The 144,179-nt window shown below is 38.7% G+C and overlaps 3 protein-coding genes across 4 annotated transcripts in view; 1 reads left to right on the forward strand and 2 right to left on the reverse strand.

The window, feature by feature from the left end:
• The first annotated feature begins 27,191 nt into the window (after positions 1 to 27,191).
• Positions 27,192 to 93,930, forward strand: METAP1 (methionyl aminopeptidase 1). Of its 2 annotated transcripts, none has more exons than XM_032332968.1 (11): positions 27,192 to 27,464; positions 60,831 to 60,882; positions 68,882 to 68,994; positions 70,135 to 70,195; positions 74,494 to 74,585; positions 75,788 to 75,871; positions 78,424 to 78,562; positions 80,058 to 80,189; positions 83,483 to 83,626; positions 87,486 to 87,551; positions 92,133 to 93,930. In XM_032332968.1, exons 1-11 carry the CDS (start codon positions 27,351 to 27,353, stop codon positions 92,294 to 92,296), a joined length of 1,161 nt encoding a protein of 386 aa, XP_032188859.1. In that variant the 5' UTR covers positions 27,192 to 27,350; the 3' UTR covers positions 92,297 to 93,930. The 2 variants fall into 2 exon arrangements, with proteins under 2 accessions (XP_032188859.1, XP_032188860.1); XM_032332969.1 differs by having other exon boundaries at positions 68,885 to 68,994.
• Positions 93,931 to 102,545: 8,615 nt separating this feature from the next.
• ADH5 (alcohol dehydrogenase 5 (class III), chi polypeptide) lies at positions 102,546 to 117,189 on the reverse strand. Its single transcript, XM_032332973.1, has 9 exons — positions 117,021 to 117,189; positions 113,523 to 113,624; positions 111,554 to 111,695; positions 110,942 to 111,029; positions 107,124 to 107,343; positions 106,712 to 106,972; positions 105,680 to 105,815; positions 103,022 to 103,160; positions 102,546 to 102,884 (listed from the first exon to the last, which is right to left on the reverse strand). The coding sequence occupies exons 1-9, from the start codon at positions 117,030 to 117,032 to the stop codon at positions 102,860 to 102,862; spliced, it is 1,125 nt and encodes a 374-aa protein (XP_032188864.1). The 5' UTR covers positions 117,033 to 117,189; the 3' UTR covers positions 102,546 to 102,859.
• Positions 117,190 to 137,075: 19,886 nt separating this feature from the next.
• The window catches only part of ADH4 (alcohol dehydrogenase 4 (class II), pi polypeptide), a 17,751-nt gene continuing 10,647 nt past the window's right edge, over positions 137,076 to 144,179 (reverse strand). The window contains exons 7-9 of the mRNA XM_032332971.1: positions 140,190 to 140,325; positions 139,612 to 139,750; positions 137,076 to 137,204 (exon numbers count right to left, since the gene is read on the reverse strand). Coding sequence (XP_032188862.1) covers positions 137,180 to 137,204; positions 139,612 to 139,750; positions 140,190 to 140,325 — 300 coding nt within the window. The 3' untranslated portion in view covers positions 137,076 to 137,179. The remainder of the gene's footprint in view (positions 137,205 to 139,611; positions 139,751 to 140,189; positions 140,326 to 144,179) is intronic.

Here is a 144,179-nt window from a genome sequence, read left to right on the forward strand (position 1 = left end):
GAGCTGATGGACCTGGAGCAGGACCAGGCAGACAGAACATGGTCCAGGCCGTGAACAGATGACCAACAACCAATAACCTTTCTTGCACCTGAGTGATGCCTTGGCACCACAGAAGACTCCAGAACCATGAACAGCCCGGGGTAGGTTGGGGTCAGCCCCAAGAATGAACAAGGTTAAATTTCCACACACCTGGTAGAATGATGATGGCGGTAGGACTCCGCATCAGGAGGCACCTTGATAGAAAACATTTTTTGCACCTCTGTCTCTGTGACCTGAGATTCACAAGGCACTATACTTGCATTATGGGAAAAGAGAGAAATACCAAGATCACTTGTTAATTTCAAATGAATTGTAGTGGCTGTGATGACAGGCTCTTTCAAATCACAAGCCGGAATGACATGCTAGGGAAGCTTAAGTGATAGGGCTTTAAAGTAAGGCAGACAAATGACTGTCCTGCAGTCAGGCCCCCTGCCCCCGACTAGAATGAATCTGAAAGGTCATTTGGGATATTAGTAGTTCACACCATTGTGTTGTCGTGCCGCCATGGCCACTGCGGTCCTATACCATTCTGGTGACTCAGCGCCTCTTTGTAGCTGCTATTCCTGCTATTCCATTCTCTCCATTGTCTTTCTTAGCTTTTGCCATTCATGGTTTCTGACTACTGTTGGGTTTTATTGTCTCACAGCATCTGATTATTGCCTTTTCTCTGGGCGTTTGCTTGGTTTTGTTCTTTTCATTTTCGGAATTCTTCCCCATAATAAACTGCTGACCTACTCCGTGTGCTAGACACTCAGCCTTTGCGAAAGAGGATCCTGGGCCATCCATTCAGCCATACAGCTGCCTCCGTTCAGTGGAGCTCTCACACCTGGATCATTTCCGCTGCAGGCAGTGAGATGTGTTCTTGGGCCTTTCTGAGCCTACCTCAACAAGGAGTGTTTTAGGGACAGACTCTTTGAAAATAATAATAGTAATATCTAACACTTAGGGAGTGCTAACTGTGGGCTGGACATTGTTCCAAGGGCTTTACAGTTAGTCTGTTCCAACCTCTGAATAAAATTCCCATTTGACAGATAAGGAAGCTAATACCGTTAGAGGTGAGCAATATTTCCAAGGTCACACGCTGGTAGGCAGTAGAGCCAGGATTCTAACCCAGCAATCTGGCTTTTACCCACTACATTTCCAGTTTGCCTGATTTTTTTTTTTTTAAGATTTTATTTATTTATTTGACAGACAGAGATCACCAGTAGATGGAGAGGCAGGTATAGAGAGAGAGGAGGAAGGAGGCTCCCTGCTGAGCATAAAGGCCTATGTGGGGCTCGAACCCAAGACGCTGGGAACATGACCTGAGCCGAAGGCAGAGGCTTTAACCCACTGAGCCACCCAGGCACCCCCAGTTTGCCTGAATTTAAAGAAACCTACACCAGAGCTGCTGTGCACAGCAGAGGGGCTGGTTGATGACTAATGGCTCAGATTCTGTGTTCACAGTGGAAAGTTGTCATTGGGAAGCAGCTGCCCAACCAAAGACTATGTTTTCTGGTCCCCCCCTTTTTTAAAAATAAAATTAGTTTATTTACTTTAAGTCAGTCCCACACCCAACTTGGGGCTTCAACTCATGACCCTGAGATTAAGAGCCACATGCTCCACTGACTGAACCAGCCAGGCACTCCTGTTTTCTAGTACCTTTGAATCTAAGCAAGAACATCTGACTGGTTCTTATCAATGTGAATACAGGTGATGTGTTTCACATTCAGGTCAGAGAAGTTAGTGTCTGGTGTGCTTTCTTCATGCCCTACTCTTCTTCCATGGGAACTTGGAATCCACCTGTTTAAGGTGGTAGTGCCATAAGATGGAAAGTGCCTGGTTCTCTGAGATGACCACTTGGAGAAGGGTACCTCGGAATGTGACTGTGTTTGGAGATAGGGTGTTTAAAGAGGTAATTAAGGTAAAATGAGATTGTGTGAATGGGTCCTAATGTAACAATACTGGTGTCCTTATAAGAGATTAGGACACAGACAGCACAGGCCAAGGGATGGCCGAGTGAGGGCACAACAGGAAGGTGGTCATCTGCAAGCCAAGGAGAGTGGTCTCAGAAGAAACCAAACATAAAAACACCGTAACCTTGGATTTCTAATCTCCAGAACTGTGAGAAAATAAACTTTGTGAGCAATATTTTGTTACAGAAGCCCTAGCAAACTAATAAATTCCAAAAGGCCCTTTGTCCCTCGGAATTAACATTCTGCTTCTTTAAATCTCCTAAATCCTTACAGGTATAATCTTGCATAGTGTGGGTAGAATTTTTATGTATGAGTTGATCTCTAAATATTGTGAACACAGACCCTTTTTTTTTTTTAAGTTTTACCAATTCCATGGCCAAGAGCACTTTTCAAAGTGCTCTTTGAATGAACACGACATTCCTGTGTGTTAGAAGTTGTGCCTTTATTTTCTGAATTGAGACAATTAATCCAACTCTTCAATTAAGTCAGGAATATTCACACCAAGCTGCCGATTGCAGTTCAATCTTTGAATATCACTAACAGAAAGATTCTTTTAATAATCTCACAAATTCAGTAAGCATTTTTTTTCCCAAATAAAAAAGAAGATAGAGATCTGATTATGGTAAATATTTTTCTTCAATATTCAAAACTATGAGGAGCATAACATGGTTTTGTTGGGACCTCTATTTTTGTTTATTTTAAGGAAGCTTTAGAAGAACAGTTTTACTAATATCAGACTTTTTCAGAGAATTCTCTAAAAGCGTTTTATGGTTGGGACGCCTGGTTGGCTCAGTCAGTTAAGCATCCAGCTCTTGATTTTGGCTCAAGTCATGGTCTCAGGTGTGAGATGGAGCCTTGCATCTTGCTCTGCACGTCGTGGGGAGTCTGCTTCTTTTGTTCTCTCTCTCCCTCTGCCCTTTCCCCTGCTCATGCTCTCACGCTCTCTCTCAAATAAATAAATAAATTTTTTAAAAAAAAGCATTTTATGGGGGCACCTGGGAGTCTCAGTGGGTTAAGCCTCTGCCTTTGGGCTCAGGTCATGGTCTCAGGGTCCTGGGATCAAGCCCCGCATCGGGCTCTCTGCTCAGCAGGGAGCCTGCTTCCCCCTCTCTCTTTGCCTGCCTCTCTGCCTACTTGTGATCTCTCTCTCTCTGTCAAATACATAAATAAAATATTTTTTTTAAAGAGGCTTTACTTCAGTCTTAAAATTAAAAATAAAACACAATATTTTATGGTTATGTCCTATTCAGTTTTTATAAATTATAAAACCAAATATTTATGGATAATGACCAATGTTTTAAATATGATAAAATGATATAAAGATTTGGAATCCTATGCTGTTTATCATTGTAAAAAATACCAGAACACATGGAGAAAACAATGATAAAAATATAAAATTACTTAGGAATCTTAGAGATGCATAGCTAATATTCTCGTTGTAAAGACTATTGTTTTTTTTTAAGTTAATTTTTTAAGTAATCTCTACCCCCAATGTAGGGTTTGAACTCATGACCCCAAGATCAAGAGTTGCATGCTCTTCCATCTGAGACAGCCAGGCGCCCCTGTAAAAACTATTATTGAAAAAACCTTGCCTAAATGCACCAAGTATTTGGGAAGAAATATGGTTTAACTGTAAGACAAGGAAAGAGAACTGAATTGCATTATTCAGTTACATTATTCATTTTGATACTGATGAGATTGGACCAAAGCAAAGTAAATAGCTTATGCAATCCCAGGTTGCACATTGACACTTTGAATTATCAGGAGACACTTGATGCATCATCACACTGTCACACAGGCCATTTTCACACAGCTGCTGTACTTGCAGCTGGATGAAGTCGCATTCTCACAAAGGCATTCTGACCTTGGTAGCATGTCTGACCTCTCCTCTGAGCCTTCTCCACTAGCTTCTGCAGATCTCACCTCTCGCACTGCTCTCAGACATGCCCAGAATGGAGCTGAAATGGAGTCCTGCCATAAATCAAGGTCCATGAATGGTTACTATACATTTCCTGATTTATATGCTACGTGGTGTGTGTTCCTTTGAGGGACATAAAGCTATGCAAATAGAGTAACTAGAAGGCATGATGGAGGAGGACCATTTCGCTTCCTAAGAAAGAAAGAAGAAATCAGTAAGCTTGTTTCTTGTGAGTGTACCACCCAGCAGTGCCGAAGGGCAGCTCTAGAGGGACTTAGAAGAAGCTTGACTCAGCTATCGGAGAAGAAGCAGAAGAATTTATCAAACAAACAGATGCTTGTCTTTCATTTCCAAACTGGTTTGATGTAATGTAGTTGTCTTTCCTGCCATTTACTTGGAAGGTATGACAAACCATTCGGTGTAATTTGAACCCAGCATGAAAGATGTAAAAGAATTATACTTCCCCTTGTTTCTTTCCTGGGCCTCTGTCTTTACTAAAAGGGTTGCCATGAACGTAAGTTATTTCCTTGTATATAAATTTTAGACAGGTAATCAAATCTCTATCTTTTCGATCCTGCTAGCCTATTGATGACAAGTTACTTCCACAGTTCAGATTATAAATAAAGTTTAGAATCTGCCAAGTGACTTTGGTGTTAATACATATGTCACATATTCCACAATTTATGGATATTTGTCTATCTCTAATCACTCAAAGATTTCACTTTTTAAAAATTTATCACAGACATTCAAGACAGAACACGAGAATGGTACTGATAGTATACTACATTTCCAAATTCACTTCTTTAAAAAAAAATCACTTTTAGTTCAACTTGTACGCATAATCAATCTTAGAACAGTCTTACAATACTTTGAAGAATATGTCAGCAGAAATAAATTCAAGCAACTCTTCAGTATCTCTTGCTGCCTCAAAGGGTTAGCAGATGATGCCTCTTGACATTTTAATTTGTTAAACAGTATTGAGGGAAACCAGACTGTAATGTGGAACACATATTTCAAATTAAACTTTGTAGTGCTTGGTTGATATTTATCTGAGGCATTGCATTTTCGAGTTGTATTAGCACAGAATTTGAGTCAATTAATTCTGAGGCTGACTTATACCTGAAACATGTGTTTTCCATGAAAAGTAGTAAAGATGATCCCAGAAGTCTGCTAGTCTTTTGAGTTTAGTACTCTTTCTTAGACACTATTTTTTAGAAATTCAGGTTAAAGAATCCCCATTTTTATAACTGGACTGAAATCCAAAACTTGTAATTAATGAAAAAGAAACAGAAAAGTTTGAACTAATAGTATGGCTATCATATTTATTATAAATAGCATGTTGTGTTATTTAAAGAAATAATGTTTTGGGGCACCTGGGTGGCTCAGTGGGTTAAAGCCTCTGCCTTCGGCTTAGGTCATGATCCCAGGGTCCTGAGATCAAGCTCCACATTGGGCTCTCTGCTCAGCAGGGAGCCTGCTTCCTCCTCTTTCTCTCTCTCTCTCTCTGCCTGCCTTTCTGCCTACTTGTGATCTCTGTCTGTCAAATAAATAAATAAAATCTTTTTTAAAAAAGAGAAATATTGAAGAGACTGTCTTTTTACCACTGTATATTTTTTCCTGTTTTGTCGAAGATTATTTGACCATAGAGTTGAGGGTCCATATCTGGGCTCTCTACTCTGTTCCACTGGTCTATGTGTCTGTTTTTATGCCAGTACCATGCTGTCTTGGTGATCACAGCTTTGTAGTAAAGCTTGAAATCAGGTAACGTGATGCCTCCAGTTTTATTTTTGTTTTTCAGCATTTCCTTAGCAATTCTAGGTCTCTTCTGGTTCCATACAAATTTTTGGATTATTTGCTCCAGCTCTTTGAAAAATACCGGTGGAATTTTTATCGGAATGGCAATAAAAGTATAGATTGCTCTAGGCAGTATAGACATTTTAACAATGTTTATTCTTCTGATCCAAGAGCATGGAATGGTCTTCCATCTTTTTGTGTCTTCTTCAATTTCTTTCATGAGTGTTCTGTAGTTCCTCAAGTACAGATCATTTACCTCTTTGGTTAGGTTTATTCCCAGGTATCTTACGGTATTTGGTGCTATAGTAAATGGAATCAATTCTCTAATTTCCCTTTCTGTATTTTCTTTGTTAGTGTATAAGAAAGCCACTGATTTCTGTACATTGACTTTGTATCCTGCCACATTACTGAATTGCTGTATGAGTTCTAGTAGTTTGGGGGTGGAGTCTTTTGGGTTTTCCATATAAAGAATCATGTCATCTGCGAATAGAGAGAGTTTGACTTCTTCATTCCCAATTTGGATACCTTTTATTTCTCTTTGTTGTCTGATTGCTGTTGCTAGAACTTCTAATACGATGTTGAACAAGAGTGGTGAGAGTGGGCATCTTTGTCATGTTCCTGATCTCAACGGGAAGACTGTGAGCTTTTTCCCATTGAAGATGATATTTGCTGTGGGTCTTTCATAGATAGATTTTATGAAGTTCAGGAATGTTCCCTCTATCCCTATACTTTGAAGCGTTTTAATCAGGAACGGATGCTGGATTTTGTCAAATGCTTTTTCTGCATCAATTGAGAGGACCATGTGGTTCTTCTCTCTTCTCATATTAATTTGTTCTATCACATTGATTGATTTGCGAATGTTGAACCATCCTTGTAGCCCAGGAATGAATCCCACCTGGTCATGGTGGATAATTTTTTTAATGTGCTGTTGGATCCTATTTGCTAGGGTCTTGTTGAGAATCTTAGCATCCATATTCATCAGTGATATTGGTCTGAAATTCTTCTTTTTGGTAGGGTCTTTGCCTGGTTTGGGGATCAGGGTAATGCTGGCTTCATAGAAAGAGTCTGGAAGTTTTCCTTCTGCTTCAATTTTTTGAAACAGCTTCAGAAGAATAGGTGTTCTTTCTTCTTTGAAAGTTTGGTAGAATTCCCGAGGGAATCTGTCAGGTTCTGGGCTCTTGTTTTTTGGAAGGTTTTTGATCACTGCTTCAATCTTGTTATTAGATATAGGTCTATTCAGGTTGTCAATTTCTTCCTGGTTCAATTTTGGGAGTTTATAGTTTTCCAGGAATGCATCTATTTCATTGAGGTTGCTTAGCATATTGGCATATAACTATTGATAATAACTTAGTCTCTTCAATAAATCGTGCTGGGAAAACTGGACAGCTATATATAGAAGAATGAAACTCGACCATTCTCTTACACCATACACAAAGATAAACTCAAAATGGATAAAAGACCTCAACATGAGACAGGAATCCATCAGAATCCTAGAGGAGAACATAGGCAGTAATCTCTTTGATATCAGCCACAGCAACTTCTTTCAAGATATGTCGCCAAAGGCAAAGGAAACAAAAGTGAAAATAAACTTTTGGGACTTCATCAAAAATCAAAAGCTTCTGCACAGCAAAGGAAACAGTCAAGAAAACAAAGAGGCAACCCACGGAATGGGAGAAGATATTTGCAAATGACAGTACAGACAATAGGTTGATATCCAGGATCTATAAAGAACTCTTCAAACTCAACACACACAAAACAGATAATCATATCAAAAAATGGGCAGAAGATATGAACAGACACTTCTCCAATGAAGACATACAAATGGCTATCAGACACATGAAAAAATGTTCATCATCACTAGCCATCAGGGAGATTCAAATTAAAACCACATTGAGATATCACATTACACCAGTTAGAATGGCCAAAATTAGCAAGACAGGAAACAACATGTGTTGGAGGGGATGTGGAGAAAGGGGAATGCTCTTATACTGTTGGTGGGAATGCAAGTTGGTACAGCCACTTTGGAGAACAGTGTGGAGATTCCTTTAGAAATTAAAAATAGAGCTTCCCTATGACCCTGCAATTGCACTTCTGGGTATTTACCCCAAAGATACAGATGTAGTGAAAAGAAAGGCCATCTGTACCCCAATGTTTATAGCAGCAATGGCCATAGTCGCCAAACTGTGGAAAGAACCAAGCTGCTCTTCAACAGACTAATGGATAAGGAAGATATTGTCCATATACACTATGGAGTATTATGCCTCCATCAGAAAGGACGAATACCCAACTTTTGTAGCAACATGGACGGGACTGGAAGAGATTATGTTGAGTGAAATAAGTCAAACAGAGATAGTCAATTGTCATATGGTTTCACTTATTGTGGAGCATAACAAATAGCATGGAGGACAAGGGGAGTTAGAGAGGAAAAGGGAGTTGGGGGAAATTGTAAGGGGAGGTGAACCATGAGAGACTATGGACTCGGAAAAACAATCTGAGGGGTTTGAAGTGGCGGGAGGTGGGAGGTTGGGGGAACCAGGTGGTGGGTATTAGGGCATGAATTGCATGGAGCACTGGGTGTGGTGCAAAAACAATGAATACTGTTATGCTGAAAATAAAAAAAAAAGAGAAATAATGTTTCTTCTTTTTAGAATAGCTTTCCCCCTTTGTTTTAAGAACATATTCACTGACAAACCATGAGAGACTCTGGATTCTGGGAACCAGACTGAGGGTTACAGAGGGGAGGGATTGGGGGAGAAGTAATCAGGTGGTGGATATTAAGGAGGGCATGTGTAATGATGAGCACTGGGTGTTATATGCAACTGATGAATTGTTGAATACTACATCAAAACTAATGATTGAACATAACAGCAAAAAAAATAAATAAAAAGTAAAGTCAAATTTCAGAGACACTTAAAAAAAAAGAACATATTCATTAAGAATACTGGAAAATACAAAAATGCAAAGAAAAAAACCCCTATTTGTCATTGTTCCACCATGCAATGATAGGTATTATCCATATTTGAGTACATTTCCTCTGTGCATTTTTATGCTTTTGTTTTGAGCTTCTGTTTGTATACAATTATTTTTTACTCTGCTCTTTTTAGTTTATAATAGTAATACCATTTATAAATGTTAACACATATCTTTACAAATAATTTTAAAGGATCATACAATTTTCCGTTAAATGTGGATCTTTAAATTATTTATCTAGTCCCAGGTTATTAGGTATTTAGGTTGATGTAAGTTTTGGATTTTGTAAAATATATTATTGTGAACATCTTTGTGCCCAGAACAAACTCTTAATTTTGAATTTTATTTATAAAGGCTTTCTTCTCAGAAGGGAAATCACATTTAAAGACCTTAAAAAGAAAAGGACACTGCAATCAGATGCCATCAGAAACTTATGAGAATGCTGTTTAATGGCATTATTTTGCCAGTAAAAAATATTTTATTCACTTATTTGAGAGAGAGAGAGAGAGAGAGAGAGCATGAGTGGTGTGGGGAGGGACAGAGGAAGCAACAGTGACCAGCATTATATATATGACTTCCTATAAAACACAGCACCATGACCATATACATTTATTTTCTCTTCTCTTCTTCTCTTCTACTCAAAGCTTCATTAAAGAAGCTCAGTCTCTTAAGCATCTTATTCTTTCAGCTCAGGTCATGATCTCAGGGTTGTGAGATTGAACTTCAAGTGGGGCTCTGCCCTCAGTGAGGAGTCTGCTTGGGATTCTCTCTCTCTTCTTCTTCCTCTGCCCCTCCCACCTCTAAAGAAATATGAAATAAGGACCACAGGAAGCAGTGACTCCAGGAGCTGGCCAGAATAAAGGGAAAATATGCAGACTCTTTGCTGGGGGTTGAGGTTGTCAGATATATACAACTTCTTGGCAGGAGATAAGAGAATTATTTTCTTGAATAACTTAAGAGGAGGAGAATAGACCACCAAATAATAACATTTTGGGCTCCTAACACCAGGGCTGACATGTTGTCTGAAAAATTCAGACAGAAACTTAGAGAAAGGGTAGAAAATGTGAAAAGGAACTTAAGAGTCACATAATACACAGAAAAGAAATTGAATATATGTGTAATTGGAATTTACTTTTAACATGTGTGTAATGAGAGATACTAGGAATTTTCAAAATCCAACAAGAGACATCAAGCCACAGAGCCAGGAAGCAATAGACCATAAGCAGGATAAATCCAAAGAAAATCATGTCTTGGCACATCATAGCAAAACTACTGAAAATCAAAGGCAAAGAGGGAAATCTTTAAAATATTCTGGGGATGGGGGGAATCACTGTCAAAGGAACAACAAGCTGGCTTTTAAACAGAAGTCCTAAAGACCAATAGCTATTAGAATGATAACTTTAGGGGCGTCTGGGTGACTCAGTCATTTAGGCTCTGCCTTCAGCTCAGGTCACAGTCCTGGGATCCTGGGATTGATTCCCACATCGGGCTTCCTGCTCAGTGGGGAGTCTGCTTCTCTCTCTCCCTCTGCATCCCCAGCCCCCAACTCATGCTCGCTCTCCCTCTCAAATAAATAAAGTTAAAAAAAAAAAAGTATAACCTTAAAGTCCTTTTTAGGAGTACCTCCATGAATCAGTCTTTACATATTTTTCTTTTTTGTTTCAAAGTAACTTTAAAAAATTGAGATATAATTCTTATATCATAAAATTCACCTTTTCAAAATATACAGTTGAGTGGTTTTTAGTGTATTTGCAAAGTTGAACAACCATCTCATTGTGCTTTGTTACTCTGTGCATATATACACGTAAAAACATATGCAAATATGTACATTGCTAATATTAATTGTTAAAAATTCTAGTAGAATTAAAATATGTGCCTGCAAAAATTAAAGCACTTGAATCAGGGTCAAAGTATCACCTCAAAGTAGGTCAGGCAATTTTATCTGATTTTTGTCATGCAAAAAGAAACCCTCAGTCACTCTGATTCTCTTTTCGCCCTCATCCCTGGAAACCACTAATTCAATTTCTGTTTCTATGGATTTGCCTATTTTGGACATTTCATATAAATGGAGTCATACAATATGTAGCCTCTTCTGTTTGGTTTCTTTCACTTAACATAATGTTTTTGAGATTTCCCCATGTTTGTAGCATGTATTAGTCTGTCATTCCTTTTTATGACTGAATACTGTTGTTACATGGATATAACACATTTTAAAAAATTCATTCATCAGTTGATTGACATTTGTGTGCTTTCCATTTTTTGGAAAATAAATGTATGGATTTACTTCTGGACTCTCAATTCTATTCCATTGATTTATATGCCTGCCTATAAACCAGTACCACAGAGTTGTGTATTTTTTGTGAAAGCAGTTATTTATTTATTTGATTCTTGTCAGAACCTTCAAGAATACAAAGTTTATGTTTTCTGTTGTATCCTGAGGATCTAGAATAGTGTGTTGTGGGGTATGGTAGGTAACAATAAAGCAGGCTAATTCTATCGCATTTCTGAAGTAAAAATTATTATTGGAGATACAATTTACCATATCCATTACCTAACAAATACCTGGATATTGTAGATAAGCCCAGGGATATGCTTTATGTGGTTCATAGCTGAAATGTGCATTTGTGTATCTCATTGTGCTTTGTTACTCTGTGCATATATACACGTAAAAACATATGCAAATATGTACATTGCTAATATTAATTGTTAAAAATTCTAGTAGAATTAAAATATGTGCCTGCAAAAATTAAAGCACTTGAATCAGGGTCAAAGTATCACCTCAAAGTAGGTCGGGCAATTTTCACAATACCTACAGCAAGGTAACTTATAAATTGTAGGCAGAGTTTATTATACAATGCATTAGAAAAAATGACAAGCATACATAAAATATTATTTTTTAAAGATTTATTTATTTTACAGAGAGAAAGTGAGAGAGAGTGAGCGGGCAAGCAGCAGGAGGGAAAGGGGAAGAGGAAGAGAAGCAGACGCTTCTCTGAGCCCAGAGCCAGTAATGACCCTAAGATCATGACCCAAGCTGAAACCAAGAGCAGAGGCTCAACCAACTGAGCCCCCCAGGTGTCTCCATAAAATATTATTTAATAAATACTTTACATATGATGAGGCTACTTTTCTTGAAACAATCTTAAACTTAGAGAAATTATAAGTACAGTACAAAAATTATTTTTTCTTCGACTGAGAGAAAATTGCCTATCTGATGTCCATCACCCCCTAATTCTTTAGAGTGTATTTCCTACAATGAAGACATTCTCCTCTGTAATTACACTACCATAAAAATCAGAAAATTAAAAAAGAAAATCACCATTGACACATTACTACCATCTGATCAGCAGACCCCATTTTAGGTTTTACCAGATGTTCAAACAACGTCCTTTAGAATAAACGAATCCATTTCAGAATCATGAGTTTTTTTTTTTTAATATTTTATTTATTTAATAGAGAGAGATCACAAGTAGGCAGAGAAGCAGGCAGAGAGAGAGGGGGAAGTACACTCCCTGCTGAACAGAGCCTGATGCGGGGCGCGATCCCAGGATACTGGGACCACGACCCGAGCTGAAGGCAGATGGTTAACCCACTGAGCCACTGTGCCCCTCATGAGTTGTTTTTAATTTGTCATGTCTCTTTAGTTTCCTTTGTCCAAAAGCAGTTTCTTAGTTCTTTTATTTTCCTGACTTTAACTTTTGATCATATTAAGGCATTTGTCTATATAATGTTCCTCAATTTTGGTTTGTCTGATGTCTTTTCACGATCAGATGCAAGTTATGCATCTTTAGAAGAGACATACATTGTCATTGAATCCTATCATGTGGAACACTATTTTGATTTGTTCCCTTGATGATAATGTTTGCTTTGATTACTTGATTAAGGAGGCAGCTGCTGGGCTTGTCAACTCTGAAGATACTTTTCCTCCTTTATAATTAACAAAATTTGTGGGAAAATATTTAAAATTTTGTAAAGATTCTATTCCTCACCAAACTGACAATTTATTCATTTATCATTTTATAGCAATAAATGGTTTATGAATCATTATCTCTTACTATATTTAATGAGCTATAATTTATTACCTTACTATCATTATTTTGGTTCCTGTTAGTAGAGACTGATATTTAGAAGCCAGAACCTGGCACTAGGTATGATATTTGCTTTTGGGATGATGGTCTCAACCTCATTCAGTGGATAGAGCTAGGGAATGGGATGTGTCTTTATTTATATACAAATATATACTTACAATTAAGTGTATATTTATATCTATATCCATATTTCTATATGTCGAACATATTTCCATATGTTGAAAACCATAGCACACACCAATTCCTCCAATTTCATTCACTCCCACGGGGATTTTTTTTAGTGTTCCTCCTTTCCATGTTTGCGACTAACTTCTCTGACAGAGAGTGGACTAGCTTTGATTATTCTTAACATATTTATTTGTTGGATCCAGCATACACAACTAATCCTTATTGTTCTTCTTGACCTCCTGTGAATGCATTTTCTTTTTCTCATACTGAGTTCCAACACCCCACATCAGTCTTTTCCTTCACTGGTATGATTTCCTCACCCAACTCAGGCTGGGACACTCCACATCTGCCCCCTTTCCCTGTGGGCCTCCTCACAACAGCTAAGCTTTGACTACCCATATTGGCCCACCCCTCTGGAGGGAAACCCACCTGATCCTCCATTAGGCTAAGGTGCCCTCCTGTGCAGTTACCATCCCCAATGTACTCAAGGGTTGACTTCCCTTGCCAGCCTATCCCTCTTCTGGGCATGTCCTTCTCACCTTGCTCTGGTCATGACACTCCAGGTGGGACCATCACAGAGAAGTCATTATCATCATGTGGGGCTCTGACACCCTACCCCTGGCCATCTTCCTTGGAGCAACAGCACTTGAGCAAGATGAGAAGGGTCCCCAAAGAAAAGGTGCCTAGCCTGAGTGGTATGTATACAGTGTCAGGCTCTGGTACTTGACATCAAGCTGTCCCTCATGTGGACTCCTTCCACATCCTGTTTAGGCTCAGACACTCTGTTCTGAGCTGCACTGGCCGCCACGCCTGAAGAAGGAGAAGACTCCTTCTTCATCTCTTTAAACTCTGACACCCTGTGTCAATTGGTTCCTCTCACCTTCCCATGGAAACTTTTCTCATACCTCCTGGTACTAAATACTGAGAGTATCTTGAAAAAAGAACTAATTAGAAGGGCTTGCTCCTTCAGATATTAATACTTATTATAAAGTTATATTAATTAGAGCAGTACAATATAGAACCAAGGGATAGTCAAGAAGACCAATATCACTTAATAGCATCAAGACACAAATACACTCACATATGGACCTTTGTGAGTCCATATGAAGATGGCAAACGGAGCAGAGGGAAAAGGGTTGACTTAAAAAAATGAAGCTTTTGGGGCGCCTGGGTGGCTCAGTGGGTTAAAGCTTCTGCCTTTGGCTCAGGTCATGATCCCAGGGTCCTGGGATTGAGCCCCGCATCGGGCTCTCTGCTCAGCGGGGAGCCTGCTTCCTCCTCTCTCTCTCTGCCTGCCTGCCTCTATGCCTACTTGTGATCTCTGCCTATCAAATAAATAAATAAACAAATAATGAAGCTTTTGTGTCCTGTTTAAGAAATTGCTGCTTTCCACAGTGTCATGGAGATATATTCCAACGTTATCATCTAGAATCTGTATTATTTTTCCTTTCACATCTATATCTATAATCCCCAGAAACTGAATTTTTCTGGACTATCTGGGAAAAAAATAATAAATAAATAAATAGATGTGGGCTCAACACAGAAGTCCCAAGGAAGTTAGACTTCTTGCATGGTGGTTTGGTACCCATGGAGAGTATTCCAAGAGGAATTAAAGTTGAAGCTGCAGTTGTCTTATGGTCTGACCTCAGAAACTCTAGTATTCACTTGATCCAAGAGTGTTCATCTGTGAGGAAGAATGAGGTTGTGATGATGCAAATCTTGAAGTGGAACCCTTGTTGCTTCAGAATGGAATAGAAAGGATTAGTCTCTTGGCCAGCAGATTGAAATTATAAGCCATTCATGTGAGATTTTGGAAGTAAGATTTCAGGAAAAGGTGCTTCTGGCTCTGTTTCCTAAGGAAGGTAGACACTGCCATGATGTTATTAGAGAACAAGTCTAGTAATAGGGCAGCAGAGCCTTTGCTAACCAATCTCCCCAGACCCATCTCTGGGAAATGAGACTCTTGAGAAACTACTAGATTCTCAGTGGACCTTAACAGCAGACAGTGATAAAGTTGTTGTCACTTTAGCTGACACAAATTAAAATTAAGGTATTTTGAAAAGCTAAAAAAAAAAAAAAAGATAAGTGGATGTATGTACGTTCATACGTGGATATTTCATTCATTTATTTATTCTACAGATATCTATTGAATGCCATAGCAAAACTGGCTAGACGCTGATCAAACTCATTTTCTCCTATTTTAAGGCTACAATGACTACATTTTCTAGTATCACTTGGAATATGATGTGGCCAGAGACTGACTTCTGGCCCGTGGAAGGGCTGGAGTGAAGTATGCCACTCTCAGGGTTGGCCTGTTGAATCTCATGCACAGGAATGTTCGTGTGTCAGCCTATCCTCAAGAGATGATTCCAAGAATCTATGAGGTGGGTGGAGATAAAAGACAGGTCTGGAATATGTGATAACTAAGAGGGCAGGACTTCCCTTCTTCCCTAGATGATCTATAGCTGACTCTGACATAAAAGAGATAGAAACTTTTTCCTTAAGCCTCTGAGTTTTGGGATTGTTATAACAGTTAACCTTCCTGATTAATAGTAATGCAATGCCTATTCTGTACCAGCCCTCATTCTGGACACAGTAGCAAATGAGCAAAAGAGATAAGGTTTCTGCTTTTACAGGACATGTTATAGAAGAGAAGGCAGACAATAAATAATAATCCTTTACATTCATATGGTACAGTTTACAAAGTATTTCATAGCACCAATTCATTTGATCTTCATAATATTTTACAGATGAAGAAACAAAGCTCAAAGATTTTCCACGCCTCACACAAGACAAAGTTAGCAACTAGATAGATGGAGTTCAGTTTTTTGACTCCAAGCCTATTGTTTATGCCATGTTTCTTCAATATAAGGGTACAACAGAACAAAGAAAGAGCTTTTGTCAGAAAAAATCCATTATTAAATTTTATTTTAAAAATGACATATTATGTGGAAGTGTGAGAATCTTTATGGCTGTACTGGTTGTAAGAGCACAATGTGGAAAACAAAGTAAATGTCTGTCAGCGGGAGAATGCATATATTGTGGTATATTCAGAGAATAGAATACTCTATCATAGGGAACATAAACAACTGGGAGCAGTAAATTGTCCACAAAGATGAATCTCACAATCATAATGGAGAATGAAGGTAAGATGAAGACTAAAAATGGTATAATGCCACTATAAAATTTGAAGATATTCATGGGAACAATAAATACCAACTTTAGGATAATGCCTCCCCTGCAGGAGAGAGGGAGGCCATAGGGGAGGGATACACTGAACACTTGAACTGTATTGGCTGTTTCCATCTGAAGATGGGTGGTAGGTACAATGTTGTTCTGGATTATCTTCTATTTGCCCCTGTGTATCCATGTTCCACCCTTCCCAATCCAGCCCTGAAAGGCTGATTTACAGGGTCCATTGTAGATCAATGGGCTCTTTATCTTTTTTAGCCTTTAGAGGATTGGAAGGAGGGATGAGAATGAGGTCTAAGACTGACTTCAGTGGAGCTTTGGGTTAGCTAGGTCTCTTAGGCAAAGCTCTCAGCTCCTGGTAGAGGTCCTCTCCTCCGAACTTACTCTATGTTTTGGTATTTTCCCAGTTCCCCCACTCCTTCAAGCCCATGAATAGAAATGTTGCCCCATTGTTCTGTTTATTGCTATTTTTGTTGTTTTTCCAAGACACTAACTTGCCTTGGTACATAGTATTTTTAGGAAATCCTTCACTCTTCTCAAATTAGCCAGCTTGAGAGTATCATGGGCTTCTTGCTAGGTTCTAAGTGATAACCTAGGTATTCTCTCTTTCTGTTTTTAAGCACACACACACACACACACACACACACACACACACAATCTTGTTTCTTTTTTGTATATATGAAATAATTTGTGTTTACAAAAAACTTAAGGAAAAACATTTGTTGAGCACTTATATGATAAGCATTGTGATAGGGTTAAGGATTGGGAATAGAGAGAAAAACAAAATATAAACCTTCATGTCACAAGAAAGTCGCAGAAGGAGAGACAGGTGAAAAATTATAGGCAATGAAGTATAATGGTTAAAAGCAAGGGATTTATAGTCAGACTTTCAGACTTGAGCTCAAGTCCAGGCTAAGCCACCTACTGGCTATGTGATCTTGGGCTAGAACCTTCCTCACAAGGTCATTGTGAACATTAAAAGTGAACTCATTAACATCTATACTTGCTATATGCTAAGCATAGATACATGCTGTGATCTATTTGTGCTTAGCATAAATTAAGTCTCCAATAAATACTACTTAAAATTATTGTTAATTGGAACGATAGTACTTTGTGTCTGGTTTAGAGGTAACACAGAGAAGGTATTGATTAGCTGGAACTGAGGTCACTGAAGTTTAATGGGTGAAGTAATGTCTCAGCTGGATCTTGAAGAAATAATAATTTCACCAAGAGATCAAGTAGGGAAAGGCAGTTGAAGCAGAGGAAACAGCATGTGTATGAACATGGAAAAATGAAATAGCATTGTGTGTTTAAGGAAACATGAGTGTTTTGTTATTGCTGGAGGATTGAGGCCAAGGCATGAAGAACAATGAGAGATGAGGCCAATGAGTTAAGCAAGGGCTTAATACACAAAAAGAACCTGGTTTGGGCTTGATCCTGCAGGTCATGTGCATCTAGAAAGAACTTTCAAAACTTTCTTTTATATTGAAATATTTTCAAACCTAGAGAAAAGTTACAAAAATTGTAAAAAGAACGCTGGTATATCCAAGGCCCCTACTTGTTAACATTCTGCTACAAATGTCTTACCATTTGCTATTTCTCAGATATGAACATATAAATGTATGAATTATATATTCAATATATAATATATATGAATTACATATTTGTGTTATTCTGAAGCAATACTGTAACCATGATATAACTGTCAGAATCAGGGAATTCTTAAGGATACAATACCATCTTTATATTTTCTTTATGGCAGAAACTTTTTTTTTTTTCATCCAAAATACAACCCAGTTGTCATATCTCTTTAGTCTCTTTTGATATGGAAGAGTTCCTCAAATCTTTCTGTCTTTGGGATATTGACATTTTGAAGAGTAAAGATCATTTATATTGTATATTGTTTCCTGTTTGGGTTTGAGTGATGTTTCCTCATGATTAGAATCAATTATGCATTACTGTCAAGAATACCACAGAAAATAGATTATGTTCTCAGTGTTTCATATCAGAAGGTGCACAGTCAATTTGTCTCATTACTGATGATTTTAACTTTGATAACACAGTTAAGAAAATATCTTCAAGGTTTCTCACTGTGAAGTTATTATTTTGCCTTTTTATTATTTTAAAGATTTATTTATTTGAGCGAGAGAGAGAGAGAGAGAGAGCACATGTGTGCACACATTCATGAGGAGAGCCAAAAGGAGAGGAGAGGGAGAGATAGAATGTCAAGCAGACTCCCCATTGCAGGGCTCCATCTCATGATCCTAAGATCATGACCTGAGCTGAAATCAAGAGTAAGGAACTCAACTGATTGAGCCACCCAGGTGCCCTTATTTTCCCCTGTTAAATGATAAATATTTTGTGGGGATTTACACTGAGACTATGAAAATATTCTGTTCCTTAAGAACATTTTACCCAGTGAAAGTGTCATTTTTTTTTTAGCATCTGTTGATGATTCTGGCCTGAATAAATTACTGCTATAATGATTGCCAAATAATAATTTTCTAACTCTGTTATTCTTTCCATTATTTATTTTTTTCTAGTTTTATTTTATTTAGTTAATTTAAATTTAAATAAATTTTATTTATTTATTGAGAAAGTGAGCAAGAGAGAGAGAGAACATGAGCAGGGTAACGGGCAGAGGAAAGGGGAGAAGCACTCTCCTGATGAGTAGAGAGCCTGATGCGGAACACAACCCAGTGTGGGACCATGACCCTAGCCAAAAGCAAATGCTTAACTGACTGAGCCACCTAGGTGCTCCTTTATTTTATTAATCTGAAGTGTAGTTGACACAAAATATTACATTAGTTTCAGGTGCAAAACATAGTGATTTGACAACCCTATACAGTATGTGATGCATAGCACAAGTGTAGCTACCATCTGTCACCATACAGTGCTATTTCAATACCTTTGAGTATATAAACTATGCTGTACCTTTCATCGTCATGACTTACTCATTCTATAACTGGAAGCCTGTACTTCCCATTCCCGTTCATCCATTTTGCCCACCCTCCCTTCTGGCAACCATCAGTTTGTTCTTTCTATTCTTGCTTTTTGTTTCTTCATTTGTTTTGTTTTGTTTTGTTTTTAGATTCCACATGTAAGTGATCATACAGTATTAATCTTTCTCTTATTTAACTTACCGTAATATTTCTAAGACCATTTATGTTGTTACAAATGGCACAATCTCATTCTTTTTCATGGCTGAGTAATATTCCTTTTTAGATACCTGTACCATCTCTTCTTTATCCATTCATCTACCAATGGACACTTGGGTTGTTTCTGTATTTTGTCTTTTGTCAAGTAATGCTGCAATAAATATAGGAGTGGATATATCTTTTTGAATTACTGTTTTTGTTTTCTTTGTGTAAATACCCAGTAGTGGAATTCCTGGTGTTTGTGGTATTTTTATTTTTAACTTTTGGAGGAAGCTCCACACAGTTTTCCACAGTGGCTATGCCAATCTGCACTCCCATCAACAGTGTATGAGAGTTCTTCTTCTCCATATCTACGCCAAGACCTGTTACTTCTTGTCTTTTTTATTTCAGCCATTCTGACAGGTGTTAGGAGATATCTCATTGTGTGTGTGTGTGTGTTTTTTTTTTTTTTTTAAGATTTGGAGCGAGAGCGAGCACAGGCAGAGTGGCAGGCAGAGGCAGAGGAAGAAGCAGGCTCCCTGCCAAGCAAGGAGCCCGATGTGGGACTCGATCCCAGGACACTGGGATCATGACCTGAGCCGAAGGCAGCTGCTTAACCAACTGAGCCACCCAGGTGTCCCCTCATTGTGGTTTTGATTTGCATTCTCTTCATTAGTAATGTTGAGCTTCTTTTCATATGTCTGTTGGCCATCTGTATGTCTTTTTGGAAAAATGTCTATTCAGATTCTCTGCCTATTTTTAAGTTTTTAAAGAAAATTTCATTTTATTTTATTTTTTAAAGATTTTATTTATTTATTTGATAGAGATCACAAGTAGGCAGAGAGAGGGGGGTGGGAAGCAGGCTCCCAGCCAAGCAGAGAGCCTGATGCAGGGCTCAATCCCAGGACCCTGTGTTCATGACCTGAGCCGAAGGCAAAGGCTTAACCTACTGAGACACCCAGGCACCCCTAAAGAAAATTTTAAAAAAGATTTTACTTATTTATTTGAGAGAGAACATGAGAGAGAGAGAGAAAGAGAGAGAGAGAGGAAGCGAGCACATGAGGATGAGCAGGCAGAGAAGGAGAAGCAGGCTCTCCGCTGAGCAGGGACCCCAATGCAGGGCTCAATCTCAGGACCCTGAGATCACAACCTGAGCCAAAGGCAGCCACTCATCCAACTGAGCCATTCAGTGCCCCCTGCCCATTTTTTTAGTTGGATTTCTTTTTTTTGGTGTTGAGTTGTATAAGTTCTTTATATTTTAGATATTTACCCCTTATCAGGTGTATCGCTTGCCAATATCTTCTCTCATTCAGTAAGCTGCCTTTCTGTTTTGTTGATAATTCCTTTGGTGTGCAGAAGCTTTTTATATTGGCTTAGTCCTAATAGTTAGTTTTTGCTTTTGTTTCCCTTGCCTGAGAGATATATCCATAAATATTTTGTAAAGGCTGATGTCCAAGAGATTGCTGCCTATGTTTTCTTTTATATTCAGGTCTCAGATTTTCGTCTTCAGTCCATATTGTGTTTATTTTTGTGTATGGTGTCAGAAAGTGGTCCAGGTTCATTCCTTTGCATGTGACTGTCCAGTTTCCCCAACACCACTTGTTGAAGAGATTGTTTTATCCCCATTGTATATTCTTACCTCCTTTGTCATAGATTAATTAACCATAATGGTATGGATTTATTTCTGGACTTTCTATCCTGTTCCCAATGATCTATTTTTGTGCCAGTACCATATGTCAGTTTGATTACTATAGCTTAGTAATGTACCTTGAATTCCGGGATTGTGATATCTCCAGTTCTTTCTCAAGATTGCATTGACTATTCAAGGTCTTTTGTGGTTCTATACAAATTTTAAGATTATTTTAGTTATGTGGAAAATGCTACTGGTATTTTGATAGGAATTGCCTTGAATCCATAGATTTCTTTGGGTAGTATGAACATTTCAATGATGTTAATTTTTCCAATTCATGAACACAGAATATAAAAATATCTTTCCATTTGTTTGTGTTGTCTTCAATTTCTTTCCCCAATGTCTTACATTTTTCAGAGTCTTTCACCTTCTTGGTTAAGTTTATTCCTAGGTATCTTTTTCTTTTTGGTGCAATTGTTAATGAGATTGTTTTCTTAATTTCTCTTTCTGCTGGTTTGTTATTAGTGTATAGAAATGCTGCAGATTTCTGTAATTAATTTTGTATCTTACAATTTTATTGAATTAATCAGTACTAATAGTTTTTTGGTGGTCTTTGGGGTCTCCTGTATACATAACATGTCATCTGAAAATAGTGAAAGTTTTACTTCTTCCTTACCAATTTAGATGTCTTTTATGTCTTTTTCTTGTCTGGTTGCTACAGCTAGGACTTCTAGTACTATGTCAAATAAAAGTGGTAAGCATGGACATTCTTGCTTTGTTCCTGATCTTAGAATAAAGCTCTCAATTTTCTTCCAATTTCTTAGTTGACAATCTATTGTAAAGAAGGGCTTACTTTTGTCCCCCATTTGCTAGTTTATTTATGTATATTTATCAGTATGGGCTCATGGAATACTATTTTTCTTCAGTGTGTTATCATCTGATACTATGATTATTTATTCTAGTGCTCAAATTGTACTCAGTTTGGCCAGTGGGAGATGCTTCAAACTGTCTACTGTGTCCTTTCTACACTCTCCGTAATTTTTGTGCTCTATCTCATGTGCTGGTACAATGAGACTTTCCAGACTTGTACTTTCCATGCTCTGGTCCTGGAATGAGCCAACTCTCCAAAGAGATCTGATTCCTTTTAGTGGAGATTAGTATTTAGAAACAAAGATCTGAAAATTAAGTGCTCATTGGCTATGGGTCCCCTTAGTGGTCAGAATCTCATATACATAAATACACACACATCCATATTACCTATCCATTAATCAAAACCTTGAGTTCACATCAATATTTCTAATTCCAATACAACACCACATGATTCATCCTAGCCTTCATTGTTTTCCTATTTGTAACTCCCTCCTCAGACAGTGATAAACTTGGCTCTCATTATCCTTAATTTAGTTACTTACTTGCTATTTTCCCTTTTATGTTCCAAGCCTCTTATCTCCTTGACTGTGTCCTTACCTTTGGCCTTCATGGTCCATAGATCTCCTTAGTACTGTTTCCTTGCCACAAACTCTGCAGGTTCTGGCCACCTTTTCACCCTGGCTCCAACTCGCCAAGCTCCAGATTAGTGAACGATTTTAAGCAGGGAAAGGCATGATCAGATTTATCTCTGAGAACAATCAGCTTGATGGCAGAGTAGATTTGATGCATTAAAGGCAGTTAAGAAGTCACTGTAATAGTCTGAGCAAAGGCTTAAAATGGCCTAAATTAAAGCTGCAGCCATAAGAATAGAGAGCACACATTAAAAAAAAATATTTAGAGGATAAAATCTACAGGACTGATCAATTCATTTAATGGGGGGATAAGCAAGAGAAGGGGCCCAATTTTTAACTTGTGAGGCAAGTGGGTAGAGGATGTCACTAAGCAAGACAGGGGAGTAAGGAGAAAAAGCGGATGTAAAGGGCAAAAGTGGGGTAAATAGAAGATAATTGTTTCTTTTTGGCCATGCTGGATTTGAGATGTCCATGGACATTAGAAATATAGTAGCTAGTTGGACGGATGGCTTTGGGCATGTGCTTAGACATGATCTCAAAAGTGCTCTCTGCCCGGAAGTCCCAGGAAACAAGTGCCTTCCAAGGCCAAAGGACTCTTTATCATTTATCAGTGCCAAATTCTGAGATTCTCAAGTCCACTCTTTGTCCTCAAAGTGGGTTGGCTGAACTTTGCACACAGGAATTAAAACAAAAACAGGATGTCCAATGGGGACTTTGAGTTAAAATCTCAGAAGGAAGAGAGGAATAAAACTGGGACTCTGACATAATTTTGTAAAAATCTTCCATTTTGTCACTTTTTTATGCTTAAACAAGAGGGGTCTGCATGATTATAAGAATAGTCAGAAGGATGGTCTTAGGAAGTTTATCTCACTGAACAGCTGGTTTTGTGGAAGGTGAGGAGGACCATGGAAGGAGAAGTTAATGGCAAGGCTAACTAATTATCACTTACGGGGTTCCTAAGCACTTCACAAAATCTACTCAATGCAATTATCATAAAACTCAATGGGTAGTTACACTGGCCGGTATTTTTCAGATATGGAAAATAAGGTTAAAAAGTTTCTCACGGAAACAGCACTAAGGAGGGAGAGTTGGAGGTAGAGGTTTCAACCCAGGTCTGCCTATCTTAATGCAACATTCTGTGTTCTTAATTGCCCCACAGCATCGCTTTCCTGAAGGTATGAGGATACAGCATCCTCCAGAACAAAGAGCCGGCAAAAGCGGAGACTTTTCAGGCTCTTCCTGGTTGAGAAGAACCCTGAGGGCCTTTTGGACTAGAATTATCAATAATTCCTGTTTCTCTATTTGATTAGCTTAATCTGAACACAACCCATCAGGGGACAACAAATTGGAATTCCTCCAGATTTGATGGAGAAAGATTGCAAGAGATCTAAACATACTACAAGATAGAAGGGGATGCTGTAAAACTCACAACCCATAAGACATGATGGTCTCAAAAACAGAAAGAGCTTTCATGTAGAAAAGGAATAGAATTTAGTGTTTTTCCTAAATCTAAGATTAATCCATGGCATAATATTATGTGAAAATGTAGAATAAAAATTTTTATCAATAACAGCAAATATGTAATCACTGAATATGCATGTGGATAAGGACCGGAGGTGATGTAGGAAAGACGTGTCAGGGTTCAAAGCTGACGGCCAAGAAAGAATTCTCAAGACATCTTTAGTGCAAAAAGGTGATTTTATTAAAACACGGGGACAGGACCAGTGGCCAGAAAGAGATACCCAGGGGTCATGAGGAGTGGTGTATTATATACTTTCCAGTGGGGAGTGGGTTAGAGATAGAAAAAGTCTCTAAGGAATTTTGGAAGCATGGTTTCCAGGACCTTGAGAAGGCTAGTTATTGTTGGGACAAGGTCATTTATTACTATCTAATGAAACTTTAGTCATGAGACCTTTCAGATGTTTATCAGTGGGCCATGTGCTTACGGATGATTGCCAACACATATCTTGGGGGGTTTAGAGATAAAGGAAGTTTCCAAAGGAATTTTTATATGTTAAAGTAGGCTTACAAGATCCTGGTTGGGGGGGGGATTGTTCAGGCTAGGATTGCCTTTTGCCCTTAGCAAAGTATTAACATTGAGGCAGTTGAGTCCCTAGAGGAATGTCACTGCCTGTTTCAGACTTGTCAGTGGGCTCTGGGTAGTAAGGAAATTAGTAATTTTTCTTCTGCCTTTGTTTCCCACATCAAAGGTAACAAGGACAAATGAAGCATTGATGTGTTTAGGCAATGGCAATGTGGCCAATTTGTCTTGGCTTTTTTTTTTTAAAGTATTGTTCTGTAAAAAAGAATTTAACAAAAGCAAACACACACAGGAAAACATACAGATGCTGATAATCACAGAAAAATGTTCAGCCTCATTATAATATAAAATAAAAAAACATGATACAATTTCCCATTTATCAAAATGACAAACATTAAAATAAATAATAACCAGCACTAGTAAAATCTAAGGAAATAATATGTCAGAATAGTTATGACCAGATTATAAATTTATGTACTTTTTTTGAAAAAAGATTTTATCTACTTATTTGAGAGTGAGAGAAAGTGTGCACAAGCAGGGTGAGTGGCAGGCAGGGGAGAGGGAGAAGCAGCCTCCCACTGAGCAGTGAGCCATGTGCGGCTCATCCCAGGACCCTGGGATCATGACCTAAGCCAAAGGTAGACACTTAACCGACTGTGCCACACTGGCACCTCTTATACACACTTTTTAAAGGAAAACTTGACAAATCATATTATAAAAAATAAATAGTGACAACCCTTTGATGTAGTAGTTCCACATTTAAGAATATATCTTTCAGGCACCTGGGTGGCTCACTCAGTTAAGCATTCCACTCTTGGTCTCAGCTTGGGCCATGGTCTGGGGTTGTGAGTTTGAGCCCTATGTTGGGCTCCATGCTAGGTGTAGAGCCTACTAAAAAAAACCCAAAAAACAAAAACCAAAAAAACATATATCCTAAGTAAATAAGGATGTACACAAAGTTCTAGCTAAAAGGGTATTCACTGAGGGGTGCCTGGGTAGCTCAGTGGGTTAAGGCCTCTGCCTTCAGCTCAGGTCATGATCCCAGGGTCCTGGGATCGAGTCCCGCATCGGGCTCTCTGCTCAGCAGGGAGCCTGCTTCCCTCTCCCTCTCTCTCTGCCTGCATCTCCATCTACTTGTGATTTCTCTCTGTCAAATAAATAAATAAATAAAATCTTTAAAAAAAAAAAAAGAGAGTATTTTACTGAAGCCTTGCTTATAATATGTAACAATTAAAAATAACTTACATGCTTATTACTAGTGAACGTGGTTCAGTAAACTATCCATATAATAGAATATCATGCAGATGTTAAAATTATGTGGTAAATTTTATTGATTAAGTCAATAAGTTAATGATTTAATGATAATTAAATCAATAACAAAACATACTGTATTTAATGACAATAAAGGAGTTCAAAATGTAATAACTGTAGAAAGCAATTAACTAAAGATTCTGCATGGTTTTAAATTTTAAATTTTTTTAACAAAAAAATATTTTTGTTAAAAAATATCTTATATATACCTATACACATATGTAGCATATATATATATGCATCTATACACACATATATTTAGTGGTTGATATCTTTTTGCTCAGGTCTTACTTTTTAAAGTGTATTTGGGGGCACCTGGGTGGCTCAGTCCATTAAGTGTCTGTCTGCCTTCCAGTCAGGTCGGGATCCCAGGGTCCTGGGTTGAGTCCTGAATCCAGCTCCCTGCTCAGCAGAGAGCCTGCTTCTCTCCCTCTCCCCCTCCCTCTGCGCGCACCTCCCCACTCTCTCCTCTCAAATAAATAAAATCTTTTTAAAAAGGTGTTTGATTTTATTATTTGTACTGCTTACACATCAAAACTTATTAAAAGTAACACGTTTTTCTCCTCTATTAAATGTGTTAAATTAAAAAATATAGATTAGATAACACGAAGGTCACAATACTTAGTTGATGATCAACAAGTATTAGTCCCTCTCCGTTCCCTAGTGACAGATATTCAAGCACAAGTTCGAAAATGGCAGATCTGGGATGTAGTTGAAGAGATCTGGGCAACAAGTTGCGTCACAAGACCACTAAACCTCCTTTCAACCCCGATGATTCAAGATTAATACAATTCTTCCCTACTCACCTTTTAAATAACCGACTGGGATAACACCAAATTGTTTTATTGAATATCTAGTAGTTGCGGTGTTACTATTACTAGCATTGTACATTGTGAATGGGGGTGTGTATATGAAGAAAATCAGGCACGAGGGAGGGTTGATGCAAATCTCGGCCCATCTCCTCCTGACAGCTCTCTGGCTCCCCTTTTTGTGAATGACTGAATGGTGGTCATTAGGCCTCAGAGCAGGCACTATCCGTGAGAAACGGAACTTTAAAAAATGAATTACTTTCCTTTTCCAAGAAGCTGCCGGGTGACCAACGCAGAGGAGCGGGGCGCCCTTTCCAACCTCTTGCGAGTGTGGGGGACATTCAAGACCCCGCGATCCAGTAAGGCAGGACCAGAGCGCTGTCTTTCTAGATACACGCGGCGCAAGACATGAGGGCCCTTCCCCGCCGGCAGCACCTGGCCTTCCCTGACCAGGGCCAGGGGGTCGCTCTCGCCTGGGACAGGCGTGAGACCACGCGGAGCCGGCGGAGGTCTCCGCCACGATCCCTCGCAGCCCCCACGTGCGCGCCTGGCGCCGGGAGGCGGGGGCCGCCGGCGGGGGCGGGGCGAACGCCGCGGGGCGGGGCGCCAGTTGCGCGCGCGGGGCAGGGGCGGGGCGCGCAGCGTGGTCTGGGCCGGCCCGGCGCTCCTCCTGCTTCCGCGCCCAGGCCCCGCGGGCCGAGCTCCTCCCCTGGCTCGGCCTCTGTCCCCTCCTCTGCCCTCTCTCCTCCTCCTCCTCCTCTTCCTCGGTGAGGCGCTCCTCGAGCAGCCAGGCAGCATGGCGGCCGTGGAGACGCGCGTGTGCGAGACGGACGGCTGCAGCAGCGAGGCCAAGCTCCAGTGTCCCACCTGCATCAAGCTGGGCATCCAGGGCTCGTACTTCTGCTCCCAGGTAGACGCCTGCTCCCCCGCGACGCCGCTGCGGCCGGCGGACTTCCTCCGTTCCCCGTCTGCCCTCGCGGCCGGTCGGGACGCGCTCCTCCTCTTCCACCCCCCGGGCGCGCCGGCCGCGCTCCCTCCTCCCCCAGCCACTGTCGCCGCCGCCCCCTCCCTCCTCGGGGGATCTTGGGCCCCTCGGACGCGGGCGCGGTCTGCCAGCGGCCATGTGGGCTGGGGGCGGAAGCGGACTTGTCCCGGGCAGCCCGGCGGTTCTAGGGCGCCGCGTTGAGGGGCGGCTTCCCGCAGCGCATCCTCTGCCCTTGCTGGGACTGTCAGGTGTGCGGGCTACCCGAGACAGGTGGGGACGCCCCGGGGAGGGGGCAGCCTCAGCCGTGCGTATCGCCACAGCCGCAGCTCCCGGCAGCACTCTGGTCGTGGTCGCGGGGCGTCGCGGGGCCGGGTAGTCAGTCACTCTGGTCCCGGCGGGATTGGGGGTCGGAAGAGACCCGTTGGGGTTTTGAGGAGTGGGTTGCCTGGGGTCGCAGAAGAGGAGGAACGCTAGCTCCAGCCCCCCCTCTCTCCTTGTGTTTGACTACCGCGCTTTGACACTTCAGCAACTTTGGGCTTGGGGATAGATAGGGGTCTGTAATTCCTTCGTTTGTTTTGGCATCCAAAATTATTAATTTAGAAAACCGTAAGTTAGCGCTATGAGTCACGGTTCTCATTTACAGAATTTGCCACTCAGTGAAAAAGTCCGTTCCATTAAGGGTTATGCTTTAAGGCATGGTGTATTTTAATAAGTTTTGTGCAGTGGAGCAAACCCAGCACTGAATGGGGTCCTGACTGAAACGTGTGCTAGTGTTTATGTTTACTGAAAAGCACTCGTGTTCCGGTTGCATTTAGACACTCAGAGTATCGGTAGGGCCACAGTGGTATGGCTCTTAGTTCCAGTCCAGGTCTGTTGAAGAGGGAGATGCGTGAAAGTTCATGTATTAAATTAGCAGCGTTCTGTGGGGAGAAGAGCATGAACAAAGAGTCTGAAGGCCTGGTCAGGGCTCTGCCTTTGCCAAGTACTGTGCAATCTTGAACTAGCCAAGTTACCTAACCTTTCTGAGCTCCACTCCTACCACTGTGCAGAGGGGAAGATGATACTCTTACTTACATATTTCTCAAGGTTGTTCTGGAGCTCAAATTATCCAGTGAATGTGAAATGCTGGTAAGACGTGAAGCATTATTTTCTTCTTTTAAAGGCTGTTTGAACACTGCCATATGAAAAATATAAATGATTTGGAATGAAAACAAGTAAGAATAGTATATACAAGTAATATGAATATTTTAAATATAAAGACATGTAAAATACAAGTAAAACCTTCAGGCCACACGACTTGTACATAAACTATTCTAAGAGATTCTGGCTATGTTGTATAGGTCTTGTTTTTAGATAGGATATGATCCTTGACCTTGTTAGTATCATTTGGAAAAAGTTGCACATGAGAAGTGTTGCTCTTTCTAAAAATAGCATTGGGACTACTCAGCATGCTAAACGTGGTATGAGTCTTTTTGTTTCTTTGAAATAATTTTCAAATTTTTAATTTGTTGAAGGCTATGTGGGACCTGGATTTAAAACAAAAAACCCAATAATTTGCTTTTGGAAATTGTGTACCATGAGTGGAATAATGTGGTTTACCTTCAGTTTAAAGTTAGGTTGCATTTTGTAATACTGAATGAGTTAATACGTACAGACACCTACATGTTGAGATTTTGACTGTGAAACCATATTCATCAGGCGATACTCTCTTAGGCATGGTATTATTCAGTAGAAAGAACATTGTCTCCTTAGGATTTGTGGAAAAATGCCAACATATTCGTGAAAACATGACATAAGCCTTCTCCTGTTCTGATCATCTTCAGTGGTCTGTCTTCTGTCTGCCTGCTTCTCTGGTCCCCAGCCTGGCTGTCTGGCCAGCTTATGTGGGAACAATCTGAGAACAAAACTATAAGAGGCAATAACAGAGGTAAGCCTTTCCCAGTTACTTACTCACAACACCTTGATTTCCTATAGGTATTTTAGACAATCAGTAGTTATCTCATTTATTTTCTTATTTATCTGTTTTTTAATCACAAGGTGAGGTTTGTGAACAAGCTATCTTGTTCACTGCCCCCTGGTTTCTCAGTACAATGCTATGCATGCAGTAGGTGGGCATAGAATGTTTGCGTCAATAATAAATGCATCACAAGGCTGAATAAAGAGGTATATGCTACATTTGGATCATGACTCCATCATTTACTAGCTGCATGATTTTAGGCAAATAACTTGACTTTTCTGTTTGATGTTACATCCAGTGGGCCCATGGATAGTACAGGATTTTGGTGTAAATTCTAAGTGTATGTAAAACACTTCATACATTAGTAAATTTAATCAATGTTAGGTCTTGTTTAAACATTTTTAAAAAACATTTATTTATTAGAGAGAGTACACACTTGCAGGGGGAGGGGTGTTGGGGGACAGGGAGAGAATCTCAAGCAGACTCCTCCCTCCTCAACTGAGGGGGGAACCCATTGCCCAGCCCAGTCTCAGGACCCTGAAATCATCACCAGAGCCAAAATCAAGAGTTGGATGCCCAACCGACTGAGCCACCCAGGCACCTGTCAATGTTAAGGTCTTTGTAGTATTATGCTGTGTTTCATGCTTAAGGTACAAAAATATTTTTATCTAAGATGCTTAATTTATTTTTTGAGGGTTTTTTTTTTTTTTTTGTAATCTCTGCATCTAATGTGGGGCTCGAACTCACAACCCTGAGATCAGGAGTCGCATGCTTTTCTGACTTAGCCAGCTAGGGGCCCCTAAGATGTTTAATTTTAAGAAAAGCTTTGGCTCTTTATATGAATAAAATCCCTTTTACTTGAAAATTGAGCTTTTCTGATGTTTGATGGCATTTCCTTATAGAAGTGTTCATTCTTATTTAATAGTAGTTTACTAATTTTAATAGTAGTGTAATAGTTTATGCCTAGTTCCTAGGAGTCTGTAAAAATATTTTGAGGGTGGAGACTGTGCTTTACATATTTTCATTTTCTCTACCTTGTACACTGAAGGCATTCAGGTTTTTTTTTTTTAGGCGTTCAGTTTCTTAACGAAAAGAGGTCATTGGGTCTGACAAGGAAAGCAAAGAGCGTTCAAGCCCTTAGTAAATAGCTCAGGGCAGATGCTACCTTGTCTGTAGTTAATGGATCAGCTGAGGACCTGAGTGATTTGTAACCATTTATAAAATGTAAGAACTTTAAAGAGTATAGTATGAGTGGAAGGAGACTGGGTTTATAGTCTGACCTGGAGTTAAATCTTTACTACCATGTCCTTGGCCAAGTTCTCTCTTAAATTTGTAGTAGAGGGCTAATGGTGTATCCTCTTCATGGAATTGATGGGAAGGTGAATAAGAGAGCATGCAAAATACTTAGCACAGTGTTCAGTGAGTGGTTTTATTATGCATGTAGTTTCATGTCTAATACTATTATACCTAGTCATAAGGAAGGTTTTTTGTTTTGTTTTGTTTTTTTAAGATTTTTAAAAATTTATTTGCCAGAGATGGGGAGAGAGCATGCATGAGAGTGCACAAGCAGGGGGAGCAGCAGGCAGAGTGAGAAGCAGCCTCCCCTCAGAGCAAGGAGCCAGATGTAAGACTCAATCTCAGGACCCTGGGATTGTGACCTTAGCTGAAGGCAGACGCTTAATTGACTGAGCCACCCAGGTGTCCCAGTTAGAAGGAAGGCTTAAAAATGTGTAAGGAGAAGTATCATTTGTTTATGAAAATTTTATTTTTGTTTTTTTAACTACAAAAACAATTCTTGTTTCTCCATAATAGTTTTTGAAAAATAAAATTATAAAAGATAGTATATTAGTAACACCCAAGGAAATCAAACAACTAGAAAAAATGTAATAAAAGCAATGAAATAAAATATAATGAAATGTAATAAAATGAAATGTAATAAATGAAATGTAATAAAAGCAATGAAAGATCTCTACACTAAAAACATACATATCATTGCTGAGAGAAATTAAAAGGTAGGAATGGAGGTACATATAGGTATACATATAGAGGTATATGCACACACACACACACAAACATATATGTACACCTATTTCATTTTTTTTTAAAGATTTTTTTATTTATTCATTTGACAGAGATCACAAGTAGGCAGAGAGGCAGGCAGAGAGAGAGAGGAGGAAGCAGGCTCCCTCCCGAAGGCAGAGGCTTTAACCCACTGAGCCACCCAGGCGCCCTTATACACCTGTTTTATTGTGCTTGCTTTATTGGGCTTTACGCATACTGTGGTTTTTACAGATTGGAGGTTTGGGACAATCCTGTGTCAAGCAAGTCTCTTAGCCCCATTTTTCTTTCTTTCTTTTCCATTTTTCTAATTGTCTCTGTCACATTTTAGTAATTCTCCCAGTATTTAGAACTTTTTCTTTTCTTTCTTTTTTTTTTTTTTTTAAGTATTTTAGTTTGAGAATAGTTGACACACAATGTTACGTTAGTTTTAGGTGTACAACATAGTGATTCAGTATGTCTCTACCTCAGGCTGTGCTCACCACAAGTGTACTACCGTTTGTCACTATACAACACTATTATAATATCATTGACTATATGTCCTATGCTGTGCTTTCTATTCCTGTGACTTACTTGTTCTGAAACTGGAAGCCTCTGTCTCCCACTCCCCTTCACTCATTTTGCCTCCCCCCCCCCCCCGACTCCTGCTTCCATCGGCTTATGAACATTTTGAACACATTCTTGGAGTAGATTCTTTCAAAGGAACAGTAGCAAGGTAAGGTGATTTGGGTCTCCAGGAGGAAAGTGCGTAGCTGGGCATCTTGGGAGTTGGATTTGGAAACTGAGGAAGGGATTGCCCTTCCAGCATGTAGCAACTTTGAAATGTCACTGTACCCTCTGAAACTCTTGTCCTTCCATAACAAAGTTCCTTCCTAATAATGCAGCATGTTTCTGGAACTCCTCTTCATCACTGATGGAGATACTACCATATTATACTTTGTATTTATAAAGATTATCTTTAAATTCCTCACATTATCTCATACCATCCCTAGGTACTGCTGTAAGTTAGGTGGTTGGGTACAACTGTCATAGCTTCTTATAAAGCTCATTGATTTTACAAAAGACCAATGTTGGTTTGAGGACATTGTGGTGGTCAGTGGAGATATCCTTTTATTGACATGCTTATATTATAAACAGTTATGCTGGGGTTTTGGCACGAGTTATGTTTATATTCCAGTAGAACTTTTAAAAAGCAAGTATCATTTGGTTGGTAGGTAATCGAAAGTTGAAGAAGTCTTTATTTAACTCAGTTTTTTTTTTTTTTTTTTTTTTTTAAAGAGATTGAAGGGCTGGTAGAAGTAGGTGTGATCTTATATTGTTCATACAGTTTGTAGATAGAAATTTTAGTCATTTTTTGGGGGGTGAATCTTTTTCATACAAAATTTTTATTTTCTTATTTTTGTTTTTTTTTAAAGTTTTATTTGTCAGAGAGGGAGAGAGAGAGAGAGAGCAAGCACAAGCAGGGGGAGTGGCAGGGAGAGGGAGAAGCAGGCTTCTCGCTTAGCAAGGAGGACTCTGGGATCATGACCTGAGCAGAAAGCAGATGCTTAACCGTGCCACCCTGGCATCCCAACATACAAAAGTTTTAGTTATTAGTAAATTTGGTAGGAGTTGATGTAATAGACACATATGCACATAGCTAAGCACATACTTAGCTCTAGATGTTAGAAGAGAGAAGCAATAGCATGGTAACTCCTGTACTAATAAGGAATTGTCCCTGGTATTGATAGCAAACCCATTTAGTAGATGTACTGTAGTTAGGCATACTCCATAGAGCAACCATTATAAATCTCTGCATAGTAAAGTTTTAATGTAATGGAGTATAAATACAATTATTATCCTTCCTGGTTGATTGTGAACCTCTCCGGATCTCCTGTTTTAACATGAGGCATTTGCTTATTCATGCTTGGGCAGGTAGTACTCCTAGCTCAACAGTTATGTGTTTTTATTTCGATTTCTTTGATTGGTATCAGTCTTGTGTCTGACTTTGAATAAAGAGCAATTCAGCATATTCTGTAAGCTAGGTCTTTTTCGCTATGTGTTTGGCAGCTGTAGTTGAACCTGGTAGAAGGACCCTGTGATACTTCCCTTAAATTATACATCGCACACAAGTTCTCTTCTTGTAGCACTGTTCACAGTGGCTAAGTCGTGGAAACAACCAGAATGTCCATGGATGGGTGAATGGATAAATAATTTGTGATATATACACACAGTAGAATACAACATAGCCTTAAAAAGAAGGAAATTCTGCAGTATGCCACATTGTGCTACCTAAAATAAGCCAGTTTCAGAAAGACACTGGATGATTGCACTTACATGAGGTATCTAAAACACTTGAGTTCATGGAATCGAAGAATGTAATGGTGGCTGCCAGGGACTGGGAGGAGGGAGAAATGGGGAGCGCTCATCAGTGGGCTCAGAGTTTGAGTCACACAAGATGAATAGGCTCTAGACATCTGCTATTCAGCATTGTACCTACAACAAGGAAAACTGTATTGACACTTAAATTTGTTAAGAGGGTAGATTTCATGTTAAAGTGTTCTGACATTAAAAAAAGGTTCTGTTTTATTGCAAGGTTCTTTAGGGACTTCTGATGACACAACCACTGTGCCATGTCTGATGGAAAGCATTCCTAAAATCCTGTCAGCTGGGGTCTGCTGGGTCACAGGCTCAGGCCTCTAGTGGTTAGGGTATAAAAGATAAATGAAATTGTGATGTTAGGACTTTCCTTATGGTCATAAAGTAAGAGGAAACAGACTTCTTCATATTATGAACCTGTATTTAAGGATTCTACCTTGATAAAAGGTCAAAAGAGCAAACAGTGTCAGATTCTGAAGGCTACTTTATCTTTTTTGTCAAGCTGTGAGCTTAAATCATTGAGTAAAATAGGTAACTGTAGGTGCCATTAGATAGGGCATGGCTTTTGTTTTTTTCCTCAAATGGGGCATGGCTTCTTGGGTTGGGGATTTATTTTATTCCTTATTATTTTCCTAATTGGCACTACTGATAGTTTTGACTATTTGAATACTGATAGCTTTGCATTGTTCACTAATAAATAAATGCAGAGAAATTTAAGTGCAGTTATTATGTGAATAATTTAGTATTGTTTTTTAATTGAGGTTTTATGTACCTTAAAGTCAGTTAGTTATTAATTTCTTTTACTCAGTTATTATTAGATTTTGAGTAGAATAAAAAACTAATAGTGAATCATTAATAGAATCTAAAACAAAAATGATACAGTAAATGCTTCACACAAGAGGAACTACTTATCCCGAATTTTGTGTTTATCATTCATTTGCTTTTCCACATGTTTGATTCCTTAGATAATGCATTGTTTACTTTCGATGTTTTTGAAACGTTTATAAATGAAATCTCTGCTAGTATTGTTATGCAACTTGTTATCTTTAACATGGTTTTGAGATTCATTCATGTGTGTAGCTCTAGTTCATTCATTTTTCATTGTTCTGTGGTATTCCAGTGAATCTATATATCATAGTTCATTCATTTCTTTGTTAATGGAAATTTGGGTTGTTCCAGGTTTTTGTTCTTGTATAGTGCTGCTTTAAATATTCTTTTTAATTTTTTTTAAAAGATTTTATTTATTTATTTGAGAGAGAGACAGTGAGAGAGAGCATGAAAGAGGAGAAGGTCAGAGGGAGTTCCCCATGGAGCAGAGAGCCCGATGCGGGACTCGATCCCAGGACCCTGGGATCATGACCTGAGCTGAAGGCAGTCGCTTAACCAACTGAGCCACCCAGGTGCCCCTGCTTTAAATATTCTTAAGCCTAACTCCTGGTGCCTGTGTGCGAGAGTTTCTCCTGGGTATACACCCATCAGAAACATTCTTTAGTAATAGGATATATATGTGTTCAGCTTTGTTTTGGTGGTGCCAAATTGTTTTCCAACATGATTATACTTATACTTCTGTCATCAAAAGCTTTGTATTGTTCCATATCCTAGCTAAGACTTTAAATTAACAGACATTTTGATTTTTATCAAAGTGGTCTTTTATGTTATTTATGAATAACAACATCTGTTGGGCTATTTATATATTTGTAAACCTGTGAAAATCTAAGTGTCCTTGAGGGACTTAAGGTTACTTGTACAGACAGGAAGTACTTTAAAAAAAGATAAGTAATTGAATCAGGATGTTGTGCACCTGAAACTAATATTATATGAGAAGTTTGCTTTATTTAAGAAAAAAAATAAATCATGAGGTGGTGCTAAGGGAAAGAGACCAGGAGTTATTTTTCCCCTTACTTATTTTACAACTTTATTAAGTTTCCCTAGCTTTTTATTGTGAAGAATTTCAAACATACAGAAAAGTTTAAAGAAGAATATTAATAACTAATTGCAGTATATTCATCACCTAAATTAACATTTTGTCCTGTTTGCTTTATTTGTGTCTGCTTGTGTGTGTATTGCATTTGTGTATTTGTTGAAACGTTTGAAAGTCACAGACAACATGACACCACACCTGTTAATTATTCAGCATGCCTCTTTTAATGACAAGGACATTCTTCTTTCTTGTTTACAATGCCATGATTACATTTAAGAAAGTGGACAGGAATTCCCTAACATCATCTAATAGTCAATCCTATTCAGATTTCCCAGTTATCCCCTAGGCATCTTTAATAGTTGTATTTTTTGCTTTTTATTATTTTTTGAAATTAAGATCTTATAGGAGCTCACAAGTAGCATTTGCTTGTCATGTCTGTCAGTCTCTTGATTTAGAAGAGTCCTCTCATCTTTATTTCATGATGCTGACTTTTTAAAAGAGATTGGTCAGTTGTCTTGTAGCACGTCACATATTCTTGATTATCTCATTATTTCCTCAACATCACATATTCTTTTTTTTTTTTTTCAAAGATTTTATTTATTTATTTGACAGACAGAGATCACAAGTAGGCAGAGAGGCGGGCAGAGAGAGAGAGGAGGAAGCAGGCTCCCTGCCGAGCAGAGAGCCGGATGCGGGACTCGATCCCAGGACCCTGAGATCATGACCTGAGCCGAAGGCAGCGGCCCAACCCACTGAGCCACCCAGGCGCCCCACATCACATATTCTTGATTAACTCCTTATTTCCTCGTAGTGTCTTTAAGTTGTTCTTTTATCCACTGTATTTTCCTTCAGCCAAATATTAGGTCCAAAGGCCTAACTAGAATTTGTTGAGATTCACTTGAGAAGACTCCTAGGTGATCCTGCATGCCTTGTATTTTATCACATTAGGAAACACAGAATGCCTGGTTGTTCCACTCCAAAATTTGACATTTGGTTAGAGAGGTTGCTGCCAGATTACCACTGTAAACATGTATTTTTCACTTTGCAGTGACTGTGTAATCTGTAGGGTGATACTCTGGCATGATGAGAATATGCTTTTCTTCATGATCTTTCTCCAGGTGGTTTTAGTATCCATGATGGTCGTTGCCTGATAATTATTTCAGTAAGGGTTTGCACATAGTGATTCCCCTTCCAACCCCGTTCTGTCATTTACTGTCTGATTTTTTTTCCCCCTCTAAGGAGGTCTTCCTCATCAACTGGTTAATAAAAACTGGGTTCTCCCTAAAAATGGTAAGATTCCTACTTAGAAGACATGTAATGGTAATATATTGGTCACTTCCAGGGATCACAAATGTTTGTTGTAGTTTCCCCATTTTTCAGTATAGGGTCCTTTGGATTTTTTCCCCCCTTCATTCCCCTGCCCCGAGAGAGAGAAAGAGAGACTTGCGAGTGCAGGGGGTAGGGGCAGAGGGAGAGGGAGAGAGAATCCCAACCAGACTCCATGCTCAGCTGGAAGTGGAGCTCAATCTCATGACCCTGAGATCACATCCCTAGGCAAAATCAAGAGTCAGGTACTTAACTGACTGAGCCACCCAAGTGCCCCTGCCTTCATTAAACATTAAAATAAGTTGCAATCCTTATTCTTTTGGATGTTCAAATTGTCTCATTTTGTCAGTGATAACCATTTTCAGAGTGTTTCTATATCCTTTTGACCCTCCTGCATTAGTCTCTGATTGCTTTCTGGCCTTCTGGCACAAGACAAATCAGATTTACCTTGTAATTTCCCTATCCCAGATCTGGAATCAGTCCTATCTCTAAGGAGCTGTTGTTTCTTTCTTTTTTTTTTTTAAAGATTTTATTTATTTATTTGACAGACAGAGATCACAAGTAGGCAGAGAAGCAGGCAGAGAGAGAGGAAGGGAAGCAGGCCCCCTGCTGAGCAGAGAGCCCCATGTGGGACTCGATCCCAGGACCCTGAGATTACGACCTGAGCCGAAGGCAGCGGCTTGACCCACTGAGCCACCCAGGTGCCCGGAGCTGTTGTTTCTGATAGGAAAGTCTGTAGAACTCTAGATGTTGGTGCTAAGTATATTTTATGCCCCTGGAGTGCCCTTGCCTGTACGAGAAGGAGTAGTAACATCTTCAAGGAACTTTGCTGATGGCTCTATGAGGGACTCAGATAAAACCTCTGTAGGGCAGTTTTTTCAAAGCAGCATACTAAATTGGTGAAAAATGGTATAGGTAAGGACGGGAAGGCCTCCTGAAGGAGGTGAGTTAAGAACTCGATTTTGATAAATTACAAAAATAACTAAAAGTGGAAGGGTAAATCAGAAAGTGCTCATTAGAGCATAGGAGAGGATATTCCAGGGGAAGGATAGCTTACAGAAGTAGAGAAGCCAGCTGAAACAGCATGTTACAGTAAATAGAGTAGCTTTACTGTAGTGGAGGGTCTGAGTCCAGAGATATATAAGTAAATAAAGTCATTGATAGTAGGTATAGAGACCTTGCTGTTACATTAAGTATACTTTTTGAAAATGTCAGTATCTCCTTTTGCTTTTCATTATAAAAAGCAGTACATAATCTTTTCATAAATACAATAGAAGTGTATGAAATGAAAGTCCATCGTGATCAGAAAGAATCTAAGAGAATGTTTATAATTTGGTTCATTATCTTTCCAAACTTTTCTGTAGGTATTGCATAGAGGTTAAGAGCATGAATAGTGTCTCAAGAGGGTCTGTATTTAGAACTTGGCTTTGTGGGGTGCTTGGGTGGCCCACTTGGTTAAGCGGCCAACTCTGAATTTTGGCTCAGGTCGTGATCCCAGGATCCTGGGATGGAGTCCCACATTGGGCTTTGTGCTCAATGGGGCGTCTACTTGAGGATTCTCTTTCTCTCCCTCTTTTGCTGTCCACGCCTTCCCCCTACCCCTGGCCCGTGTGCTTGTGCAGGTGCACATGCTCTCTGTCTCTCAAATAAATCTTCAGGGGCACCTAGGGGGCTCAGACAGTTATATGTTTGCCTTCTGTTCAGGTCATGAGCTGGGAATCCTGGGATTGAGCCCCACTTTGGGCTCCCTGGAGTCTGCTCACTTTCCCTCTGCTCTCCACCCCCTCTCCAATTTGTGCTCGCTCTCTCTCAAATAAATAAAAAACTTAAAAAGAAAAAAAAAACCCCTGCAAACCAAAACAAAGAAACCCTGGTTTTGTGTTTTTTGGACATGCTAAGTAACTTGTCTATGTCTAAGTTTTCTCATCTGTAAAATGGGATGGTAATAGCATTGACCTCTTATAGTTGTTGTAGGATTAACAGCATTAATACATAGTAACTGCCTAAGTCAGAGTTTGGCATATAGTATGCACTCAAATGTTAGCTGTTTTTATTTTTTCAAAACAAAAATTGGATCATTGCTCTTACATATATCTATACAGTTTTATAGCTTAACTTTTTAAAAAAGTGTGTCTTTTTTATTGTGGTAAAAAAAGACTTTAGGACCTTAACCGTTTTTAAGTGTACAGTTTCAGTATTAAGTGTATTTACATTGTTGTGGAAGAGATCTCCTGAAATTTTTCATTTTGCACAATTGAAACCCATTAAACAAGAATTCTCTTTTGGTCCCTTCTCCCAGCCTGATAACCACCATTCTGCTTTCTGTATCTATGAATTTGACTATTTTAGATACCTTATACTAGTGGAATCATATAGTATTTGTCTTTTTGTGACTGGCTTCTTTCCTTTTCTTTCCTAAGGTTTTATTTGTTTATTTGACAGAGAGAGAGAGAGAGAGAGAGAGAGAGAGAGGAGACCGCGCACGCTCACAAGCAGGGGTGGGGAGTGGAACAGGGGGAAGCAGGCTCCCAGCTGAGCAGAGAGGCCCAACTCTGGCTTGATTCCAGGACCCAGGGATCATGACCGGAGCTGAAGTCTCCACTGATTAACTGCAGGTACCCCTGCAACTGGCTTATTTCACTTACCATAATGTCCTCAAGGTTCATCCATGGTGTAGCATGTGACAGGATTTCCTTCCATTTTAAGGCTGCAGAGTATTCCATTGTATGTAGGTACCACATTTTGTTTATCTGTTCATCCTTTGATGGGCATTTGCGTTGCTCTCACCTCTTGGCTTTTGTGAACAATGCTGCTTAGGAACATGGTGCAGTTGTCTCTTTGGCCCTGCTTTCTGTTCTTTTGGCTATATATCCTAAAGATGGATTGCTGGATCATTAACTAGTTCTATTTTAATTTTTTGAGGAACCATCATACTGTTTTCCACAGTATCTGCGTTATTCCACTATGGTTTTACACAGTAGTTTATGGTCCCACCAACAGTACGCAAGGATTCCAGCTTCTCTAGATCCCTGCCAATGCTTGTTTTTTAATTTTTTAAATTTTTATTTTTTTAAAAATAGCTATCCTTGTGGATATGAGGTGATCTCATATTGGGTTTTGATTTATATTTCTCTGATGACTAGTGGTATTTAGTATCTTTCAGCTGCTTGTGGCCTTTTATTTAATCATTCTTGGTGAAATGTCTATTGACATTTCTTAATCCAGTTATTTGATTTTTTTCTAGTTGTGTTGTAGGTTTCTTTGTATATTCTGAATATTAACCGACTAATACATTCTGGATATTAACCATAATATTATCAGGTACATGACTTGTAGATCTCTTCTTCCATTTCATAGGTTACCTCTTCACTGTCAGTTGTGTCCTTTGATGAGCGAAAGTCTTAGTGTTTGGGGTGCCTGGGTGGTTAAGTGTCTGCCTGTGGCTTGCGTCGTGATCCCAGGGTTTTGGGCTCAAGCCCCACCTTGGGCTCCCTGCTCAGTGAGGAGGCTTCTTCTCCCTCTCCCTCTGCCCCTCCTGCTCATGCTCTCTCTCTCTCTCTCTCATATAAATAAAAATCTTAAAAGTCTTTTTTTTTTTTAAAGATTTTATTTATTTATTTGACAGACAGAGATCACAAGCAGGCAGAGAAGCAGGCAGAGAGAGAGGAGGAAGCAGGCTCCCTGCTGAGCAGAGAGCCCGATGTGGGGCTCCATCCCAGGACTCTGGGATCACAACCTGAGCTGAGGCAGAGGCTTAACCCACTGAGCCACCCAGGCGTCCCAAAAATCTTAAAAGTCTTAATGGTTTGATGTAGTCCCACTTTATTTTTGCTTTTGTTACCTGTTCTTTTTAGTCTCACATTCAAGAAATCATTGTATCTAATGTCATGAAATTTTCCCCCTGTGTCTTATGGTTTTGGGCCTTACATTTAGGTCTTTTAACTCATTTTGAATTTATTTTTGTATATAGTCTAAGGTAAATGTCTAACTTCAGTCTTTTGCTTGTGGATATCTGGTTTTCCTAACAACATTTATTGAAGGCACTGTCCTTATTGAGTGGTCTTGGCACTCTACTAAGGACATTTGTCTATGTATATAAGGGTTTATTTCTGGACTTACCTCTATTCCAGTAGTATGTGTATGTATCTTTATGGCAGTACCATACCATACTGTTTTGCTTAGTGTGGCTTTGTAGTATGAGATCACGTAGTTTGAGATCAGGAAGTCTCAGTCTTCTAAGTGTGTTCATTTTAAAAGTAATTGTTTTGGCTATTTGGGGGCCTTTTAGATTACATGTGGATTTTAGGATGATTTGTTGAATTTCTGCAAAATAAGTCTTTGGGATTTTGAGAGCAATTGTGTTGAATCTGTATGTTGCTTTGGGTAGTACTAACATTTTAACAATATTAAGTCTTTCAGTCCATACACATGGCACTGCTTTCCACTTGGAGGTGATTTTAATTTCCTTTGGCAGTGTTTTGTAGTTTTGGGGGAATAAGTTTCTCACCTTCCTCACTTAGAAACATTGGTTTCTAAATGTTCTTTTTGATGCTATTATAAATGAAATTGTTTTCTTAATTTCCTTTTCAGATTGCTCATTGTTAGTGTATAGAAACACAGTTGTTGCATGTTGATTTTGTATCCTTCAGCTTTACTGCTTTTGTTTATTCTAACGTTTTTTCACTTTAGAATCTTTAAGACATTTTCTACATATAAGATCATGGCATTTGTGAACTAAGATAAATTTGCTTTTCCTTCCTAGTTGGATGCCTTTTATTATTCTTGCTTAATTGCTCTGGCTAAGAATTCCAATACTATGTTGAATAGAAATTGTCAGAGTGGGCATCTTTGTATTGTTCCTGGTCTTAGAGGAAAAGTTTTCACTCTTTCACCATTGAGTGATGTTAGCTTTCCAGCTTTTATTATTTTGAGATAGTTTCTTCTGTTCTTAACAAGTGTTTTAATCTTGAAAGAGTGTAGAGTCTTGTCAGGTGTTTCTCCTGCATCAATTGAGATGACCGTAATTTCTGTCCTTCATTCTGTTCACGTAGTGGTGATTTTTAAATGCTGTTTAAATTTTTTTGTATGTTGAACTATCCTTGACTTCCAGGAACCCATGTCATCATGGTGTATAATTTTTTAAATGTGTTGTTGAATGTGGTTTGCTAGTATATCAGGGATGTTGGTCTGTAGTTTTGTTGTGGTGTTTTTTATCTGGCTTTGGTATCAGGGTAGCACTGGCTTCATAGAATGAATGCAGTGGGAATTTACCCTCTTTTTTTTTTTTTGGTTAATTGAGTCCTCTTTTTTTTTCTTAGTTAATTTAGCTAAGGGTTCATCAATTTTGTTGATGTTTAAAAAAAAATTAAACTCTTAGTTGGGTTGATTTCCCCTCACTGCTCGCCATTGGCCTCCCACTGTCATTGTTTTTCTGTATTATTAATCTCTTGTACTCTTTATCATTTCCTTTCCTTCTGCTAGCTTTAGGTTTAGTTTATTCTTTTAGTTCCCTGAGGTGTAAAGTTAGTGTTGTTAATTTGAGATTTTTCTTCCTTTTTAATTTTTTATTATTTTTAAATTTATTTAATGTTCTTTAAATATTTTTTCATTTTTGAAGGGGGGGGCAGAGGGAGCGGGAGAGCGAGAATCTCAAGCAGACTCTGCACCGAGCACAGAGTGCAATGCAGGGCTCCATCTCCTGACCTGAGATCATGGCCGTAGCCGAAACTAAGAGTCTATAGCTTTAACGACTGAGCCACCCAGATGTCCCCTTTCTTCCTTTTTAATACATGAATTTATAGCTATAAACTTCCCTTTAACTGCATCCCATAAGCTTTTTTTAAAAAAGAGTTACCTCTTTCTTTCTTCCTTTCTTTCCCTTTCTTTCTTAACATCTTATTTATTTACTTTACTTGACAGAGAGCACAAGCAGGGGGAGCAGCAGGAAGAGGGAGAGGGAGAAGCAGGCTCCCTGTGGAGCAAGGGGCCTAATGTGGGACTTGATCCCAGGACCCTGGGATTATGACCTGAGCTGAAGGCAGATGCTCAATTGACTGAGCCACCCAAGCACCCTACTTCTTTATTTTAAAGAGAGAGCACAAGTGGGAAGGGCAGGGGGTGAGAGGAGAGAATCTGAAGTAGACTCTGAGCTGACCGCGGAGCCCAACATGAGGCTGGATCTCACTATCCTAAAATCATGATCTGAGCTGAATCCAAGAGGTGGTCCAGGTAGGGAAACCAGTAGGAAGCTGTTTTGATAGTTTGTCAAATTAGTAGAGCCTAAAATAGAATGGGAGATATTGGAATTAACTAGATAAGAAGAATAAAATAGGAAATGACTTGTTCTAGCAGTGAAATGAAAACACAAATATCTTACCCCTATTGATAACTTTTTTGCCGTCCAGTGATTCACAATCCTGGAAATAAGTAAGAATCACTGACATAGGGGCATCTGGGTGGCTCAGTCATTAGGTGTCTGCCTCCTGCTCGGGTCGTGGTCCCGGGGTCGTTGGATCGAGCCCCGCATCGGGCTCCCTGCTTGGCGGGGAGCCTGCTTCTTCCTCTCCCACTCCCACTATGACCCTCTCTGTCAAATGAATAAAATCTTAAAAAAAAAAAAAAAAAGAATCACCAACATAACCTGTCCTCAGAGATTCTGATTAAATTCGAGGTAGGAAACAGCATGAATTTTTTTTTTTTTTAAAGATTTTATTTATTTATCAGAGAGAGAGAGGGGGAGAGAGCAAGCACAGGCAGACAGAATGGCAGGCAGAGGTAGAGGGAGAAGCAGGCTCCCTGCTGAGCAAGGAGCCCGATGTGGGACTCGATCCCAGGACGCCGGGATCATGACCTGAGCCGAAGGCAGCTGCTTAACCAACTGAGCCACCCAGGCTTCCCAACAGCATGAATATTTTTAAAGAAAATCTTTACAGATGATTCTAATATATAGCTAGGACGAGAACCACACTATCTCCTATCAGCTCCTAAATCTGGTAGACCTTTTCCTTGGTGCTAAAGAAAAATACCTTCTCTTGGGGTGAAAACTCAAGGTTTACAACTAGTTATAATAGGTAATCTATAGACAGTGCTTTGGTGCTGTTCAGCAGGTAGAGAGTAAAGCAGTGGGACAAAGTGCTCTCACATAAGGACCAAATAAGCACATGTGACCTCTTAGGTTTGGGGGTGGGTTGGGGTGTGGTGTGGGCACTATATGGAGAGGGTAGCATTTGAAATAGACCTGAAGGGGTAGATAAAGCTTCTGAGAACTGAGATGTAAAGGGGAGTATCAGCAGCAGATAGACCAGGTTGTGGCAAGGAAAAGAAAGTGTGTTTGGGGAACTCTAAGTCTAATTTAGTTGGGTCATTGGTACATTTTGCAGAGAAGAGGAGAGAAAGATTGCCCAGTTAAGCATTCACAAGTCTGAATGGGTAGTTAGTCACTTGTGGTTTCGGGCGGTCCTAGTCTGGTAATGAATGGGAGAAGAAAATTAGTGGGATTGTGGGTTAGGGAAAGAACGCTGTTCAGCCATCAAAAGTCGTTAGGAGATGTAGGGATATTCTTGATACCCTCTGTGATGTTGAAGGCTATGACCAGGTTGTTTCATGGCCTTAGCAAGTAAGAGGAAGGTAGGTGTCCTTATACAGGTGAGAGGTGTTTTTTATGGATACTTTAGTTCCTTCATTTACTTGAACCCTTGTATATGTTGAAATACGAGTCTTTAGCTACTTAAGCTGTTCCGTGAGATAGCTCCCCCGTTTATTTAATGAGAATAATCCTATTAGTCCTCTCACTAAAAAGTTGGAATTTGATGTAAATTTCATGAACCAAATGTAAAGCACTCTGAGGAATGTAGAAACCTAGTTGGATAGCTACTTTTCAAGAAATGTGTGAAATTTCAAAATGTTAGTCAATGATGGTTATATTGAAAATACAGTTGGGAGAAAAATTAAGTGGGAGTAGAGTTGATCCCCGGTGCGTTGTAAGCTTCTTTTTAATACCAAGTAGTCTGGGGCACCTGGGTGTCTTAGTCGGTTAAGCATCTGCCTTTGGCTCGGGTCAGGATCTCAGGGTCCTGGGATTGAGCTCAGCATTGGACTCCCTGCTTAGCGGTGAGTCTGCTTCTCCCTCTCCCTCTGTGATTTCTCTCACTCTTGTTCCCTCTCAAATGAATAAATAAAATCGTAAAAAAAAAAAAAAAAGAATAGCAAGTTGTCTGAAATATGTAAAGTGCGTTGTGTTTTTTCAGGGGGTATGTTCATAATCTTGTTGAAAGTGTCTTTGCTAAAGTAGAATCAAGCATGATTATTTTTAAATCTTGGTAATTATGACATAGCTTATTACTTCTCAGAATAGATATGAAAAAATAATTTTCTTTGAAAACTTAAGAGGTATTTAAATGCTGGTCTTTATATATTATCTTGGGTTTATTCTGCCCGTCACGAAGTGAGGATGAATTAGAAGGGTTTTGAAATGTGGTTCCTTTAAAAATTTTTTACTGCTTTTAGTTTGTCCAAAGTTTACCTGAGAAGCGAAACAACAGTAGCTCTCACAATGGAATAAATTAAGTGAATTGTAGAGGTAGTTATTGCTAAAGGGTTTGGAAGTGTCAGTTTCCACTGAGGGACAGATGGTATTTAAAATCAGTTATTATTATATTCTGTACTCTTGAAGAAAGGTGAGGTTTGAATGGAGGATAGGAGGGCATCTGATTATTTAAGCTTAATTGCTTTGAAAGCTACCTATAGATTTGGGCACAAGTGGGAATGGCACCAGCTCCCTGCTCCTGTCTTAGTCAGAGCCACTCTTTTTTCTGTTTTAAATACTGAAGACTGCTCTAGATTTCTTTCTAACAAGAGTTCCTTGATCAAGAGGGGTAAAAAGAAAAACCTTTGGAACTTAACTTTGAACACTCCAGATGGCAAGTATTTGCAATTGGAAGCAAAAAGTCTTTGTGTATTTAAAATTCAGGAAGATTTGATGATTGGGTTCTGGATGTGGTCCTGTTGTAAATAACATGGCCTTCTGAGTATAATCTTGGAACAATCAAATAATGATAAGTGTGTAGACATACCCCTGTAAGGGGGTAAGTCACTGAATACAACAGGTGTTAGGATGGAAGTAAGATCAATGTGAAAGAAAGGGGCAGTCAGTCTAATTGTTTTAGTTCTTGATGCCAGTCTGTCAGGCCTACTTCATCAGAGGAGTGATGTCCCCCAGGGAAGAGACTAAACAAGGTGGGCTGTGTGTTTTGCCCCACGGGATATTCACTCGTGGGGTGGAGAGTAACTTGTTCAGTCACACTATTAGCAGAAAGTATAAATACATTGTCCTAATTGTGTATTAATTGGTATAATGTTTTAACTCAGGAAAAGAAAGCAACTAGTCTTTTAGATGGATTCTTCATGGAGCTAGAAAATGGCATTCAATTTAAAATACTGATGGTAGGAGATGAGCCTTAGTATATATGCACTTTGCATTATAGGGAATCTGATTTTGGTTCTTGGAAGGACGTGCTTTGAGTCACATATTCTGTAATCCTTATACCATGTAATTTCTTTCAAAATTTTGTTCCAGTTTTACTGAGAAGTAATTGACTTAACTTTGTATAAGTTTAAGGCATATCAAGTTAAATGATTTGATATATGTAGATATTGCAACATTATTACCACAGTAAATTTAGTTAATATCCATTACCTCACTAGTTACAAATATTTATATCCTTGTGATGAGAACTTTTGGATTTTTGCTCCTAGCAACTTTCAGATACACAATACAGTATCATCATGTTGTACATTACATCCTCAGAACTTACTTATCTTTATTTCAGTGTTTTAAACAGATTATTTTTGTCATTTAATAACATATCTCTAAGTAACATGATTATATTGCTATGTCCTGATGATTTGGCTTAGGCTTTCTCTCTAGGTTTCCTGGAGATGCAAGAAGAGTATTTAGTTGTTTTACCCCTTGCTTGCCATATGCTTATCTTCTGATTTATAAGTGATTTTGACAAAAGTCATGTAGCCTGTTTCCCCTGTAAGTAGACGGGTGATCTTGGGCAAGTCCTTTATCATCTGTATGTTTCAGTTTTCTCACCTGTAAAATGAGTATATAAGTAGTACCTACCTCATAGGGTTGTTAAGAGTTAGCATGTGTAAAGTAATTAGAATAGTGACACATAGTAGGCATTACATGTGTTACCCATTATTACTATATTGTGATTACTTTTTCTTTCCTATGCAGATCCTTTACTTAGCTCTTTGTGTACTTATTTTTAATTTACCCCAACCCTTTCTTTGGGTTTGTAAATCTCTTTGTAGTATATTTAAACATATTTGGTATTCTGTCAGTTTTCATGTTTCTGTAAGAAGTCTCTTTTGTGTCTTCTGATCTTTTCAACTTGGATTAGTAGGTCTCTATCTCTGTATAGTTTTTTGCAGGGGAGAGGGTTGGTGGGTATTTATTTCATATCATTCTGGGATTTGCTTTTACTTTCTCTTATGTAGTATTCCCTGTTTCCTGCATTTTGCTAAAATATTTGCAGGAGATTTCTTGAAAAACAGTATTTTGAGAAAATAGTTTGTTTTCTAAGGTTATAAAACATTTGTTTCTAATTTAAATCCACATCTAGGTGACAACTTTTTAATGCCCCCTTTAGTTAGAAGTAATTTTGATATTACTTTATAGTTATAGAAATCAGTAATGGTGAAAGCTGTTGAATAGCAATTTTACATGGAATACCATAGTTTGGACCCAAAATAGTTATTTTCAAATGCAGTAGATTGTCACTCAGGAATGCTTTTTATATGTTGAACACTCACTTAATAGTAATTGATTTTTGACAACTCTTTCTATTGACCAAAGTTTTATAGATATCCTTCTATTTGACCAAAGTTTTATAGTAGAAACAGCCAGGTCTTAAAGCTACAAAACCACAATATGACAATATAGTTGCTAGTTATAGTATTTCTGGAACTTAACAGAACAGGTCTGTATTTTCTTGAAAGGACATTTTCCTGAACTTTCTAATGTTACTATGTTACAAAACAGGTCTGTATCTTCTTGAAAGGACATTTTCCTGAACTTTCTAATGTTACTGTGTTCTTTTGTTTTCCGTGAGTCTAGTAGGTCTTCTAGAGTAAGCCGACAGTTTTTTCGTTTTTTGTCGTCTTCATTTGAAAATGAAGAAGAAAGCACTTATAGCCTAACAGGAGGGTTTAAGAAACCATATTGTATAACATGCTGGCTGTGTTTGCTCATTTTTATTATTTAGAAGTAGCGTTTTACCAACATGAAGGATTAATAATCTAGTGGAGTGACTTACTGGCATTTAGTAACTTTTCACTGGTACAACTTAGAAGTTCTTGAGTTCATTCTGTTCATGTGAAGTTCTTTCTGGGAGCTTCTGGTCCATCAGGATGATTAACTTCTATTCAGTGTTGTTTGGATGCTGAGTATTTTTCTGTGTGTATGTTTTAATTCCATGAAAATCTCTGAGATATTTTATTACCATATCCTTTGTTGTTGTTGTTGTTGTTAAAATAAAGGTAATACATGTAGAGAATTTGAAGTGAGGTCTGCCTTCCCCCAAGTTTGTGTCAATCCTTTGGAGTAATCACTGTTAACAATAGGTTGCTCTGTATTCCAAGAAGTTCTCAAGGTACGTAATCCATTTCTTTTTTTTTTTTTTTTTTTTTTTAAAGATTTTATTTATTTATTTGATAGAGAGAGAAATCACAAGTAGGCGGAGAGTCAGGCAGAGAGAGAGAGAGAAGCAGGCTCCCGCTGAGCAAAGAGCCCGATGTGGGGCTCGATCCCAGGACACTGAGATCATGACCTGAGCCGAAGGCAGCGGCTTAATCCACTGAGCCACCCAGGCGCCCCACGTAATCCATTTCTTAATGAACATCTTTTCAACAGAATTCAATAAGAAACACTCTGTTTTCCTTTCTGTACTTGATAACATGGTATAACATGATAACTTGACATTAGAAACTATAGTTTCTAATAAAGATAACATTAGAAACTATAGTTTCTAATAAAGAAATAATTTTGCTAAGAGAATTAGCATACTTATAATAATATAAGCTCTGTGGATAAAAACATCTAACATTGTAAAATGTTTATAAAATGGTAATATGATTCTGCTTGGGACCAGTCTCATATTTTTTCCTTTGATTTTGCCCTTTTGCCAATTCTTAGTATATACTGAGAAATTCTTCATATTCATATTTATATTTATATTTTTAAAAATCTTAAGCTAAAATATTTTATTTAGCCTTTTCTCTGAAATCTGTCCCCTTTACCTTGATCTCATCTGCTTCTTTCTCTTTCTCTTCTATGCTGCTAGATTGTTTTTGTTTCTCTTCACATTTACTGATTTACTATACAGAATACAACTCAGGGACAGCCAAATGGAAAATATGCACGGGGCACGGTGTTGCAGTGGGGGCAGTGGTGCAGACCGATATCTTACCCATTTTATCTCTTTTACCAATTTGTCGCTTTCTCCTTGCCCTGCCCTGTGAGCCCTATAGCTGTGCAGAGAGTGGACTTTGGAACCAAGAAAACCCTATATTTATAGTCCAGCTTTACCACTCAATAGCTGTTTGAACTGGCTCAAATTATTTTGACTTTAGTTTGTAGGAAAGGTTTAAATAACTTCCCCATCTGTAAAATGGGAGTATTAATATCCAGTTCCTAGGATTCATGTGACCTGTGAATGAGATGATGAGATGATGCATCCAAGATGCCCGACACAAGAAAGGCTGTCAACACATGGTGGTTCCCATTAATCAATGTCGGACGGAGGCTCCACAGACTTTTATTCTTAATGGAAGGTGATGTTCTGCTAACCCACCTTGATGGGAACCTTTCTCTAAGATATTTGCCACCTGGTCCTTTTTATTCATTAAGAAGATGGCAGGAGTATTTATATTTTTGAGACAAATTATCTGTAGGCCAGTTTTGATAAGGGTTGGCAGTAATAGTGAAGTGGCAGGTAGACAGGAACAGGAAGAAAGGGCAGTAAGGAAAACCTGAATTAAAATACCCAGCAATACACAGTGAGAGATATAAAATGCCTACAACTTTGCAAAACAAATATTACCAAGTTGTATTGCATAGTATAAAAAAGAATAACCCACCATAGTCAACTAGTTTGTTTCAGGGAGGTACAAATCATGAAATAATAGGAAAAGCTATTAAAATAATAATACATTAAGCCATTATATCAAATACAAAAAAAAATTTCCTTTTGTAGATGCTAAAGATGCATTTGGTGATATTCACCATCAGTCCCTAATTAATTTTAGAGTAGAAATAGGAAAAATTATTTCCTTAACATAAGAAAAAGTGTAAGATACCTCCAATTCTATTCTTCTTTTTCAAAATTGAGCAGTTCTAGTTTGTTTGCCTTTTTATATAAATTTTAGAATCATACTTTATTATATCTAAAAAAAAAAATCCCAGTTGAGATTGCTTAAAACTTACAAATGAATTTGGGGAGAATTGACATCTTTCTGACGTTTAGTTTTCCACTCCAGGCACACAAGATGTCTCTGTATTTATTTAGATCTTCTTTGATTTATCATTGTTTCTTAGTTTTCAGCATATAGTTGCTATACATGTTTTGTTACCTTTATGCTCTTTATTTAGTTTGGGGAGGAGTAATTGTAAATCGTATTGCTTTTGTGTCATGTTCCAATTATATATTGCCAGTATATAGAAAAACAGTTGACTTTTGTGTGTTGACCTTGTATTTGTGACTCTGCTAACCTGATATTTTAGTTCTGGGAGTTTTTTCCTTTGTATTTTTATATAGATACTTATGTCATCTTTGAATGGGGACAGTTTTCTTTCTTTGCTTTTTCTGTCTCTATGGCTTTTTTTTTTTTCTTGCCTTTTTGAATTGCAAGACTTCCAGTGTAATGTTGAATTAGGAATGTTGAGAGTGGACATCCTTGTCTGGTTCCTGATCTTAGGGAGAAAGCGTTTTGTCTTTCACAATTAAATATGGCATCTGTAGACTTCTGGTAGATGATTTTTTTTTTTTTTTTAAAGATTTTTCATTTATTTGGAAGAGAGAGCAGAAAGAGTGAGAACATGAGTGGGAGGGGTGGAGAGGCAGAGGGAGAGGGAGAAGCAGGCTCCCCGCAGGGAGCCCGATGTGGGGCTGGATCCCAAGCCCTGGGATCATGACCTGAGCCGAAGGCAGACGCTCTACTGGCTGAGCCACCCAGTGCTCCTTTATCTTGATCTTTATCAAGTTGAAATGCTCTCCTAATTTACTGGGAGTTTTTATTACGAATGGATGTTACTTTTTCTTCCAACTGTATTGTGGATTTTTCTCTTTCACTTTCATCACTTTTGCTTCATGTACTTTAAAGCTCTGTTGTTAGACATGTATGATTTAGACTGTGATATATCATCTTAGTTGACCTGTTTTTTTTTTTTTTAATCATTATGTAATTTCCCTCTTTGCTGTCAGTAATTCGTTATGGCCACATTTGTCCCTGAGGCTCTGTTCGTTAAAAATAAATCTTTTCCATGTCCAATGGAATAATTTCTTTTGATCCTTTAGTTCACTGACTCTTTCCTCTGTCATCTCCATCATGCTCTTGGATCCACCCAGTTAGTGTTTTATTTTGGCTGCTGTATTTTTCACTTCTGAAATTTCCGTGCGGTTTTTCTTTATTCTATTTTTCATTGCAAAGATTTTCTCTTTTTCCATTGGTATTAAGAATCCCTCATTGGTTTTTGGAGCATTTTAATTTAATAATACCTGCTTCTAGGTCTTTGTCAGTTAATGGCAATGTTCATGTCATTTTGGTATTGGTGTCTGTTGACTCACTTCCCTTGTGAGTTGAAATTTTTACGGTTCTTTATATGTCAAATAATTTTAGATTGTATCCTGGAGATTTTGAATATTGAGATTTTGAGACTTGTTTAAATCCTGTGGAGAATGTTGATATTTTTGTTTTAGCAGGCTCCTGATCTGGGTTACATTCTGGCTGCGAGTTCTAACCTTTCTGACCCAGTGCTTGGTGTGAGACTTGGATGATAGACTTGTGATTAGTTCTGTTCTCACAAGCATCAGTGTATTGTATTATGAACAACTCTATGGGCTCCCTTTCTGGAACTTCTTCACAGTATTTTCTGGTTTCTTGGGAATTCTCTTTGCTTGTTCTCTGGCCAGAAATCTTTGGTTTAGTTACCTGCTTTGCTGCACAGTTTATGACTGTGTTTGTGTCTGGGGCCAAATGGCAGGAAGGCAGAGAGCAGAAAGTGGGGTTTGGTCCACCCTCTGTGGACTACAGCTTCACTGATTAGAGAAGGAAAATGCCTCTTCCTCAGAATTTTGGCTCCTACAGGCTTATGGGTGGCTACCTCGGTGTGTGAGAGGATAAAGAGAGAGGAGAAGGTGGTATCTGTGCTCTTTGAGCACTGTTAATTCCCTGTTCTGGTCCTTGAGCCAGAATTAGAGCATTTTCTCTGTGAGCACTGTGTGTTTGTGCCAGGTGGTCACTTCTCTGGTGCCGCTGAAGATACGCAGGGTCAGCTGGGATGCTGAACTCATCACCAGCTCAGTGGACCTTCAAATTTTGGTCTTCCCTAATTTGCCTGCTACTGTTTGCTTTTCAGAGTTCTTAAATAATTGTCCCATGCATTCTGTTCAGGTTTTATGGTTGGACTAAATCTTCTGACTTTTGCCTCCTTTGCACTGTGGCTACTGGTGTCACTGATGAATGTTTTATTTTTTATATGTATTTTTTAAAAAGATTTGACTTTTTACGGGTTGCCATTATGTCTGTGTAGCTTAGAATTCTGCCAGAGATTGGTCCCTGGTTATACTCAGATGCCATGAGCCAGGAGGCTTGGTTCTCTCTGATGGTATGTGTGGTGGGAGCAGGTTCAAACTTCGGGTTACATGTCCTCTTTAACAGTGCAGCTTCTGTGGGCAGTCATGATGCTAGAAAGATACAGAGCTCACAGTAATGACTAGTTGCTTCATTGGCCATCGGTTTTCATAAGCCGAGACTTTGGGCCAGTATTGACACATGTTAAAGATAGATATTTAAGTGCTTCATTTTTCAAGTTTAAAATTTAAATTGCTTCAAAAATTAACAGAATTGATGATAATTAGAATTGAGCACTGCACAGTTGTTTTTCCTACATAATAGTTGAGGAAACCAGAACTTGAGAGATACTAAGTGTTGTACAGCGAATAAGTGACCAAGCTAGGATACAAGTCTGTCTGACTTCAGAGTCCATGATTTTTAGCCACTAGCCACTTTTGAAAAGGAGTGTTTTAGGAAGTCTTGTGGGTTTTGAGTTGTCCCTACTTATAAACCCTTTAGGAATTAATGAAGTATCCTTAGTACTAAGTAGTTAATGTTAAAGTATTTTTTTTGTTTTGTTTTTTAGTATTAAAAAATTAGGTGAATATGCTAAATTTTTCGAACATTTTTAAATGCTTCTTTAAAGAAATGATGTCTTCCCCCTCCCTTTCTTGTTTAAATTAGTATGTATCCCCTGCCCCCCATTTAAATTGGTATGTAAACTTCTGTATTCTCTAAATGAATCAGTTGGGATAGAGATTTTTTTTAACTTAAGGAAATGTGTGTCAGCTTCTGTGAGCATAAAAAAAGATCCTGGGTGATACAGAAGTGTTTTGTTCACATAACCTATTTAGAAAAGTTTTATAAATAGGTTATATCAGAGTGCCAACTATGTAAAGGCAGATTTTTTTTTTTTTTTTAACGTAAGCTCTACACCCACCTTGGGGGCTTGAAGTCATGACCCGAGATCAAGAGTTGCATGCTCTGCTGACTGAGCTAGATAGGTACCCACTAAAGGCAGATCTCATTTTGCAGTTTTGATATGCATGAATTTAGTTAGCATAGTTTAGTTAAGTGAAACCAGTCTCCCAGCAACATGAAGTAATTAAATGAAGTACATACTTTACAGAGAACTCTTTAGTCCCAGGATCATTGTGTAAGTCACAGGTGGGCACCTTGATCAGTGACCAATCCCTCCTTTCTTTCAGAACCTATCAGTGACTGGCCATTGTGCAACTCTCACTTGTTTCTCTTCCAGACAGCCAAGTCCGTGGTTGTGTTGCTTTGTTTGCCAGTGATGACTTCTGTGATATTTTACAAAAATGGATAATCGAAAGAGGGAAATTTGCCAACAAAGATAGAAAGTACAGCAAAGAAATGGTAAATGATCATGCCGGAAGTGAAATCTAAATCCAGAAAGGGGTTTGTAGAAGAAATAGCTGACCACGGGAATGTTGGCATTGCTCACTGTTTTAGAAACTCTAGACGTGCAGCCAGAGCAACTCTGTGGGGCCAACTTGTTGGAATAAATGAGGAAAATGGTTGTGATGAAAAGAATAGCTGTGTTGCAGGGGAAATAATACCAACAAAAACTTTAATGGAACTCTCAGAGCCATTGACCGTACAAATGATAAAATTTGGAAGCTGTTCCAAACCTAGAAAGGAGTAGGACAGTTTGCCAATCATAAAAAAGATGTTCACTCCGTTTCATGAGTTATACAATGGGAAGAAAGCAAACATTCAAACTGGTCTTGGTAAGTTTTTAAATAAAGAAAGAAAATGCTCTGATTCTCAGTGGTACGGTGTACTAATAAACAAACATGAGTTTTATTTTCTCCCCCAATACTCTGTGTATTTATAACTGACAGAGTTTTGGATGTCGTAACAAAAAATTTTAAAGGTCCTGGAACAATTCTAATTTCCCATTGATTATGAAGATTACTTTGTACACTTATGGCTTGCATGGTCTTTTTTATGGTTCTGCACTATGGTGCAAAGTAAGGACTGACTGCCTGTGTTAAAAATTGGTTGTTGGGGCACCTGGGTGGGTTGGTCGGTTAAGTGTCCAGCTCTTGGTTTCGGTTCAGGTCATGATCTTGGGGACCTAGGATGGAGCCCTCCCCCCTTTCTCTGGAAGCCTATTGGATTTTCTCTTATATACACTATTACAAAATTTCATATTGCATTCCTTGGGCAAGTTGAGTTTTATCTTTTGGGGGTCTTTTCAGTCTGGAAACTCCTGTCTTTCAGTTATGGGAAACTTTGAATTTATTTCTTTGATCTCCCCTCTCCCTTTTCTTTCTGAAACTTTTGTTATTCAGGTATTAAACTTGTTGGTTTTTTTTTTTTTTTAAAGATTTTATTTATTTATTTGACAGAGAGAGATCACAAGTAGGCAGAGATGCAGGCAGAGAGAGAGGAGGAAGCAAGCAGGCTCCCTGCTGAGCAGAGAGCCCAATGTGGGACTCGATCCCAGGACCCTGAGATCATGACCTGAGCCGAAGGCAGCGGCTTAACCCACTGAGCCACCCAGGCGCCCCTAAACTTGTTGGTTTTTTTAATATATATATATATATATATTTTTTTTTTTTTTTTTTTTAAAGATTTAATTAATTAATTTATTTGACAGAGAAAGCAAGAGAGCACAAGCAGGCAGAGCAGCAGAGGGACAGGGAGCCCGATGCGGGGCTCGATCCCAGGACCCTGGGATCATGACTGGCATTTGAAGGCAGATGCCTAACGACTAAGCCACCCAGGCGCCCCCCCCCCCCTTTTAATAAGTAATCTTTTCACCCATTGTGGGGCTCGAACTTATAACCCTGAGATCAAGATTCCTATGCTCCACTGACTGAGCCAGCCAGGTGCCCCAGACATCATTGGTTTCAAATCCTTTTTTCAAAAACACCATCTGTTTTCAACTTTTTGTTGTTTTGCTTTACTTTGGGGGAGATTAACTTTGAGATAATCATTTCTACTGTCACAGGTTTTTAAGAACTTGTGGTCTCTTCCATAATTACTGAAAAGATGGAATCCTAGGCTAATGGAGCTGAAGAGTATCTGAAAGTCATCTTTTGATAACCCTGCTCCGTTCAGAAGTCTCTTCTCTATTCTTGACATATTTTCTTTTCATTTTTTGATGGTCTCCTGCCTTTTTTATATCCTGATTTTAATGATAGCAGGAAAAGGGTTAGCCAGGTTGAGGATGCAAACTGTGCTGTGCTTACCTAACAAGTGAAGTACCTTTGGATTTTGGAAAGGAGAGTGTATGTGACAGAGCAAAAAATCTGACCTTGATTTTTCTCAGGGAAGACTGTTTTTGCAGTGCTGCAGTCTTGGCTGTATCAGTACCTAGGAGACGTGTAAGCCACTTCAGCCGCATATCGTTCTCATTGACAGACATTCAGTTGATTTATTCTAAGCTGTTCTACTGAAAATGAATTCAGAATTGTATCCAGCGCACTTAGTATGCAGATGGTTTGCCTAGTATTAAGGGGACACTGGAGTCAAGGCCTGGAATTGAAGAACAGCACTGGTACCCTAGGCATGCAGCCCTGGTGGCATTTTGCCTCTGGACCTGGCTTACTGTTAGACTGGAGTTCCAGGACGCACCCTGAAAGCCTCTCTCCACTCCTTTCTTCCCCATTCCTGAACTTTTCCTTGTTGACAACCTTACTGCCATGAATATCTCTGCTATCAGGTAGTCTGGACGAAGGAAAAACAAGTGAAACTCCAATCTGTCTCATCACCTTTGCCAGTCTTACCCATGATGATGAGTAGTTTGGAAAGGGGAAGAAGAGTAGGGTTCGAAATGGCTGACTGAAGTTTCTTAATAAGTCATGTGCCTTTGTTGATCCCATTTAAAAATCACTGTGCGTAATTGGGAGTTGACCTCATGAATAAGTACACGTAAGCAGAAAAAGCTTCAAGAAAACTGTAATTAGTCCTTCATCCCCAGTGCCCTAATTGGAGTCATTCTTTAGGTGTATGCCCTGGTGTCTTATTATTTACTGCCTTAGTTTCCTGTGGCTGCTGTAACAAACTGCCACTGATAGGAGTGCCTGAAACAACAGCAATGTATTCTTTCACAGTTGGAGAGGTAGGAAGTCCAAAGTCAGTTTCACTGAACCAAAATCAAGGCGATGGCAGGGTGGTGCTCCCTCCAGAGGCTCTACCACATGACTCCAATCTCTACCCTTCTGGACATATTACTTCCTTTTCTGTGTGTGTGAGCCTCTCGCTGCCTCCCTGTTCTAAGGACACTCATGATGATGGCATTTAGGGCCTACCAGGATAATCTCCCTATCACAGGACCCTTAATTGAATCACATATGCAAAAATACCCTTTTTCAAAATAAGGTGACATTTACAGTTTCCAGGAATTACAACCTGGTGTCTTTGGGTGGCCATTATTCAACCTGCTGTAGTTGTTACAGCCACCTTCATCCAGGGCCCCTTTCTCCCACCCCCACCCCATCCCCTGCCTTTTAGTCTTATGAAATAGGTGAGTGATTGATTTGTTTATGTCACTGTTCTTCAAGCTTTTGTTTCTCATAATCTAATGCAATTTCTAACCAATAAATCTTCCAAAACTAAAGGTGTGGAGTTTTTTTTTTTTAAATGATGAGGAGTCTGGAGGTGTAGATATTTTGAGACTGGAACAGCAATTCCACAAAACCATCAGGGACCCTGGCTTCTTGGGGTGCACTCTTTACTTTGTGGATAGAAGACTGCTGCTTTACCTCAGCCAGCATCTCTGGGTTTGAAGCAGGGAAAGGGCAAAGGGAAAAATAGGTGCCTGTTTTCTAAAAAGCTTTCCAGAGGCCTCACCTGACAACTGGGCTCACATGTTGGCCAGACTAGGTCACGAGGCCACTTGTATCATCCAGGAGGCTGGGAACGTTTTTCCCAGGGTCCATTGCAATTCTGCTGTTGCAGCGTTCTTTGGTGTCCAGGAGAGGGGAGAAAGCTGTGGAGTAGGCAGCTTGCGGTCAGTTCTGGCAGGTGATGGAAGGTTTATATTTCTATCTATAACCAGAAGAAGGCTTTGTGTATATGATCAGATTAATTTTTGTTCATTCTTTAACAAAAACCAAGAAAACCTGTTCAATGCCAGGCATAGTGATAAGCACTGGGATGTCAGGGGCTCCCATATTTTGACACTTGCTATGTGCTAGAAACTTTGTTAACTACTTTCCCATGAGTTATTTACAGGATCTCTTTTAATCTGCTATATTATCTTCCCTAGACGTATCAGCCCCACTTTATAGGTGGGCAGTTGAGGATCCATGAAAATGGTTAGTAGTTATCATTTCCTAGATTTAAAGATAAAAACTTATTTATTTTTTCAGATTTACTTATTTATTTTGAGAGGGAGCAAGAGAGTGAGCACAAGTCGAGGGAGAGGCAGAGAGAGAGGGAGAGAGAGAATCTTAAGCAGGCTCCATGCCCAGTGTGGAGTCTCTGACGCAGGGCTCAAAATCCCATGACCCTGAGATCATGACCAGAGCTGAAACGGGGAGTTACAGGCTCAACTGACTGAGCCACCCAGGTGCTCCCTTAAAGATAAAATTCTAGAGCTTATAATGGTAGAGTTTAATTGCATACATGTTTTCTAGTTCTGAGTTTGGTACTAAATAGATGCTTTGAATTGAATATAAACTCTCCACACGCACCCACACCTACTCATCCATACACAGAAGCAGTGAGAAAGCATGATCTTAGGTAATCCTGGGTTTGTGTTCTCATTCTGCCTGGTGTGATTCTGTTATGTGACAGACAAGTTATTTAGCTGTTTGTGCTTCAGTTTTGTCATGTGTAAAATGGGGATAATGCTTTCTGCCTTGCAGGATTTTTCTGAGGATGAAATGAGATACAGGTTTATAGTGCACATAGTAAATGGTAACTTATTTATTATGGCTGTCTTCATATTAGAGTTTAATACTGATTTTACCTTTCTTTTCTTAGGCTGAATAGATGTAGTACTGAAGAAGTCACTTAATCCTGTTTCAGTTCTTGGGACTTTTCAGTTAATTACAGTACCTCTTATGGCAGAATCATAGATAAGTGTGTGTGTGTGTGTGTGTGTGTGTGTGTGTGTGTGTTTCAACCAGTTTCCTGTAACTCCAGGGTGGAGAAAAACTGACCTTTTTGCCGGTTGTGAGGGTTTTTGCAGTTTGACGGCAGATAGGGATAACTATTTTCCCTCCTGTATTAGTTTCCTATAGCTGCCATCCCAAATTACCACAAACTTGGTAGCTTAAGACAACACAAACTTATTTTCTCACAGTTCAGTAGGTCAGAAGTCTGCATAGGTCTCAGGGCTAAAGTCAGGTGTTGGCAGGTTGGCAGCCTTTCTGGAGGCTTTGGGAACTGTTACTTACTCATTGTAGTTTCTAGAGGCTAGTGTCTTGGCTCATGGCCTCTTCCTCCATCTTCAATCCCAGCAATGTAACTTCTCTCCAACCTTGCCTCCATCATTCCTTCTTTGATGACTCATGCCTCCCTCTTACTTAAGGTCAGTTTATTAGCAACTTTAATTCTCCTTTACCTTAGTTGTAACCCAACACATTCACAGGTTCCGTGAATTAGGACATGGCCATTCCTGGCGGTGCCGTTATTCTGCCAACCACATCCCCCATCCTTCCCAAAAGATTGAGCTTAGTTTTAGCTTCAAAATTGAAAAAAAAATCCTTGAATGTTGTGGATACCTTTTTATACATCTGAAGTCTTGGGGTTTAATGTTGCAATAGGAGGTAATAGGTATGACCTGGATTTTCTTAACCTAACAGCTGGTCTGCTGTGGAGGATACAGGGAGAGAAAAGGGGAAGTAGTGAAGATTCTGACACTGGAGGAGCAAACTAACCCCTCAGTCTTTGGATGAACCTTGGGGGAGAGTACCTTTAGCATCACTGGTGTAATGTAGTTTGATTACTATATAGTCCTAGGGGTGCTTTCTGTTTTTTCTTAGCTTTTTAAAAAATCCATTACTTACTTTTTTATATTGCAAAGTCAAAACACTTGTAGGATTTTGTGAATTTTCTTTGTATTGATAATTATTTGTTTGAATAATTTTAAGTCCTTTGAAGGAAATACCATAAAAATGAAAGCATGCTTAAGATCTGTGTCTGGTTGAATTCATTTTTTTTTTCTAATTTATTACTTGAGTTGATTATTTGAATTCAATTTATTACTTGAGTTCATTTTCCCAAGACAGTACTTCCTACTGGCATCTGAAATAGGTCACAAGAACTTTTTTTCTTAAGTGAAAAGTTGAGTCTTCCTGGTCATTGATCCATTCCGCTCAAAGTACTCACTGAAACTCCACTGTGTGCTAACTACTGTGATTGGCTCTCGGGATGTGGGGGTAATCTTGACATAGTCCCTTCCCTTCCTGAGCTTACAGTGTAGGGCTGTCAGCATGGAGGAAACAAAGAGGAGGGTATAGCTAGCCAGGAATCAAACTACTATAAATAATGGAAAAATCTGCAAAATTTTCCTTTCCCCCCCTCTAGTATAGAGTTGATTAATTGGGTTATGGTTCTTTTCAAATACTTCAAAATAATTTGATGACATAAAATTGAAATATAACTGTGACTGCTATTTATAATATAGGCTAATGTTTCTACTTATTTGAAGTACTGTAAGTTTAGGTTCCTTTTTGAAGTGAATTTTTAAATAGGTATCATCATTTCTTAAGCCTTCCCAAATACTGGATGTAGTAAAGTCACAGATTTTGACTTGTGCAAAGTGTCCGGTGTCTATTTTTTACATACAGTATTCCTTAAAATGTCCCTGAAGGCCTGACACTAATTTTCATGTTTGCTCTTTCAGGAATGTTTTAAAGGAAGTTGGGCAACTCACAAGTTACTGCATAAGAAAGCAAGTAAGTAAAATCTTATATCTCTGTACTATTTGTCTTAGAAAATGACTTTTATGTAGAAGACTAGAAATATTCCAGTTCTGAAAGTTTATATTTGTATTTTTAAAATTTAAAAAAATTTTTTAAATTTTATTTTATTTTTTCAGTGTTCCAAGATTCATTGTTTATGCACCACACCCAGTGCTCCATGCAATTCGTGCTCTCCTTAATACCTACCACCAGGTTCAACCATCCCCCCACGCACCTCTCCTCCAAAACCCTCAGTTTGTTTCTAAGAGTCCACAGTCTCTCATGGTTCGTTTCCCCCTGATTTCCCCCAACTCACTTCTTCTCTCCATCTCCAGTGTCTTCCGTATTATTCCTTATGCTCCACAAATAAGAAAAACCATATAATAATTGACTTTCTCTTCTTGACTTATTCACTCACCATAATCTCTTCCAGTTCCGTCCATGTTGATAAAAAAGTTGGGTATTCATCCTTTCTGATGGAGGCGTAATATTCCATTGCATATTTGGACCATATCTTCTTTATTTATTTGTCTGTTGAAGAACGTCTTGGCTCCTCTCACAGTTTGGCGATTGTGGCCATTGCTGCTATGAACATTGGGGTACAGTTGGTCCTTCTTTCTACTACATCTGTATCTTTGGGATAAATACCCAGTAGTGCAATTGCAGGGTCATAGGGTAACTCCTTTTTAATTTTTTGAGGCATCTCCACACTGTTTTCCAAAGTGGTTACACCAACTTGCATTCCCACCAGTAGTGTAAAAGAGTTCCCCTTTTTCCACATCTCCAACATTTGTTGTTTCCTGTCCTATTAATCTTTGCCATTCTGTTTTGATTTGAATCTCCCTGATGACTAATGATGATGAACATTTTTTCATGTGTCTGTTAGCCATTTGTATGTCTTCTTCTTTTTTTTTTTTTTTTAAAGATTTTATTTATTTATTAGGCAGAGAGAGAGAGGGGGAAGCAGGCTCCCCGTTGAGCAGAGAGCCCAATGTGGGGCTCGATCCCATGACTCTGGGATCAAGACCTGAGCTGAAAGCAGAGGCCTCATTTGTATGTCTTCTTTGGAGAAGTGTCTGTTCATGTCTTCTGCCCATTTTTATATCAGTTTTTTGAGTGTTGAGTTTGAGTAGTTCTTTATATATCTTGGATATCAGCCCGTTATAGTGTCATTTACAAATAACTTCTCCCATTATGTGGGTTGCCTCTTTGTTTTGTTGACTGTTTCCTTTGCTGTGCAAAGCTTTTTATCTTGAGGAAGTCCCAAAAGTTCATTTTTGCTTTTGTTTCCTTTGTCTCCATGTGTCTTGAAAAAAGTCTTCCAGTTCTGAAAATGTATATTTGAATTTCTGAAAGTGTAATCCCAAGAGCGAGAATTAGGACAAGTTTTAAAATTTTTTATTCTTTGTGGTTTGTAATCATGGAAATAAAATGTGGCTGAGCAGTCTTTTTGTTAATCTTGTATGTAACACAAAAACATGAGATGGTTGTTAGGATAGATGGATCTTTCTTGAGCAGTACTTGAGAATGTCCCAATTTTCTGGCACCCGCTTTCCTTTGCTAGAAGTGTTTGAGTGTTGTAGGCAGTGGTACTTGAGCTGTCTGGCTTTTAAATTTAGCCAGATCTCTTGTTTTTGTTTCATTTTCAAAATTTATTACTTTGTTTTTTTGGTGTATTAATACTCTTATTTGCAGCTGAATATTTGCAGCTGAGTATTTGATTTTTCTTTTTTAAAGTTACTTTCTGAGACACCACAAAGTGAAACTCTTAGCTATTGCTGTCAGCCACATGGATCTATTACCAATTCACATGACTTTTCCTGATTTGGCTACTCACTCATCCTGTAAATTCATTTCGTCAGTGGACTGCCTTAAGGGCTTAAGACAATTCGTTGCAGTTACCTGAAAATTGACCAGGGCTTTCTGGTCTTAAAACATTGCCATCTTGATGGATGAAGATTTGGCAGACAACTCATGGTTCTTGGTATAAAGTTTCTGTTTCTCGACCTATTGATCTTGTTCTTTTTAATTCATCAAATTATGTATTTTTTTTAAGGAATTTTTGCTGGTTTAATAAACATAGAGAGATTGGGGCACCTGGGTGGCTCAGTGGGTTAAGCCACTGCCTTCGGCTCAGGTCATGATCTCAGGGTCCTGGGATCGAGTCCCGCATCGGGCTCTCTGCTCAGCAGGGAGCCTGCTTCCCTCTCTCTCTCTGCCTGCCTCTCCGTCTACTTGTGATTTCTCTCTGTCAAATAAATAAATAAAATCTTTTAAAAAAAAAAACAGAGAGAGATTATTTTATATGTATCTATCTTAAAATCTCATTGAGGTCAGTTTAACCACCACTTGAAGGAAAGGGAAATAAAAATGTAAAGACAATCTGTGGTTCTGTAAAGTGAGGTCTACATTGAACGGAAATGCTAGGTTATTGTGGGAGGAAATGTGGTTAGAGATGAGAAAGAAGGATTGTGAATAAATGAGAGTTTAACAAAGCATAAATAACAGGATTCGTTACTTCAGATCAAAGTATAGAGTTTGGTTTAAATGCTATTTAACTTTATTCAGTAATACATTAAGTACTGTATTTCTAATGTGTTAGATATTTTTAGAGCTCTTTGACCAGTTATTAATATTTTATATCCAGGAAGTTAAAAAGTTTAGGGAAGTGAAGGGTTGAGGTGAAATTGTATGTTAGCAAAACAGCTTAGAATGGGTCTCGGGGCACCTGGGTGGCTCAGTGGGTTAAAGCCTCTGCCTTCAGCTCAGGTCATGATCTCAGGGTCTTGGGATCGAGCCCCACATTGGGCTCTCTGCTCAGCAGGGAACCTGCTTCCTCCTCTCTGCCTGCCTCTCTGTCTACTTGTCATCTCTTGTCTGTCAAATAAATAAATAAAATCTTAAAAAAAAAAAAAGAAAAAAAAGAATGGGTCTCTACCCCAGGCGTTTCCTAACATATTGAAGTATGCATCTTTCTGTCTTTCTTTCTTTTTAAGATTTTATTTATTTGAGAGAGAGAGAGAGAGAGAACGAAAATGAGTGGGGGAAGGGGCAGAGGGTGAGGGAGAAGCAGGCTCCTTGCTGGCAGGGAATTCTACATGGGGCAGGATCCCAGGATGCTGGGATCATGACCTGAACCGAAGATGTACGCTTAACTGACTGAGCCACCCAGGTGCCTCACGTGTGTGTGTTTCTTTAATACTGGAGTCCTACAGGAAATGAAGAGCCATTACAACCTATACTCCAAGAGAATTCAACAGCTAATGTACCCTAAGTAAAAAGATCATAATTATTATGCTTTAGACTGAAACTATTTGCATTTTACTCATTGCTCTACTGTTTACTATGGTGCCATCTTTTAAATGGTGCCCTCTTGGATCTTTGGAGATGGTTTTCTTAGTGGGTGAGCACTGTCTTGATCCCTTTGGGCTGTGCTGGATAGAGACAGCCCTCAGCTGGCCAGCCCTGTATCTTTCATATCCTATTAAATTGAACCTGACTACATCCACTGGGGAGGACAGTCCTAGAGGAGGAAATGGTGTGGGGAGGGTTGGTATCTAGGGCTAAGAGGAGTATCTGGAAAGGGATCAGTAGAAAAGAATATTGGGCTGGCAAGGAACCAGGCATATTAGAACTAGGCATCTCTTATTCCAAGAAATAATAGTGAGAGAATATATAGCATGCAGTTCGTTTTATGAAGATGTTATACTCAGCCTTTTTCTTTTTAAGATTTTCTTTCTTTATTTGAGAGAAACAGATGTAGCGAGAGAGAGCAGGAGCAGGGAAGAGAAGGAGAAGCAGGCCTCTTGCCTAGCAGGGAGCCCGATGTGGGACTAGATCCTAGACCCTGGGAGCAGGACTTGAGCTGAAGGCAGATGCTTAACTGACTGAGCCACCCAGGCATCCCTCTTTTTCTTAAAACTATAATGTGTACTGATCTGTAATTAAATTCCTGATTTATATTTATATTGGTGCAGGATATTAGTCTGTCATTTGCTTTTAATATTTTTGCCTAGTTTTGGCATGAGAGTAATCCTAGACTCATGAAATGGAAGATGTTCCCTCCTCTTTTCTTTTCTAGAAGAGATTGTGTAGAATTGGTATTATTTCTTCTGTAAATATTTGGTAGAATTTACCAGTGAAGCCATCTGGACCTGGAGTTGTTTTGATTGCAGAAGCTAATCGGGCCTTAGGAACATTTCAAGTGTGAGTTAAAGAAATGACTCAAGGGCAGAATTTACTTTTCATGTGTCCTAGGGAAGAAGACCGGTTAGATTGCAGAGCCCTTAAAGGCACACAGTGTTGACTGTTGCTGGGCACATACTGCCAACATGTATCTCCTGTCAGAATGCACACAGTAGCATTGGCTTTCAGTCTTACCTGTAAAAGTTGTAAATGATAATACAGTAGGTTTTAGTTATTACTGTTTTTAGTTTATCACTGATAAAATCAGTATGTTTCTTTGTCACCTTTGCCTCCAATAAAAGGTAGGAGGAGCACTTTAGAAGTACCTTTTGAATTGCCAAAAGTATGATATGAAAACTCTATTTAAAAAAAAAAACCCAGGGGCACCCGGGTGGCTTAGTGGGTTAAGCCTCTCTGTCTTCGGCTCAGGTCATGATCCCAGAGTCCTAGGATTGATCCCCACATGAGGCTGTCTGCTCAGCAGGGAGCCTGTTTCCCTCTCTCTCTCTGCCTGCCTCTCTGCCTACTTGTGATCTCTGTCAAGTAAATAAATAAAATCTTAAAAACAAAAACAAAAACAAACCCCAAACCTTTTTTTTTTTTTTTTTAAAGATTTTATTTATTTATTTGTCAGAGAGAGAGTGAGCGAGTGAGCACAGGCAGACAGAATGGCAGGCAGAGGCAGAGGGAGAAGCAGGCTCCCTGCCAGCAAGGAGCCTGATGTGGGACTCTGATCCCAGGACTCTGGGATCATGACCTGAGCTGAAGGCAGCTGTTTAACCAACTGAGCCACCCAGGCGTCCCCAAACCCCAAACCTTTAAGTAATTCTTTTTATTCTACTTCTCTATTGCTCCGAACCTAGTATGCTTGATTTTTGGATTGCAGACAGAAGGTGTTACGTAATCATTCAGAACTGGTTCCGCCAAGCTTTGTGAGCATGGATTACGTTAAACCTTACCTCCAAAGTGCTAAAATTATAGGTTTGTTACAAGGATTAAATAAATCCACATCAAGTGCTTAGCATGTGTATAATGCCTAGTAAGTGCCCAACAATTGTTTAATAATTGTCTCTGCAAGAACTGATTCAGGATTTTGAGCAGAAGATCCTGTCCCAGGCAAAACTGAGATGGGTGCAGTTCTGTATCCGCTGACTAGGAGGGGGCCGCCTGTGCAGGACCTTTTCAAGAGTGAAGCCTGTGTGTGCAGTGCTTTGGGTCACACCTTGTGCATACCGGTTACTCTTTGCCGCTACCTGTGGTGTACCTGGCTGGTCTTTTTGCATTGAAATGTTTGAAAGACAGCTACAGAGGTTTATTTACACTGTCCTGTGTTTTTAGTCTTTTGACAAAGACCAATTAGTAAATAGTTTTGTTCCTAACCCCCCAGTACAATTCATGCTTACTAGGTAGACACTGTTAATGTGTCTAGCATTGAGGGTTAGAGCAAACTGATCCTAAAATGTAAACTAACTTACTTTTGAAGTGTCAATTTCCCTAAGTAAATTATACCTGGAGATTAGAAAAGAAATAGCCATCATTCAGTCTTAATTTATTTGGGTAACTTTGAGTTATATTATCTGTTGGAGATCTGCTTTTTTTTTTTTTTTTTAAAGATTTTATTTATTTATTTGAGAGAGACAGAGAGAGAATGCCCACAAGCAGGGGGGAGGGCAGAGGGAGAGGCAGGCTCCCTACTGAGCAGGGAGCCCCATGCGGGACTCGATCCCAGGACACTGAGATCATGACCTGAGCTGAAGGCAGACGCTTAATGACTGAGCCACCCAGGCGTCCCTTGGAGGTCTGCTTTTAATTCTCTTTTGAAAATAGACTTTGGAAGAGCCTGAACACAGATCATCAGGAAGCTTTGAAAGATTGCACATCTCTTCTGCTCCTTCCACACTCCCTACAGTATGTCAGACCAAAAAGCCTACATCTTGTTTGCTGTTCTGTTCTAGGTTTCAGGTGAAAATTAATCTTGAAGTTTATATTTCAGACAAAGCACTTGATGTAACTGATAGCTGAAGCAGGCATCCATTTGCCTGCATTTTGAACTGTTTTCTGAAATGTTTGACCCTGGGGGTAATGAATGGAGTCTGTTTTTGTCCTGGGATGTGTAACAGTTTTCCTATTGACGTTCATGTCCTCCGGTGGCTTTCTTGAACTCCAGAGGGGAGAAAGATCTCAAAATCAGGAGCATGACAGAGCTTTTCTTTTCCTTTGCTCTTCTTATTCTTATTTTCTAGTCTTACTCTTTTCTATTCCTTTCCTTTATATATAATACTATAATTGCATTCCAAAGTAATGTAACTACGACTACTTTGCATTTCTGACCTGTAAAAGTTGTAAATCATACAGTAGATTTTAGATTGTCACAATTTTTAGTGATAATTACAAATACTTTGCATTTCCAAAGTAATGTGACTGGACTGGCTGTATTTTTGCAGTCTTATCCATTGTGCTTCAACCACCTTTCAATTCCAGGTTGACCACGGGCTCCGTGGAGAGGGCATTTCCCTGGGAGCCAGCATTGCTACGTGTCTCTGCTCTTGTGGGCCATACTGCCTCAGTTTCTTCCTCTATAAAATGAGGAGTCAGTTAGTGTCGATGGTCTTTTTGTTGTTGTTAACTTGAGTCATCATGCTGTATTTGTCTTGCCTAGAACTTACTGATCTTAGCAACTGGAAGTTTATACTTCCAGTATAAAGGATCCCCTTCACTCATTTCACCATTCTTCTTTAGCCTAACACTGTGTGAGTCTCTCTGTTCTCCCCAATTTTGGATATTTAGATTGTTTAAAGGGGGGAGTTTTATTTTCCTTGCAGACCTCAGAAATTTTTGTTTGAAATCTGACTTTGATTTGTTTTTTAAATTTTTTAAAAATCTGACTTTCAAAAGCTATGATAACTTAACGGTAAACAGGAGAGAAGACCAATGTGCATTGGGAGATGTTCAGGTTGATTTGATATAGGAGGGGTTTGAATTGCTGTTATGTAAAAGTCTTAGGTTACTTTTATTTTACTTGGTGGATGAGAGGTGCAGTTAGGGTGCTGGCATCAAACAACATTGAGGGTCTCTTCATATGCAAAGAAGTCAGGTGCATTAACATTTTGTATTAATAGCTAACCTGGCAAGAGTGAGTGTGTGTGATTCTTAATTTTTCTACCGAGTTTTCAGTAATTTTCTATTGATTGTTCTCTCCTCTTATCTTTGACTTCCCTACTTTCTTCTATTTCTCCCTTTCTGAAAAAAGGCATATGATGACTATAAAATTTTCAAAACATTCTGAAGTACTAGTCTGAAAGCTACTTGTCAAATAAGTGGGAAATTTTTATTTTTTACTTTAAATTTGGTGTGGAACTATTTAGAGTCTGTTCTTTCAGTAGGAGCACAGAATCCATTTGTAACATCTGCTCTCAGTTGGGAAGTTTTGCCTAGGCTTAAGATTTTATATTTTCAAAAAAAATGGGCTTCCTATAAATTGATACTGTGGAGAGAATACATTTAGCATTTTCTTGGAAAAGGAGTTCTCTGAGCTATTCCAGTTTGATACTGTGTAAAATCTTGGAATATGTTTAGCTTGGGTCTTTTCTCCCAAGACAGTGAGATCTTTGAGGAGTCATAGGGTTGTGAACATAGCAAGAAAGCAGAAGCTTTGATGATTTCGGTTAGTGTGGAAGTTTGTTAGATTTTTATGCCTGGGCTCTGTGGCTTGGTTTCCAAACAAGTGATAGTTCAAGTATTCTTGTCCTCAATAGCTTGACAGCTGAAGTATTTCTTTCTCTTTTTTTCTTGTCTGTCTACCTCCTAGAAGATGAAAAGGCCAAGCGAGAAGTGTCTTCCTGGACTGTAGAAGGTGATATTAACACTGATCCATGGGCAGGCTATCGATATACTGGGAAACTCAGACCACATTACCCACTGGTGAGTAAATAAGGTAATAAAAATTTTACATTCTTTTTTTTTTTTTTTTAAAGGTTTAATTTATTTATTTGAGAGAGAGAGAGAGAGAGAGAGAGAGAGGATAAGCAGGAGGAGAGTGAGAAGCATACTTCCCACTGAGCAGGGAGCCTGCTGTTGCTATCAGTCTCAATCCCAAGATCCTGAGATCATGAACTGAGCCAAAGTCAGACACTCAACTGACTGAGGTGCCCAAAATTTTACTTTCCTTTTAACAATTTTCAGAATTTTCAGTTTCCTAAAAATGATACATGTGTTTTGTATTACAGTTATTAATCACACAATCAGGATCAAATTTGCATTCTAGCTCTTTAGCTTTTATGATGTCGTACTTGGAATTTAGGATAATTGACAGTCATGGACAAAGCAGAAACAATTCTAAGTGAAAGGCTTAAAAACGTTTTAATCTTAAAAAAATGAGGTAGAACAGATATTTTCTGCCCCGCACAGTAATAGTGTATATTACTATTTTCTTAGTGTTTTTAAAGCAGGATATATATCCACCTTAATTTAGATACAGCTTTTCTGCCACTCCCACCCCTTCCTATGGTTCTTGGCAGGTGGACCTCAACATAGGAATTGACTTACATTGACATCTGTTTGCCATCCTTAAGTATTTAAAAACTCTTTACTGATGGTTTTCTTTTTATCAAAGGAGTGTATCTTTTATTTTTAAATTTGGAAAAATACAAAAAATATGAGAAAGTTTTTTTAATTCTACCTGCAGAGGTAATGGGAGCATATTGATGTAGATATACTTTGAGATATTATTTTATTACTGTTTTTGGTTTGCTAGTTTGTTTGAAGCAACAGGGGCATGTTGCTGTCCATGTCATCTTAAATCCTAACTTGTCTGCTCTCCTCCTTTTTTAAATATCCTCAGAAAGGGAGTGGCGTTAGCCACTAGGAAAGGAAGGCTTAGTCTTCATGAAATAGATACGATATTTAAGATGTCATTTAAAACTTGTTTTCCATTTATATTTATGAATGAACTTTTATCTTTAGTGTCTTTTCCCCTACTTTTTATCTTTGTTAGTAAATTTTAATAATGAAAGTTACTTCCAGATTTGAATTGGTTTTAACTAACCTCTTTGATGCTTTTAGATGCCAACAAGGCCGGTGCCAAGCTATATTCAAAGACCAGATTATGCTGATCACCCTTTAGGTAAATTCTGTGCTGATTCTTCATTTTTTAATTTGTGGGCTTGGTGACTACTGCAAAGGAAAGCAGGTGTTTGTTTTGTTTTTTTTTGTTTTGTTTTGTTTTGGGTTTTTTTGGATAGAAATTTTTCAGTGCTGGATTTCCAGTAAATATAAACATGTTTTTCTGAGACACACTAGAACATTTGCAACAATTAAAGTTTCTTTCCTTCCTTTAGAAATCTACCCAATTCTGAAAACATTGTTTATGTAGCTGCTAGTGGGTACATTTAACATAATGTATTTTGTGGTGTTCTGTCAACTTCTAAATTAAAAAATTGTTTTGATTTTACCATGCCCTCCTACCTTAATTATGTACTATCTATTTAGATAAAAAACAGCTTGTGGAGGCCTTGATTAAATGCCTAACTAAAGACTCTGGGCTGTAGCAGTAATAGAAATAGTAGTCAGGATGATTGATTCTATAACTGGTACTTATTTTTTCATGACTATGTGTCAGGCACCATGCTAAGTTCTTTACGTGTATTCCTTTCTCCATTTAATACTTCGACCACCCCTGAGTTGGGTTCCGTGATCTTCTCTGTTTTATAGATATTGATAGTGAGGCACCCAGAGAAGATAATGTAATTTGCAACACAGGTTAGTGGAGCGGTCTGATTGTAGGGCACACATAGCTTCAGTTGGACTGTGTGACATTACTGATTTTTCATGTCTAAAATGTTGAGTATCATTCTTTTTCTGTGGTTTAATCTACTAAGCTAAGCTACCTTTGCTTTGCTTTGTTCTCTAAGAAGTGGGATGTGTATTAACTTCTTATGAATATAATTTTATTTTTTTTAAAGATTTATTTATTGATCTATCTTAGAGATAGAAAGAGAGAGAGTGCATATAGGCAGTGGGAGGGGTAGATGGAGAGGGAGAGAGAATCCACAAGCAGATTCCCCAGCTGAGCACGGAGCCATTGTAGTGCTCAGGGTCAATGTCCTGAGATCTTGACCCGAGCCAGAAGCAAGAGTTGGCTGCTTAACAGACTGAGCCACCCAGGCCAGGTGTCCCATGAATATAATTTTAAAATTTTGTTAAATTCCACAATTTCAGATGAATTGAAGGACAGGACAGTCTGAATGAAAGAACATTGTTAAGGATGTATAATTTCATTACTTAATATACTTGAGTATGGTTTTAATTTGTGTTTTAAAAAAAAAAGATGAGGTAAATTCTAATAGGATAAAATGTTATACAGTGAAAATAAGTCCTATTCCCCATAGGTAACCAGTGTTAACAGTTTCTTGGGACACTTTCTAGGGATATTTTATGTGTATACGCATATAAATATCCCACCCCCACTTACACACAAAAGGGACAAACCGTATACACCTTTTCACTTTTTGCCTTGTGATATTCTCAATACTTCTTGGAAACATTCTGTATAAACCCATATAAACCCACCTCTTTCTTTTTAATGACTGAGGTATATTCCATTATGTGGATGCATCATAGTTGGGTAAGCCAGGCCTCTTCTAATACATGGCTAGTTTATTTTCAGGTTTTTACTTCTTAAAATTTGACTGCAGTAACTGTTCTTATAATTACATCTTTGTGAATATGTGAGAGTATTTCTGTAGGTTAATTGGCTAAAGTGAGTGAGTAGAGCAAAGGATGCATGCATTTTTTAATTTTGAGAGTTATTAGAAATTTCAGAGCTTTTTGCCATTTGTTACTCTCATTAAAAACATATGGGGGTTTCTTTTCCTATATTCTCCCTTGTATTGACTCTTGCCAAGTTTTATGATTTGTGCTAATTGATACTGAAATTTATATTCTTAAATTGTAAGGTTGAGCATCTTTTTATATGTTAAAGGTCATTTTTATTTTTTTTCCTCTTGATCTGTCTGTTCATATTCCTAGGCTTCTCCCCCTTAGATTTGTAGTTTTTTCTATTCTGAGTTGTAAGTACTCTTTGTATATTAAGAAAAATAATCCCTTGATGTATATGCTATAAATGTTTTTTCCCAACTGAATATTTACATTTTTGTCTTTGTAACATTACATTTATGACAGACTTGAAACATTTTTCCATAATAAAATTTATCAGTGTTTTCTTTCAAGGTGTCTATGGCTTGATGAACCAGAAAGACCTTTCTGGTTTAGATATTATAAAAAATATTTTTCTTGTCTTTTTTTCCACTGTTTCGTGGTTTCACTCTTTTTGTGTATGATAAGATTTTTGATGCTTTTATCATTTATTATTAGGCGTTAAACAGGGATACAACTTAGTTTTTCTGTCAGAATATCTGGTTGTCATATCAGTAGTGTTTAAGCAAATCAGTTGTCTTTTAATTGATTGTAAAATGCAATCTGTATCTTTATAATTAATTCTTACATGTTTGGGTTTGTTTTTGGTTTCTGATCTGTTTCATTGACTGTTTGTCTAATCATGTGCCATTGCCAAACTCTTTTTTTTTTTTTTAAAGATTTTATTTATTAGAGAGAGGGAGAGCAGAGGGAGCATTAGAGGGAAGCAGGCTCCTGCTGAACAGAGAGCCTGATGTGGGGCTTGATCCCAGGACCCTGAGATCATGCCCTGAGCCGAAGGCATTAACTCAACCCACCAAGCCACCCAGGCGCCCCACCAAACTCTTTTAATTATTATTGCTATATAATGTTTTAATACTTGGTAAGCCTTGTTTTGCCACCTTTCCTCTTTTTTCATAATTTTCCCGAGATTCTTGCATGTTTGCTTTTCCATGTGAAATTTAGAATCCGTTTGTCTGGTTCCCAAAAATATCCTGTTGCCATTTTTCTTGGGATAGCATTAAATTTATAGATTAATATTGGAAGAATTCACACCTTTACAATATTGAGTGTTCCTACCCAAGAGTAGGGTGTTTTTCTCCTTTGTCTCCTTCTATGTCTTTTAGTGGTGTTTTCAATAGTTTTGGGTTTTTTTTGGTTATTGTTATTATTTATTCCTAGATACTTTATCTTGTTTAGTTATTCTTATGAAGAGTATCTTCTGTATTTTGTAGCAATGGTTTATATGTGGGAAAGTTAATTGACTTTGATACATTTATCTGATATTCTGCCAACTGCTGCATTCTTATTTGTAGTCATCAGATATTCCCTCGTTCTAGGGTCACATAATCATATCTAAAAGTGGTGAGGATTCTGTTCTTTTCTTTCTAGTTTTATACTTCTTATTCTTTCTTCTGTTTAATTGCATTTGTTAGTGCCGTCAGAACATTGTTAAATAATATTCCTGACAAGTGGGCATTCCATGACGATGGTTCTTAGCTTGAGATTTGTATTTGTCATGTTAAGGTGTTAGTTGGTCATGTTATCAGAATTATCTTTGAAGATGATCATTTATCTTTCCTCTCTTAATCTGTGGCTCTGATGAATTATATTAATAGATTTGTTACTATTGAACTATCCTTGCCTTTCCACTGTGAATCTCATTTAAATCATGCTGTATTTTATGTTTTTTGGATTCTGTTTGATAAGACTTTATTTGGGATTTTTAAAAATCATTTATAAAAAAGCTTAGTTTATGGTTTATTATATTCCCTTTTGTCAAGTTTTGAAATAACCATTATATTGACTGTGACACTTTTCAAATGTATGAATAATTTGAACTAAGCTAGTTTTATTAGTTAAGATTCTTAGGGCAAAATTTTTCAAACTTTTTTGACTATGACCTAGGATGAGAAATGGATTTTATAACATGATTGTGTGTGTGTGTGTGTGTGTGTGTGTGTGTGTGTAAATTAACAAACATTCCATAACAGCTTTTACTCCTGTTCTATTTGATTTAGTCTAATATTTTCTGTTCCATGTATTTACTTTAAAAAAATGTTAGTTGCTACAGTTTGAAAAACACCAACTTAGGTTCTTGTTTAAAAAAATCAATGAGTATAATAATTCATCAGTTGTTGGTGTATAATTGCTTCATTAGTTGATGATCATGACAGCAATTTGTAAATTGTATAGTACTATTTAGTGTGAATCATTTACTGACCTTACCAGCGTATTGCCTGTCACGTGATAAGTATCCCACATTGACTGATCTCTGATCTGGGAATTTATTCTTTAGAATTCTTTCTTCTGTTTGTTTAGCAAATTTTCTTTTCACGTTGGAAATATTTTTAAAAAATACCTGACCTGGACCCTCTAAAATGATGAGATACCATTGTGCGAAGTAATGAGACTTGATGATTATTGTTTTGTCAGGAAGACAACTATGCTAATAAATACTACATTTGTCCATTCATTTTGTTTTTTCTTACTGATTCTCTTTTTCAGGAATGTCTGAATCTGAACAGGCTCTTAAAGGTACTTCTCAAATTAAATTACTCTCATCTGAAGATATAGAAGGGATGCGACTTGTATGTAGGGTAAGAGTTACTTTTTTCTCCATGTGGTAAACTATGTTTAAGTGGACATGGAGTAATTAGACATGAAGTCAATGATTTGTTGATGTATAAAGGTAGTAGTTGTTATATTGTTAGACTTTGGCTAGCCATACTTACTTTTCCTTAAACTAGTGTTAGCCTATAATTTTATGCAGCTGTTGTTTTCTACATCGATAGCTTGGATAGCCTATTTGAAAAATAATATGGCAGGTAATCTAGCTTAGTTGGCAGTCAATTTTTTGACACTTTTTTTTTTTTTTTAAAGAACCAGGTATTTGTGGTATTTTGGCAGTCAATTTTTTGACACTTTTTTTTTTTTTAAAGAACCAGATATTCATGGTATTTTGTCATTTTATTTTCGTGAGTCATCATAACAATAAGGTAAAGTTTAAGCCTTTATATAACTTTAAGTTAAAGCCTCCGTTAAAGCCATGAAATATAGTAGCCCACCCTTATCTGTGGTTTCGCTTTCCATGGTTTAAGTTATCCGTGGTCAACCACGGTCTGGAGGCAGTTGATCTTTTTTCTGATGTATTGTCAGAATACATTAGTACCCTAGTGCTACATCACAGTGCCTGTGTCATTCACTTCATTTTATCTCATCATGACAGCATTTTATCATCTCACATCATCCCAGAAGGGTGAGTACAGTATAGCAAGCTATTTTGAGAGAGGGAAATCAAATTCATTTAACTTTTATTAGAGTATATTGTTATAATTATTCTATTATTGTTATTAATCTCTCACTGTCATTTATAAATTAAATTTTATCATAGGTTTATATGTGTAGGAAGACATAGCATATGTTGGTTTTGGTACAGTCTGGTACTGGTTTCAGGTGTCACTAGAGATAATGGGAAGCTGCTGTAACTAGGAAGTATAAAAATGGGAGAAGACTTAACTTCCACTAGTTGATTATTGTTTAGATTCCTAGGATATGCATTTTCACTTAGAAATCAGGCATGCTTACTTATTAAGCTAGTTAGCCCAATTTTATCTATATATTTATACACACACATCTGTTGATTGATGGACATTAGAAATGGAAATGGTTTTAAAAATGGAAATTCAAGATTATAATATTTAGGGTACGATTCTCTCACAAAACCCAAGATAGTACAACATACAGATTCCTCTTTCTGTTTCATTTCTTCTTGAATGTATTAAATATTTCTTTTTTACAGCTTGCTAGAGAAGTGTTGGACATTGCTGCTGGCATGATTAAACCCGGTGTGACTACTGAAGAAATAGATCATGCTGTACACTTAGTAAGAACTCTACTTTTGAAAATGTTTTTCACATTATTAGATGCTTTAGGCTTCTAAAAATTAAGGAAACTTAAGTTCTAAATGTCAAAAGTAATGTCTAAATTAACATAGCTAATTTGAAAGCAGATTCTTGCTTTATTTCAATATAGAAAATATTTAAGTCTTTATTCCCATTTTTAAGTATCTATGATATTAATGTCAGAGGTGAGCTTGAAATATCTTGTTTCTGAAATCTCACATTTTATAATGTTTAGTTTAGTTTTTATAAAATGGTAATTTTACAGATTTATAGTGCTTTATTTTTTTAATGCTAGTGCTTTAAATAAACCATGCCACTACATACATTATGTATTCTGGAATAAAGAAGAATACAACTTCTGAAACTAGATTAGTAGAAAAATGTTCCCTTTCATATCTATAATAACAAAGTAGTAAATAGATCAGTGTTTGTACTAAATACAATAAAGGGTATCTTTTTTATAAAGATTGCCTATCCATCATGGAGAGACCTTAGTACATGAGTAGTAATGAATGCACACATTATATGAGTAGATTGTTCACAAGAGAAGAACAATAATTAGTTAATAAATCACAGGGAAAACTAATTAAACCTCCTCTGGTAATCAAACAAAAGCAAATTATGAAGACCTACTAAATTAGTTCAGTATTTTAAAGATGTTTATTTCCACTGCCTTTATGGAGATGAAGCTGGTACTTCTTTACATGGTGGTGCTACTGTAAACTGGGACAACCTTCTTGAAAGGAAATTTGACAGTGTGTCTTGAGCCATAAAAATGTTCATAAAATTATTTATTAATTAAGAGAGAGAAAGTGCACGCCCATGTGTGCAAATGAGGGAGGGAGAGAGGGAGAGAATTCCAAGCAGCCTCCTTGCCCAGCACGGAGCCCAGCAGCGAGGCTCCATCTCGCTGAGATGCTGAGATCAGGACATGAGTCGAAATCAAGAGTCAGATGTTTACCGTCTGAGCCACCAGGCACCCCAGCTGGTAAAATTTTTTATTAAAAAAAAACTACAAATTCTGATTTGGGGAAATTGTTCCATATATTATAAAATATGTAATATGCAGTAATAGCATTTTGTGCGCTTTTGATAGCTCAGGTGCTCTTTATAAATGTGTGTGTGTGTGTGTATTTATTAGAGATTGAGCGTGTGTACAAGCTGGGGCGAGGGGCAGAGGAAGAGAGAGAAAGAGGCTCCCTGCTGAGCAAGGAGCCCGATTTAGGCTTGATCCCAGGGCCCTGGGATCATGACCTGAGCAGAATGCAGGTGCCCAGCTGACTGAGCCACCCAGGTGCTCCCAGGTGCCCTTTTACATGCTGCTTTTACTAACTTATTTAATCTCTGCAACAGCTCCATGAAGTAGATATCACTGTTGTCTCCCTTGTATAGGAAAAGAAACTGAGGAAGGGGTTAATTAACTTGTCCAATGTTAGACACAACTCATAAGTGATGCAGTTGGCATTTTTCGTCAAGACAGTTTGCTGTGTAAACTATTATTTATATTGGCTGTGAGAAGTATAAGAGTATATCATTAAGTAAGGGAAAAGTGACAGGAAAGTAGTTATTGGTTGTAACATTTTATGTAATTGAGGAAATTTAATTTAAATTTTCCAATAATAGTGGAATTGGCAGTAAAATTTTGGTGTATTTCACAAATCATATTATATACAATTATTTAAAAATTACATCTAAAGACTGTGTGGCAGTATGGAAAGAGAAAGCATGTATGCTATAACTCCCACTGTGGAAAAATATCCAAGTAACATAAGATTCATTAAGGAAAACCCAACCGTTTTCTTAGACATTCCTTTGTTGTTCGTAGTGATTAAAAATGTATCTGAAAGTACTTTATCATCTCTTAATTATGTTGGTATTCCTTTTTTGGTCACAGGGATATAGGGTTGTTGTATAAGATATTATAATTACATTAAAAGTCCATGTTAATATTTTCTTTAGGAATTATCTTTTCATTTTAAATAATATATTTTTAATAAAAACTAGTTAATTCTAAACTAGAATCTTCAGATATATAACATTTGTATTTGTAAGTATTCCACATTAATATGTGAATTTGCTTTTCTTTTGCAATTATTAGTAAACTGGATTGCATAAAGCCTGGTATATATTGTTTAAGATGACATTTACTACTATTTCTAAAATAAAATACTAAGTTCATTAGCAAAATTAGCATTAGCATCTGTGCAACATATTTTTTCACATTTTTCAAATTTTAAAACCTGGCTAATTGCAGTGTCTGGATGGCTCAGTCTGTTGAACATATGACTCTTGATTTTGGCTCAGGTCCTGATTTCAGGGTCATGAATTTGAGCCCTACATTGGGCTCTGTGCCTATGGAGTCTGCTTGAGATTCTCTTCTTCTCCCTCTGCCCCTTCCCCCACTTGGCACACTCTTACTCTCTCTCTCAATAAATAAACACAATCTTTAAAAAAATCTGGTTAATTGCATATTGATTAATTTTTTTCTTTTGCTCATTCCAAATTATTTTCTCTGTATTTTACTTTATTGTAGGCATGTATTGCAAGAAACTGTTATCCTTCTCCCCTGAATTATTATAATTTCCCAAAGTCTTGTTGTACTTCAGTGAATGAAGTGATCTGCCATGGGATTCCAGACAGACGGCCCTTGCAAGAAGGTGATATTGTTAATGGTAAGAAATATGTAAGTGTGACTTTTATCCCCATCAGTGAAACAACAGCAAGGTTTTGGACATCTGATAGTGACTTCATTTTGTTCACTTTGTTCCTGTCTTGACTTACCCTTATTTTGTATTTAAATGTAAAAGAAATATTAAATATATGGAAACTTTTTTATGATTTTAAGATACTGCTTTTAAGATACTTCTAGTGTATGTTTGGTACAGCATGAATTTCTTTAATGCCAGTTATCGTATGTGAATGACAAATAGGTGAAAGATGAGTGAAATGTGGAAGTAATGTTCATTCAACTGGGGTATTTTCCCCCTTTTCCTTTTAGTCCACTGATGATTTTGAAGAGATCAGGGCAGGTTTTCTTACAGATAAGTTTTTAGTAACGTCTGAAAACCCTAAGAAAATAGCTAAAATCCTACAGAAGTACAGAAGCCTTCCTTGATGTAAAAAGTTCAGAATGTGGCTCTGAGGACCACTGTGTTAAGCTATCTTGCAAGTGCAGAGGAAGGAGCTGCCAAGACATTTCCCTCTGGGATTAAAAGACATAGCGACAAAGAAGGCATCCCTAGATGGTATTTTTAATATTGATGAACTTGGTCTCTTTAGTAATCAGATATCTTCAAAGGCTTGTGTATCAGATCGGGAAGCATGAGCCCAAGTGGTGAAGGCACCGGGGATGCAGTGCCCGCAATGCTGGCTGGGTGCAGTGCTAGAGACAACGGACACCTCTTATTCTGGTTATAACAGTCAAGGGTCTGTTTATGAAATGTTATAGGTGTTGAGGGGTCTGCCTGAACTCTTTTTTTTTGTACAAACCCTGTTACTTTTATTACATGCATAATGTGTGTGGTTTTTCAGGAATATATGTGTCATGTTAGCCAACACACTATATTGTAATCTTGTAGGTTGATTGAAAATTCATGGTTTAAAAATACTAATTTAATGTATACATTTAGTGTTTTATATACTAGTAGTCTGTCCTCTTAAATATGGGGACAATGGGAGGGATGAATATTCACAAATAAGGAGAAGGCAGATGAGTTTTTGAAAAAATAAATATAGAATAGCGTAAGCTTTTCTATTTATGGATGTGCTTAGAGGAGGAAAAACTCGTTGAAGATGGTAATTGAAAGTATTTTGTTTAATGTCAAAATGTAGCATAACTCTCCATTTAATGCTATTAATGTGACTTATTAATCTTGCATGAACGTGTCCTCAGTAGGTTTCTTCTGTCCCCCATGATCTGATTACTATTGTATGTATAGAAGCCCACCATCTGGCTTGTGCTGCATGACCACTCCGTTTTCTCCACAGTGAGTTTAGTTACAGGCAAGGGGTGTCTTTCAGGAAGTCACTGTAAATATCCCTTAGTGTCTGCTTGGAGAATGCAGTAATTGTCTTGCTCCTGAAACTGCTTGATGCTGCCATGTTGGAGAAGTGACTTCTATTTTGAAATAACAAATGTGGCCCTTTTATTTGTCTGTTGTTTTGCAGTGGACATCACTCTTTATCGCAATGGTTATCATGGGGACTTGAATGAGACGTTTTTTGTTGGAGATGTGGATGAGGGAGCGCGGAAGCTGGTGCAGACCACATATGAATGCCTGATGCAAGCCATCGATGCAGGTCAGTGTCTGGCACCCGCAGGAGCTGCTCTGTGTTGATGGGCCTCACCTGGCTCTTTATTGCATTCCGTGTCCCTACCAGTTCTGCCTCTACCCTAACTTGAGTTTCTTAGGATTTTAGCAGTGATGAATTTATAGGTGATTTGGGAATCCTTGATGAGGTGGACCAGGACCAGATGATTGCTTGTCATCCTTTATCTCTTCTGTGATTTATTAGCCTTTTCTTTGGCTGATAAATGCAGAGGAATGTATAGTTCTTGAGTGCAGTTTTTTTTCCTTGTTAATTCTTTTACAAGTATTACGTTCTCATAAAAAACCAAGATGCTAGGTTATGAGAGAAAAATGAATGATCTTCCTTTATACTTACCTCTTTCCTTTTTATGTCTTTTTAAATCTACTTTAACATTTAGGTTTTTTCCTACTTCTAACATTTAATCTTTTTCTCCCCTGTGTATTAATAGACAGACCACATACACCTGTATGTATGTTTTGTTAGGTTAAATGCAGTTATAGTATTGGTAGTAGTATGTAATTTAATGTTTTCTTAATAGGATCTTTATGAATTTTCCAAATTAGCATATGTATCTGCATGCATAAATCTAATCCCTTCTTTTAATGGCTATATAGTATATTCCATAGTGTAAACATTTCTACAGCTATTCCCCTACTAATTTGGTGTTTCCCAGGTATCTTGCTACTATAGTGAATAATAACTTTTTTTTTTTAATGAATATATTTCTCTAGGCTCTTGCTCAGGCTGTCTTTTTCCATGCAAACAGCTCATACAGATATTTTTGTTGTTGTTGTTTATACTTTCTTGGGAGGAGAGGGAAGGAATGGCTTATTCGGAATACTAGCAGACTGTTACTAAAAGGACAGTTTGCATGCAAACAACATTTTCGATTGAAACCCCCAACATTTTAGCTGTATTGTTTAGTATATTATCTGTACCACCCCTCACCCCCCTCCACCCCCTGCACAATAAACCTGATACATCATCAGCAAAGTATTGGACATGACCAGGTTTTTTGACAAACACATAGTTCTCTCTAATGACTTAGATTTGTTATTGTTTTGAGTCTATTTTAACATGCATGGGAGATGATGAGATTTTTACTAATAAATTTGGAGGAATGAGAAATGAAAACGTGATATTCTCAGGTGTCTGTCTATGAGAGGGTATGAGATTTCTTTTTACTTATTATTCATTGTGGATTATTTAAAATCCACAATGTTTAGTTTCTCATTTGTGGAAGTTGGAGTTGAAAATAACTTTTAAGGTTTCTGCCAGATTATGTGTTCAGTGTTTATGTCCTTTTTGCTTTTCTGTGAGTTGATTTAAGTAACCAGACAGTAAAAATGTTGTTTTATGAAGACTCGGGAATGAAACTTGCCAAGAAACTATCAGAAACCAAGGTCTTCATAACAGTAGCCAGGAAGGAACAAAAGTTGCCTGATCTCTGGAAAGTGCTATTAATAATACCATGTATATCATTCTTGCCCCCTATTTTCTGTTAACTTGGCAGCTGAGTGTGGTGTGGCACAGTAGAGAGCTTCACTCGTGTTGACATTCTCCTTCTAGGATAGGGCTTCTCAGCCTCTCCGTTACTGGTATTTGGGGTCTGAGAGTTCTTTGTTGTGGGGCCTGTCCTGTGCATCATAGGATGTTTAGCCACATTTCTGGTCTTTACCCGACGGACGCCAGTTGCATGGCCACTCCTACTTGTGACAGCCAGAAACGTCTCCGGATTTTAATGAGGTGCATCCTTGGTGTGAGAACTGCCTCGAGTTTGAGAACTGGGGAGGAATCTCTTCTCTTCTACTTGCTCATTATTTTTGAACAGGGATTTTCTTTGTTGTATATTGTGCAAAATGAGTTAAAATTTTGCTTTCCCTCCCCCACGACTGGGACTGATAGGAAGTCTCAGATGAGAATGCAAGCAAATCATTATGAAAGTCAGCATGGTTCCTCAAAATTATTAACATATCACCCTCCCCATCCCCCAAAAAAGTCCAGCTGGAACATAGAGTTAAAAGCAAGTGTATATTAACTGAAATGATTACTAGATCTATTTTCCCAGAGATTTGCTTGGCTGGAGGAGATACATTGTATCTGAATCTCAGCTTGCAAATCAGGTAGGCAGAGTAGGAGACTGTATGGAGTCTGAGGACCTCCAGAACCATGGTTAGGTTCCCCAAGAGTCTTGACAGGGCCCAGCTCCTGGGGTCTCAGTGCTAGGGGAGCGAGAACAGCAATGAGAACCACTTCATTTGTTTTAATTTTGATTGAAACAGTGGTAAAAGTCATAAAAATTAAGCAGAGCAGGAAAATGTAATAGGAAGTATCTTTTTTCTTAAGGATTATATTTGAGAGTGGGGAGGGGCAAAGGCAGAGGGAGAAGCAGTCTCCCTGCTGAGCAAGGAGCCTGATACGGGGCTCTATCCCAGCACCCTGGGATCATTGCCTGAAGCAGAGGCAGGGCTTCACTGACTGAGCCACACAGGCGCCCAAGAAGTATCTTTCTATACCATACCTGTCGGACTGTGTTCAGAGTTCAGAGGCAGCTCTGAATAATTTTAGGGTCACTTTTATGGGGATAAAGAAGCCCAGGAGAAGTAATTCTTTGAGAAATTGATCAGACTGAAACTGAGGACAAGTCAGGTTACTTTCTGGACATTCCTTTTTCTCCCAGTGCTCTCTCCTTTCTTACCTCTTCTGCTTACTTTAAAAGACTAGCACACTGGGGGCACCTGGGTGGCTCAGTCAGTTAAACATCCAACTCTCGAATTCATCCTGGGTCATGATCTCAGTGTCATGGGATTAAGCCCTGTGTTGGGCTCTCTGTACTGGGTGTGGAGCTTGCTTTAAGATTCTCTCTCTCCTGTGCCACCTCCTCTGCTGCACCCCCATCTCTCTCTCTCAAAAGAGTAGCACACTTGACCTTAGAGAAGGAGAGGAAGACATGCATGTTTTCCCTTCTTTTGTTTATTAAGAAAACAAAAGGTAAGTCTCCCCAAGCCCTTCGTACTGCACCCATGTCCTTTTCTACACCAAAGGATGTAGTACAGACAGGTGCTACTGGTTTGAATCTCAACTTCACCATTTACTGGTGGTACAGAGTCTCTGTCCCTTGGTTTCCTCATCTGAAAGTTTTGTACATAATTTGTTCACATGGAGGCATATAAAGGAGGCATGTAAAGCATTTAGAAAGGTTGCTGGCACATAGATAGTAGTTGCTCAGTAAATATTAGTTATTATTACTCTTCGTCATGACTCTTCTTTTTTCCTTTCAGTGAAACCTGGTGTTCGATACAGAGAATTGGGAAACATTATTCAGAAGCATGCCCAAGCAAATGGGTTTTCAGTTGTTCGAAGCTATTGTGGGCATGGAATCCACAAGCTTTTTCATACAGCCCCCAATGTACCCCATTATGCCAGTAAGTACTCTCCAAACACTTGGTCTTTGCTAGCCATTTATTCAACTCATATTTATTTAGACATTCAACAGGACCTACTATTTTGTACTGACTTACCTATAAGCTGTTAGACATGGACCACCAAAATGTATACTTGCTCATACCTAGCATACGTCTGTATCTTGCTCAAGTAACAGTCCAGTGTGTGTTCGCTGACTGTTGAGGGTGGTGGCAGGGCAGTTACTCTGTGATCCAGGTCCTGTTATCTTCTATCTGTCACTTCAGGATACTCTTCTAATCTGTAGATACTGGGGAGGATGGGGAGTATGTTTGGTACAAGGGGTATGTTTGGAAGGTTTTGATGAACCAGCCTGGAATTGGCATAAATCTCTTACATTGACTTTTCATTGGCAGGAATGTAGTCACAAGGCTGCGCTAACTGCAGAGGAGGCTGGGAAATGGAATCTAGCTGAGTACTCAGAAGAAAAGTAAACTAGTTTTGGTGAACAGCTAATAGCCTCTGCCATGGGTCAAGCTATCATTATTCTGATTCCTTAAATGAAACTGGTTTGATTTGGTTTGATTTCATACTATACGTCAGATACTACTATTTGTTGATATAAATACAGGGGAATAAACAGAGTACTTTTCCTCAGGTTGAGTGGTGTTGGATAGACGAACAAAGGAAGTGTGGGACAATTGATGTCTTCCAGAAAACTTTTCTCTTGGAGTGCCAGGGTATGCAGGAATAAGTCTGCTATTTAGTGCTAAAAAGGAAAACTGTCCACACTATGTGACCTGAGAAGGAATTTTATTTTTTATATATTTTTTTTGAGAAGGAATTTTAATATGTATGTATGAGTCATTGCAATGTAGACACTTGCACACAGCTTCCTGTGCTTCAGTTTTCTCGTCTTGAACAATAGGGAATGGCACCTCCCTGAGAAGGGTTCCTAGGAGTGAGACAGAGAGTATGTGGGGAGCCCTTAATGTTAACTTTTAGAATGATCATGATGAGGATGATGATATACATTATTTCATTTGATCTAACCACTCTGAATAATTTCTTAGCCTTATTTATTTATTTATAAAGTTCCACTGGGTGTGGAGCCTACAATGGGCTTAAACTCATGACCATGAAATCAAGACCTGAGCTGAGATCAAGAGTCAGATGCTTAACTGACTGAGCCACCCAGGCGCACCATTAACCCTATTTTAAAGAGCAGACTGTGAAGGAAGAGAGAAAGAAAGAAAGAAAGATTGATTATTTGCTTAGGGAAGTAACTTTATTTATTCAGGTTCACACAGACTAGTAAATAAATTATAGGGCTAGGATTGGTACCTGGGTTCTTTCTAGAGACAGTCTTTATTTCTGTACTTTGTGCTGCCTGGTGAGGACTGGAGTAGTTGGAAGCAGGTCCTGTGAGAGAAATACGGAACCATTGAAATTTGGTTCAGTGGAGAAGATGAGGAAGAACATTCCAGGTATAGGGTATCATGAGCGGATGCTTGAGGTTGAGACTGAATAGAGACAAGATAAGCTGGGGCTGAGTATTTTGTGTTAAAAGCTAGCAGTAGGCAGTTCCAGACCGAGGATATTTGACTTCATTTGCAGGGATTTGCAGAAACATTTTTGAGCAGAATGACAAGGTGAAGTGCTATTTTAGGAGGACAGGTTTGACAGTGGTATCTAGTACGTATTGCAGGTGTAAGCGACTCAGGCTAGCCAGCCTGATGCACAGTTGCTGCAGTTGAGATGTGAAGCTGGAAAATCCTAGGTGTCAGTAGTTGTGAAGAAAAGGGAAATGAGTGAGAAGCCTCTCAGCGGGAGAAGCTGGGGAAGTAGTTTAGAGCACAGCATTTGATATATATCAACAAACATTTACTAGCAGACCACAGAGTTCTTATTTAAGCTGTGAATTGTGCTTGAAATAAAAATTAGCGACAGAAAGTAAGTTACTAACTTAATTCCTTCCTGGGAGGCCCTGTAGTGGTCCAATGTGCATTCCATTAACAGAATGGAAGTAACTGCTGTGATTACAGTGATACAGGCGTAGGTTTGTGTATATGTGTGTAAAAAGAGCGTGTGCAGGGGAGGGGGTGGAAAAAGTCCCTTTATTTACTGAATTGACAAACTCAGGTTTAGATATGGATTATATAAAGAGAGACTGAAGAAGATAGAATTTATGGGAGAAGGGGATATGGGTCAGTGATGATTGTGCCCGTAAAGCACATAAAACCATTTAATTAGTAAAAAAAAATGATTCTAGAAAAAGAAGCAAGGACCAGGCATGTACTTGTTTCATAAATTTGAGACATTTATGAAAAGTCCAGTGTAAATTGGGTTTATGTAAATTAGAATAGGTTGTGATCACTTTAGGGAAGTGTAAAAGAAAACTGTCTTTGTAAAGAGGAGACCTTTTGAAATGTAAATGATCCCTGCTTCGGCTTGTCGTTCCATATTCCTAACAGACTGTAGGTGAAACTAGGAAATTTTGTGTAACTTCCTTCCACCCTCTTTATGTAAGAGAAGTCCTTGTTAGTTTAGATGATGTCCTTTAAGTCATCATGGTTGGGAAGTGATGATGATAATACCCTACATTTAGAATGTATTTTAAAGTAATTCTTTGAGGTAGATTGTAGAGCAGGTACAGATTTTTTAAAAAGTACTTAGTATAGTATCTGCAGTACTATAGTCAATCAGATAAGGTATATTTGCCGAATGAGGTATGTTGAGAAACTGAAACCATGAGTCAAGTTGAGTGGGAGTTGTAACTTTTCTAGAATAATGAGTCAGTGGCAGAAACAGGAGTGGAACTAGATTTCTCTGTATCAGCACTGTCTGCTCATAATGTATTATGAGGCACATATGTAATTTAAAACTTTCTTGCGGGCATATTAAAAAAGTAAAAAGAAATAGGTGAAACTAATTTAATGGTCTATTTTATTTAATACAGTGCATTCACAGTGGCAGTATTTCAACATTGGGTCAGTGTAAAAATGATTGAGATTTGTTACATACTTTGTCTTTGAGATTGACTCGTTTTTTATACTTTGGGCCGGTACCATTCTGACCGGCCTCTTTGCAAACACTCCTTGGCTTGGTGCACTGACTGCGGTGGGACAGCTTGGCTCCAGAGGCCTTTATCCTTTTCCTTTCTGTGACACCACGCTGACACTCTTGACATTAAAAAAATATACCTATATCCAGGGATTATGACCAGTTCTTTATATGTAGTAAGTTGCAGTCACTGGGAAAGAAGGTTCATGGGATTAGAAATAGAAAGTCAAAATTATGTTTTGCCTCTCAGATTTTATGACTATTTACAAACTCCTGATTTTAAAATCGGCAGTAAGTGTATTTTGGCAATACCTAAGATAGTGGGGAACAGCATAGTAGCTGTTCACAAGGAAGATGTGCAGGTAAAAACGTGTGGGTGAGTTGAGACCATACCCAGGAAGAATGGTGTTTAGTAAATGCAGTCTCCAGAGTGCATCTCCAGAAGTGTCCTTTCCTGAAGTCCCCATGGTGAGGGTAGCCTGAAAGCCAGTGCCTTTGCCATCTGGTGGTCAGGCAGAGCAAGTGCAGTCTCTCGTTTGCGGATGTTCACATCCGTTCTTGTTTTTGAATTTGAACTTTAACCTGGTTCTCCATTTTCGTCTGACATTGTCTCCAAAGGTCTGTCCCTATTATTACCTTTTAGCCTTTTTTGGAGGATGGCAGGTCTGGATACTGGAATTCATAGTTGTGTTTCTCATGATGGTCCTGAAAAATACTCTTCATATTCACGCACAATGTGTACTCTTACCAATGAGCTGTTCAGGAGCACACTGTTGAGTTTCTGCTATGTTTTGAGAATTTTATTTTCTTTAATTTCAGAAAATAAAGCAGTTGGAGTGATGAAAGCCGGCCACGTATTTACAATTGAACCAATGATTTGTGAAGGTGAGAAAAAGGGTTGCTGTAATGTCTTTTAATTGTATATAACCAATTGTATTGGTTATTCATGATCAGATTAGTAGTCTGCTCTGTTTATTTTCTTTTTGGTTTATTTCCGCTTCTGTCCCATCTCAAGCTCAATTCAATATCATGTAGAGAACTGAGACTTGTAAGGGTTGTCAATAAAGCAATCCTTTCTGCCTGCTAATTCTGCTCTAGTAGATGCTCAAGTACTTGAATCCCAATCCCTTTCAATGAAAGACTCTATCAAGGGTGGTGTTGTTGACAGTCCCGAGTTTCCACCGTGCGGAGTTTGCATGGTGAGGGTCCAGGTGGAGGAAAGAAGTAGTAGAGCCATTCACTTTGAGACAGACACGGGTATATGTTTAATTCTCCATGCGTGAGGTAGGTGCTGTCCCCATTATGTAGAAGAGCAGACTGATCCTTGTCTAAAGTCACGAGCTAGTTATGTGACAGAGTTTGTCTGACACTAACCTCAGGAGCTGTTCTGCCCCTTCAGGTTCTGTGCTTAAGCTGTCTGAGGAAAGCACAGCCCAGACAAGCTTAGTGGTGACAGATCGGTGCCCTCACTGTCACTGGTCCCCATGGCAGGCTTGTGCTCATGATGAAGACCCAGTGACGTGATTAGGATTTCTCACCCAGAAGCTCATGTGTTCCCTTCATCTTTCTTCTCAGCCAGTTCTCTGCTGGGATTAGGGGTTGCAGTGAGGCAGTGGGGCCCTTGTGTCCTGGGGCCTCACTGAAGGATACCTCCTTTCTGGATCCTTCCAGTCTTTTTTGTAACCTGATCTTGGGAGTGACATCCCATTATTTTTGCCAGATTGCACACTTAGGAGTGAGTCACTGAATCCAGCTCACAGGCTGCTTTATAACATGGTACTTTGCTGCCTTTTCTGTAAAGTGGAAATGACATTCTTGAACCTGCCAACTCCCCAGGGCTGCTCTAAGAATTGAGACGATTTATGGTAGCACAAAATACCTTGTGTATCTTAGAGAGCTATACAGATGTAAGGTATTGTTTTTGTCATCCTCATGGAATAACAATGAAGTTCTGATCACATGGAACCAATTGCAAGGGCAGTAAGTATGTTAGGCAAAGGCAAGGAGCTCAGTGGAAAGTGTTTTGGTCATGCACCTGTTTTCGTTAACTGGCATGTAGTTGGTGAGACACAATGTGATATTTCCAGGTATAAGCAAATAACTTTCCAAGGACTCTGGTCAGATAGTCATCAAATTATAATGCATATACTTCAGTGTAGCTCAGTGAGGTTAAATCCTACCTCTGGAGTGGAAAGTTTCAAATCCAAGGAGGAATTTGTATTTTCTCAGGATAATATCCAGGCATGTTTTACTTGACATTAGTGTAAAGAACCTGATTTAAGCAAATCACAATAAAGTCAGAGGAGTATTGTATCTTAAATCAGAAGGTGAAAACGTTACTCATTACATCAGAAAATACCCAATCACTTGTCTTTAGATGTTTGACAAAGCCTGAGTTAACTTTCTTCAAGCTGCCTCATATTTTTTCTTTTTAGGCTGGGATTTAGTATTGCAAAAGTAGGTTACTTCACTGCAGAGTTTATGTTCTGGGATTTTACTGAGTCACTGAGACCTAATCTTTGATAAAGATTACTCAGAATGAGGGATGTATTGATTTTTTGACCTCTAATTTGGAGACAAGAAAGTAAATCTCTATAAACACAGTTTGATAGCAATATCCAGAATTGTAGCACTTTCTCATTTTACTTCTGCCTCTCTCCCCTACTCTCCTTTTCTCCCCCCTGCCATTCTTTCATTGTCTTGGGGCTGTTTTCACTGTCCCTTAGTTTCCTTTCTCTAGTCTTAGCCCCTCCCTAACCTCTTTTGCCTCACTGTAATTTCTTAACTTCCCTCACCAATCTCTTAGCCCTGTCTTCTGGTTAACAGGGGTGTATGGCCCACAGAAATTGCACAGCATAATCTGTTCTCACCATCTGTGTGCCTGCCATTTAAAAATAATATCAGGAATTAAGTGGTATAATAGAAATAAATAATAGAATAATAAAAAGATTATATTCTTCACACTATGCATTGGCTGTAGTTTAGTCAGATGCCAAAGTTAAACCAGGAAAGAGCTAAGTTCATTAATTCAATTTTTAACTCATAGTTCTATAATGAGTGGTACCAGTATGTTTTCTAAAATGAAACCCAGTGCCTTTATTTTGGAAATACCATCTTGATTTGATATTTGGGAGGTATAAAAAACCTGAGATTATAACATATCCAAGGAAATTTAAAATATCATCATTACTTCATTGGACTAAGGACCAAAATCAAGTTGGAAGGACTAAAACAGTTGAAGTATAAATAGGAATCTTCATTATTATTACTGAAGTATAGTTGATGTACAATGTTATGGTAGTCTCAGGCATCTGGTAAACATACTGATTGGACAGTACTGTATCAGTGCCCATCGTGGGAAGTAAGTATAGTCACCATCTATCACCATATAGCATTACAATATTATTGACTGTATTTCTCATGCGGTACTTTTCATCTCTGTGATTTGCTTATTTTATAACTGGAAGCTTGTACCCCTTAATTCTCATTATCTATTTCCTGCCCTCCCCCACCACATACCGACCCTCTGGCAACACCAATTTGTTCTTTGTATTTAAGAGTCTGTTTGAGGGGCGCCTGGGTGGCTCAGTGGTTTAAGCCACTGCCTTCGGCTCAGGTCATGATCTCAGGGTGCTGGGATCGAGTCCCGCATCGGGCTCTCTGCTCAGCGGGGAGCTTGCTTCCCTCTGTCTCTCTCTGCCTGCCTCTCCATCTACTTGTGATTTCTCTCTGTCAAATAAATAAATAAATAAAATCTTTAAAAAAAAAAAAAGTCTGTTTGATTTAAAGTTCATTTGTTTTGTTTTCTAGGTTCCACATAAAAGTGAAATCATAGGGTTTTTTTCCCTTTGTCTGACTTATTTCATGTAGCGTAATACCCTCTAGGTCTACACATGTTGCAGCAAATGGCACAATCTCATCCTTTTTTATGGCTGTGTAGTATTCAATCATGTATGTATACCATATCTTCTCCATCATCTATCAGCAGACACTTGAGTTGCTTCCATGTCTTGGGTATTGTAAATAATGCTACAATAAATGTAAGGGTGTATGTATCTTTTTGAATTACTGTTTTTATTTCTTTGGGTAAATACCTAGTAGTAAAATTACTGGATCGTATGTCATTCTAAATTTTTGAGGAAATTCTACACAAGTTTTCACAGAGGCTACACTAGTTTGCATTCCTACCAACAGTCCATAAGATTCCCTTTTCTCTGTTCCCTTACCAGCACATGTTTTTACCTTTTTGATTTTAGCCATTCTGACATGTGTGAGGTGTTATCTCATTGTGGTTTTGATTTACATTTCCCTGATGCCAAGTGATGAGAGGGAGGGAGAACGCGAGAGTGGGAGAGCTTCAGAGGGAGAAACAGATTCTCCACTGAGCAGGGAGCCTGATGCGGGGCTTGATCTGGGGACTCCAGAATCATGACCTGAGCCGAAGGCAGATGTTCAACTGACTGAGTCACCCAGGCGCCCTTCTTCTGCCCATTTTTTAATTGGATTATTTGTGTGGGGTTTTTGTTGTTTTAGTGTATAAATTCTTTTCTTTTCTTTTTTTTTTTAAAGATTTTATTTATTTATTCGACACAGAGAGAAGGAGAGGGAACACAAGCAGGGGGAGTGGAAGAGGGAGAAGCAGGCTTCCTGCTGTGCAGGGAGCCCAGTGTGGGGCTTGAGCCCAGGACCCTAGGATCATGACTTGAGGCAAAAGGAGGCGCTGAACGACTGATCCACCCAGGCAACCCTGGTGTATAAAATCTTTATGTATTTTGGATATTAACCTCTTACTGGATATATCATTTGTGGATCCTTGTCCCATTCAGTAGGTTGCTTTTCTGTTTTGTGGATGTTGTTGTTTGCTGTGCAAAAGCTTTTTATTTTGGTGTAGCCCCAATAGTTTTTTTTTTTTTTTTTAAGATTTATTTGTTTATTTGAGGGGGATGCAAGGAGAAGAGCAGAGGGAGAAGGAATCTCAAGCAGACTCCGTGCTGAGCGCAGAGCCCAAGCCAGGACCCAGTCTCATGACCCTGAGATCATGACCTGAGCCAAAACCCCAGAGTCGACACTTATCCCACTGAGCCACCTGGGCCCCCCCCCCCCACAGTTTATTTTTGCTTTTGTTTCCCTCATCTGAGGATACAATTCATAAATATGTTGATGAGGCTGATGGCTAAGGGATTACTGCCTATGTTTTCTTGAAGAAGTTCCGTGGTTTCAGGTCTTACATTCAAGTCTTTTATTCATTTTGAGTTTATTTTTGTGTGTGGTGTTAAGAACACGGTCCAGTTTCATTCTTTTGCATGTAGCTGTCCACCTTTTGTAAGTAGGTGTCCTATAGTGAATTTCTAATTGTTTCTTGATATCTCAGCATATGGGAGTACATGGAAATACACTTACCTCAAGAGTTTGTTGAGAAAACTTGAGTGATAGAATTAAGAAACTGTTCTTGTTTGTATGTTTAAGGTGGATGGCAGGATGAAACCTGGCCAGATGGCTGGACCGCGGTGACAAGAGACGGGAAGCGGTCTGCTCAGTTTGAGCACACCCTGCTGGTCACAGACACGGGCTGTGAAATCCTGACACGGCGACTCGACAGCACGCGGCCTCACTTCATGTCCCAGTTTTAATTCCTCCTGAGATGGCGCATCTCGATAATACCTTCTGGCTGTACTATGCATTTTATAGAGAGTACAGAATGGAAGAGGAAAATTTTTATTACTTGTTTTGTTTTGACTATAGATAAGGAAGGACTCCACCTTTGGATGAGTGTCCTCCAGAACTTGTCTCGGGTCTGGAAAAGCTGAGAAGAATAAAGGAGACATTCTCAACTCTTTTCAGTGCTCCCCTGTCCCTCCAGAAATCTCTGCACCCCCGTTTTCTCACTTGGCCTTTGAGCACTTTTTACTTAAACCTGCTTCTAGTTGCTTTTATCACTGCCACAACTGGGCCAGCAAGAGCCAGCTGTTCTCCAGGTGAATGTGGAAGATGAGAATCCTTGAAACTTTAGCAACATATGTTGTTCCAGATTTTTTTTTATTATATATGTATGGAAATATATATGTATACGTTTTAAATTCCATGTATGTAATTACCGAACACTATATGACCTGGGTTTGTGTTGATTCTGCTCTGACAGGGTGATATGCTGTCATAAGTGGACCGATAGTTTGCAGTGATTTATTTCCCAGTTGGGAATTGGCCTCCCTCTTCCCCATGCTGATTATTTACCCTTGTAATTGTGTGTAAGGAAGCACTCAGTCAGTGAGACTCTCTCTCCAATGTGGACTCTGTCAGTGAGCGGATGTGGCAAAATTCACTTTGGAAAAGGGTTGTCAGCTTTTTAAAAATCTAGTTTATGGCAAAAATAGCCATGCTTCAGATGCTAACCGACTGTTGCAGAGCATGAGAATTTTGTAAATGTTGCTATTTCAGACCTCTGTTTGGTCGAAATGGGAGGGAGAAAGCTCCCTTTCTTCCCTTCTGTTTTATTTCAAGGGCACACCTTGGAGATATTCAGAGAAGGGCGAAGGTTGCACTGTGGAGGTTGATGGGAAGAGACAGTTCTGAAATCTCTTTAGCAGAGTTAAGTCTGGTGGACTATTAGCTTCTGACATTTAGTAAACTTGGTACTGATGAAGAAAGGAACTTCTTTTTTGAGACTGGACTGTTGTTCCCTTGCGGTAGAGGTGCAGCTGTCCTTGGTGTTTTGAAAACACACTTTACCTTTATGTAGTTGGGAACCTCCTTAGAAATGACCTCAGCTGCCCAATATCTGTGTTCCTTTCAGTAGTTCAGTCCAATGGGAGTGTATCCAGTGAACACATATCAGGTCAAAGTTACTGTCATTGGAGCGTACTTGATTACTGGGTATCTGGTAACTTTCTTTAAGATAATTTGATACCACTGACATGTTAAAACAAGAACATCTTTCCCAGAGTGCCTCAGACCTTTATTGCTTTAAAATAATTATGATAATGTTTTCATTACTTTTATTATTTTAATGATTTAGTGAAGTGACTGAATCTGGTATAGACTTTTGGGGGTATGTGTGTGAAGTTTTTTATCAAACTGTAATATTTGTGAATGGAATGCCTTGCAATATGAATGTTAATATAATGTGTAAAGGGAGATTAAAAGTTTGAGTGATTATCTCACTGTGTAGTCATTAACTTTGCTGCATTTGTTGGGGATTTCAGAGGGCAGTGATGGGAATAGGGTGGGTGATTTCATAATCTCAAATAAACTCCATGACCATTTGAGTAAAAAAGATTCCATTACTGTGTCTGTTTCAGCAGAGTCTATCAGCAGCATTTGAGATGCAGCCATATTTTTGAGAGCTAATTTTAAGATCGAGTGCTGAATATTTAGGGGAGCATCTTATGTACTGATTGTGAAATTAACAGTGAGGGCTTCTTTAATGTCTATCCTTAGAAAATAAGCTCAAGGGGAAAAGGTCTTGTTGGGATAGTTTTGGAAAAGATAAACCAACACATTGGTGATGATGCTTTTTTCGGTTTGGGAGATTTCAAAACAATATGGACTCTAGTCTAAATGTAAATATCTAATATCATATTTCTTAGATTTAGATGAAAACATCAAGTTATATCATTCTGCCAACTTTTCACCAAAATAAGTCAGTAAATTTAAGTTTCCATTTTTTGGTGTTAACTTTTAAAATAATAAATATATATTTTTTCCTGCTATTCCTCCATCTTCCTTGGGATTATAATTTAGAAGCAGGGAAACATGTTTGCCTTTTATCTTCATTTTATGTTTTTTGCTGATAGAATGGATTAATGTACATTAGAACCCACACACTGACACTTCTATACCATTTGCCACAGGTCAAAATTAATAGGAAGAGGGTTAGGAATTGTTTGCTATCTTAGCTTGATTCCTTTGTCCTGTAACCACATTTGGCTTTTCTTTCTGTTAGGTGAAAATAGAAGGGCTTGGGCTTCACTTGGCTAAGGCCCCCCAAATCACCCTCCTGGTATCTGCTGTTACTTCTTAAAAAAATTTTTTTTTTTTTACTTCCAGCCTTTTATTTTGAAAATTTTCAGATTTACATAAAAGTTAAAAGTATAGTACAATGAAATATCCTAAATCCTTTCCCTGTGTCCAGTGCCCGTTACTTGGCTGCATCTCTCTCTTGAGGCACTTCTTTTGAAAGAAGTTGCTCCGTACTTCTTTCAGTACTATTGCAGCCTGTCTGTTACAAGGTAAGCACATTTCCTGTCTGATCATAAGACAATTATGGCACCCAAAGAATTTAACATTGATACAGAATTCTCTTAGAGTACACATTCAAACATGAGTCTCAATTTTTTGCTAGTGTTCTTTAAAGCTTTTCTTCTTCTGTGAAAATCCAGGATCCAAACCCATGGCATTTGGTTGTCCCATATCTGTAGTCTTCTTTATTATAGAACAAGCCTAACTTTTTGGGTGTTTTATGAAATTGACACTTAAGCCAGTTAGCTTGTAGAATTATGTATTTCTCTGTTTCTCATGAGTAGGTTCAGGATAAATATTTTGGCAGAAGAGTCAGCTGATGATATGCAGCATGTCTTTTTCATGGTATCACATCAGGAGACACAATGTTATTGTCACATTGCCAATATAAGTTCCGTCATTTGCCTTGTCCGTCTTTCCATTTTAAGGATATCTTTTCTTAAGAAAATAATCTGGGAGGAGATATTTGGAGGTCATTTTGGTATCCTGTTCACTCCATGGTTTTAACATTCATTGATAATCCTTGCTGGGGTACATTATTTTATTATACTGGGGACTGTAAGTTGAGATTTTCTAAGTCTAGCATTCCATCTACATTATTAGCTGTCACTCTTTTACAAGGAAGCATTTTTTTTTTTTACCCTCCTATGCACTGTTTTTGAGTATCCATATGAGCTCGTCAATTCATAAAAATTCTGTAAACATCAATTCTTATAAATCAGTTACTGTAATTGGGCCAAATTTGGCCAGCAGAAGCAACTTTCAGCTTATTCATGTGTCATTTTGACCTGTGCCTACTGGTCGTTGCATACTTTCTTGCTTTTTTCCATAGCAAGGTGTATGTTTATCATACAGTTTTCCTTTCCCTCAGTGGGACAGGCTGTTTCTCCAAGGAACCCTGCTTCCTTTTCATCGGAACTGCTATTTGGAATTCAAGATCTGGGTACTACTGGTTGTCACTGTTTCCAGTCACTTTCAGGGAACTGAACAAGGAAATGCATTTAAAAAAAATAAATAAATCATGAGTTCATTCTGATACTTTTTTTTTTAATCTTTTTTTTTTCTAAGATTTTATTTATTTATCAGAGAGAGAGAGGGAGAAAGAGCGAGCACAGGCAGACAGAATGGCAGGCAAAGGCAGAGGGAGAAGCAGGCTCCCCATTGAGCAAGGAGCCCGGTGTGGGACTCGATCCCAGGACGCTGGGATCATAACCCAAGCCGAAGGCAGCTGCTTAACCAACTGAGCCACCCAGGCATCCCCATTCTGATACTTTTAAATCTACCACTAATCTTCCTCACCTTTCCCTGTTTCATATTAGTATCTGCTTTATCCCATGGTGGGAACTTTGGTTCTCAATAACATTAATATTTACTTATTTGCTTGAGTCTATAAGACATGTAAAATTTAGAATTACTCTATCAAAACCACTACCAACAATGAACCTAAGTACAAAATTTGTATTATTTTGTGATTTTTACTAACTTGGAACATGACTCACTGTGAGAGTACAGAGTATTGGTTTAAAAATTACATGAAGCAATTTTTTTCCTACTATATTCAAAATTTCCTAAACTGAGCTACTTTTTTAAAAAAATGTTTTTAATTAACATATAATGTGTTATTTGTTTCAGGGGTAGAGGTATGTGAATCATCAGTCTTACACAATTCATAGCACTCACTATAGCACATATTCTCCCCAATGTCCATGACCCAGCCACCCCATCCCTTCCATGCCCCTCCCCTGCAGCAACCCTGTTGGTTTTCTGAGATTAAGAGTCTCTTACAGTTTTCCTCCCTTGGTGAGCTAATTTTAAACAATGAATACAGTGAATGTTGGGGGGAAAACATATAGTAGGAGGAGTTGGGGGGGAATATTTTAGTGGTCTGGGAGTTAGAAATACTGGAACTGTTTGAGGTAGTGTGATACGATTCTGTCTACATTTGGTGTTTGACTTCTACCAAACTCTAGCTATAAGAGGAGCAAATTATACCACTTTGTAATGTGGATATATGGCCCATTTTGCAGCAGAGAAGAAAATCTGGACATTGATGCCTTAGGAACAAATTGTTTCACAATGTAGGCTACATTATGCTAATATCCTAAAGGTTTTTAATATGTTGTTTCATTTTAAAAAAACGCGCAAGGAAAGGTTAGCTTAGCACAGGCTCTGGGGAGAAATTAGCTGGCTCTCCCATGTTTGAACTCTGAGCAGCAAGCAGCCTTTGGTGGCATCCTTCCCCCCTTCCTCTTCTTCCTTTTGGTGTTAAGTATGACAAAGAAGAATGGTGGTGTGTATTTGGTTATTTTGAGAAAAAGGAAGCAGGAATAAGGTGGCCTTGGCTCCCTGTTACCATTTGCTTTTGGGGAACTGTGGATGAGCAAAAATAGAACTGTCAGTCTATGGCGATTCTGTGGTTATATTAAAAAATGTATCAAGGGACGCCTGGGTGGCTCAGTTGGTTGGACGACTGCCTTCGGCTCAGGTCATGATCCTGGAGTCCCGGGATCGAGTCCCGCATCGGACTCCCAGCTCCATGGGGAGTCTGCTTCTCCCTCTGACCTTCTCCTCGTTCATGCTCTTTCTCACTGTCTCTCTCTCAGGTAAATAAATAAAATCTTTAAAAAAAAATAAAAAATAAAAAATGTATCAACACTGGTATATCTTATTCAGATGTGCCAAAAAGTCAAGTCAGTAGAACACTTGAGGGAGGGCTTCCTGGAAAATTACCAGTAATATGTTTGTTATAGCTTGAAGTATTTCATTAACTTTTTAAAAAATGGGTGTTTAATCTTTTTACCATTGTAAAGTTTTCCGGAGAGTAATGGCTTACATCTCCTGAGTGCTTGGCTCTTTTACTGTTACCCTAAGAACAAACAGGCTAACACTTTCCAAAACCTGTAGATACATCTGTACTTTGGTGTCACAAGAAGAGCACAAGACCAACAGTCAGGACCCCAGGGCTCTGATTTCTCTAATTTTTTACTTGGTTGCCTGACTAGGACAAATCATCGTGCTTCTCTGTGGAGACCTCCAATTTGTGGAATAGTAATCATAACTTAGGAACTGTTTTATTCTATGGATAATATGACTATAAATTTCACATTATTTCAATACCTGGGTCAGGGGTCAACAGAAAACGGTAGATTTTTTTTTTTTTTAAATCAAGATTCTATTTATTTTTGAGAGAGAGAGAGAGGGGAGCTAGTGGGGGGAAAGACAGAAGGAGCCTGATGCGGGGCTTTACCCCAGGGACCAAGACCTGAGCTGAAGGCAGATGCTTAACTGACTGAGTCATCCAGGTGTCCCTCAGGGTAGAAAAAAACTTTATTAGTAAATCTGAGCCCTGAGTGATTCAGAGGAAACAAAATAGCTGAGGATAAGAACATTTAGTATGAAGATGTGTAATTTAGAGAAAGAGCAGTAGATATTTTAGAGCCCATTTTCACTGTTTATGTTGCTTCATATAGCCTGGTTTTGTTAGTCAAGGACATTTGAGTCCATTCTGAACTGGCAGTGGTTCTTTCTCCTTTCTTGAAAAGAACATGTGCAAAATTTATCTCATAAGGAATTCTGGTATGATGTCCACCTTGATAAAAACCAGTCTGCTTAAAAGTCATCCCACCTGCTTTGTCTCAGAAAGAAAAGTTCTACCAAAGCAATTTGTATAATGGAGGACTTTGTTTGTCCCTGTTCGCTTCGTAATTACTTCTTTAAAGACACAATTCCCTTAGTTCCATGCATTTATTATCGAAATATCTCTTTAAATATAATTTATAAAATGTTTTCCAAATGTGTTTGTAGTATACTTTTTCTAAATCTGATCTTGTGTATTAACTGAAATAAATTTGGCTGAATCCAGAGTTGGTCTTTTTCCCGGGTCACAAAGTGACTCTAGGCCCAAAGGGACTGTCAGTTACTTTAGGACTTTGATCATCAGTGTAACTGGCAGATTGGTAGCCAAGCAGAAAATGTTCTGAAGAATTCTGTGCATGGAAAATATGTTCCCTCTGTTTCCAAATCAACAAATGTTTTCAGAATTACCAGCTATGTATACTTTTGCATTCAAATGGGATAAATGGAAATAGCATTATGTTTATTTTTTGGAGCATTGTTTGTTTGTTTTAATTTGTACACACATTAACTGGTTCCCTGTGACTTGTTCTGGATATAATGCAGTTTTTTCCTGCCTCCATCCCCTAAAACCTCATCATTCTAGATGTTCCTACTTTATAGGTTAGTTTTCTGCATGTAATAAAGAACTTATTCTAAGTCAGACATGTCTGTCTTTAGACATCTTACTCTAGTGAACATTAGTAGGGTTAAATAAAAAGAATAGCACAGCATGCTGAAAATGGATATGCAAATAAGATTTGAAAAATATTAGCTAGGTATGGTAAAAATTTTCAGTGAAAAAGATGCTTAGTTATTTTTATTTTATTTTTTTGAGAGAAAGAGTGTGAGTGGGGGTGGGGGAAGGGCAGAGGAAGGGAATCTCAGGCAGACTCCCTGCTGAATGTAGAGCCTGATGCGGGGGCCAATCCCAGGAGCCATGAGATCACAACCGAAACCAAGAGTTGGATGTTTAATTGACTGAGCGACCCAGGAACCCGTAAAATTAGTTGTTAATACTGTAAAATTTTAGGTACTTAAATTAAAAATACATTTTACTAGCTTTCATGGAATATATAATGGGTTAGCCATTTGTGTTAAAATTATGTATCTGTCCAAGAAAGCAGTTTAAGATACTTAAAAAAAAATTCTCAACAATACTTCTAAAGTGGTAGACTCCTAATTTTGGGCAATCAGGGTAGATTTGCTGACATGCACACAGTGAATAGATTTTAGCCATGTTTTATCTATACCTTCTTCAAAAGCCAATAACTTCCTGGATGCCACCCAAAAGGTTATATTAAAAGGATCTTGAAAAAGCTTTATAGTCCCATGATCCAAGAATCTTTATAATAAGGATCTTATAAACTTGATTGTTTCTACTAGTTCCTTGAATAGACAATTGTGCTCTCAGCCAGGAAATGCCCCTACTTCTTAAACTGAATTAGCTGGCTCTGGAGTATGTACTTAACTGTGACAGAAATAAAAGTAAACTAATTGGCCAGCTACAAGAAATGGAGTTAATTATTTTATATTTAAAAATGGCTTTACTTTCTCACACTGGGGAACATAAAAATGCCATCTCATTTGTGTATACCTCATGTATTAGAAAAGCAATGGGGAAAAAAACTTTTTAAAGAATTATTAGCTCTCCATTATTACCCTACATGTCCATTTTCTTAGTGCAATTGCTCAAGGTAATAATATACTTGGTTCCTGGAAGTCTAGGCTATATCAAACCTGATTAAAAGCCTATTTCTGAAGCTTTGGTAGAAGCTAGTTTTAATTTCTTCTTTTGGTTTTCTCAGGGCAATAGTTTGGGACTATTGGGCCCCTAGTGTACTCTAGCCCTCTAGCTAAACTGCCTACAAATGCACCAAAGATCCAAAAAGGAGAGGGCCTGACCATAACTGCCACTTTTCTACTTTTCAGTCAACTAGATGGTGCTCCAGAAACACAACCTTTTTTTTAAAGATTTTTTATTTATTTATTTGACAGAGAGAAATCACAAGTAGATGGAGAGGAAGGCTGAGAGAGAGAGAGAGGGAAGCAGGCTCCCTGCCGAGCAGAGAGCCCGATGTGGGACTCGATCCCAGGACCCTGAGATCATGACCCGAGCCGAAGGCAGCGGCTTAACCCACTGAGCCACCCAGGCGCCCAGAAACACAACCTTTTTATAGGAGCAATTAAGCCGCATTGATCGAAAGTATTAAAACAATAAAAAAAGCACATGGGTTCAATCCAACCAGAAGAGATTAATGTGCATGGCATATCCAATGTGTTGATACAAAGACAGTCTGCAATATGCTTTGTGTAGTCTGAAAGGATATGTATCAATGCTCTTATATGTACTGAAACTTCTGGGAAGATAATATAAACTTAACAGCAGGCAACTACGTGTATTGTGGGAGGGGAGTGTTGCTCTTCTTATATAGTTTTCTCTATTTGAATTTTCTAACTCTTGGATACATTGCTTTTATGTTTTATTTTTTTCTATGTCAATGGATTACCTGGATGGGAAGATTATGAATCATTTTTGCTTCTTTATATTGCTTAGGATAAAAAAACATAAATGTTACCTAAGAGCACCACAAAAAGACTGATACATTTGCCTCTATTAAAAATAAATATAAGATATCTTAAAGATATAAGATGGATGAAGGGTTGGCATCTATAGTAACTCCTAAAAATTACTCGGAAAAAGATAACTAATTCAATAGAAAAATGAGCAAAGTATGTGAATGAATACTTCACAAAAAAGAAAATACAAATGTATAATAGTACTTTAGTAACTGAGGGGAAAGCCAGCTAAAGCAACAAAATATCATGTCATGTCCATCTCACTTGCTAAAGTTTTCAGCCATTCTGAGGAACAATCTGGCAATTTCTAGTCAAGTTAAGATGCGCTAATCCAAGGATATATAGCTGACTCTTGAACAACACAGGGGTTAGGGCTGCTGACCCTCCACGCATTTGAAAATCCACATATTACTTCTTACTCCCCCAAAACTCGACTAACAGCTTATTTTCAACTGGAAACCTTAAGAAATAGCTGATTAACATATTTCTTATATAAGTCTTATAAGTGGTATTCTTATAACAAAATAAACTAGAGAAAAATATTAAAGAGAAAATACATTAACAGTACCATAATGTAAAAAATCCATGTGTAAGTGATCTGTGCAGTTCAAACCCATGTTGTTCAAGGGTCAGCTATATGGCCTAAGTAACTAACACAATCAGCAGGATGTACAGTGGTTGTCACCAGTGTTAGCAAAACAGAAACAGCTCTGGAAGTTGCTTTATGCCATCATTTAGACAGCAAGTAGATTATGTTATTTCATATAACTGAATACTGTAACACAGTATTAAAAACAGCATGACATGATTCATCACACAATAATGAGTAAAAAATGAAAGCTGCAGAATGAGACAGTATCAGGTTTTCCATACCAAAGGCTAGAAGGTTAATGCATATGTATAAAGTATAACAACATGCATGAAGAGTGAAAAACACCAAATTCTGGGTGGTGAGGAAAGGATGTGGGCAAGTATTTCACAAGAAACCTCTGGAGAGGAAAGGCAATATGATCTAGAATTGGAAAAATGTGAAATTCAGTATATATGTTTAATATGCTTGAAAGTTCATAGAGCTACCACCAACACACACATACCTTCTGCCCAGAAGGTAGTTTAATGAAGTTTAGTGCCCACTGTGGGCCAGATGCCATACTAGGAAATTGGGAGAGTAAGTCTGAACAAGGCACGGTATCTGTTCTCAAGAATGTACTCTCACAGAGGCTGACCTGGGTTCTGATTAACTTTGCCCCTGATGGTGAGGGAAATCTGTTCTTTAGTAAATGGGCCAGAGACTTAAAAGTTAAGCAAAAATTACTGAGGACAGAAGAAGGCAAGGTTCAGATACTCACCACTGCCCTGTTTCCTCTAGCTTTCCTTTAAAGAATGAAGATAATGGGGACAGGAACCATGAGAATGAATTCAGCATAAAAGAGAGATGAAAACATCTACACATATGCAGAACTTATTTTTATTATGTTGGGATATTCCTTAATGAGCTGGCAATTATTCATGTGAAGGGGAGTTGAGAAATCAGATTTATGACTCTATTAGTCTTGTCCTTGATTAGCGATTTGTGAATTATACAAAAAATACTGCCTAAATTAGGTTGCTCTAGAATTAACAGTAGAGAAGGCCTAGAAGGTCTAGAATGTCTAAGAGGCTGTGAACTTGCAAGATCTTCTCCCTGTTTGTCTGGCTGTTCCAGCTGGACCGCAAGACTTAGGTACAAGGATGAACTGCTGAATTTAAATCTTTCTCTGTTGAATTTAAAGCTTTACAACAGTTCGAATGCTGTAAGAGAAGGAAACAATAAACAGGTTTTAAATGCTATCTTTGAAGACCACTAAAACTACTTTTTTTTAACCTTCCCTCGATAAACCCTAAATCATTACTACATTTTATAATATATACCCAAAAAGGAAGCTTACCTCTTTCCTGCATGCATCAGTTCAAAGGCTTCATTAATTTGGTTAAAAGACAGATTATGAGTCACAAATTCATCAACTTTTATCTTTTTGGACATATATTCAGACACCAACTTTGGGACACTTTCCACACTCTTCCATCCTAAAAGAAATCATACATCTATTACTTCTCCCAACAAATCTTTAGAGTATGCTTATTACTTAGTGGGTAACAGACATTTAAGAGAATAAATTTAATCATGAATTAAAAGGGAAAGAAGACCTTCCAAAATCAGCAGAGAGGAAGAAGAATTTAATGATTGTCTTTAGTTAAGAAAATAGTAAATGCCTTCTGAATATTTTCCTTTTTCTGTATTAAGATTTACTAAAATCTCATTAATTTTTTAGCAAATTGAGACAAAATTTTAAACTGCCTTGGACAGAACTCTGGATATTTCACAACAAATTTACTTAGGTCCACAAAAGAAAGAGCTCTATAATCGTGAAATTCAAGGAAGAAAAAAACTGATGTGATACATGACTTTATTCCTTTGGTTTTAAATTTAGCAATGAAATTAGGGATAGCATCTCACCCTAGAAAACTGTAAAACTGAAAACAAAAGTGGGAAATTTTTAGCTATTTAAGATTTTAAACAAAATCAGGGGCTTCAGTCTTTCACTTTTACTGAAAGATGCAATAAAACGACAAAGAAGCCTCTTCACCTTTTAAACTAGGGACACTTTGTAGCTTGTTTCAAACCACTTTTGAGCCTTTTCCAAATCTCCTTCTTTATATCTTCTACCAATTACTCTTCTCCTAAGAATTATGGGGCTTTTTCTTTGTCCTTTAAGAACAAAAACGTGTGTGTGTGTGTATAATATTGACTGATTGTAGGCTCCATGCCCAACATGGGGCTTGAACTCCTGACCCCAAGATCAAGAGTCACATGTTCTTCCCACTGAGCCAGCCAGGCACCCCCTTCTTTCACCTTTAAAATCTCCTGGTAACGGAGACAAGTACAACCACCACTCTTCTCTAGACCAAAACTTCTATTTTCATCTGTGGATCATATTTTAACAACACCATTGGGCCCCAGTGCTCCAGTTTATTTCCCAATCAGCATGTGCCAGGAGGATGAGGCTTCAGTTAGGGTTAGGATCAAACCCCAGGCTCAGTCTCCCAGGCTCAGAATGTCCTTTCAAATGCAGAATAAGACCCTGGGAGGATGTGTGACCTTAAAAGTCTATTCTAAGATACTCAAGTGAGGCATATTTGGAAAGGCAAGTTTAGTCAGTTTTATATATTTTTCTTAATAGAAATCCCTTATTTATTTTAAGACTTTATTATTTTTTTGAGAGACAGCAAGACAGAGAAAGAGAGGGAGCTCACCTGAGTCAGGAGAAGGGCAGAGGGAGAAAGATAATCTGCAAGCAGAACTGAGCTAAACCCAACGTGGGGATCTGCAAGCAGAACTGAGCTAAACCCAACGTGGGGCTTGATCTCACAACCCTGAGATCATGACCTGAGCTGAAACCAAGAGTCAGACGCTTGGCCGACTGCACCACCCAGGCGCCCCTTGACATCTTTTTATGATGAATTCTATAGTACAAAGATCGAAAACTTTGGCCAAACTCCTCATACTTTCCCGATCTTTTCCTCTGGGCTACAAACAAGTGGGCATAATATGGACAATGGGGATCTTAAGAGACACTTTGTTAAATACAGATTAAAAACTCATGCTATGTGATTTTTCACTCCTAAAAGAATGGTAAGAATATGTGTGTGTGTGTATTAAAAACCTATAAAAACTTAAGATTTCATTCATTCATAATTGTTGGGATATAAAAGCATGATTTGTGCTTCTTAGCTGAGCAACCACGAAAAAGATGGAAATGATTTTTCAGCATTCTACCAGTAGTTAGGCAACTGCAACCAACCATGTACTTTTTAGGACAACAAAAGGGAAAAATGATCAGTCTGGCAACTTTTCAATTCTATTACAAAGTTTGGTCTTAAATAGTATTTTCAGGGGTGCCTGGGTGGCTCAGTCGTTGAGCGTTTGCCCTCATCTCAGGTCAAGATCCCAGGGTCCTGGGACCGAGCCCTGCATTGGGCTCCCTGCTCGGCAGGAAGCCTGCTTCTCCCCTCTCCCACTCCCCCTGCTTGTGTTCCCGCTCTCGCTGTCTCTCTCTGTCAAATAAATAAATTTTTTAAAAAACCCAGTATTTTATTGCAGTATTGTATTGGTTACTGTTGAAGTCAGTGTTATGTAGACAGAGGTATGATCACATCCAGCGACAGCCTGACTCGGGAAAGAGGAGTAGAAATGCCAACAATTAATCCAGAGCGTAACAGTGTGGCTGACACTGTAACAGTTTGTGTATCCTGGAACCAACTCCTCACTCCTGCCTGACCCCCAACTATTTCCTCATCAACAGGATACTGACTGTGTGTGCGGAATGTGATCTAGTGCTTCACAGGAAGGTGAGCATCTCCCCAGCCCTGGGGTGAGTACTGAATGAACGTGAAACCCTCCCATTACAGCAACTATGCAACAACTTGTGATGAGAAGGTAGTCTATGAAAATTCTTGTTAAAACAAAACAAATAAAAATCAGCTTGGGATTAAAATTATGCCAATGGAGATAACAACAGAGAAAACATGCTCATCCACTGAATTACCTCCAAAAGCAGTGCCTTTCCACGTGCGGCCTGTTACCAGCTGAAATGGGCGAGTGGAGATTTCTTCACCAGATGCAGCTACTCCAACTACGACGCTGACACCCCAGCCTTTGTGGCAGGCCTCCAGTGCTGCTCTCTGCAGGCAGAGATAGGACCAAATCACAGAGGTCAGTGCATCTGGCTTAGAATATCAGCAAAATAGCTTTGGTGGGAGAGAGTGGTAGCTCAGAGCTTTTTAAGAAAATCACAACAAAATGGTCATACTGAATATTTAGTAAATGTAATTTCATTCAACAGTATTTTTTAAAAAATTATTAACCTGGCTAAATATTAACACAAAATGAAAGAATTTAAAGCTTTTATTTGCTGTCTAGTTTTTTTTTTTTTTTAAAGATTTGATTTATTTGACAGAGAGTGAGCAAGCAAGCACACACAAACAGGGGGAGCGGCAGGCAGAGGGAGGAGCAGGCTTTCCGCTGAGCAGGGAGCCTGACATGGGGCTCGTTCCCAGGACTGTGGGATCACAACCTGAGCCAAAGGCAGATGCTCAACAGACTGAGCCACCCAGGCGCCCCCTGCTGTCTAGTTTTAAAAATAAATCCTAGTTCAAAATTCTAAAGACTCTAATAAAGGAAGCCGGTGAAGAATCGTGATACTCCTGCTGAGTATCAACTCTGTGTGAAGGAGGTGTCATTACTGTCTGCATTTTACACAAGAGGAAACTGAGCTTTAGAGAAGCTGTTGCTTGAGGTTAGTGAAGTGGATGTACAGCTAACCCCTGAACAACACACAGGGATTGGGGCACCCCTGCCTTGTGCAGTTGAAAATACACACATAACTCCCCCCAAATTTAACTAATAGCCTACTGTTGACTGGAAGCCTTACTTATAATAATAATTCATAATATTCACAAAATATAAAATAATAATTTATAATAGTATAAACAGTCAATCAGCCAATATTTGGGGTATTTTATGCTCTATTCTTATAATAAAGCTAGAGAAAAAAAGGAATAAAGTGAAACATACCTACCATGACTTTTACATTACCAATGCACTCAAAGGAATAGTCCACACCCCCATCAGTCATTTCAATGAGCACTTCCTGGATGGGTTTACTGAAGTCCTGGGGGTTAATGCATTCAGAAGCTCCAAATTCCTTGGCCCTTGCAAATTTATCTTTATTGATGTCCACACCAATGATCCGAGATGCACCAGCCACCTTACAGCCCATGATGGCCGCCAATCCAACTCCTCCTAGGCCAAAGACGGCACAAGTCGAGCCAGGCTCCACCTAATAGTAAAGACAGTCTATTAGGTACTCATTGCACAAGTGTCAAGGAAATCACTAGGTTTCTTACATACCAGGCCAAGTTCACTATTTTAGCAAAGCTCTGTTTTATCAAATTAGAAAGCAGAAGCTAAAATCCAGGTCAATGTCTTACCTTGGCAGTGTTCACAGCAGCACCATAACCAGTTGAAATGCCACAACCCAGAAGGCAGACTTTATCCAAAGGTGCTAGAGGATCAATTTTAGCAACAGAGATATCAGCCACAACTGTATATTCAGAAAACGTGCTGGTTCCCATGTAATGTAAAATTGTCTTTCCTTTGCAAGTAAATCTGCTAGTACCATCTGGCATTAATCCTTTCCCCTGAGTAACTCTAAAGAAAATAAAAAAGGAAAAAAGCAGGGTAAAATCAGGTTTCCCAAAATGCACAGGAAAATCAATTTTAAATATGACAGAAATGTGTGCTATGACCCAAAGTCTAATTTAAAAAAAATTTTTTTTCAGAGAGAAAGAGAAGAGAGCACAAACGTGCCAGAGAAAGCACGTGCACACGTAAGCTAAAGGGGCAGAGAGAAAGGGAGAACTCAAGCAGACTCTGTGCTTAGCACAGGAGCATGATGTGGGGCTCATTGAACGACCCTGAAATCATTACCTGAGCTGAAAACAAAAATCAGACACTTAACCAACTGTGTCACCCAGGTGATCCCCAAAGTCTAATTTCTATTGTATTTGTTAATAATTTAGCACCTTTCAGCAATGCCTTATTAAGGAAACTTAAGAAAGACATTTGCCAACATTCAATATCCTTCTGGATCTTACTGCTGGTATTGAAATAAATTTAACAGATACAACTTACGACAGATGAAATAATTTTAAAATTCTGTCATAAAACTGTGAGCAAATATAACTTCTGAAAGCACAGAGCCAAGGCCAGAATCTATACAAGGAGAGATTATGAGCAATTATGCAGATCAGGTGATGAAAATAGATAGCCACACTGGCTAATTTAGATCTTTCAGGAGGCTTGTTTTTTCAAAACGGTCCTCAAGGATTCAAGTTATCTTTTCTTTTTTTTTTTTTTTGCCTTTGTAGTTGGTAACACTAATGAAGGATTAAAAAAACAAAAAAAAAACCTCACAAAGGCCACCAGTATGATAAATGGTATCAAAAGTTATTTTTGACATTCTAAATAGATAGGTAATGTAATGTCCTGCTTAGGAGTGCAGGCCCTAAAGTCAAACACAGTTGGGTTCAAATCCTGTGTGATCGTGGGCCAGTTAATTAACCTTTGTGCCTTAGTTTCCTCATTAGAAAATGGAGAGAAACAACTGTATTTTCCTTACAGATTGTTATAAAAATCAAATGAGCATTCATAAAGCATTAGTATTGTGCTTGGCACAGGGACAATACTAATAAATATTTAATAAATTAATTTAATAAATTATTTAAAAATATTTGTTGTTTTTAGTAAAAACAATGTACTATAATTTGATGTACATTCTTAAGCTAATCTTTTGGAATACACAGAATAAACAAATACACAGATGAAGAGAAAATGGATTGCCTCTAGACATAAGAGCAAATATATTCCCTTGGAGAGAAAAGTAAGACCAGAAACAAAAAACTATGTGACAAAGCTCCACCACAAATAACTTCTATCTTTAAGAGAACAACTTAAGTTTGTTTAGCCTTCCTTAATGTAAGAAATCACTTCTGTTCCAGAGGAGTTTCTTTAACAAAAGGGGACATGGGATTCATTTTATGCTTTGAAAGGATTTGTCCCTCTAAAAGGTTACAGACAGCCACAAAAAGTCCATTATCATTATTATACTTGATAGGTCCCAAGCTTTTAGACACTGTTTGAAATTATCTTTCAAAACAAGATTTGTTTTGGTTCTAGCTTTGCCAAAACTAATTGGATTTTTGTTATAAAGTAAATGGAATCTCGTTTCCCAAAAATATAAGCTAATTTTAACAATGGCACTAGAAAACAAATATGACACATGGATTTCCCATATATGACTCAATCTTCTAGGTCATGGACACAATTCCAATGTGTGTGTGGGGGTCTGTTCCCTCACACACAACACTGAACAATTCTTGGACACAGCAGGGTCCAAGAATTCAACTCAATTCTGACACCAGCTACCTGGAGAGCCATCAGGTTCCATAGATTAAGGACTCAGTCCTGTAAGACTGTCCCTACCCTCTGCTTCAAAAGCCAGTTGCAAGCTCCAAGTTGTTACAAGGGCCCTTTTTTTTTTTTTTAAAGATTTTATTTGAGAGGGAAGAGAGTATGTGCAGGTGCATGCGTGCACATGACTTGGGGGAGGGGCAGAGGGAGAGGCAGAGAATCTCAGATTTGGTGCCAAGTGCAGATCCTGACATGGGACTTGACCCCACAACCCTGAGATCACGACCTGAGCTAAAACCAAGTGTAGGAGGCTCAACTGACTGAGCCACCCAGGTGCCCCATGGAACCTATGCTTCTGACCCATAGGCTACAGATTGGAGGTTCCAAAGACTTCCTCCTTAGGTTCTTTTAATTCTCCAGAGCAGCTCACAGAACTCATGGAAACACTTCTGTTATTAAAGGATATGATAAAGAATACGAATCAACAGCCAGATAAAGAGATGCATAGGAGGTATGGGAAAAAACTGAGGAGCTCCCACATGCTTTCCAGGTATGTCACTCTCCCCAGTCTCCATGTGTTCACTAGCCCCAAAGCTCTCTGAACCATCCTTTTGGGGTTTATGGAAGCTTAATTATAGTTATGGTTGACACTGGCCATTGGCTGATTCAACCTCAGTAGCCCCTTTTCCTCTACCAAAGGCCAGGCCGTTCGTAGGTTTCCTAACGGTTTTCCAAAGGTCACTTTTAATAATACGATAAAGACACCTTCAGAGCCCACATCATAGGAAATTCCAAGGGTTTTAGTAGCTATGAGCCAGAAACCATGGCAGAATACCAAACACGTATGAGAAATATAAATTTGGTCATCTAAATGAAATCATGGTATTACACTCAGCAATTCCAATCTTAGGAAAATACCCAAGAGAAAGTAGTGCATACATTCACTAAAAGATATGCACAAGAATGTTTACAGCGGCATGAGCCACGACAGCCCCAAACGTTGAAGGAGCAACTTAAATGTCCATCAACAGGGGAATGGCTAGAGATAAATGAATGAAATATGGCAGCACAACCTGGATACATCTCACTGACATTCTGAATGAAAGAAACCAGAAAAAGAGCACACAGTATGAGATTCTATTTATATGAAGTCCTGTAGCAAACGAAATGAGAATAGTGGTTCCCTTTGAGGGAGGCAGGTACTGACGTGGAAGGGATACGAATGACTCCACAGGGTGCTGGAAGGGTTCTCGATCTTGATCTAGGTGGATATAGGTGTGTATATACATAACAATTCATGGAGCTGTACACTTAAGATTTATAGACTAAGTATTTTATTATATATGTTCTACCTCAAGAAGAAGAAAAAAAAAGGTGAATACATGGAGATCTTAAATTGCCTCAAAATAGAGTTAAGTGCTGCTACCTTACTACAATAAAATAACCACATTTTTCTGTGTAGTAAGGGGTTATATTATCTCCCATAGTCTTCCTAGTAACCTATGAGTTTTATTACTTGGATCTCATGGACAATAAAATGGCTCTTTAAATGGTTTCATTTAATTTCATAAGCATGTCCCTCCTTAATGTATATTCTGGCAAATTTAACCTAGTGTTATGGAAGGAAAATGGGTTCAGAAAATTCTGTTTTATCTAATAGTCATGATATTGGGTAAACCACTTAATTTCTGAGTCTTAATTTTCTCATCCATGAAAATGGGGATATGAGCGATAAGGCTGCCATAAGGCTGAAATGAAATAATGCAGGTAGAGTATTCTGTATACACTGCCACACAATTACTTATTATTTTAAGAAAAAAATCACAAAGATACTAACCTTATCTTCTGGCAAAGGTTTGTTTTAGGGTTTAGACAAAATTTGCATTCTCCACACTGTGGGATGTAAAGTGGGATGACAGTATCACCTGGGAAACAAATGCAAAGACACTCTCCTGAATAGGGAACCTCTGTTTCTAAATGGATACCTCAGCCCCTGTAAATTCCCACTCCTGTCAACTCGCATGGCTTTCCAAATTAACAACTTCCACTTAGAACATAACCTACGTAACATCATTCAGACACCACTGGCTATACAAGAAGTACAAGTTTTCAAAATTTTGATTGAAATGGAGCTCTTAAAATTTTAACTGGAAAACAAGGTCATGGGCTTTGAAATACAGATTCACTGCTGAACCTTCAAAAATTCTTGCGTAATTGGTCAAAACTGGCTTTGGGGAAAAATAGTTTCAGAAGAACAGTAGTCTGCAAAATCCAAAAGAAAAAACACCCAGTATTTGAACTTCCCAGATAAGGAATAAAATCATTCTTGACAAATGACTCAGGTGATAATCTGTTCTTGAAGAAATAATGCATAGCTTATTGGAAATATAATTTCCTTGCAGAAATTAGTTGAAATTATGAAATCAAGTGGTTCAAATATCCTCCTTACCTGCCTTCAGCTTAGTAACTCCTTCACCAACACTTTCCACAATTCCAGCACCTTCATGTCCCAGGATCACTGGAAAACTCCCTTCAGGATCAGCCCCACTCAGGGTATAGGCATCGGTGTGGCAAACTGCAGTGGCAATAATCTAACAGGATATTAAAGAGCATTTATGTGTGTTTGCATGCAATTCAGAGTGAGATACAGGTCAAAGGCAAGGCATTTTTAATACTGTATTTCACTGATTCTAAGACACATTTCTTTGATATTTTAACCTCTTTAAAAATCAGCATGTGCTTATAATCTATGGCCTCTTAACAATTAGAACTGACAGCATTTTTTAGTGATCCATAAAAGTAATGGTGTGTTTATACGCAAAGGAAATGGTTTTTCTGACTCCTTTCCAGCGCAGGCTAGCAAGAGCAGGTAAACATGGTGACTTTATGGGCCCTGTGCCTCCAGATATGGAGAGGAACATGACCTGTATACAAAGCAGGTGGAGCCCACCTTCACTGCTGGGATCCTCCTGACTGCTGACAATTGTGATTTCTAAGGAGATATGTCCTACTTCTGAAATATGACAGGCTACTTATTCTGAGCCCAAATTCAGAGCTTTTAGTGAAACTGACTCCCTTCTTAGCAACCACACACAATTTCTACTTAAATAATCCTTCATTCCTATCTCTCTGGTTTTTAAAAAGTAGCTTATTTTTCTAAGCACTAAAAGCACAAGAAAGAAATCTGGGAGGAGTGCCTAGGTGCTTCAACTGGTAGAGCGTTTGCCTTTGACTCAGGTCATGATCCCAGGGTCTTGGGATTGAATCCTGAGCCACACTCCATCCAGCCCCATACTGGGCTCCCTGCTCAGCAGGGAGTCTGATTCTTTCTCTCCCTCTGCCACTCCTTCTGCTTGTGCACACACACACTCTCTCTCAAATAAATAAAATCTAAAAAAAAAAAAAAAAAGTGTGGAATGTTTGTGTTTATGCTTCTCTGTTTCTCACCTATATACCTGCTATTTGTTAGTAGCTTCCTATTGCTCTACAGCTCATCTTAGTACATCCCAGGACATATTTTCTTTTTCAGTAGCAAAATCACAATCAGGTTAATTTCTGAACTTAAGGGAAACCATCTAAGCCCTGTAAGATTTCAGATTCCTGGGTCCGAGTTGAATAGGATCTTGGAAAGTTACTTGGCCTTAGGCTCCTCCACTTGGTATTTGATCCCTGGGAGCATGAGCGTTTGGAGGTGAGATGGGGAAGGTATACTCTAATTCAGAGAAAAGAAAAAGAAAAAAAAAGCTTACTTTTCTAGAATGTTAGTTTTACTCAGTGGTCACTACTTTAAAGTATTAATTTTGCATCAAAACAACACAGTAGAATGCTAAAAATATCCAGGTGACTGCCGTGTGCAACAGCCTTTTCTCCACGGGGATCTTCCTTTCTCTGCCACAGTAGAGGCTGAGTAGGACTAGACTGATCCCCTGAACCCTGGCCTTGCCTGCAATGGTCAGTACATTTTAAAGCTCTCTAAGCAAGCGGATTTCACTTGGCTGTTGCTCCAGTTAAATCAGGAGCCTCTTTCCAAATATTATTTAAAACCTTGTCTAACAACTGAAGACCATTTCTACTTCTGTTTCCAAAGGTCTTCATATATTTTAAGTCATGGGATCAGGAGAAAAGGGAGCATCTTACAAATTCATCTTAAACACAGGCTACAGAAGGTAAGTTGCAATAATCCATTGATCTGTGGGGAAGGTTGCTGAGTTCAGCTCAACATCAAAGCAAAAAAGACAGAGAGGAGTGTTGCAAAAGCGAACTGGGTAAAATAAGAGGAAGATGTTGTGATTCTAAGGTTGGATGACTTTTGATACCTTCTCCTTGACACTGGCCTTTGGGATTTATCCTCAGAGGATTTACCTACCCAGAGACCTAATTTTAAGTCTTCTCTTCCAGGGCCTTAGATGTATCATTACCTTAATTCGAACTTCATGAGCCTTTGGGGGTGCCACCTCTATATCCTCTATGGAGAGAGGCTTTCCTGCCTCCCAGGCAACAGCAGCCTTGCACTTGATAACCTGAAATGGGGAAAAAAAGAGAACACATTGTTTATCCTCCTGCACTAATAATGAACTACTTATTAGTTAATTTAGGTCCTGAGGAATGCTAATCTTAGAAAGTATATCACACACAAAAACTCTACACCCCGAAGTGATAGGGAGAACTATTTTGCATGTTGTTAGATTTCATATAAATAATGTTCATGGAAAAAATTTAATTGAGAAGACCACATGGTCAGATATAAAAGCCTCTTTTGGTAAAGAAGTTTTGTTAACCAAATACTTAATGGCCTTCTACAATGCATAAGCAGGAGCACATCAAGAATACAGATTCCAGGGGCGCCTGGGTGGCTCAGTGGGTTAAGTGTTTGCCTTCGGCACAGGTTAAGATCTCAGGGTCCTGGGACTGAGGTCCATGTCCAGCTCCTGGCTCAGCAGGGAATCTGCTTGCCCTTTTCCTTTCGCCCCTCACCCCTACTTGTGCTCTCTCCCTCACTCTGCTCTCTAATAAATAAATAAAATCTTAAAAAGAAAAAAAAGAATACACATTCCAAGACAATCTGATTTAGTAGGTCTGGCATAGGATCTAAGGAATCTGAATGCTTAACATATACCCTAGAGGATTCCTCTATGGCTGGTTTAAGCTGACACTGGTTTAGTGCAAAACTGCAAAGTGGGAAGAAGCATAAGGAGTAACAGAAGGCAGGAACTTGAAAATACTACTTCTACTCCTTTTAGCTGTTCTATACAAATACAGTAGCCACTTGCCATGTGTGTTACCGAGGAGCTGGAAAATGGCCAGTCTGAACTGATACAAACTGTAAGTGTAAAAGTTACCCAGATTATGAAGACTTAGTACAAATAAAGTAGAAGTATTTTAATATTAAAAAAAATTAATTATATATCATGATAGTAACTTGAATACAGTAGTTCTTCCTTATCTGTGGAATATACATTCTCAGACTCTCAGTGGATATCTGAAATTATTATGTTTTTCCTATACAAATATACCTGTGATAAAATTTAATTTATTAATTAGGCACAGTAAGGGATTAACAATGATAATAAAGTAGAACAATTCTAATAAGTTATATGAATATGGTCTCTCAAAATATCTTATTGTACTGTTATGTATTCACCCTTCTTGTGATGATATGAGACAATAAAATGCCTACATGAGGTGACACGGAGTGATGTAGGCACTGTGATGCAGTGTTAGGCTACTAGTGAACTTCTGACAATAGGTCAGAAAGAAGATCACCTGCTTCTGGACTGTAGGTGACTTTGGGTAACTGAAATAGTGGATAAGGTAGGGCAGGGGGTGGTGTGGCTTACTGTATAATGGATTAAATTTTTATCCAATTTTAATGTGGCAACTAGAAAAATAAAAATTACATATGGGACTTGTATTATATTTCTATAGCACAGCATTGCCTTAGAAATTCTAGTCAGTACACTCCTCCTTTACCAGAGAATCAAGTGTAATGAGGAGAGTTTAAACATTTTTTTTTAATTGAGGTATGGTTAACATTGAATATTATATTAGTTTCAGGTGTACAACATAGTGATTTGATGTTTATATACATAAGGAAATGATCACCACAGTAGGTCTAGCTATCATCTGTCACCATACAAAGTTATTGCAATATTTTCTTGACTTTATTCTTAACGGTGTACTTCACATTTCCATGACTTCTTTATTTTATAAGTGGAAGTTTGAACTTCTTAATCTTCCTCACCTATTTTGCCACCTCTCCAACCCCGCAGGAAAGTTTTGATTAGTTCACATAAAGCTTATGAAATCTGTTGACAGAATAAAGGTTGCAAACTGCTGGGTTTATAGGAGACAGACTGGAAAGTCAACAATTCCAACAAGTGTAAGTTAAAGGGAGAGGCATAAAGTGCTACAGAATGCACAAGGCGGAGAAAGAGTTAACTTTGGTTGGTGGGTTTGAAAAATCTTCACTTTTAACTAGGATACCAAAGGATGAGAAAGAGTTACAAATAGTGATAAAACACTTACAATTACAAAAAGCTATTGTGAGAAGTAACTGAAAATGAAGTCCCTAAAACAGTCCTTGGCATTGTGTAGCTTTGTAATAATAAATCAATACTTATTAGGAGCAGTAGAACAAAGTCTGGAGGAAAAGGAGAGTTGAACTATATGGAGAGATGAATGGCTTGGGTAAACTGGTGAGGCTGGAAATTACTGCTTTTAAAATTAAAGTGTAGATATTAAATCTGATGGTCAAAAAATTCAGACATTGTTTTAGAATCTGTTTCCAACTGAATGGATCATTAAAGCTCAGAACAAAGTCCTAAAGGTCAAATTTGGAATAGTCATGGATCCTAGAGAACTTAAGCAACATGATAATCTATACCTATAATCTAACACCTATAATCTAAGTTTTTATGCCCCTTTCCCTCTCAGGAATGTTTGAAAGATTAACCTTTTCCTTTCAATGACGATTCTAAGCAGAAAAGGCTCCACCCCAAATCCACAGACAATTGCCCTACTTCAACAATTGAACTATCACAGGATTATAATTTCTCACCTTCTTCGAATCAAGGCACTTGGTAATAAGGATAAACAACTTGCCAACTTGTTAAGTCTAAAAGATTGTCTACAGTTTACCGTTTCTTCTCAACTTCAACATTTAAGGTCCTAAATCTTTCTAGAAAATTTCTAAAGTTTGCAAAACATTTAAACACCAAATCACTTTTAGTTATTCATGGTATTCGTATATTTCTGCCTTTCTTTATCGTCTAATGCCTATTTCAGGAACCTAGAATAGTCCTTGCACAGGAACAGACTTGGACCGGAATCTTGGCTACCTTAAAGTGACCACTAAGTACGCCAAACCTCTAAGCCTCAATTTTTGGTCTGTAAAATGGAGACAATACCCCGCAGAAATGTCACGGGAGGATTAAAAGGATATAAACTTCTGGTGCCTTAAATGCTCAAAAATGTTACTACCGAAAGGTCTCTAGCAGTCTTCCCCAAATACAGTCTTTTATGTTCAATTATGAATTACGATCATGAAACAACTATTGTAAGGGTTAGACGCACGGGTTCTGCTACCAGCCAACTATGACCCCAGGCAAGTTAGTTGTTTTAGCATTTGCAAAGCACCAAGTGCTCCTAAACCACTTCTAGCAGGAAACCGACCACCCCCGCCCCCGCTCTCCGCTGCCCTAGAAGCAGCAACATCTTTTCAAGTAAGGAATCAAAGATTCTTTCCCTTCCTTCCCGCAGAACCGCTCGCCGTAGGCACCGTTTCCGATCCGGCAGCTCGAGCCTGTCTACGAGCCGAGACCCGCGCTCCCCTCACAGTCAGCGGCCGGGTTCCACCTTACGCTTTCCCTCTAGCCCTTCCTTCCTTGGAGTCGGTCGCGCGACACGGGATGGCCTACCTGGCTCGCCATGGCCTCGGGCTCAGTCAGCTAGGGGCGGACATCCGGGGTGGGACCCACGGTACTGGGCACGTGGGGGGGGGCGTGCGCCTGGCGCTGGGGGCGCGGCGTGGGCGGGCCGTGCTCCTGGCGTGGTCCCGCCTCCGCCTGCACCGGGGGCGGAGCGTGAATGCGGGACAGGCTAGGCCTTCTTTGGTCGCGAGGGGCGGGCCCTGAGCTGGGCGGGGCCTGGGCTGGGCGGGGCCTGCGCTGGACGCGGCAGATGGTCTAGGACGCGCCCGCGTGATTTCAGCTCTGAAGTTGGAGGGGTTTAGCGAGGCAGTTAGGCTGCCTGTGGAATTATCTGTGTCTGAAGGAGTTTTCCCCCCTCACTTTTCGCCCAGGCAGCGAGATAAGGCTTATGAAGGAGAGAGATGGAACGTGAGGAACCAGGAATTTAACTGGAAGCACGGGAGAAACAGGACGGCACCATTTTGTGCTCCTTCTACACACTACTTGCGCGCTGTGTCTTGAGATGACAACATGAGTAAGATCCAGCCCTTCAAAGGACTCTTCAGTGGAGCGGGGAAACTGAGCTGTGAGGACAATGGTGAAGGGGACGCACAGGACGCACCCATTCGGGAAACTTCCCAGGCTCTATTCCAGCTGTTCTTGAAGGGCGAATAGAAGTTTTGGCGGTTGGCAGGATGCGGGGAGAGAACTTTGTGAGGAGGGCACGAGTGAGTGTAAAGCCTCCGGAGCGTGGATGTATTTGATGTGGTGTGGTTTAGGAGTGGCCAGAGTGGAGAAAGAAGGTGGAGGATTTGCCAGTTTCTCTTAAACTCTGTTGTGAATGCTGAATTTTTTTTTTTTTTTTAAATGGCTCTACCAGACCACTCTCTTCCTCTGCTTCATGGTCTTTTTCGTGGCTCGTTTTGCTCAGTATGTATCTTCAGTGCTGGCGATCTAAAAAAAATTTCTGTCAAACGACTTTCCCTTCACTCCACTCTCATTTACGTGGCTTTTAACTTATTTTTATGTAAGGACAGCTTCTAGGTTAGGAATAAGGATGACTGTGGTGAACTCCAGGCTAGGGCATACAACTGACTACTAGACATCTATCTGTCTGCCTCCATTAGGGTATCTCCTAGTTATCTCAAAGTCGACTTCTTCAAGTCATTTTGTCATCTTTTCTTCTTAATCTTCCTTCTGTCTGTGTATGGCACCACCACCCTCCTCTCCCCTCCCTTTCCCCTCCCTCCCTTCCCCTCCCCCCCTCCCCGCTCCTCTCCTCTTTTAAAGATTTCATTAATTTATTTTTGGGAGAGAGAAGGAGAGAGAAAGAGAGAGCACCAGTGGGGGGGAGGGGCAAAAGGAGAAGCAGACTACCCACTGAGCAGGGAGCCTGATGCAGACTCAATCCCAGGACCCTGGGATCATGACCTGAGCCACAGGTAGATGCTTGACCTACTGAGCCACCCAGGCACCCCCACCTTCTTGCCCCAAGCCAGAAACCTGGAAACTGCAACTTCTCCCAGACACTCAGTGCCTCCATTCAAAATGTCACCAAACCCTAAATACCTCTTATATCTTGTGCCTTCTCCCCCCCCCCCCCATCCCCCTGAATTGGTCTCTCTCCATCCCCAACCCCTCACTGCTGCTGCCTTACTTTGTGCTGTCATCACCTCTTAAAGGGTTTCTGAAAAAGCCTCCCATCTGATGTCTTTGTTGTCAGGCCCCTGAGTCTAAGGCATTTCTGACTAATGACCCCTGAAACACACACCAATTCGTGCCATTTTCTTTCACCTTTAATACCCTTTGTTTTCTTTTTTTTTTAAAAGATTTTATTTATTTATGTGACAGAGATCACAAGTAGGCACAGAGAGGCAGGCAGAGAGAGAGGGGGAAGCAGGCTCCCCGCTGAGCAGAAAGCCCGACGCGGGGCTCGATCCCAGGACTCTGAGATCATGACCGAGCCAAGGGCAGAGGCTCCAACCCACTGAGCCACCCAGGTACCCCACCTTTATTACCCTTTGAGTCCTAGTTATCTCTATATGCTTATTTTCTGCTCTTCTACCACACAAGTCTCATTCCAATCTTATGGAACATTTGCATGTTCTTAAAAGGACTGTTCTCTTTCTTGATTCCAAGCCTTTGTATATAATAGAACTTTTGCCTGGGATGCAGTGAAAGAACGCTTTTAGCAAAGAGTTAGTGTTCTTTTTCCTATATCCCAAAATATCCCAACTATATCCCAATATAGTTATATTGTCTATTTTCTGGGAAGAGGCATTTGCATTTTTGTGATACCTTCCTAGTTTGCTAGTTTCTGGTCTGACATATAAGGGGATTGAAAGTTGTCCGTCCATCCTAACGAGTAAAAAGCTGAAACAAACTGAGAAATCAAAAACTCTTCTTAGATCTATCAGAGAATTGAGAACTCAGGGTAAACCAATGACCCCAGAATTGGAGTTAGACAAATACAGAAAATCACAACTTATTGGAGCAAAAACCCACCTCTGGGGGAACCAGTACTGGTATTGGAAAAGATGAGTTGCTGGAAGCTTAGTGTGGATAAGTCTGAGAATTAACTCCAGAGAGATGTAGTCGTTTGCGGGGGTGGGGGTGTTCCCTCACACTTTTGTGACTCCAGGGAGTGTGCGGTGCTTGGCCTATAAGTGGGCTATCAGAATTGAAATAGGGTCTTGGACAAAGTGCTCAGTGGGAAAGAAGGGAAGAAAGTTTTGTTTTTGCTCCTTACTTGAACCTTATGGAAATGAAAGCACAATAAATTTGTGGCAGGTAGTGAAAGCAGTGCTTATAGGAAAATTTATAGCTTTGAATGTATATGCTGGAAAAGAAGAGAGATAGAAATCAATTTGCTAACATTCTGCATTAGGAAAGTAGAAAAGGAAGAACATATTAAGTCCAAAGTAAGTGGAAGAAAAGAAATAATAAAATTTAGAGTAGAAATCAAAGAAATTGGAAACTGGAATCAGTTGAGAAACTCAACAAAAGCAAAAGCTGGTTCTTTAAATAGACTAATGAAATTGATAAGCCTTTAGCCAGACTAATTAAGAACGAAGAGAGAAACACAAATTACTAATATCAGAGATGAAAAAGGGACATTGGACTCTCATGGACACCCAGAGGATAATAAAGTAATACTGTGAACAACTGTATAATTACAAAATTGTTAACCTAGATCAAATGGACAATTCCTTGAAAGACACAATCTGCTTAAAACTCACATAAGAAAAAATTGGTTATTAGAAAAGACATATCTATTAAAGAAATTGAATCAGTAATTAATAACCTTTCAAAACGGAAAACACCATGTTCAGACGGGTTCACTAGTGAATTCTACCAACTGTTCAAGGGAAAGATTATGTCAATTATTTATAATCTTTTTCAGAAGACAGAAGCAGAGGAAGATAAATATTTGCTAATTAATTCTATGAGGCCAGCATTACCCTAATACCAAATTTAGACAAAATCATTACAAGAAAAGAAAACTACAGACCAATATCTCATAAACAGAGGTGCAAAAATTCTCAACAAAATATTATTAGATTGGTTACTACAATTTATAAAAAGTATATGGCATGACCAAGTGGGATTTATTTGACGTATGCAAGGCTCATTCAACATTTGAAAATCAATTAACATAATCTGTCATATCAACAGGCTAAAGGAAGAAAAATCATGATCATATCAATAGATGCAGAAAAAGCATCTGATAAAATCTAACATCCACTTATGATAAAAGCTCTCAGGAAACTAGGCATAGAAGAGAACTTCCTCAATTGATAAAGAACATGTACAATAAAACTACAAGTAAAAATATAATTAATGAAGAGAAACTAAAGGCTGTCTTGCTAAGATCAGACACAAGGCAAGGATCTCTTCTTTCACCACTCCTTTTCAATAATATGCTGAAAGTCCTAGCTAATGCAATAAGACAAAATAAAATACAAGGTATAGTGATTGACAAGAAAGAGATAAAACTATTCACAATCGATATAATTGCCTATGTAGAAAATTTGAAAGAATCCACATAAGTCTCCTAGAACTGGTGATTATAACAAGTTTGTAGGGTACTAGGTAATAACCAAAAGTTAATTACTTTCCTATATACCAGCAATGAACAAATGGAATTTGAAAATAACAGAATACCATTTATGTTTGCTTATGAAAAAATGAAATACTGGGTATAAACCTAACAAAATATGTTCAATATCAATATGGGGAGAATTTGCAAAACTCTGTTGAAAGAGATCAAATAAGAACTAAATAAATGAAAAGACTTGATATTGTCAATATGACAGTTCTTTCCTACTTGGTCTATAGATTCAACACAATCCCAGTCAAAATCCCAGCAAATTATTTTGTAGATATCAGAAAACTTACTTTAAAGTTTATATGGAGAGGCAAAAGAGCCAGAATAAGTCAACATAGTGTTGAAGGAGAAGAGCAAAGTTGGAGGACTGACACTATCCAACTTCAACACTTACTATAAAGCTATAATAATTGGGACAGTAGGTTTTAAGTAAAAAATAGACAAATGGATTAATACAACAGAATATAGAGTCTACAAATAGACCTGTGTGAATATAATGAATGATCTTTGACAATAGCAAAGAAAATATGCAATATACAATACAGGAAATACAATATTTTATTTTTTTAAAGATTTTATTTATTTGTCAGATAGAGAGGGAGAGTGCACACAAGCGGGGGAGTGGCAGGCAGAGAGAGAGGCAGGCTCCCCGCTGAGCAGGGAGCCTGATGTGGGACTCCATCCCAGGACCCTGGGATCATGACCTGAGCCAAAGGCAGGTGCCTAACCCGCTGAACCATTCAGGTGTCCCTAATACAGTCTTTCAAAAAATGGTGCAGAACAACTAGATATACACTGCAAAAAAAAGAATCTAGACACAGACCTTCATCCCTCATAGAAATGAGCCCAAAATAGATCATAGACCTGAAAGTAAATGTAAAACTGTAAAACTTCTAGAAGATAACATAGGAGAAAATCTAGATCACCTTAGGTATAGCAATGGTTTTTAAATAGAATACCAAAGGTATGATCTATAAAAGGAATAATTGATAAGTTGGACTTCACTGAAATAAACCTATGCTCTGAAAGACATTGTCAAGGGAATGGGACAAGCCGCAGACTGGGAGAAAACATTTACAAGGCTGTTTGATAAAGGATGGTCTTCCAAAATATACAAAGAACTCTTAAAACTCAACAATAAGAAAACTAATAATCCAACTTAAAAATGGGCAAAAGATTTGAACAAATTCCTCATCAAAGAAGCCGTATGTATGGCAGGCAAATATGAAAAGGTATTTGACATTACATGTCATTAGGGATTTGCAAATTAAGACAATAATGTGCACTACTACACAACTGTTTGGCCAAAATCCAAAACAGAACACCAAATGTGACAGGAACTCTCATTCGTTGTTGGTGGGGATGGAAAATGGTATGGCCACTTTGGAAGACATTTTGACAGTTTCTTATAAAACTGAAAATATTCTTACCATACTATCCAACAGTCATATTCCTTGATATTTACCCAAATGATTTTGTTCATAATTTCCAAAACTGGTATATGAATATTTACAGCAGCTTTATTCATAATTGCCAAAACCTAGAAGCAACTGAATATCCTTTCGTAGGTGAATGGATAAATAAACTGTGGTTCATCTAGATAGTGTAATATTGTCAAATGCTGAAAAAGAATGAGCTATGAAGCTCTGAAAAGACTTGGAGGAATCTTTAGTGCATATTACTGAAAGAAAGAAGCCAATCTGAAAAGTCTACATACTATATAATTCCAGCAATACAACTTTCTGAAACAGACAAAGCTATGGAGACAGTAATGGAGACAGTATGGGGTTGGGGGAAGGGAGGGATGAATAGGTGGAATAGAGAAGATTTTTAAGGCATTGAAATTATTCTGTATGATGATACTGCAATGGCGGATACATCATTACACATTTGTCAAAACCCATGGAATGTACAACACCAAAAGTGAACTGTAACCTAGAGTCTGGACTTTGGGTGATAATGATGTGTCAGTGTTCATCAGTTGTAGCAAATGCACTAGTATTGTGGGACATGCCGATAGAGGGGCAGGTTGTGTCTGTGTGTGGAGGCGGCAGGTACATGGGCACTCTTCAGTTTTGCTGTGAATTCTAAAATGTCTAGAAATAAAGTATATTAAAAAATAGACAGGATTTACAAGTAGATGTGGAAGTCACATCTACCTTCTCTGAGAAGGAAAAATTGATTCAAAGTGAAATCAGAGGCCCTCAGTTTCATTAAGGAATTTGCTAGTGTGGACTAGATGAAAAATAACCTGACCAGGTAGGAGATACAGGTGATGTTTTCCAAATACAAATCACAAAACAGGCATAGCAGCAAAAGATAGAAGTAATGGGGAACATCAACCTCCAGGCATCATTTAGTTAAATTCTTGATCTATGTATCTTGCCTTCTGTTTCGTCTAGTAGAAGAGAGTAAACAATGATTTACACTGCTAACTTGTACTTAATTCTGACTCTCAATAAAAAAGTTCAGTTTATGGGCATCTGGGTGGCTCAGTGCGTTAAGCCTCTGCCTTCGGCTCAGGTCATGATCTCAGGGTCCTGGGATCGAGTCCTGCATTGGGCTCTCTACTTGGCAGGGAGCCTGCTTCCTCCTCTCTCTCTCTCTGCCTGCCTCTCTGCCTACTTGTTACCTCTCTCTGTCAAATAAATAAATAAATTCTTTAAAAAAAAAAGTTCAGTTTATTTTGAACTGAAGGACTTGTTAGGTGATGATGACCCATCATTTTTTACTTTAGACTAGCAAATAAGTGTACATAATCAAACATTTCAAAAAGTGGAAGTATATGTCATAGAGCTCGCAAGAAAGATAAATACTGAACAAATTGAAAGAAGAGTTCACAAAGCCATAACTATCTTCTTCATTTTCAGGGGAACTATTCCCCCCTTTTGCCCCTCTGCCTCCCATTCTAGTTGACATTGCTTGTGTACGTGCTCCATCTGAGAGGCAGAGATAGCCAGTGCTATAGACCCCATGAATCAGAACAGAAAACTGAGTTGAAGGAAGCCTCAGTTGGGTTTACATGAGAGAACCAGAAGTGGCTGGTACTGATTCTGATAAATTGAAGGTTCCAGAGTTACCTAACAAACCCTTTCTCTTGGGAAACACATAGACATGTAGCATACAGGGAAGATGGATATTTAGTTTGCAGCTACAGATCTAAATTATGTTGTGCAATTTTTCCTGTTACTTTTCAAGACCAACATATATCATAGAATCAGGAGGTCAGAGAGTTCTCAGGGGGCTCTGTGATCCCACATAAGTAAACTTTCTTTGTATTTTTTTTTTAGGTAATAATATATTAGAAGTTATTCTTTATGGTAAATAACCTGAGCTTATCTTTTCTGGACAGGAACTTTGGAGACTCTGGAAAACCTGACAGGCTGGAGAAGTATAAGCTATAATTTCATATTGTCTCAGTTTTGGCTAAGAACTTGAAGGCTGAATATAGGTGACAAAATTACCCTCACATTCTAAGGCAAGGTACTAACCTACCTTATGTAGGACATACTAAGACACAGGCAATTTCTTCTGCCAGCATTAGCTCATCTCTTGTTTCTGAGCTCTGTAAGGGATGGAAAAGGCTTCCTGAAGAAAGGCAGAAATAATTAGGAGGGAGGATGTCTTTGGAGAGAGTTGTCAGTGTGCTGTATATGTCCTTCCCACCTTCTGGTGACGGTGATGGAAGCACTTCTTCTCATCTGAAGCCAAGAGAAGAAAGCCACTCAAGAAGCTTGAAATATATTCTCTGGAACTTGAATAACTAAAGGTCAGATATCTGAAATAATAATAATTAAAAAAATGTCAGGCTAGAGGCTGGCTAGAGCAGTCTGTTTGGTGGCAGAATGAAGTAGAGGAGAATTTAGTGGAGTCAGACACAGAGGTGTGTTTTCTCATGGACCAAATGTGGAGCCTGCAAATGGATACACTTGTAGATAATCTTAAAAGAAACTTAAAAAAAAAAAAAAAAAAAACTAGCCTGTAAGACCAAGGGGCATCGCTCTCTTCGGAGGCGGCCCTGGCCGGTCAGTCTGACTTCTAATGCTTGGCATAGAATAAAGCTTTACATAACTTTCAAAAAAAAAAAAAAAAAAGGTGTCACAGTCACTCCATCCTTCAGCCACCACCACCCTGAATGCTCAGCAGCCATCAACATGGAGACAAGACCCTCTTCCAACAAGCTCAGATGATGGAGAACATTTTTTTTAAAGCAATAAAGCATTTTTAAACCACGGGTGGACTTTTTTTTTTTTAGCCATGATGCTATTGCACACTTAGACAGTAGTGTGTAAACATAATCTTTATATGCACCAGGAAACCAAAAAATTCATTTGATTCATTTTATTGCAATATTTGCTTTATTGTGGTGGTCTGGAACTGAACCCACAAGATCTCTGAGGTTGTCTGCGCTAAATAAATGGATGTGGACGACTGCAATAAAACACATACTTTTGATGGAAAAAAAAAAAAAAAGAAACTTCACCAAAGAAATCCACCTGGAGAGGGTAGGTGACCCTGATGCAAGTCAGGGGCTGAAGGCAAAGTCTTAGTTGGCTGGTTGTGTGAAGAATCCAACCTGTAAAGTAATTGTAGGTAGGAGGTCCCTAGTGGGGTAGAGGGTTCTTTGTGAAAGCCACAGAAATTCCCCACTCAAGAAGAAATCCAGTATCTCTCTGAAAGGTGCCACACCCAGAAAGTACCAATAACAGATTGCAACAGTAGTTACTGGTCGTGTAGAATACAGTCTTTTCCTCCAAATTTCCCCTCCCTTGGAATCTGAACAATGGAGGAGTTTGAGCAGTAGCTAGCAAGTGGTGGGAGCGATGGAGCTTGAACAGAAGAAGAAAACCCCTTGTTCCTTCGCTACTGCAGATTTCATTTCCTGGGGTAGTTATGGCAGCCAAGCCTGTGGTGGTGGTCCTGTGCCCAGGGATGGTATTGTGGTTCAGTCTGTAGCATCTGGAGCCTGATCAGATCAGTTCTGCATAGGGTTGGACATAAATTTCAAGCTGTATGTCTCTGGAAGTGTTTTCTAGTCCTCTTAATAGTACTGTGGCTTATCCAATATCTTTTTTTTTTTTTAAAGATTTTTATTTATTTGACAGAGAGAGGGAGACAGCAAGAGAGGGAATGGGGGAGTGGGCGAGGGAGAAGCAGGCTTTCTGCTGAGCAGGGAGCCTGATGCAGGGCTTGATTGCAGGACCCTGGGATCATGACCTGAGCCGAAGGCAGATGCTTAATGACTGAGCCACCAGGCACCCCACTACCCAATATCTTTAAAACAAGTTCCTTATCATTTTAAATTAGCCAGAATTGATTTCTGTGACTTGCAAGGAAATCAGTCAAAAACAGTGCTAGGAATTTTGCAAGAAAACCCACCATCAGTGGGTTAATCTGCGATTAATTATCTGACCTGGTCGAGGCTGAAAGCAGTGAAAATTCAGTTGATTCTAAAGGAGTAGAACGTCTCTAGGTATGCAGGGATGAATGAAACAGTTAATTAAAAAATCAACTCTGATTTTCTGGAATGAAGTAAGTAAGTATTGGAGACAATGCCTTGGGGACTACTCAGTTTTTGCTGTAGAAGAGTATTAAAGTGTGTGAGTCATTCAGAGCTAGAGCTGGTAGATGGTTGCTTCTAAAAGTGCTGGACAGTTTTTAGAATAAGATCCCTTACTTCTTTGGTTAGGTTTATTCCTAGGTATTTTGTAGGTTTTGGTGCAATTGTAAATGGGATCAATTCTTTAATTTCTCTTTCTTCTTTCTCATCATTAGTGTATAGAAATGCACCTGATTTCTGTGCATTGATTTTATATCCTGCCACTTTGCTGAATTCCTGAATGAGTTCTAGCAATTTTGGGGTGGAGTCTTCTGGGTTTTCTGTGTAAAGAATCATGTCATCTGCAAAGAGAGAGAGTTTGACTTCTTCTTTGTCCATTTGAATGTCTTTTGTTTCTATTTGTTGTCTGACTGCTGAAGCTAGGACTTCTAGTACTATCATATGGTTTCATTCATATTTGGAATATAAGAAAAAGCACAGAGAATCAATCATAGGGGCAGGGAGGGGAAACTGAATGGGAAGAAATCAGAGAGGGAGAAAGACCACGAGAGACTCTTAACTATAGGAACCAAACTGAAGGTTACTGGATGGGAGGAAGGTGAGGGGATGGGGTAATTGGGTGATGGGCATTAAGGAGGGCGTGTGCTGGGTGTTATATGCAACTGATGAATTACTCAACTCTACCTCTGAAACTAATGATGTATTGTATGTCGGCTAATTGCATTTAAATAAAAAAAAAACAGAAAAAAGTGCTGGACAGTTAATGAAAGAGAATGGTAAATTCTGGTTGCTCTGTGATGTCAGGGCTCTTGTTTAGCTGCTCTGCTCTTCTCTTGTTTTTCCTACCATGATTGTGAGATGGCTGCTACAGTTCCAGCTTCTCATGTCCTTACATGGCAGCATCCAAGGGTAGGAAGGAAAAGATTTTCTTTTTCCCCTTCCTTTTTCTAAAATCAGGGGAGAAGGGTGCCTGGGTGGCTCAGTGGGTTAAGTCTCTGCCTTCGGCTCAGGTCATGATCTCAGGATCCTGGGATCAAGCCCTGCATCAGACTCTCTGCTTAGCAGGGAATCTGCTTCCCCTCTCTCTCTGCCTCTCTGCCAACTTGTGGTCTCTGTCTGTCAAATAAATAAATAAAATCTTTTAATAAAAAATTAAAAAAAAAATCCGGGGAGAAATCACTCCCGAAAGCCCTCTAACAGACTTTCCCTTGTGTCTTAACAGAATAGAGTCATGTGTCTATCCCACGTCAGTGACTAGCAAAGGAGAATGGGATTAGAACATTCATAGTTTAACTCTTGGGGCTGAGGGAGACACCTACTTTCCCTGAGTTCATTATTGCCTGTTTCCAGAATGAAATTGGGGTTTTTTCCTAAGGGAGAAGTGAGGAATGGCTAATGAGCCGGCAACCAATATGGGCAACAGCATCTTTGGGCAGCTTTTACCTATTTATAGTGTGACCTAAAATCTGCCAGCTTTGGTGGAACGTAGAGCGAGAGAAGTCCAGCTGGTCTAGACTGCTGGGAGAACAACCTTGATGCTTTCCTTTTATAGACTTAATGTTTTTTTAGTGTCTGTGTTCTTGTATGGAGCCTATACAAACTCCAGTAGTAGATCTGTGGTGGAGAACCTCAAGTTTTAGAGCAAAATCATGCTCTCTTCAGTCCTGCTTACGATTGAAAATATCTGACTACGACATATTAGGTAATCATGCTTTCTGAATTTCTTACCATGAGCTGGGTATTATTGAATTAACAGAATTATAAGCCTGGACCTGCCCCAGCAGGATAGCATTATCAAGTGGAATTGTGTGTACAGGGCTGAATCCAAGCAGATCCTGAAGGCTCAGTAAATTGCTGAGCAATTGATTCACACTCCTACTGCACTTCTACTTCCATAAGATCAGTTGTAGAGGAGGAAGAGAGTTTCAGCTTTGCTTACAGTGCTCTGCACAATATTCTGGCAGTTGGTAGAGGTAGATTTGGAAAATCTTACAGGAATACAGAACTTCAAGAATTACATATATCTCTTTGTTTTAAAAATTTTTTTTAAAAAAGGATTTTATTTATTTGAGAGAGAGAAAACACAAGAGAGCATGGGTAGGGCAAAGGGGGATGGAGAGCAGCCACCCCACTGAACAGGGAACCCATGTGAGGGACTCTATCCCAGGACCCTGGGATCATGACCTGAGCCAAAGGCAGATGCTTAACTGACTGAGCCCATCGGTACCCTGCGTATATCTCTTTGAGTCTTCTTTGATAGGAGTGAAATGGCCTGAGGTATGGATCTACATTGATTAATAGGCAGTAATTAGTGATTTGGTCAGATGGTCAGGGACTTTGAAGGAATGAGGTTATAAGATTGGTAATAAGGAAATCTGGAGAAGAGATACGTGGTTGGAACTTTTGTAGTGAGCACGTATGTGAGAAAATTTATGTTCCATGTGAATCTCACCTAAAGTTCTGGTTTTGAAAGAGATTGTCAGGTGAACTAGGTGAGCCAGCCTGGGGATATTGTTCAGGTCCCCCAAGTGCTTGCTTAGAGGCCTGATACATGTGGTGCCCGTAGTCGTGAGCGTGGGCTCAACAGCAGAAACATTCCTTTCCAAGCGTGTTCTGGCTCTGCCACTGCTGAGTGTTCAGACTCATAGTGGTGTCTAACAATGCTGGATCCCTGATATGGTACAAAACCTAAGGCGGACTAGGCAGCCATTCTGTGACAGATTGGTTACACTGGATTCCTTCCACCGTGCAGGGGGCAGGCATTTGTTCTCATTGGGATCAACCCTTATTCCAAATCTAGAATTTTCCCCCTATCTATTATTTTCAGCTTTGCTTACATTTGCCCATCATTTTGGAATAATTAATAATTCCACATTGTGCATGCGGAAGAAAAGGAAAGTGCTAAGGATTCTCTTTTAATTTGGCAGAAAAATTGGAAGACTGCTTAGAAATATAGAGATATTAATTACATTATTATTACCAGGTTAAAATCTTGGCTATAAGATGAGCAGAATTGCAGATTCCTCTGGGAGGTTATTTTTACAGGACAAGGCAACACTTTCTAAAGTCTTTGTAGTCATATGAGACATTTTGGTTCAAATAACATTAAATTAACTGAGAATCTATTTCTTTTTAACAAAGAGCAGGAGACATTCTAGTAACAGTTGTGGATAGTCACACATCTCCATATTGTTGAGGACAACCAGTGGATATATTTGGAAACGTTTTAATTTTTTTTTTTTTTTTTTTTAGAGAAAATAGAGCTTAAGAAAGTTTTATTTTCAGTATAGTTAACATAGAGGGTTATATTCATTTCAAGTGTACAACATAGTGATTCAGCAACTGCATTTATTACTCATTTCTCATCAAGGTAAGTGTACTCTTAATTCCCTTCACTTATTTCACCATCCCTCTCCCCCCACCAACCTTCCCTCTGATTGATTTCCTATCTGTTTTTTCTCTATAGTTAAGAGTTGGTTTTTTGGTTTGTCTCTTTTGGAAACTTTTTTTTTTTAAGATTTTTATTTATTTATTTGACAGAGAGAGAGAGATCACATGTAGGCAGAGAGTCAGGCAGAGAGAAAAGGGGAAGTAGGCTTCCTCCTGAGCAGAGAGCCCAATGTAGGGCTCGATCCCAGGACCCTGAGATCAGGACCTGAGCCGAAGGCAGAGGCTTAGCCCACTGAGCCACCCAGGCACCCCTGGAAACCTTTTTAGTTTAATACTTTATCAAACCAGGTTTTTAGAAGTAGTTTATGATGTAGAATTTTGTTTTATTTTTTACATAATCTGCAAGAAGGGGAAACTCTTTCTCAAACTCCTTTGATTAATTATAAACATTTTTATTTTTTAGGTCAGGTTCTGAAATTTTATTAGTTACATTGTAAGTAGGCCTACAAAACAAATTTATTGGCAGAAAGGATAAAGAATTTTTTTTAACATATAATGTATATATTAGCCCCAGGGGTACAGGTCTGTGAATCGCCAGGTTTACACTTCACAGCACTCACCATAGCACATACTCTCCCCAATGTCCATAACCCAACCACTCTCTCCCTATCTCCCTTCCCCCGGCAACCCTCAGTTTGTTTTATGAGATTAAGAGTCTCTTACGGTTTGTCTCCCTCCCGATCCCATCTTGTTTCATTTAAAGAATGTTACTTGATAGTAATAAAATAAAGAGAATATAATTTTTCTATATTAGTAAATGTCTAATTACTCATAATTTCCTTCTAAAAGGATCTTGAAACTTTGGAGAAGACAAAGTGGGTTAAAGTGATAGAATAAGAACATTCTGGTTAGTAGATTCCAGAGAGGAAATATTTAGGAATTTTATGCACCTCAGTATTTGTCAGTGATGGAGCTGGCAGACTAAAGAATATATAAACACAGCTTGCATTTGCTGGTCTGTTATTCACACTGCATGTGGAATGTTGACTCTAAGTATACTTAGAGATATTTAATTAGGAATAGAGAGGACATGGTGGTATGGGAGACAGGATGCTGTCTTCAGCTACCAGAGGGACTAAACTTTCTACTGCTCCAGAGAGCAGAATTTAGTTTTAACTATAAGGAAAAAATTGTCCTGGAAGGATGCTTCATCTAGGACTGACTGACTGCCTGTCAGGCATATTTTAAAATGTGACTTATTTATTTAATGTGGAATTGGGAAATATCCGTCTTTCTTGACCCAAATTTTTATTTTGAAAAGTTTTACAATTTCAGAATTTGAAAAACAGGACAATGGATACCTCTATGCTTTTCACCTAGATGTACCAATTAATATTTTTTGGTCACATTTACTTTCTCTCTCTCTCTCTCTCACACACACACACACACACACACACACACACACACACACTTTTTGATGAGCAATTTGAAAGGAAGTTGCAAATCTCATGAAATTTACCCCTAAATTCTTTAGCAGTTATCTCCTAATAGGGACATTCTCCTACATGTTACCATCCATTCTTAAGATTATATTCAGCTTGAAGTTTCTGTGACCCTTCAAGATTTTTCCCACTTGCTTATGAGAGTCTTCATAAGCAAGTGAGAAAAATAGTGTCTCTTTTCCCTGTAACACAGGCTTTATTTGATGAGGTTAATAAATTAATAAATACCTCACAGAGCACATTGCTGGAGGGCCTGCTATTGGCAAGGCACTCAAAGAATATGAAAAATGGCCTTACCCTCAAGAATTTATGGTCTAGGGGGTGCCTGGGTGGCTCAGTCAGTTGAGCGTCTGCCTTCAACTCCAGTCATAGTTCCAGAAGCCTGCTTCTCCCTCTCCTCCCCACTTATGTTTTCTCTCTCACTATCTCTGTCTCTCTCTTTCAAATAAATCAATAAATAAAATCTTAAAAAAAAAGAATTTATTGTTCAGTCAGAATTCTGGAGAATCATATGGAATAATGCACATGAAAGTACTTTTTAAAATGTTAACTGTGATATAAATGAAACTTGTTATTCTCTCCCTGAATCTTTTTTCTTCAAGAAAATAGAATCTGGTAGATGGGAAAAAGTGTTTTTTTTTTTAATTTATTTTCGGCATAACAGTATTCATTATTTTTTTTTACCACACCCAGTGCTCCATGCAATCCGTGCCCTCTATAATACCCACCACCTGGTATCCCAACCTCCCACCCACCCGTCAATTCAAACCCCTCAGATTGTTTTTTTTTTTTTTTTAAAGATTTTATTTATTTATTTATTTGACAGAGAGAAATCACAAGTAGATGGAGAGGCAGGCAGAGAGAGAGAGAGGGAAGCAGGCTCCCTGCTGAGCAGAGAGCCTGATGCGGGACTCGATCCCAGGAACCTGAGATCATGACCTGAGCCCAAGGCAGCGGCCCAACCCACTGAGCCACCCAGGCGCCCTCAGATTGTTTTTCAGAGTCCATAGTCTCTCATGGTTCACCTCCCCCTCCAACTTCCCCCAACTCCCTTCTCCTTTCTAACTCCCCATGTCCTCCATGCTATTTGTTATACTCCACAAATAAGTGAAACCATATAATAACTGACTCTCTCTGCTTGACTTATTTCACTCAGCATAATCTCTTCCAGTCCCGTCCATGTTGCTACAAAAGTTGGGTATTCATCCTTTCTGATGGAGGCATAATACTCCATAGTGTATATGGACCACATCTTCCTTATCCATTCGTCCGTTGAAGGGCATCGTGGTTCTTTCCACAGTTTGGCGACCGTGGCCATTGCTGCTATAAACATTGGGGTGCAGATGGCCCTTCTTTTAACTACATCTGTATCTTTGGGGTAAATACCCAGGAGTGCAATTGCAGGGTCATAGGGAAGTTCTATTTTTAATTTCTTGAGGAATCTCCACACTGTTCTCCAAAGAGGCTGCACCAACTTGCATTCCCACCAACAGTGTAAGAGGGTTCCATTTTCTCCACATCCCCTCCAACACATGTTGTTTCCTGTCTTGTTAATTTTGGCCATTCTAACTGGTGTAAGGTGATATCTCAATGTGGTTTTAATTTGAATCTCCCTGAGGGCTAGTGATGATGAACATTTTTTCATGTATCTGATAGCCATTTGTATGTCTTGATTGCAGAAGTCTCTGTTCACATCTTCTGCCCATTTTTTGATATGCTTGTCTGTTTTGTTTGTGTTGAGTTTGAGGAGTTCATTATAGATCCTGGATATCAACCTTTTGTCTGTACTGTCATTTGCAAATATCTTCTCCCATTCCGTGGGTTGCCTCTTTGTTTTCTTGACTGTTTCCTTTGCTGTGCAGAAGCTTTTGATTTTGATGAAGTCCCAAAAGTTTATTTTCGCTTTTGTTCCTTTGCCTTTGGAGACATATCTTGAAAGAAGTTGCTGTGGCTGATATTGAAGCCCAGATAGGGACCCTCAACTCTATGGGCAAATAATCTTCGACAAAGCAGGAAAAAATATACAGTGGAAAAAGGACAGTCTCTTCAATAAATGGTGCTGGGAAAACTGGGCAGCTATATGTAGACGAATGAAACTCGACCATTCTCTTACACCGTACACAAAGATAAACTCAAAATGGATAAAAGACGTCAACGTGAGACAGAAATCCATCAGAATCCTGGAGGAGAACATAGGCAGTAATCTCTTCGGAAAAAGGTGTTTTAATGAACACCAGAGGGTGCTGTAGTAGCATTTAGAAAAACAATTATTGGCTAAGATGTTTGAAGAGACTGGGACTCTATCTTAAAACCGCATTTTTTTTTTTTCCTGTCGGAAGAGTATACCATGATTGTATTGCCTTTTATTTTTTTATTTTTTTAAAAGATTATCTATTTATTTATTTGACAGATCAGAAGTAGGCAGAGAGGCAGGCAGAGAGAGAGTGGGGGAAGCAAGCTCCCTTCTGAGCAGAGAGCCCAATGTGGGGCTTGATCCCAAGACCCTGGGATCATGACCTGAGCCTAAGGCAGAGGCTTTAACCCACTGAGCCACCCAGGTGCCCCTTGTGATGCCTTTTAAATTCAAGTATTGCTCACCCTGTTAACTGACATTCTTAAAGTTTTGTAATAATTTCAGGCCAAAAAAGCACACACACACAAATAGGCTTGAATATCTATGTTAGAGAATCGAAAACTTTAAAATAATTTTCTTTTTCCCTTTGGAGGGATCAAGTCCCATCCAGTTTTGTTTGTAACTTGATACCCTAGAAATACTGTGATTTGTGTGTTGCCCTTAGTATTTTAAAAAGTGACATTTAAAATTGAAGAGAGAATGTGAGAGCCCTTAGGAGAAACGGATAATTGTCAGTAGCTTGCAATTTATTTTTATGTCTTTAAAGTGCAGTTTTTAGGGGTTCAGTTAAGCGTCTTGATTTAGGGGCTCTTGATTTCAGCTCAGGGCATGATCCTAAGGGTCCTGGTATAGAGCCCACATCAGTCTCCCCCCTCAGTGAGGCATCTGCTTGTCTTCCTCTCCCTCTGCCCCCTTCCTGCCCTCAGTCTCTCTTTGTCTCTGTCAAACAAATAAATAAGTCTTTTAAAAAAATGAAGTGCAATTTTTAAATGGAACTTTTCTGCACATTGCCAAATGTGTTACTGGTGTGTGATTTTGGTTTCTGGAGTATCATACAGATTTGGCATTCGTTTCTCATTTAAGAAAGAGATGTTTGGGGGACTTAGGCATTAGGTCCCCCAATTATATTGTCGATTTCTTATCTACAGGAAACTATATTGTGGAATTATATTGTACTGTAGAATTATATTGTAATTTCATACACTAGGAGTTTCAGCTGGGTGCATGGATGAGAAAAAAGGTCTCTGCTGCCAAAGGAATGAGCAAAGTTCAGCTTTAAACCTCATACACATCACTCTGGGTTTTCACTGATTATGTAAGTAATTTTAACAGACTAGTGAAGAATAATGAAGTTTTTTTGTTTGTTTTTTTTCCAAGTCACAGAACCAAAATTGGAAAATCAGAAGTTGGATAGAGTCAGGGGCCACTGACTGCAGGACTGATTGCAGAGGTAGAGGGAGAGAAGGGAGAGGGAGAGGAAAACAACGTGGCATAAAAATTCTCATAGTGACCGTTCTGAGTTATTAGGATGGGGTTTGTGAACCTCTGTTTAGTAAAAAAAGCAGCATGTAGAAAATGTTTTGGAAAAATATCACTTAGAAGAAATATCATTCTAACATAAACCAGATACTTGTGAGGATAAACTTTGTCAAGCACCATGTGTTTATTGAGTGCATCTAACAGAGGCACGTATTCAAAGACTGTCCTGCCTTGAAGAAGTTTACAAACATGCACTTGAAAGGGCCTGTATGAGGATTTGGATAAAGACGTTAAGAACCTAAGGAGGTCAGGGAGGGAAAACATCTCTGTGGCTGCCAAAAGCTTGAAAAGGTGGTGGGGTCTCAAGGGAGGCTGGAGAAGGCTTGAGGAGAGGAGGTGAGGGGCTGAGGGGACAGACATACCTGACACAGGGAATAGCCTGGGAAAGGACAGCCAGCCTCCTGTTGGGCACATCCTGCTCCCCAGGATGCCAACAAAGCAAGCATTTACACACAGATGAACTGGCTTCCGTTTCTAAGGAAAGAGACTCTGCAGTAAGCAGGAGTACTAGTTTCTGCTTTGAGATATTATCACCCTCCTCTGCCAGAGCTTCTGAGAAGTTTATTTTCCCTCAGAATTCAATGTGTAGTAAACATTTAAAAATAAAACTAGTTGGTTTCAGGAGTTATTCTAAGCTGATAGCTAGTGTTTGTTACTGTGATCCAAATATCATGATATTATTATCTCTTATCCTTAAACTGTCCATTGTAGCGTCTATGAGGATTGTTTAAAAATACTCATTTTACTTTTCATATAAATCTTTATTTTTAATTTTTCCCCTCCTTTCCCACTAAAGCCTATATGAATCTTATTGTCTGTTATATCTTGTAACTTTTTACTTACTGTTATATCTTGTAACTTTTTACTTACTGTGTTACTTTATTATAGGTACTTTTCTCTTTGTTACTTTTAATTGGCTGGAAAAATACTTAATGCAAATTACAGATTGTTAAACTCCAAAGTTCTAAACATTATATGTTGTCATGATTATCAAAGGTGAAAGGGGCAATTAATAAAGATAGAAATTGGAGAGTATAGATGTGTTTTTTCTTTTCAAAAATCTTCATTTTTTATACACCTATACTCATTTATATACCTTCTGATATCCCACTACTTGTAATTATAGTTCATAGCAGTAAAGTAGGGCTGAGAGAATAGAAAATACCAGATGTTAAAAAGGAAATTACTTAACAACTTATTAAAGATGAGCTTGCAGTTTATTGAAACCCAGAAATTATGTAATAGCATTTTATATACATGACATATTTTAAGATATATGTATCTTATGTACACATCTATAATAGTAATTTTTTCTAGTAAGAATTATTTTATTATGGAAAATTTTAACATAAACAAAAGTAGAGAGAACAGTGTAAGGAAACCCCATATATTTATCACCCATCCTAAAAAATTATAAACATATAGCCAATCTAGCTTTAGTTATTACTCTTCATTCTTCACTCCCACCTCTGCAGAACTAGTTTTATTTATTTATTTTTTAAAAGACTTTATTTATTTATTTGACAGAGAGAGACACAGCAAGAGAGGGAGCACAAGTAGCGGGAGAAACAGGCTTCCCGCCAAGCAGGAAACTGAATGTGGGGCTCAATCCCAGAACCCCGGGATCATGACCTGAGCCGAAGGCAGACGCTTAATAACTGAACCATCCAGGCGCCCCTGCAGAACTAGTTTTAAACAATTCTCATAATTCTGTTCATAAACACATCAGTTATCATACTTACTAAATAGGAAATATTAACATGCTTTATGGATACAGATACTATGATGTTTATAACTATTTGATGTTAAATAGTTATATAGCTACAAATAGTTGTTTAGATTCGTGGCAATCTTTGTTTCCTTATTATAGGCTACAAATCAACTGGGGCCATTCAGAATCAGTCAGGTAGATTTCCAGATTGTTCCTGCGCATCTTCAGAAGGTCAGGACTATTCGAATGCTGTGAAAAATAAGACAATTGTTGGCATAATTTTTTATGGTAAATTTAACCAAAACCCACAAATAATTTTTGTATTTTTTAAAAGATTTTATTTATTTGACAGAGATTGAGAGAGAGAGCACAAGCAAGGAGAATGACAGGCAGAGGGAGAGGGAAAAACAGGGAGCCCGATGCAGCCTTGATCCCAGGACCCTGGGATCATGACCTGAGCAGAAGGTAGCTGCCCAACTGACTGAGTCACCCAGGTGCCCCAATTTTTGTATTTTTCTTTCAACATTTGGTTCAGTCTTTCTTTATAGACAATCTATAAAGAAAAGAAATTAATACATTATCCCTAATTTCTTTTATCTTGCCATTCATGGAATTAATAATACTTTGTACATGGTGCTATTAAGCTGGGAAAAGTTGGGGACCCTCACGTGACCCTGGGTGAGGTCTGTGCTGCCCATTGTTGCTACAGAGTAGAACATGCTCTGGTTGTACTGGGGTTTTCATCTTGGAACAGTCACTGCTTGGTGTGCTGGGATGATGCTTTCTGAGAATCTAAATATTCCTACTCCTGGATAATTCCTTCAACAAGAAGCAAAGAAGGGGGTGAAGCCTCAAGGACAGAGACTTCCTTATGTTCCACCTTACTGCTGGAGCTGTGGAATCCCTGGCTTTAGCAGGTTGCCATGCATGATGTTTTCTTCACCCAGAGACTGGAACTACATCTGTCTACCTGTGGAGGGAGAACCGCTGTGTCCTTGCCTCACCATGAGTCAGGGTCACTGCACCTTAAAAGACCAGCTGGGTGTTGCATTCCCTCTACTTCCTTGCTTCTGTACCCATATGCTAACTTCTATCCTCTGCCTTCTCCCCTGTCACTTTTCCTTCAGTGTGGGCAGTAATGTGGTCTTCTCAGTGAACCAGAGGGGAAGTAGGAGGCCTCATTCAGGTATCTAGCCCTCAGCCTAGCATTCTTCTACCGATTATCAGGCCTGCTGTAAGAGTATGGGAGACTTTCCCAGCTATTAATAAAGTAATTCACCATTTTCCATTTGGCTCCCACTCAGCATTCCTTGTGTGTTATATTCTGTAACATAACTCTAGGGGGAAAAGGGATGGTGGTGGAGGAGATGAGAGTTTTATAGTCTGAGGCCCCAAACTCCACCCTAACTCCCAACATAAGGGCTGTTCCTTATGGGGTTATTGAGAATGTGCAAGATATTGCAGGATTTATACACTAAGTTATCTTATATAGCTTAAATAATGGTTCTTTTTTCTTTTTTTTATTGAACTTTTTTTTAATAAAGATTTTACTCATTTGAGAGAGAAAGAGCATAGAGGGAGAGTGAGGGGGAAGAGCACATTCCCCGCTGAGCAGGGAACCCAATGTGGGACTTGATCCCAGGACTCTGGGACCATGACCTGAACCAAAGGCAGGGTCTCAGCTGTCTGAGGCAACCTGGTGCCCCTATTGAGCTTCTATTGGATATGTTGTAGGTAATATGTTTGCAAATTAGATAATTCATGTCAGTAGAAATAGTTTCTCAGGTTTCTTTCCCAGGAAAGAAACTGGATCCTCACGTCATGGACCTATTTTCTGCTTTTGCAACATTTATTTTCTGCTTCACACTCATGTCATTTAACTTTAGGTTCCCCTGACTCCCATTTTGTGATATCTTCTTTTTTCGTTGCTTTTTTGGTCCTGCATCTCCTCTGTGAAACTGTTCCTGGTGTTTCCCCCTTTGTTTCTAGTTACCAAACTGTGCTTGATCATTTTAACCAAAATCAATCATCCTAAGATCTCCTGCTCCCTAGTTGCTACAGGTCCCCCAGTTGGGACATTTCTATAAATCAGTTCTCAGGGTCTGTGCCAGAGGAGCACAATATAGCTAAAACTGTGGATCAGAATGTATCTTATATGAGACCAGGGACAAAGCAAGAGGGAGTAGAGTTGGGGCACCCTTTAAGTTTCTTTAAATGAGCCACCCACTGCTCACATGTCCATGGTTTTTACCTGGTTCTGATTATGAAGGGCCTGGAGTGGGCATTTTTTGTTAATTGCAGAACATAATTAGGCGAAACCCAGGGCAATATTGTACCAGAGTAACCTGACCTTATACTGTGAAAACCTTTCTTTCTAGAGAGCAGCCCCAACTGAGTTAATAGTTGTTTGTGAGAAGGAAAATATGTATCAGTTTATATCACCATTCTATGTTGGAATAGTGTATGACAGTGTATATTATGGAAATAGAGTAGGAAGCTTATCTTTTTTCCAGAGGCCACTATTTAATCTTTTAAGCACATCTAGTATGTGTGATGATGTGGAAGATGTCAGAAAAGACAAACTGGTTAGTTCTTAACATAAAATAGTCATCGTAAAGTTTTTTCAAACCACTTATTCCTCTGTTTGTTAATTTACCTTTTGCCTTGGTTCATTAGTTCAAATGCCTCATTGATTTTGTCAAAAGGCAGGGTGTGGGTCACCAATATATCCAGATCAATTTTCTTCTTCTTGTAGTCAGTAACCAGCTTTGGGATAGAATCAATGCTTTTCCAACCTGTAATTTGGCCAAAATGCCAATTAAAGACTTGGTATTTGACAGGAGTTAGTTTAATCAGTTTGTTGAATGAATGAAATTACTAGGTTGCTTCTTTAATTTTCTACACTTGTATTTTTTTTAAAAGTTTTTCTTAATAAGAAATGTTAAAATTAGCTCCTATTTCTAGATAAGGAATTATCTCAGTTTGGTCAAAGTTTACCTTTTTTTCCTCTGTGTTGGTTCACTTTAATGCAAATTGAATTTCAGTCTGCAAATTGTAGTTATCCATATATACAAAATATTTACTTTCAAATAATTCCTAGAATAACTTTTATGCAGTCTCTAGATGTATTATTAGGCATTCAGTATTTAAACAATTTTCCTTTCCATTCAATAATCTTCATTATAAGAATTTACGTACCGCTATGGAGAAAATTAAAAGAGGAAAGAAACTGACCACCAAAGCATGTTCCATTTACGGTACGGCCCATTATTAGCTCCACTGGAGAGATCATCAGTCCTCTCATTTCAGAGTCTACTCCAATGAAAGTACATGACCCCCAACCTACTGCTGTACTGTCCAGGGCTGCTCTCTGGAAGTCAAACAAAAAGGATTAGCTGAGTAAGTAGAAAAAATAGAACACAAACTCTAGAGTAGGTATGTACAATACTTGAGGGAAAATTTATACAACTCTGCATATAAGACAAGATTATTCAAGCTAAGGAGGTTACGGTATTGTTGATTGATACTTGAAGCTGCACTGTTCAGTTTCAGATAGAACATTCATTAAAAATTTGAACTTCATCAAAAAAGATATTAAAAAGAAACAGAGCTTAATAATTTCTTCTATTTAATACCATAGTTGGGCTGAACCTGGACTGTAGATCATTGCATATCAAGAAAAAAAACATATGTGAAGTTAAGAAAGAACTCTAGAAGATGTATATTATAAATTCTAATCAAGTTTTCTGTGATCTGCTGTGGGTACGTACTAAAACGTGCAATTTCAGAGACATAAAAACACAATCCTTGAAGTCCTGAGGAGAGGATGAATAAGTATTTACTAGAACCTAGGAAGTGAGGTACACACTGTAAACTTAGTATATCTCAATAGAATAGATTAAAAAAATGCTATTTAAAGCAGAGAGCAAAACAGTTAAAGAGAATCTGACATTGGCTGCTGCTCATAAAACATTTCATCTGCTTCCCTACATTATTTAACTCTCATAGTTAGGTGGAGTTATATCACTAACTCTGGGCCATGGGCTGTGAGCAGAAGTGATGTGTTACCTCATAGACAAAACAGGAAAGCTGGTGTGCGACCTGCCAGCTGTCCATTCTCCTGCTGTAACAACCAAGATGACCTCATGTTGAGACTGTGAAGGCGAAAATGTGAACTTGATTAAGCCTTGATTGCTGAGTCACTGCAAGGAAGGCAGTGGTCCAGGGGAGTGGCACTGATCTTCCCATGACAGAGAAAACCATATTATGGTAACTTATTGGAAGTTTGGGGTTAATATAAAAATGCCAAGGATTAAAAATATAAAGAAATTTAAGAAATATATAAACTTGTTGATGGCCATTCCACAAGAAGCTATACGGTAAATAGATGAACATTTAAATCTTTTGAGACTAATCTTAAAGAGGAAAAGTGTGAACTTTGTTTTATGTCCTTTGCCATAGTCCGTGCTCAACTTAATTCTGACTTGTTGGGGCAATTTTTACTTTTACAAAAGTCTCAATAGGAAGTATAGCTTTTTCCATCACCGATCACTGTATAAAAGAAGCAATTAAAAAAAAGATTTTATATATTTATTTGAGTGAGAGTGAGAGAGCACAAGTGGGGGAAGTGGCAGAGGAGAGGGAGATGCAGACTCCCCGCTGAGCAGGGAGCCCAGTGGGGGCCTTGATGGGGGGCTCAGTCCTAGGAGCCTCGGATCATGACTGGAGCCAAAACAGATGCTTAACTGACTGAGCCACCCAGGTACCCCTAAAAGAAGCAATTTGAAGTACAGTAAATTCTCCCCCTTTTCTTTGTCTGTCTGTGTTACTAGCAATGATAGATGCAGTGACCTAGAACTTTTAGAATGTGTTTTGAAATTTTTATTTGAGTAAATGTTTATTGTTTTGAGAATTCATGACATTTCTAAATAGCAGCTCTTCTACATATGCACTTTTTATATGGCAGAAGTATTTTTCTTTATGCTGTATAGAGAGATCCGTGGAGAGGGGAAAAATTCATAGACTTGTTACCTGAAGCTAGCTGTTTACATTGGCTCCTATTTTCTGTTTTAGTTTTAAAGTGTTTTTCCTGTTTGCCTTTTTTTTTTTTTTTTTTTTTTTTTTAAGATTTATCCATGTGAGTGAGAGAGCATGCAGGGGAGAGGGTCAGAGGGAGAGAGAATCCTGAGTGGACTGCTTGCTGAGTACAGAGCTCAATGTGGGCTCAATCTCATGACCCCAAGATCATGACCCAAGCTCAACTCAAGAATCTGATGCCGGGGCACCTGGGTGGCTCAGTGGGTTAAGCCGCTGCCTTCGGCTCAGGTCATGATCTCAGAGTCCTGGGATTGAGTCCCACATCGGGCTCTCTGCTTAGCAGGGAGCCTGCTTCCCTCTCTCTCTCTCTACCAGCCTCTCTACCTACTTGTGATCTCTCTCTGTCAAATAAATAAATAAAATCTTTAAAAAAAAAAAAAAAGAGTCTGATGCCTAACTAATGAAGCCACTCAGGTGCTCCCCCCGTTTGCCTTTTCTACATTCTGGAGCTTTGCTCAAGTGAGGAATTCATCTCCTTAATGATAACTTAGTTAAAAATGGATATTATTTGCAAGTACAAGGTTTTATTTTGAAGCTTCTGATAACTTTTGATGAGAATTACTTTTACTTCTCAAAACTATAACATTGTCAGTTATTGTAACTTTCTGATTGTTCTGTTGGATTCTTTAGCCCGCTTTAGAGAATTAGTGTTCGTTGAACTCAGGTTCACACCCATTACTGGAATCTCCTCTACACCTGAGAAATTTAACTTTCCTTAGTTATGGCAACTTGATGGATGGGTAGGTAGCTGATCTTTTTGTGATTAAATAAATCCATCTATTCTTATTTGGATTCTCTGGTATAATTCTGTTCTATAATTTGAATAATAATAGAACCTGCGAAGTTTTAGATCAAGTGGTTCTTGACTTGAGTAACTTGAAAAAAAATATTGGTACCTGGGCCCTAGGCTCATGAGGATATCCTGGGGTATCGTCTGTGCATTGGTACTAAAAAATGTACCAAATATAACAACTCCCCAGTCATTTCTAAAGTGTAGCCAGTATTGACAATTTCTGTACTGAAAAATAAGGTCAATAGGCTGAATTTCAGTGTTTGAAAAAATTTTGAGCTGTGGAAAGTGGAGGAGTGGATGTAACATGTTGTCAGTTGCAGATGCCAAGGATAATTTAAAAAGCAGGGTCTGAAGCATTGAACCCAGTACATTAAGGAACCCTTAATGCATGCATTTTCAGTAACAGCTAATATTTATTGAGTGCTTATTACCTGGCAGGTAATAATGTAACTTTAAGCAGTTACATTAAGCAGTGAAACCATCCTGAGAGGAGAGATGCAGGAAGGGAGCCTGATGCTTCCCGAAGCTCCTCCTCAACTCCATTCTCTTCTGGAGAATGTGTGAGTTGGATAAGAACCGAGGGGAAGAACTGCAGGGAAGCCTGCTACTGGGAGGTTAAAGTACAGAATTCTATTTTCTATAACCTCCCCAGAGGAGGGTTTTGGGAGCCTTCACTGAGTGAAGTCGTAAATAAAAGGGTATCAGGCCATAGTTACTCACAGAGCTCACTCATGAAATAAGAAGAATTCATGGGCAGATAATTAGTTGATAAACTGGTCATTTCATAAAACAAAGCAAAACCGTACTTAGCGTCTTTGAGCAAATAAATAGGCATCAAGTGAACCTTCATTGGAGAGTGAGGCTGGGCAGTCTGGCAAGCTCACTTTTCCATGTGTTATCTCTGTGGTTGGCTCTTTACCCCATTTTCTAGAGTAGAATAAACAGGGCTGGCTTTGTGGGTCTCCAGCTGTGCAGTCACTTAGGGCCCTGTGCCTAGACAGGCCTGCAAATTATGTAGGTTGTCCAGAGAGAAGAAATCCGAATGATACGGAATTGTAGTGTTTAGGAAAAAAAAAAAATCCACTTTTCAATTTTGCAGTGTGTGTGTATTTAATATATTGAATATACTTGAAAATTTCAGATTTATGATGTAGACCTAATTTTGTAGATTGCTAACCTTTGACCTCTCTGCTTTTAGGTGGGAGTGGAATACCTCCAGCTGTTAGGGGTAATATTGTGTCAGCCTATCTTCTTCCCTTCTCTAAATCTGCCTTTTTTGTTTTTTTCTTTCTCATTTCTCATAGGCACAATTCTCTTAAGATTTTCATTTCTAA

The sequence above is a fragment of the Mustela erminea genome, chromosome 2, assembly GCF_009829155.1.
Source record: "Mustela erminea isolate mMusErm1 chromosome 2, mMusErm1.Pri, whole genome shotgun sequence".
NCBI lineage: Eukaryota > Metazoa > Chordata > Mammalia > Carnivora > Mustelidae > Mustela > Mustela erminea.

Coding starts and splice junctions, on each gene's coding strand:
- METAP1 (XM_032332968.1), top strand. CDS start 27,351: ATGGCGGCCGTGGAGACGCGCGTGTGCGAGACGGACGGCTGCAGCAGC. Junction 68,995..70,134: donor TCAGACCACATTACCCACTG/GTGAGTAAATAA, acceptor TGATGCTTTTAG/ATGCCAACAAGGCCGGTGCC. Junction 80,190..83,482: donor GATGCAAGCCATCGATGCAG/GTCAGTGTCTGG, acceptor TTTTCCTTTCAG/TGAAACCTGGTGTTCGATAC.
- ADH5 (XM_032332973.1), bottom strand. Junction 111,696..113,522: donor CTCATGAAGTTCGAATTAAG/GTAATGATACAT, acceptor ATATCCTGTTAG/ATTATTGCCACTGCAGTTTG. Junction 111,030..111,553: donor AGTTACTAAGCTGAAGGCAG/GTAAGGAGGATA, acceptor TTTGTTTCCCAG/GTGATACTGTCATCCCACTT.